The sequence below is a fragment of the Mobula hypostoma genome, chromosome 6 (genome assembly GCF_963921235.1).
Source record: "Mobula hypostoma chromosome 6, sMobHyp1.1, whole genome shotgun sequence".
In the NCBI taxonomy this organism is placed as follows: Eukaryota; Metazoa; Chordata; class Chondrichthyes; order Myliobatiformes; family Myliobatidae; genus Mobula; species Mobula hypostoma.
The window spans coordinates 107,206,504-107,350,682 of record NC_086102.1 but is presented as its reverse complement, the minus strand read 5'-3'; the positions used below and the strand labels follow the sequence as shown (position 1 = coordinate 107,350,682).

At 46.5% G+C, this 144,179-nt stretch overlaps 1 protein-coding gene across 9 annotated transcripts; it reads right to left on the bottom strand.

Annotated features, from left to right (window-relative positions):
- Positions 1–23,526: 23,526 nt before the first annotated feature.
- tmem198b (transmembrane protein 198b) lies at positions 23,527–135,578 on the bottom strand. 9 transcript variants are annotated; one of them, XM_063051394.1, is made up of 9 exons: positions 135,042–135,248; positions 98,266–98,407; positions 95,352–95,397; positions 87,764–87,867; positions 44,684–44,890; positions 41,551–41,787; positions 31,785–32,360; positions 26,472–26,629; positions 23,528–24,074 (listed from the first exon to the last, which is right to left on the bottom strand). In XM_063051394.1, the coding sequence occupies exons 6-9, from the start codon at positions 41,711–41,713 to the stop codon at positions 23,940–23,942; spliced, it is 1,032 nt and encodes a 343-aa protein (XP_062907464.1). In that variant the 5' UTR covers positions 41,714–41,787; positions 44,684–44,890; positions 87,764–87,867; positions 95,352–95,397; positions 98,266–98,407; positions 135,042–135,248; the 3' UTR covers positions 23,528–23,939. The 9 variants fall into 9 exon arrangements, with proteins under 9 accessions (XP_062907461.1, XP_062907460.1, XP_062907463.1 ...); XM_063051391.1 differs by lacking the exons at positions 44,684–44,890; positions 95,352–95,397; positions 135,042–135,248 and adding exons at positions 129,884–130,021; positions 135,304–135,578 and having other exon boundaries at positions 23,527–24,074; XM_063051390.1 differs by lacking the exon at positions 44,684–44,890 and having other exon boundaries at positions 23,527–24,074.
- Positions 135,579–144,179: the final 8,601 nt, after the last annotated feature.

The following is a 144,179-nucleotide window of genomic DNA, read 5'->3' as shown; positions in this document are numbered from 1 at the left end:
GAGCGCTGTATTTTACAGAGGGAGGACGGTAGGCTGATAATTGGAGAGCTCTGTATTGCCCAGAGGGGAGGACGGTAGGCTGATAATTGGCGAGCGCTGTATTACACGGAGGGGAGGATGGTAGGCTGATAATTGGTGAGTGTTGTATTTCACGGAAGGGAGGACGGTAGGCTGATAATTGGTGAGTGTTGTATTTCACGGAGGGGAGGATGGTAGGCTGATAATTGGAGAGCGCTGTATTACACAGAGGGAGGACAGTAGGCTGATAATTGGAGAGCTCTGTATTGCCCAGAGGGGAGGACGGTAGGCTGATAATTGGCGAGCGTTGTATTACACGGAGGGGAGGATGGTAGGCTGATAATTGGTGAGTGTTGTATTTCACGGAGGGGAGGATGGTAGGCTGATAATTGGTGAGTGTTGTATTTCATGGAGGGGAGGACAGGAGGCTGATAATTGGAGAGCGCTGTATTACACAGAGGGAGGACAGTAGGCTGATAATTAGAAAGCTCTGTATTGCCCAGAGGAGAGGACGGTAGGCTGATAATTGGCGAGCGCTGTATTACACGGAGGGGAGGATGGTAGGCTGATAATTGGTGAGTGTTATATTTCACGGAGGGGAGGATGGTAGGCTGATAATTGGTGAGTGTTGTATTTCATGGAGGGGAGGACAGGAGCCTGATAATTGGAGAGCGCTGTATTACACAGAGGGAGGACGGTAGGCTGATAATCGGTGAGTGTTGTATTTCATGGAGGGGAGGACAGGAGGCTGATAATTGGAGAGCACTGTATTACACAGAGGGAGGACGGTAGGCTGATAATTGGAGAGTGCTGTATTTCACAGAGGGAGGACGGTAGGCTGATAATTGGAGAGCGCTGTATTTCACAGAGGGAGGACGGTAGGCTGATAATTGGCGAGCGCTGTGAGGACGGTAGGCTGATTATTGGTGAGCGCTGTATTACACAGAAGGGAGGATGGTAGGCTGATAATTGGTGAGTGTTGTATTTCACAGAAGGGAGGACGGTAGGCTGATAATTGGTGAGTGTTGTATTTCACGGAGGGGAGGATGGTAGGCTGATAATTGGAGAGCGCTGTATTGCCCAGAGGGGAGGACGGTAGGCTGATAATTGGTGAGCGCTGTATTACACGGAGGGGAGGATGGTAGGCTGATAATTGGAGAGCGCTGTATTACACAGAGGGAGGACAGTAGGCTGATAATTGGAGAGCTCTGTATTGCCCAGAGGGGAGGACGGTAGGCTGATAATTGGCGAGCGTTGTATTACACGGAGGGGAGGATGGTAGGCTGATAATTGGTGAGTGTTGTATTTCATGGAGGGGAGGACAGGAGGCTGATAATTGGAGAGCGCTGTATTACACAGAGGGAGGACAGTAGGCTGATAATTAGAAAGCTCTGTATTGCCCAGAGGAGAGGACGGTAGGCTGATAATTGGCGAGCGCTGTATTACACGGAGGGGAGGATGGTAGGCTGATAATTGGTGAGTGTTATATTTCACGGAGGGGAGGATGGTAGGCTGATAATTGGAGAGTGCTGTATTACACAGAGGGAGGACGGTAGGCTGATAATCGGTGAGTGTTGTATTTCATGGAGGGGAGGACAGGAGGCTGATGATTGGAGAGCACTGTATTACACAGAGGGAGGACGGTAGGCTGATAATTGGAGAGTGCTGTATTTCACAGAGGGAGGACGGTAGGCTGATAATTGGAGAGCGCTGTATTTCACAGAGGGAGGACGGTAGGCTGATAATTGGAGAGCTCTGTATTGCCCAGAGGGGAGGACGGTAGGCTGATAATTGGCGAGCGCTGTATTTTACAGAGGGAGGACGGTAGGCTGATAATTGGTGAGCGCTGTATTACACAGAAGGGAGGATGGTAGGCTGATAATTGGTGAGTGTTGTATTTCACGGAAGGGAGGACGGTAGGCTGATAATTGGTGAGTGTTGTATTTCACGGAGGGGAGGATGGTAGGCTGATAATTGGAGAGCGCTGTATTACACAGAGGGAGGACAGTAGGCTGATAATTGGAGAGCTCTGTGTTGCCCAGAGGGGAGGACGGTAGGCTGATAATTGGCGAGCGCTGTATTTTACAGAGGGAGGATGGTAGGCTGATAATTGGAGAGTGCTGTATTTCACAGAGGGAGGATGGTAGGCTGATAATTGGAGAGTGCTGTATTTCACAGAGGGAGGATGGTAGGCTGATAATTGGAGAGTGCTGTATTTCACAGAGGGAGGACGGTAGGCTGATAATTGGTGAGTGTTGTATTTCATGGAGGGGAGGACGGTAGTCTGATAATTGGTGAGCGCTGTATTTCATGGAGGGAGGACGGTAGGCTGATAATTGGTGAGCGCTGTATTGCCCAGAAGGGAGGACGATAGGCTGATAATTGGTGAACGCTGTATTGCCCAGAGGGGAGGACGGTAGGCTGATAATTGGCGAGCGCTGTATTTTACAGAGGGAGGACGGTGGGCTGATAACTGGTGAACACTGTATTTCACGGAGGGGAGGACGGTAGGCTGATAATTGGCGAGCGCTATATTTCATGGAGGGAGGACGGTAGGCTGATAACTGGTGAACGCTGTAGTTCATGGAGGGGAGGACGGTAGACTGATGAGGAGCGTGAAGCGTGTTTTCCGAGCATTGAATTGACTCACCCAACTTGGGCTGTGAAGTCAGCCTCTCCTTCTCAAATTATCTCTCCAAACTTCCCCTTAAGTGCCGCTGACTGGCTTACGGGAGCGAACAAACTCTACCAGTGTAGTAGTAAATTAGCGGGAAATTTTCATTCTAAGGACAGTCCAGCGCGGCAGCTTTTGAAGAGGAGGTGTGAGATGGAAGAGGAGGACTCTAGGGCTAGGCAATGGGCAAATTTGATAAGGTTAATGATGAAGAATTACAATCTTCTGAGTCATTTCACTGCACTAGTGCAACAATGGACGCGAAAAAGTCCTTTTTCTTTACAAAACTATAAAAGTTTATCTACACAACAAATACACAAAGTACAAACATTAAGTATTTACAAGACTGAACACATTCAAATAAAATATGATTATTACCAGATATCCCACCTCTCCTGGAAGTTCCGGGAGTCTCCCGCATAGGAATAGTGGCTCCCTGATGCCTGCAAATTATATACAATGTCACGGAAATCAATTTTTTTGAGAGCGAGCGAGCGAGAGAAAGCAAGAGAGAGCTCGAGAGCAACCACGAGAGAGAGCGCGCGCGTGCGAGGGAGATCGTAAGAGAGAAAGCAAGCGAGAGCGCTTGAGAGCGTGCGATCGACCACGAGAGAGAGAGAGAGAGAGAGCGCGCCATGGCAGAGTGTTCCAAAAAAATACGTACATCACCCCAGACTACACTAAAGTGTACCCCTGCCTAATAGGGGTCAAAAATAATGACAGTGTTGCTCACTGCACTGTTTGCAACAGTGACTTTTCTGTTGCCCATGGTGGGTTAAGACTGTAAAAGACATATTGGGGTGAGTTTAACAGGTGTCATTCGTTCATTAGCATATCTAACGTTATTTAAACTAGCTGGCTAGCTGCTAAGGAGCTACTCTATTGCAGACATCCCACCTCTCCCGGAAGTTCTGGGAGTCTCCCGCAAATTGATGGTGCTACCTCCCTGAAATGAGTTTTTGCAGGATGGGATGTCTGATTATTACTGTCTATAAAACAGTCAATTCCGGGGGTGATGGGTTCCGCACCACACTTGGAAATCCCTCTCTGTATCCATTAGGACCGCCGGGCACGGACGTATTCTCGGAATGGAGGCAGGCAGTAGACTTTCCGCCGCCTGTACCCGCGTGTGGGCATAGCGGCCAGGCCCAGTAACCCACCCCTGCTGTACTTGGTGCTAGTTTATAAGGAGCGCGGCCCTGAAGTGCAGCCAGAAGCTGAGCCTCAGCCCCATTCAAATACTCGAGCGGGCTGCAACCTCTCACACTCCTGCAGTGACTCCTCCCGGACACAGAAAGGACAGGTGGGCGGGCGGAATGTCAGTACCTGTTGCACGGTACTGCCCTATGCAACACTTTCCACCCCAGGTCCCCAGTGTACAGGGGAAAGACCTCCGCATGAAGAGATTTCCACCGGGGACCTCCTCCGCCGCCGGACGGTAACACGGACCGTGAAGGCGAGTCCGGTCGGCAGACGAAGGCGAGGAAGTGAAAGAAGTGCAGGAGTAGCCTGGACAAGAAACGCTCTGGAGGGTCACGGAAGGCCAGGTTTGGTATCCCTGCGAGACGGCTCCCGTTATTCGGGACCCGCTCCCGTGTCGTAGCCCGAGGCCCGAGTCCGACGAGCAATTCCAGCCCATCAGGTGGCGGTGCAGCCGGAACCCCTCCGCTTCCCCGAGCCCCCTCGACACCCACCGTGATAGGATGGGGATCGGTCCCTCTCGCAGCTACAACACCGTCCCCCACCGGCTCAGGAGCACCCTGTCTGGGTGAGACTAGACCCCATGTTCTCATCAGCTCTCGGTAAAAGCGAGGCAGTCCCCTCAAGGCGGTGCGGCTGATGCTGTCTGCCGGAAGCGCTGTGCCCTTCCGCGGGCAGTGTCCCCGGCGGAGAAGGTGTGTCGCCAGCCCATGCCATCTCGGACATACCTATACAGGTATCTCTGCAGAGTCCCGAGGCGCAGAGCCGCCATGCTCACACACCAATGACTGACTGTCCTCTGCAATCGGAAGACCCGGGACCGCAGCAGAGACCCAATGCCCCCTGTTGCCCCAGAAGAAGTCCACCAGCCTCTTGTGACTCCTGGAGACAAAAGCAGTGGGTGGGACTAAAGTAATCAGCCCGTACCCTATCTTTACAATGAAAGCTTCTCATCGATGGGTGATCCAAGATATCCCATTCCATTGTGCCTACTCTGTGGCAAACAACTTACAACTGTAGCAATGGCTCCAGCAAAATTGAAAAGAAACTTAACTACAAATCACAGCCAAAAGACACGTAAAAGTGCTGATTATTTTAAACGACTATTGGAATCTTAAAACAGATTAAAGCTTTTGAAAATAAAGTCACCGTCAGTAAAGAAACACCAGGAAGCAAATTATTTAGTAGCTTTAAGACCAGTTCACTCGAGAATGTTTAAAAAAGTGTGTGAAAACCTGGAAAAAGAGCACACCGATCTCCTGCTACATACAGAAATCTGGTGGCTTAGCAGAGGAAGAGTTCTCAACGGGGTGTTTCAGCTGAAAGGTGAATTGCAGGAGTATGTTTAAGAAAATAGTAGGCCAGATTTTGCTGAGTGCTTTGAAGATGAAGAATGGCTGCAGAAATTAGCCTACTTAGCAGACATTTTTCATCATATTTTCAGTTGAACAAGTCTCTGCAAGGCCCTGGAGAAAATATTTTGACTTCAAGTGACAAGATTCTTGGATTTAAAAGGAAAATGAATCTTTGGAAAAATAATGTTGCAAAAGGAAATCTTGAAATGTTTCCACTGGGCTTGAGAGTGAGGAAGGACATCAGAAAGTCTGGAGTCTTACTAAAAACCACTTTGAAGAACTTCGGAACAAAATTGAACAATATTTTTCCTCCCTTTCAACAGAAGTGTATGACTGGGTGAGGGACTCCTTTTCTGAATCTTCTGCTCAGCCTGAGAGAAGAGGGAGACCTTTGTGAGCTGCACTTTAATCATGCACTCAAGATGAGACTTACAGAGCTGCCCCTAGACAAGATCTGAAATTCTGTGAAAGGAGAGTTTTTTTTATCTTCTTACATGTGTGAGCAAGCTTTTTTCTTGTTTAACAATCATAATGAGCAAGAATAGAAATTGTCTCATTTCAGTTGATGGTGAAATCCATGTGTGCTTATCTCAAGTTCAACCCAGAATTGATAAATTTATTATGTTTGCTTTTTTACATTTTATGAATGAGAAAAAGAGTAATTTCAAGAAAGGTTAGCTAAGCTTAACTATCTGTTTTTTTTTTCAAGAAAGATTGGCTAAAAATTCATTCTCTACTCAAAAGAATATTGACAATTAATTTTCAGATTATTATATCTACAATTTACTGATCACACTAACGTACTGTGAGCTCTAATTATAATAATTTTTATGTAGGGGTTCCCTGAGACCTGAAAGTTATTTCAAGAGTTCCTGCAGGGCAAAAAGGTTGAGAAAGGCTGCTCTGTACTATAGAGTCTATAACATTGGTTACCCCAGACATTTTCTCTTCTTCCCTCTACCTTCGGGTAGAAGATATAAAATCCTGAAAGCATGTAGTTTCGGGCTCAAGGACAGCTCCTATCCCACTGTTACAAGACTATTGAATTGTTTATAGTATGATAAAATAGACTCTCAATCTCACAATCTAGCACAGTATGATACTGTACCTCACTGTCTGCACCGCAATTTCTTGGTAGCTGTTACACGTTATGTCGCATTCTGCTATTGTTTTCCCTAGTTCTGTCTCAATGCACTGTGTACTGATCTGATTTGTATGAACAGTAAGCAAGACAAATTTTTCACTGTAAGTCGGTAAAATTGACAGTAAGAAATCCAATTTTCCCTCAATGCACTGCTGTAATATCATAAAACATAAAGCAGAATTAGAGTATTCGGCCCATCAAGTCTGCCCCGGCATTCCATCAGGGCTGATTTATTATCCTTCTCAACCCCATTTTCTTGCCTTCACTTTTTAAAACATTCTTGAGTGAACTGGTCTTAAGGCTGCTAAATAAGTTGCTTCCTGGGTTAGTAACTCATCTCCTTATACCTTAGGCCACAAACTTATCAATCACCCATCGTATGTGATAATAAATGATTGGTTGTCGGGCATACCCGACAATGATAGATTTGTGCAGTTCAGATAACATGAACTGCACCAAGAGACTCGTGGGGGAGAGTTTTTAAAGTGGAAAAGTGGTTACACTGGGGCATTTCCAGTACCTTGACCACACAAGTCTGGGTCCAGTGTTGCAAGTAGTTGTCACAACTGGGGTCTTCCTTGGTTGCCATGGGTGACCATGACTTCCTGTGCCTTGTCATGTCCTTTGTTCTCCACAAAGCTTGGTAGAACCATCTTCCCGGCCATCGGATCTCAAGATTGATCTCATCCAATCAATCTGCCAGAGCTGACTTCATATGCTAGGTCGAGCATGTCTCTGTAACACCTGGGCATGAGGTCCGCCAGTTACCATTTCCTCACCTAGCCCGCCTGTCGAAGAGGTGTACACGGGTGTGCCCACTGTCAAATGTAAACAGCAACTTGGAGCCACAAGTGAGAGCTGACTGTCCAGTGGGGACTAAAGGTGAGTGAGCTGCCCCAGAATGGACACGCTAAGCCACGTCACCAGAGGTGCTACCCCTCCCTGGACATCCCATACACGTGACAATCCAAGTTCTGTTTGCAAGGGCAGACCCATCTGGATATGCATGCAGTTCTTTGTGCCTGCACCAGATGGCAGTGCTGACCCTAAACTCAGAGTTGACCAAGCCAATGGCTTTGAACATCGGAAGCAGAAATGTGACTGACGCTCGGCAGGTCAGGCAGCATCAATGGAGAGCAATAAACAATTGACATTTCAGGCCAAGACCCTTCAACAGGACTAGAAATGAAGCAGACAGAAGCCACAGTAAGAAGGTGGGGTGGGGGAGATGTACAAGCCTCCAGGTGACAGGTGAGGGGAAAGGTGGATGGGTGACTGGGGGTGAAGAAAGAAGTTGGGAGGTGATAGGTGGAACAAGTAAAGTGGTGAAGGAGGAGGAATCTGATAGGAGAGCAGAGTGGAACTTGGGAGAGAGGGAAGCTGGAGGGGAACCAGAGGGGGGTGATGGGCAGGTAAGGAGAAGGGAAAGGGTGAGAGGGAAACCAGAATAGGGAATGGTAAAAGAGAAGGAGGGGGGTGAAAAATTACCAGAAGGTGATGATTGTTCCACTGGGTTGGAGGCTACCCAGACAAAATAAATACAAGGTGTTGCTCCTGCAATCTCAGCTGGTCAGGCCACATTGATTTGGTGCTCTGCAATGTATTTTTTAACTTCCAAGTCACAGCAGCAAGAAGATATTCAGCCCCTCATTACTGTACTGTCATTCATGAAGATCATGGCTAAGCTTTCACCTCAGCCCCCTTCCCTGAACCAACCCTATATATGCAGAAAGATGCCGGAAAAGAGCCAGTACAATCATGAAGGATCCCATACTCTCTGCTCATGGACTGTTTGTCCCAATCCCATCAGGAAGAAGGCTATGTAGCTTCCACATTGCCTGGACTACCAGACTCAGAAACACTTGCTTTCCCCTAGGGGTAAAAGTGATCAATACCTCCACCCACTAACCCACCCCAACTTTATCATTTCCTATCAGTCATCTTTTGTACAGACACTCTTGAGCCTATTGTCACTTTGTGTACATTAGCCCTCCCATGTGGTTATATTTATTCTATTCTTTTATTATTGAGTTCTTTATCTTGTATTTTCTTTCATGTTGTATCAGAATCAAAGTAACAACTGTTTCATTCTGTTTTACATTTGTGTACTGGAAATGGCATTCAACAATCTTGAAACACTTTTAGCATTTAAAGTTTATTCCTCAATGCCCTTAGGGCAGCTAGCTCGGCGTTCCAGGTTCACCTCTGAAGTTGCCAGTAAGGAGTTTGTACATCCTCCCTGTGAGCGTGGGAGTTTCCTCTGGGTGCTCCAGTCTCCTCACAAAGAGGTACTGGCCAGTGGGTTAATTGGGTCCTTGTAAATTTTCATGTAGTTAGACTAGTGTTAAACTCAGTGGGTTGTTGGGTGGCATGGCTCATAGGACCAGGAAGGCCAGTTCTAAGTAATTAGATCGATTACGTTCCCTTCAGGTCCTCCACAGGCCTCTTGGGGCTGAGAATTCCAAACTTTCCCCATCCACTGACTGAAGGAATTACTGGTAACACACACCAGAACATGAGGAAATCAGCTGGCCAGGAGGGAAATAAACAGTTAACGTTCTGGGGCTAAAATTTCTTATCTTAGTCCTGCATAGCCTCTTAATTTGGATGGTGACCACCCCCCCACCTCCCAGACACACTAGCCAGGGGGAATGTCATTCTCACCTCTAAAGACCAAACTCTGAAAATCAAAAGCCTGAAAGCACATGCCACCAGGCTCAAGGACAGCTTCCACCCCACTTTTGTCAGATAGACACTTAGCCTCACAATCTACCTCATTATGATTTTGCACAGTATCATTTACCGGCACTGCACTCTTTTTTTTGGGCAGCTTTTACACTTTATTCTGCATTATTATTGTTTTACCTTATTCTGGCTCAATGCAGTGATTTGATCTGTATAAACAGTATACTGTACAAGACAAGTTTTTCACTGTATCTTGGTACATGTGACCAGAATGACCCAAAAGCAATACAGTTAAGAGATCCTTAGATCGACACGCGAATGAAGGGAAGGTGGAGGGTTCTGGGCTGTGTGGGAAGGAAGGAAGGGTTAGATTTATCGTGGACTAAGTTAAAAGGTTGGCACAGAGGGCCTGTGCTGTAATGTTCTGTGTTCTAACGTTGGTCAGATCTCAGCTGGAGTTCTGGTAACAACACAGCATAATGTGACTACACTGGAGAAGGTGCAAAGAAATCACCAGGATGTTAGCAAGTCAGGAGGGGAATAAACAGTTGACATTTCAGACCAAGACCCTTCATCAGAACTGATGAATGAATGAATAAATGACAGAACAGTCCTGATGAAGGGTCTTGGCCCAAAACATCCAACTATTTGTTCCTCTCCATAGATGCTGCCTGACCTGCTGAATTCCTCCAGTATATTTTGTGTGTGTGTGTGTGTGTGTGTGTGTGTGTGTGTGTGTTGCTGCTCTAGATTTCCAGCATCTGCAGAAGTTACCGTTGGCACCGGAGGCGGGGCAACACATGCGGGCTGCCCCCAGCATATCCTCGGACTGTGCTGGTCGTGACCATGAATGACGCATCCCACTGTATGTTTTGATGAACATGTGACAAATGAAGCTTATCTTGTGTTTATCACCAGGATGTTGCCTGGGATGGGGTGTTTCAGTTATGAAGAGACTGGATAGACCGGGATTGTTTACCCCAGAGTTAAAAGCACTGTTCCCTCTAAGCTGTGTGGGTGTGCAGCTGTACAATAACTAAAATATTCCTGCACTCATAGCCTTTGTTGTCAGGCAGCTGGAATTTTCTTTTACATAAATGCTAATAATACGTTGAAATGATGCCAATATAATTTTGAAATCTAAGTTAATAGAATTGTGAAACATCCAGTAATTGTGTTAATGAATATAATCCATATTTTTTAAAAATAGTAAATGTACCACAACCTTTACTTTGAAACATCTTAGAGCTTCAATGTATTTACATTGTGTTTCAAGTTCCAACACTGTTACAAATTGTAACAATAAACACAGAATGGAAGTCAGTAGCTCATTGTTAGTAAACCACCGGCCCACTGAACCCCAGCGCCATCTAGTCAGAACATTTTACTTTTGCCATTGCAGTTGTTTCGACTGCCTGACATACTTGTGTTCAGAGTTGTGGTTTGTGTTTGTTTGATGTGAAAAAATTTATATTCTGACTTCGTTGTTAAATAATCTTTCAAAAAAATCATAATCTAATAAGAATTTTTAAATTAAAAATTGTTAGAACAAGGTAAAAATTCATTTGTATAAAATTGTTTGCATAATTACATTTATAAAATTTTTGACTTACCTTCTTAAATTTATCTAATGATTATTTTTAGTATTCTCAAATAATAATAATTACTATATTTAGTATCCCAAGGATGTCAAAACGAAAAGCAGAAGAGTAAAATGTTTTGAAGATCAAAGCTTGTACAAAATTTAAGGTAGAATGGCTTTTCCAACTCATGCTGAACCATCGTCTTCGCATCAAAAAGAAAAATTAAAAATTGACGGTATTTTTACATATCAAGATACTGGCGACGTTGTATACACCATTTGTGTGGAAGTGGAAGTTGGGGGTGAGTTCAGTAGTGAGGAGAGAAATGGATGTTAGATTACTTAAAATGGCATCTTAACCAGAGAATTCATATAGATGCAGTGACCAAATTAGGCAACCAGAAGAAGTGTAGATTTTGTGCATGTTAACTGAAACTCCAAAAGAATGTGAAGCAAGATGAAACAAGAAGTGTGAAAGAAGTTCAACTCTGATATAGTCAATGTGGTAATTGATAACATTATCTTAGCAATTAAAATTAATGCTTCTATGCAGGAAATTCACGTACACGTGGCCAGAGAGTTGCCACAGCAAGAACTTGAATTTGTTGATTGCATCAGGTTTGTGCTTCAGAAACAGATAATGGAAGAATTGTGGAAATCTGCTTTCCAAACACTAATTTCTATACAGAAAATGTTAGCTTTGTATTTTAAGTTCCAAGTGGAAAATGAAGCTTCCTTTCAGACTGTGTTTGTGGATATTTTGAAGCTAACTGCATATGACAGTATCAATACTGTTGAAGCAATGAAAAAGTTCTATATCAACAACAATCTTGATGTTCAAAAGACAGTGATGTTTACATCTGACAGGGGAAATGTTGTACTCGGGAAGAATAATGGTGTGGCAGCAATTCCTCAATGAGAAAGAAAGCATCTGTCTGAGCAACAATGCGTTGCACACAGAGGAGATCTGGGATTGGACGATGAATGGAAAAAAGTATCAATTATTCAAGATATAGAAACACTGCTACGGACAGTGTATACATCATTCAGCAGGTCATTGGTTAAACAAAGGAAAGCTAGAATAGTTAGCTAATGTCACAGAATATAATTTTGTGTCATTTAGACCATAAAACATAGGAGCAGAATTAGAATTTTCAGCCTGTTAAGTCTGCTCCGTCCTTTCTTCATGGCTGATCTATTTTCCTTCTCAGCCCTATTCTCCTGCTTTCTCCCTGTAACCTGTAAGAACTTTGACCACTAAATTAAGTAAAATGGCTGTCAAGACATTTTACCATTACTGCTTTACTAAGGAATTATGATGTTTTGATCCAGTATTGCAAAGATCAAGTTAGATGAATGTAACGATCCAATCAGCAATATGGCCTGAAAATTTTGACCAGTCTACAATATTGATGAGCATTAACTGTCCTTAATGATATTTTAGAAGATCTGGCATCCCCTTTGCAAGTTCCTTCAAAAAAGCTGTTATTTCTTCAGCAGTTCAATCGGGGCACGACTGCACGAGCACATGGACATCAGCTAGTGAGAACAGCAAGAAGAGTTTAAATGGAGACAGATTTATAGAGCAGGTGATAGAGTAGGAAGGCTTTGGCAATACAGGTTCAAGGCGAGGTAAGTTGCCTGTGTAAAATACAGACAGGAAGAATGTGCGAGAGGCTGGTTGTTCTGTGCTTGGTGTCAGATATGGGAAGTCCAGGAGTCTCCCAGCCTCCTGGACAGGACATCGAGCTGCAGCTCCTTAGGGACCATGTTAGGGAACTGGAGATGAAGCTCGATGACCTTCCTCTAGTCAGGGAAAGTGAGGAGGTGATAGAGATGAGCTATATGCAAGTAGTCACACCGGGGCCTCAGGAGACAGATAAGTGAGTAACAGTCAGGAGAGGGAAGGGCAAGAGACAGATACTAGAGAGTACCCAGTGGCTGTCCCCCTTAACAATAAGTACTCCTGTTTGAGTACTGTTGAGGGAGACGACCTACCTGGGGGAAGCAACAGTGGTCATGCCTCTGGCACAGAGTCTGGCCCTGAGGCTCAGAAGGGTAAGGAAAGGAAGAGGATGGCAGCAGTAATAGGGGACTCCATAGTCAGGGGATCAGACAGGCAAATCTGTGGATGCAGGAAAGAAACGCAGATGGTAGTTTGCCTCCCAGGCGCCAGGGTCCAGGATGTTTCTGATCGTGTCCACGATATCTTGAAGTGGGAAGGAGAACAGCCAGAGGTCGTGGTACATGTTGGTACCAATGACATAGGGAGGAGGTCCTGAAAACAGACTACAGGGAGTTTGGAAGGAAATTGAGAAGCAGGACATCAAAGGTAGTAATCTCAGGATGACTGGCTGTGTCACGTGACGGTGAGTATAGGAATAGAATGAGGTGGATGACAAATGTGAACTGGGGGATTGGAGCAGGGGGCAGGGATTCAGCTTTCTGGATCATTGGGACCTCTTTTGGAGCAGGTGTGACCTCTACAAAAAGAATGGGATGCACTTGAATTGCAAGGGGACCAATATCCTGGCGGGGAGGTTTGCTAAGGCTGCTGGGGAGAATTTAAACTAGAATTGTTGGGGGGTGGGAACCGAACTGAAGAGATGGAGGAAGAGGCGGTTGGCTCACAAATAGAGAAAGCTTGGAGACAGTGTGAGAGGGAGGATAGGCAGGTGATAGAGAAGGGGCGTGTTCAGACCGATGGTTTGAGATGTGTCTATTTTAATGCATGCAGTATTATGAACAAAGTGGATGAGCTTAGAGCGTGGATCAGTACTTGGAGCTATGATGTTGTGGCCATTACAGAGACTTGGATGGCTCAGGGGCAGGAATGGCTACTTCAAGTGCCAGGCTTTAGATTTTTCAGAAAGGACAGGGAGGGAGGCAAAAGAGGTGGGGGCGTGGCACTGTTGATCAGAGATAGTGTCATGGCTGCAGAAAAGGAGGAAGACATGGAGGGATTGTCTACGGAGTCTCTGTGGGTAGAAGTTAGGAACAGGAAGGGTGTTTTTACTGAGTGTTTTTTTTTATATAGACCACCCAATTGTAACAGGGACATCCAGGAGCAGATAGGGAGACAGATTCTGGAAAGATGTAATAACAGGGTTGTCGTGGTGGGAGATTTTAATTTCCCAGATATTGATTGGCGTGTCCCTAGAGCAAGGGGTTTAGATGGGGTGGAGTTAGTTAGGTGTGTTCAAGAAGGTTTCTTGACACAATATGTAGATAAGCCTACAAGAGGAGAGGTTGTACTTGATCTGGTATTGGGAAATGAACCTGATCAGGTGCCAGATCTCTTAGTGGGAGAGCATTTTGGAGTTAGTGATCACAATTCTATCTTCTTTATCATAGCATTGGAGAAGGACAGGAACAGACAAGTTAAGATAATGTTTAATTGGAGTAGGGGGAATATGAGACTATCAGGGAGGAATTTGGAAGCGTAAATTGGGAATAGGTGTTCTCAGGGAAATGTACGGAAGAAATGTGGCAAATGTTCAGGGGATATTTGCGTGGAGTTCTGCATAGGTACGTTCCAATGAGACAGGGAGAGGATGGTAGGACACAGGAACTGTGTACAAAGGCTATTGTAAATCAGGTCAAGAAGAAAAGAAGAACTTATGAAAGGTTCAAAAAACTAGGTAATGATGGAGATCTAGAAGATTATAAGGCTAGCAGGAAGGAGCTTAAGAAAGAAATTAGGAGAGCGAGAAGGGCCATGAGAAGAGCAAGAAGAAAAGACATGGGAGAATAGGACCAATCGAGTGTGACAGTGGAAAAGTGTGTATGGAACCGGAGGAAATACCAGAGGTAATTAATGAGTACTTTGCTTCAGTATTCACTACGGAAAAGGATCCTGGTGATTGTAGGGATGACTTACAGTGGACTGAAAAGCTTGAGCATGTAGACATTAAGAAAGATGATGTGCAGGAGTTTTTGGAAAGCATCAAGTTGGATAAGTCATCGGGACCAGACGAGCTATACCCCAGGCTACCGTGGGAGGTGAGGGAAGATATTGCTGAGCCTCTGGTGATGATCTTTGCATCATCAATGAGGACGGGAGAGGTTCCGGAGGACTGGAGGGTTGCGGATGTTGTTCCCTTATTCAAGAAAGGGAGTAGAGATAGCCCAGGAAATTATAGACCAGTGAGTCTTATTTCAGTGGTTGGTAAGCTGATGGAGAAGATCCTGAGAGGCAGAATTTATGAACATTTGGAGAGGCATAATATGATTAGTAATATTCAGCATGGCTGTGTCAAAGGCAGGTCATGCCTTATGAGCCTAATTGAATTTTTTGAGGATGTGACTAAACACATTGATGAAGGTAGAGCAGTAGATGTAGTGTATATGGATTTCAGCAAGGCATTTGATAAGGTACCCCATGCAAGGCATATTGAGAAAGTAAGGAGGCATAGGATTCTAGAGGACATTGCTTTGTGGATCCAGAGCTGGCTTGCCCACAAAAGGCAAAGAGTGGTTGTAGACGGGTCATATTCTGCATGGAGGTTGGTCACCAGTGGTGTGCCTCAGGGATCTGTTCTGTTACCCCTACTCTTCGTGATTTTTATAAATGACCTGGATGAAGAAGTTGAAGGATGGGTTAGTAAATTTGCTGAAGACAGAAAAGTTGGAGATGTTGTGGATAGTGTGAAGGGCAGTCAGAGGTTACAGGGAGACATTGATAGGATGCAAAACTGGGCTGAGAAGTGGCAGATGGAGTTCAATCCAGATAAGTGTGAGGTGGTAGGTCAAATATGGTGACAGAATATAGCATTAATGATAAGATTCTTGGCAGTGCGGAGGATCAGAGGGATCTTTTAAGTTTTTTAACTCTGCTTGGTTCCAAAAGTTAGCCCATTGCTTTGCTTTGCTTTTAGTTAGTTGTACGGTGGTTTTTTGGGTTTTTTTTTCCTTTTCTCTATTGATATATATATATAAAAATTAGTATACTATTATGTTACCTTAGTATGTTACGTTTAAATTACATTGTTTGTATCATTTTTTTTGTATTAATATCTCCTGTAATTTTATTATATTCTAACAGTGTATTAGTGCCTTTATGGCTTACCTTTTTGTATACTTATTCAATAAAAAGATTTAAAAAGAAAAAGAGGGACCTTGGGGCCCAGAGTCTATTGGACACTCAAAGCTGCTGCACAGGTTGACGCTGTGGTTAAGAAAGCATACAGTGCATTCGACTTCATCAATAATGGGTTTGAGTTTTGGAGCCGAGAGGTAATGTTGCAGCTATATAGGACACTGGTCAGACCGCTCTTGGAGTACTGTGCTCAGCTCTGGTAGTCTCACTATAAGAAGGATGTGGAAACCATAGAAAGGGTGCAGAGGAGATTTACAAGGATGTTGCTGGATTGGGGACCATGCCTTATGAGAGTAGGTTGAGTGAACTCGGCCTTTTTTCCTTGGAGTGACAGAGGTGACCTGATAGGGGTGTACAAGATAATGGGAGGCATTGATCGTGTGGATAGTCAGAGGCTTTTTCCCAGGGCTGGAATGGCTAGCACGAGAGGGCACAGTTTTAAGGTGCTTGGAAGTAGGTACAGAGGAGATGTCAGGGATAAGTTTTTTATGCAGAGCGTGGTGAATGTGTGGAATGGGCTGCCGGTGACGGTGGTGGAGGCGGATATGATAGGGTCTTTTAAGAGACTCCTGGACAGGTACATGGAACTCAGAAAAATAGAGGGCTATGTGTAACCCTAAGTAATTTAGAAACATAGAAAACCTACAGCACAATACAGGCCCTTCGACCCACAAAGTTGTGCCAAACATGTCTCTACCTTGGAAATTACTAGGGTAATTTCTAACGTAAGGAAATGTTCAGCACAGTTTTGTGGGCCGAAGGGCCTGTATTGTGCTGTAGGTTTTCTATGTTCCATGTTCTATGAATATAATTGAAGTACCGCAGTAAGCAAAATCAAAAATTAACCAGTTACGGTCACAGTATCTTGGCAATACCGCTTATTGGAGTGACAAAGTAAAAGATCTGCTTGCATTTCTAAGTTCTGACGTCAATACTGTGCTATTATTTGATTCAGTTCAACATGTGTGTAACCTCTTGGATAATAGATTTCTTCACATTGACCCTGTTACTATTGAAAATGTAACCAATTTTGAATTTGGAAAAGAGAACGTTGTACAACTGACAAAAAAATATTCAGCTATTACAAACTACCATGTCAGAATTGCCTCAAAAATGTCGCATCAATACTGTGATTTCAAATTTGTTATTTCTGAGAAAGTTAAGACTGGCTTAATTAAGATGTTCACTGATATGGTGAACTATCTGCTTAGAAATGAGGTATTTGAAAATCTGTCCCTTCTTGTTGACATTATTAGAACATTTCAAGCTTCATGTGCTGACTGTGAACAAACACATATTCAATTTTATGAATGCAATCAAGTGTAAATCCAGAAAAACTAGAAGTGGAACATTTGGATGGTCTAATGAGGATCAAGACAGATACCTTAGGGATGTTCAAGAGACTCTTAGATAAGTCCATGGATGATAGAAAAATGGAGGGCTATGTGGGAGGGAAGAGTTATATTGACCTTAGAGTAGCTTAAAAGGTTGGCACAACATCATGGGCTGAAGGGCCTGTACTGTGCTGTAATGGTTTTGTTCTTCCTCCAGATAATGGCTCCCTGAAAGTGACAACACAAGTGGATAGGATGGTTAAGGTGGCATGTGGCTTGCTTGCCTTCACAGCAAGGGGCGTTGAGTATAAAAGCCAGACAGTCAGGTTCCAGCTGCAGAAGACTTGGAGTATTACATTCATTTCTGGTTTCCCCATTATAGGAAGGATACAGGGGCTTTGAAAAGATGTGGCACAGTGGTAAACGTTATCCTGTTACAGCGCTAACAACCCAGTTTCAATTCTGTAAGGAGTTTGTCTGTTCTCCCCGTGATTGTGTGGGTTTCCTCCGGGTGCTTCAATTTCCTCCCACATTCTAAAGACGGGCAGGTTAGGAAGTTAATTGGTCACATGGGTGTAATTGGGTGTGGCAGGCTCATTGGTTTGGAAGGGCCTGTTATTGTGGTGCACCTCGAAATAAATCAATAATGAAGTTTACCACGATGCTACCTGGCTTAAGAGATGTCTGAGCTATAACGAGAGGCTAGACAAACTCCGGTTGTTTTCTTTGCAGAGGCTGAGGGGAGACCTGTTCAAATTTCATAAGGTTATGAGAGGCACACAGTCTTTTTCCCCAGGTAGAAATGGCAAATTGTCAGGAATGTGAATTTAAGGTGAGAGGGGGGAGTTTAAAGGAGATTTATCAGCAAAATTTTTCTTTCTTTTACACAGAGAGTGGCGAATGTCTGGGAACGCACTGCCGGGGTGGTGTTGGAGGTAGATACATTAGTGATGTGTAAGAGGCATTTGGACAACGCGTAGATGTGCAGGGGATTGAGGGATATGGATTGTGCATAGGCAGCAGAGATTTTGTTGAATTCAGTTTTGTTACATGGTGGGCTGAAAGGTTTTGTTCCTGTCCTGTGTTCTATTATATGGAAGCAGTATAGATAGGATGGCAGAGAGATGATGGGCTAAAGAGCCTTATGAGCCTCAATTCCCTGCTTATAGTCTCTCATCAACCTTGTCTGCAGGGATGGCTTATTTATTGAAACATATTCCCTCTGGGAGACTCTGGAAAATGGTGAGGAGATGGAGGAGTTAAGCCTCCACCTCAGGGGGTTAGGGTGGGGGGGCCGTCTCACCATCCGTGATGTCACCCCTCACCCTAACCCCCCCCCACCCATGGTCCCCACACCCTCCCCAAATTACCACCACGAGCTTCAGACTTGAGACAAGGAGGCAACAGAGTTCAAATAAATATTTAGTATTTTTCAAACGAACACGCAGCTAACGTTTTGCACCAGTTCCAATGTTTTGGCACATCCAAAAAGAGTAAGGATTCGAACACGGTTGACGGGAAAACGAGAGCGTGCGAAAACCAGACGGGCACGGCACGCCCTCAACATGGAACATGCTGCTCTCGCTATCGAAGTACCAGAGAGGTGGTAACTGGACAGCTGGTCTCTGCACAGGGTGGGGGGAGAGAGTGGAGAGGCAGGGGGTCTATTGTCAGTGGAAGGGGTGCACAGAACCACAGGGGCTCCCTCTCTCTCACACAGACACACACAACCTCATAATCTACCATGTCATGATCTTGCAGCTTTTTGTCTACCTGCACCGCACTTTCTCTGGAGCTGTTACACTTTATTCTGCATTGTTATTGTTCTACCTTGTTCTACCTCAGTGCACTGTGTAATGTTCTGATCTGCATGAACCGTTTTTACTGTGTCAGAACCTGAGAGAATAATAAACCAATTCCAATACACATACAGAATGAGGGAGAGACACAGGGGTGTGGACAGGGTGGCAGTGGAGGGAGGGGGTGGGAGGAAAGACAATACACATAGAGTCCAAAGGGAGACCCACACAGACGTAGACACTCACAAGTATACACATAGATGCGCACACATATACAGACACACATACGCGCGCGCTCACACACACACAGACACAGGAGACTGCAGATGCTGAATCTGGAGCAGAAAACTAATTGCTGGAGGAATTCAGTGTCTGCGGAGCCGGAGGGGTGGTGGTGGTCGACGTTTGAGGTTGCGACCTCGCTCCAGCGCTGAGCACGTGGAGGGGGGGTGAAAAGAGGTGGATGGGCGGGGTGAAGACAGGGGCTGGCAGATGATCGGTGGAACCAGGTGAGGAGGGAGATGATGGGCAGATGGAGGCAGGTAGGTGGAAAGGAAGGATGAGGGGAATAGTTCAGAGATAGGAGCCTGGTGGAAAACAGGTGGACACAGACAAGGGGAGAAAAGGTGCTTAGACCAACAGAGCCAGTTGTACACACACACTCTGGTTAAGAAATAAAAGGTTGAGCAGAGCAAGTAGGAACAAATAAAGGGCTTATGGAGAACAAGAATGCAAGAGAACACTTAAAGCAATCAGGAGGGCTAAAAGAAGGTGAAGGAGAATCCTAAGGGATTCTACAGATATTTAAAGAGCAAGAGACAATGTTGGTTTTCTGGAAATCCACGTGTAGAGCCAAAAGAGATGGGGGAGATCTGAAATAAACTTTTGCATCTCTATTTACTCGGGAAACAGACAGAATCTACAGAAGTGAGGCAAAATGGCATCAACTTCACGGACACTATACAGATTAGAGGAGGAGGTGTTTGCTACCCTGAGGCAAATCACGGTGGATAAATCCCCAGGGCCTGACAAGGTGTTCCCTCGGACCCTACTGGAGGTAATTGCAGAATTTGCCAGGGCCATAGCAGATATTTAAAACATCCTGAGGGAAGGTACCGAGGATTGGAGGATAGCCAATGTTGTTCCACTGTTGAAAAAAGGCTCTAAACAGAAACCAGGAAATTATAGGCCAGTGAGTCTGACATCAGTTGTGGGAAAGTTACTGGAAGGTATTCTAAGGGACTGGATATATAAGTATTTGAATAGACAGGGACTGATTAAGGATAGTCAGCAGGGCATCATGTGTGGTAGGTTATGTCTAACCAATTTTATAGAGTTTTCTGAGGAAGTTACGAGGAAAGTGAATGAAGGCAAGGCAGTGGATGTTGTCTACGTGGACTTTAGCAAGGCATTTGACAAGGTCCCATATGGGAGGTAGTAAATTGGATTAGACATTGGCTTTGTGGGAGAAGGCAAAGAGTGGTAGTAGATCTCTGACTGGAGGCCTGTGACTAGTGGAGTGCCACAGGGATTTGTGCTGGGTTTGTTGTTGTTTGTCATCTATATCAATGACCTGGATGATGGCATGGTTAACTGGATCTGCATATTTGCAGATAACACCCTAATTGGGAGCGTAGTGGACAGCAAGGAAGACTATCATGGCTTGCAGAGGGATCTGGATCAGCTGGAAAAGAGGGCTGGAAAATGGCAGATGGAATTTAATGCAGACAAGTGTGAGGTGTTGCGCTTTGGTAGGACCGACCAGGGTAGATCTTACACTGTGAGTGGTATTGCACTGAAGAGTGTGGTAGAACAAAGGGATCTGGGAACACAGGTCCGTAATTCGCTGTAAGTGGTGTCACAGGTAGCTAGGGTCATAAAGAAAGCTTATGGCACATTCTCTCATAAATCAATGTATTGAGTACAGGAGATGGGGTGTTATGTTGAAGTTGTACAGGACATTGGTGAGGCCTAATTTGGAATCTTGTGTGCAGTTTTGGTCACCTAAGGAAAGATGTAAGTAAGGTTGAAAGAGTGCAGAGAAAATTCACAAGGATGTTGCCAGGTCTGGAGGACCTGAGTTACAAGGAAATGATTAAATAGGTTAGGACTTTATTCCTCAGAATGTAGAAGATTGAGGGGAAATTTGATAGAAGTATACACATTTATGAGGGGTATAGATAGGGAAAATGCAAGCAGCCTTTTTCCACTGGGGTTGGATGGGACTACAACTTGAGGTCATTGTTAAGGATGAAAGGTGAGAAGTTTAAGGGGAAAGTTAGGGGAAACTTCTTCACTCAGAGGATGGTGAGAGTGTGGAACGAGCTGCCAGCACAAGTGGTGCATGTGAGCTCGATTTCAACATCTAATAGAAGTCAGGATAGGTACATGGATAGCAGGGAATGAAAGGCTATAGTCCTGGTGCAGGTCGATGGGAGTAGGCTGTTTAAATGGTTTTGGCATGGACTAGATGGGCCAAAGCACCTGTTTCTGTGCTGTAATTTTCTGTGCCTCTATGACTGTGATCTCACACATTAGCAATGTGGGTGTACAATATACAGACAATAAGCACACAGGCATGTACAGAATACATACCGTGGCACGTTTATGCATGGAACACATTCAGCACGAGTACGTGTGTAATATCCACACTACAATCATGTGCATGAGCTTACACACAGAATTAATATGCACTTACCCGAGCGCTGTCTCTCTCTCTCTCACACACACACACAGCCACGTGTTTGTTCATACAGCAGTCACACACAACAACAATAATGTACCATGTGCACACAGCAGGGATGTGTGTGCAGTATAACAGAACGGACTAATGCATCCCACACACACACAAAATGCTGGAGGAACTCAGCAGGTCAGGCAGCGTCCATGGAGGGGAACAAACAGTCAACGTTTCATCAAACTGTCAACGGAGGAGGAGGAGGAAAACAAAATAAGAAGGTGGAGGGAGGGCAGGGAAGGAATACAAGCTGGCAGGTGATAGGTGAAACTAGGTGAGGGGGAAGGTGGGTGGGTGAGGGAGGGAGGGATGATGAAATAAAAAGCTAGAAGGTGATGTGAAGGAGGTAAAAGGCAGAAGAGAAAGGAGTCCGATAGGAGAGAAGAGTGGACCATGGGAGAAAGGAACTGAGCAGAGGGACCAGGAGGAGGTGATAGGCAGATGAAGAGAAGAGAAGGGATGAGAGAGGTACCAGAATGGGGAATGGAAAGAGAGAGAATGAGGGGGCGGGGGGTGGCAATGGCGGAGAAATGATCAGAAGTTAGAGATATTGATACTCATACCATCACGTTGGAGGCTACCCAGAGTGACTATGAGGTGTTGCTCCTCAACCTGAGCTTGGCCTCATCGTGACAGAAGAGGTGCAGTGAAATTTGCCTCCCCCCTCATTATGCACTTCACAGTTGGGCTAGTCAAGTTCAAGGATATTCATCCCGTCATCTCATATCAACCCACTCAATGCCAGTGGTCACTAAGCAGTCCCCCACCCTCCTCAGCCAACGGGAAACACAACAGAGTATCTCTCTCTGGCTTGTTGCCGACCTCTCCGTCAGACAACTCTACACAGTGATCAACCTTCAACTTCTTTCCAACTATTGACTGAAGTTCTCCAGGTCGAATGAAGAGTAAACCTGCTTCCCCCCTTATGATAAATCTTCTCCAAAAGTTTCTCCAAAAGCAAGAGAGGACAGCAGTCTCCAATTCTGAACAAAAACTGAGGTCTATCCAACCCTCAACCAAGGGCATCTCTCCACTTCAGTCACAAGGTTAACATACACACTCAACCTGTGGACAGTGACTGACACATTAGGGTTAGGACTCTGGGGTTCTGATCAGTGTTCTAGTGTTAGAGTCAGCGTTATGGTTAGGGTTCTGTGGTTCTTGGTAGGATTAGGGTTCTGATTCAGATTTAGGGTTAGGATTGTAGGGTTGTGTGTAGGTTAGCATTCCCATTAGGATTATGACCTTGGGTTCTGGTAAGGGCTTGGTTTGTAGGAATAGGGTTAGGGTTATGGTTCAGCTAAAGTTCTTGGGTGTGAATTGGGGTTAGAGGTCTGGTTAGGGTCATTGTTGTAGGGTTGTGCATAGGTTTAGGATTGGAGGGTTGTGTGTAAGGTTAGGATTCCTGTTAGAAGTATGATTTTGGATTCTGGTTAGGGTTAGGAGTGTAGGATTAGGGTTAGGGTTCTGGTTCGGGTGAGGTTCTTGGGTTCTCAGGTTAAGTTCAGGAGTAGGAGTGACAGGTGAAGGTTGCGTCCTCTCCCTGTGCGAGACCAGCATCATGACTAAAGAGGAATACATTCAGCAGTTTCTATGTAACGGTACGCGCTGCTCTTTGCACGCACACACACACAGCTCAGAAACATGCACAATATCGGCCAAAGGAAGGTTCACATTTCCTTCGAGACACCACGGTGGGCAGCTGGTATCTCTGGCTCGGTGAAGCAATGGTCCTAAGAGGAAGGCGGCATTGTCCCAAGGAAAGCTCTCTCCTGGTGTAGAGCAGATGGCGACTGCAACATCTCCGGGGAGGTGTGAAGCATTTGAGAGGATTGTGTATGGAAGAAAGTGGATGTCTTAGGCGCCATTTCCCCTCCCTCATCCAGCGCTCCCTCCCCTCCCTCCCTCTATGAGTTTTTAACCCATTCTTGCTCGAGTTAGGGTTAAAGTGGCCTTTATCCGCACTGAGTCCTAGGTCAGTTCCTGTGTAGATGTAGTCGCTGAGAGTCCTGATCTCCTTCCCCAATCACAGGATACAAGAGACAGTGGAATGAAATGTCCCCTGGAAATCCATGTCTCCAATCTGGGAGCCTCGATTTGTAGGTTGGGAAAGGGCGTGGTTGCAATAGGGCCAGACCCAGTTCAGGCATAAATATATTAAATATCTTGCGTAAATACAAGTCCCACATCGACGGCAGGCCCTTCCCTGGGACACTGGGCTTAGGGAGACTCCCCTTCCCGCAGGTCTCCTCTTCCTCTGCTGCCCAGCACACTGAGAGCCTCCACTTTGCTCCAAAGGCCTCTGCGGTTGCCTCACACTCGGACGGCCGGGGTGGAGGAGGTGAGGGGCACCGTGGAGCTGCAGTCATAGTCCACGTCAATCATGGTCTGTGCGTTGGCGCCTGGCGACGTTCCAGCTTGGCGCTCCCGGAAGTTCTGGATGTAGCTCTGTGAGAGAAAGGAGAGCAGAGGAAGTTGACACAGGGGAGTTATTCCATTCCTGGACTTCTCCCACCAGTCCCTGGGATCTCCTGTAAACACCAACACACTCCCCTGAATCCCTTGTAAACACCAGCACCTTCCCCTGGATCCTCTGTAAATACTGATACATGCCTGGGGAACCCCGTAAATACAAACACTCACCGAGATCCCCTTTAAGTAAAAGCACATTCCCCGAGACCCTCTGTAAATACCAACATCCTCCCCGGGATCCTTTGTAAATATCAACCTAATACCTGGCACCTCCCCACCCCCCCCCGCCCCGTAAATACCGACACACTCCCAGGACCCCCCCGTAAATACCAACACACTCCCTGGGACCACTGTAAACACCGGCACACTCCCCGGGACCCCCCGTAAACACCGACACACTCCCCGGGACCCCCATAAACACCGACACACTCCCTGGGACCCCCTGTAAATACCGACATACTCCCCGGGACCCCCTGTAAATACCGACATACTCCCCGGGACCCCCGTAAATACCGACACACTCCCGGGACCCCCCGTAAATATCGACACACTTGTGAGACCCCCCGTAAATACCGACACACTCCCCGGGACCCCCGTAAACACGGACACACTCCCCGGGACCCCTGTAAATACTGACACACTCCCGGGACGCCCCCGTAAATATCGACATACTCGTGAGAACCCCCGTAAACTCCGACACACCCCCCGGGACCCCCGTAAATACCGACACACCCCCTGGGACCCCCGTAAACACCGACACACTCCCCGGGACCGCCGTAAACACTGACACACTCCCCGGGATCCCCGTAAACACCGACACACTTCCCGGGACCCCCGTAAATACCGACACACTCCCCGGGACCACCCGTAAATACCGACACACTCCCCGGGACCCCCTGTAAACACCGACACACTCCCCGGGACCCCTGTAAATACCGACACACTCCCCGGGACCCCTGTAAATACTGACACACTCCCTGGGACCCCTGTACATACTGACACACTATCTGGGACACCCTTTAAATATCAATACGTAGCTTGGGAACCCCACCCCCCATAAATAATGACAGTCCCTTGGACCTCTGTATTTTCTGACACACTCTATGAGACCACTGTATACACCAACACACTCCCTGGGAAGCCCTGTAAATACTGACACACTCCCCAATTTCTGCAGGAAAACACTGTAGATCTCTACAAGTCTACTCGTGTAGATACCGATAATATTATCTTGTTTCTTACATCAGGTAACTTCGCAGTTAATGTTTAGAGGGAAGTATAAGTCTGACTCCTGGAGCACGTGATGGGACAGTGTAGAGGGAGCTTCACTCTGTCTGACCCTGGGAGTGTGTGATGGGATGGTGTACAGGGAGCTTCACTCTTTGTCTGACCCCAGGAGTGTGTGATGGGACGGTGAAGAGGGAACTTCTTTCTGTGTCTGACCCCAGGAGTGTGTGATGGGACGGTGTAGAGGGAGCTTCACTCTGTGTCTGACCCTGGGAGTGTGTGATGGGACAGTGTAGAGGGAGCTTCACTCTGTGTCTGACCCTGGGAGTGTGTGATGGGACAGTGTAGAGGGAGCTTCACTCTGTGTCTGACCCCGAGTGTGTGATGGGACAGTGTAGAGGGAGCTTCACTCTGTGTCTGACTCTGGGAGTGTGTGATGGGACAGTGTAGAGGGAGCTTCACTATGTGCCTGACCCTGGGAGTGTGTGATGGGACAGTATAGAGGGAGCTTCACTCTGTGTCTGACCCCGGGAGTGTGTGATGGGATGGTGTAGAGGGAGCTTCACTCTGTGTCTGACTCTGGGAGTGTGTGATGGGACAGTGTAGAGGGAGCTTCACTCTGTGTCTGACTGTGGGAGTGTGTGATGGGACAGCGTAGAAGGAGCTTCACTCTGTGTCTGACCGTGGGAGTGTGTGATGGGACAGCGTAGAAGGAGCTTCACTCTGTGTCTGACCCCGAGTGTGTGATGGGACAGTGTAGAGGGAGATTCACTCTGTGTCTGACCCTGGGAGTGTGTGACAAGACGGTGCACAGGGAGCTTCACTCTGCGTTTAACTTGTTCTGTTCCTGCCCTGTGAGCATTGGCTTGTATGATCTAACCCTTATGAACATCATGCAGTCCCTGCAGAAGGTGGGATGGGAGAGGTGAACATTGGAAGATAAATCAGCATAGACAGGAGATTATGTATAAGTCAGAGTCATACAGGCCCTTTAGCCTAACTCGTCCTTGCTGGCTAAGATGCCCATTTAAATTGGTCCAATTAGCCAGCATTTAATCCACATCCCTCTCAACCTTTTCTGTCCATGTACCCGCCCTTTGTTCCTTCGACATGGTGAACGAGTGAAGCCTGGAGAGGCTGACTCACCGGGGAAAGCACATCTCCATCGTAGCGGCGGACAGGGTTGGGTTTCCTGCGATACGCCTGCTCCTGGTATGTCCTCCGCTGTCTCCTCTGCTTTCTCTTGGCCTCCCTCTGTCGTATTCTCATTAGCTGTACCCGCCTCTGTCTCCTGTTAATAATGACTGGTGTGTCGTGGGGTGGGATAGGAAAAGAAAGGTGTGGTGAGTTAGTGTCTGGTGCATTGCACCCATCATAGAAGTCAGTATTTAACTAGGGTCACACCCTCAGGGAGATAAATCCCACCAAAAATATGGCCACGTGTTAAAGTGGGATCCCACATATTTAGAACATAGAACATTACAGCACAGGAAATGGCCTTCTAGCCCTTAATGTTGTACTGAGCTTATGCGAGGAAAAAGGCCAAATACTTTGAACTGGCAACTGAAGCTGCCCAGAGCGACTGGAAGACCAAGATTTTCCCCGTAGAAGTGGGACGCAGGGGATTCGTTGCTACATCTACGACCAGTCTACTGAAGAAGATGGGGGTGAGGGTCACTCCCTGCAACAAGTCCTTGTCAAATGCAGCAGAAGAAAGCAGCAATTGGATTTGGATTAAAAGGAAAGACAACAACTGGGCTGCAAGATGAAGACAGGAGGGTATGGAACTGAGGGGGGTGCATCTGGGACGCCAGATAGCACCGTTCAGCCCTCTGGAGACGTTGTGGGCTTATCAACGAAATGTCAAAGAAGGAGGGTGCCCACCTGATGACCCCGATGACGTACCTACCCTCCCTCCTTGTCACCACTCCAAGCCCACTGTCAACATCAAGAGTGCCGACTTACCATAGGGATTGAAAGATCAAGTCCTGGTAGCTCTAATGATCTACTGAACTAACTAAACCAGTTATTAAGCACCTAACTAAACTGATCCTTTCTGTCTACACATCTAAATCCCTCCATAAAGATGGATCATAAACGCATGAAATTCCGCAGATGTGGGAAATCTAAAGCAAAGCATACCAAATGCTGGAGGAATCAGCAAGTCGGGCAGCACCCATAGAAGTGGACAAACAGTTCTGGACTGAGACCCTTCTTCAAGACTGGGAAGGGAGGAGGAGGAAGGAGGCAGAATAAAAAGGTGGAGGGAGGGGACGAGGATAGCAAGAAGGTGATGGGTGAAGTCAGGTGACTGGGAAAGGTAAAGGCCTAGAGAGGAGAGTGGACCAGAGGAGGAGGGGCCCCAGTGGGAAGTGATAGGCAGGTGAGAAGAGGTAAGAGGCCAGAGTGGGGAATAGAAGACAGAAAGGGTTGGGAATTTGTTTTTAAACCAGAAGGAGAAATTGATATTCATGCCATCAGGTTGGAGGCTAACAGACAGAATACAAGGTGTTGCTCCTCCACCCTGAGGGTGGCCTCATCGTGGACCGACATGACAGAATGGGAATTGGAATTGGAATTAATATGTTTGACCACTGGGAAGTTCCACTTTTGGCAGATAGAGTGGAGGTGCTCAACAAAGCAGTCCCCCAATTGAAGGCTGCATTGGGAGCACCTGATACAACAGATGACCGAAGTAAATTCACAAGTGAAGTGTTGCCTCACCTGGAAAGACTGTTTGGTTCCTAAATGGAGGTGAGGGAGGAGGTGTATGGGCAGGTGTAGCACTTTGGCCGCTGGCAGGGATAAGTGCTGGGAGGGAGATTAGTGGGGAGGGATGAATGGACAAGGGAATCACGGAAGGAGCAATTCCTGCAGAACGCAATGAGTGGGGGAGGGACGAGACGGAGAGGTAAAGTGTGTTTGGTGGTAGGATCCCTTTGAAAATGGCAGCGGCTGTGGAAAATGATATGTTGGATGTGGAGGCACATGGGGTGGTAGGTAAGGACAAGAGGAACTCTATCACTGTTAAGGCAGTGGGAAGATGGTGTGAGGGCGGATATCTTGGAAATGGAGATGCAGGTGAGGGCAACACCGATGGAGGAGGAAGGGAAACCTCATTCTTTGAAGGAGGAGAACATCACTGGCGTCCTGGACAGGAGAGTCCCATCCTGGGAACAAATGCAGCAAAGACGAAGAAACTGAGAAATGAGAATGGCATTTTTACGGAGACAGGGTGGGAAGAGGTATAGTCGAGGTATACAGGGGACAGGGTGGGAAGAGGTATAGTCGAGGTATACAGGGGACAGGGTGGGAAGAGGTATAGTCGAGGTATACAGGGGACAGGGTGGGAAGAGGTATAGTCGAGGTATACAGGGGACAGGGTGGGAAGAGGTATAGTCGAGGTATACAGGGGACAGGGTGGGAAGAGGTATAGTCGAGGTATACAGGGGACAGGGTGGGAAGAGGTATAGTCGAGGTATACAGGGGACAGGGTGGGAAGAGGTATAGTCGAGGTATACAGGGGACAGGGTGGGAAGAGGTATAGTCGAGGTATACAGGGGACAGGGTGGGAAGAGGTATAGTCGAGGTATACAGGGGACAGGGTGGGAAGAGGTATAGTCGAGGTATACAGGGGACAGGGTGGGAAGAGGTATAGTCGAGGTATACAGGGGACAGGGTGGGAAGAGGTATAGTCGAGGTATACAGGGGACAGGGTGGGAAGAGGTATAGTCGAGGTATACAGGGGACAGGGTGGGAAGAGGTATAGTCGAGGTATACAGGGGACAGGGTGGGAAGAGGTATAGTCGAGGTATACAGGGGACAGGGTGGGAAGAGGTATAGTCGAGGTATACAGGGGACAGGGTGGGAAGAGGTATAGTCGAGGTATACAGGGGACAGGGTGGGAAGAGGTATAGTCGAGGTATACAGGGGACAGGGTGGATCAGAGGAGATCATTTGCTCGAGTGGTGTTGCAGCAAAAGTCTTGCACTCAACGTGACTAAAAACCAAGAAATAGATTGTGACTTCAGGAAAGGGAAGTCAAGGGAACACGTACCAATCTTCATTGAGGGATCGGAAATGGAAAGGGAAAGGGTGAGCAGTTTCAAGTTCCTGGGTGTCAAGATCTCTGAGACCAATCCTGAGCACAATATTCTGGTGCAATTACGACGAAGGCACAACAGTAGCTATACTTCACTAGGAGCTTGAGGAGAATTGGTATGTCACCAAGGACACTTGCAAATTCCTTTAGATGTATTGTGGAGAGCATTCTAACTGATAGCATCAGTGTCTGGTATGGAGGGGCAACTGCACAGGGTTAGGAAAGGTTGCAGAAAGTTGTAAGCTGAGCCAGCTCCATCATAAGCACTACCCGCCCAAGCATCCAGGACACCTTCAAGAGCTGATGCCTTAAAAAGGTGGCGGCCATCATTAAGGAATCCCATCACCCAGAACATGCCCTCTTCTCATTGCTACCATCAAGAAGGTGGGACAGGAGCCTGAAGACACACACTTCATTATTTTAGGTACAGCTTCTTCCTCTCCACCATCAAATTTCTGATTGGACGATGAGCACTCCCTCAATATTATTTTTTGCACTACTTATTTATTTCATTTTAATATACTATATATGCTTCTTATTGTAATTTATAATTGTCATTACTGTGTATTACAATGTACTGCTGCCGCAAAACAACAAATTTCACGATGTATGCCACTGATATTAAACATAATTCTGATTATAGTGATTTTTTTAATGTCCTGTACTGTAATGCTGCCACCAAACAATGAATTTGTGGCAGCAGTACAGTGCAAGAAGTAGAGGAGCTTCAAGTTCTGGGGTGCTGCGTGGCCTTGGTTGTGGCATGGACCAGGCCTCATGCACGCCTCCGGGTTGCCTATTGTGGCCTCCAAGGACTGAGAGGCCAGAGCTGGCTGTCTGCCGCTGGACTCCGTGCTGGATTGGAGGCTGGCCCTTTCCATCGGTGCAGTCCTCCAGTGTTCACTCAGTGGGAGACAAGCTGTACTGCGTGCATGCTGCAGGCTGTCCTTGCAGAAACATGTCGCCAGGACGACATCCCATGCACCATCAAACCACAAGCCATGACACTCAGAGACTTGGGTTATATATTCTTTTTGTCACTATGTTTTTATGCTATTGTAATTACACATGCTGTATATGCTGTGTGTGACTGTTGGTTCTGTGTTCTGCACTCTAGCCCCAGTTGAACGCTGTTTCATTTGGCTGTATTCATGGGTATGGTTGAATGACAGTGAGTAAACAGAAGAGAACGTGCAAATACTGGAAATCTAGAGCAAACCACACAAAATGCTGGAGGAACTCAGCAGGTCAGGCAGCATCTATGGAAATGAATAAACAGTTGATGTTTTGGGCCAAGACCTTTCATCAGGGCTGGGAAGGAAGGGGGAAGATGCAAGAATGAAAAGGTGGGGGACAGGAAGGAGGATTAGCTAGAAGGTGCAGGTGAGGGCAGCTGGGTGGGAAAGCTGAGACCCTACGTATGGGGGACCACTTTGTCAGGCACCTCCGCTCCAATCCATCCACCAAAAGCAGAACTTCCCAGTGACCAACCATTTTCATTTCTAGCTCCATTCCTGTTCCAATTTGTTAGTCCTTGCCCTCCCCTTTTGCCTCAATGAGGTCACACTCAGCGCAGAGGAGCAACACTTCATATTCCGTCTGGGTAGCCTTCTAGGCCACTACTCTGTGAGCACACAAAACTGCAGAGATTTGTGGACATGGCTCAGCACATCACAAGAATCAGCCCCCCACCCCCCCCACTCCATGGACTCCATCTACCCTTCTCGCTGCCTCAGTAAAGCAGCCAACACAAACAAACCCACCCACCTGTCCGGGAAGGATGTGCTGGGCCTGGAGAGGGTCCACAGGAGGTTCACAAGAATAACAGTTGCCTGTAGGAAAGTCCACCTTGACAATGAAGGTTAGATCCGACTCAAAGAACCAAATGTTTTCCTGCTGTCGTTAAGTTCCCCTATACTATAGAGTGAAAGCCGTGATTACCCCAGACACTTTCTCTTCTCCCCTCTCCCATGAGGCAGAAGATACAAAAGCCTGAAAGTACATACTAACAGCCTCAAGGGCAGATTCTATCCCATTTGCGAACAACAAGGTGGACTCTTGGCTTCACAATCTACTCTGTTATGATTTTGCACTTTATCATTTCCCTGCATTGCATTTTTTAGGAAGCTTTTACACTTTATTCTGCATTCTGTTATCATTTTACTTTATCCCATCAATACACGGTGTCATGATTTTATCTACACGAAGAGTTTTTCACTTTATTTGATATATGTGCTAATAATTAACCAATACCAAAACAATTTCATGACATACTGTATGCCAGTGATAATAAATCTAATTCTGATGCCTGGCTTAGTTGGATTGTGTAGATCAGTAACTCGGGTTACAGGGCCTACCTTCTGTGTGTGAGTAGCCCTCTGCCGTGACCTTGAACTGCACCAGGACGCCAAGCGCTGTCAAGATGGGCCACGTGCCCAGGATCACCCAGCTATACCAGCACATGGGCTGCAGGGGGGCCACCTTGATCCTCTCATAGATGTACTGGACCAGGAGGAAGATCTCGATGAAGTAGTCCACAGTCACGGTAATGACGGCGGAACCAAACACAGACGTGGAGAGGACTGTGAAGAACCGCTGCCACTGGAGGGTCAGCACGGCGAAGAACATCCCGGCCCCCAGCAACAGTCCAATGGGCACCCAGACTGTGCGGGGGTGGTAGAACTGCTCCAGTACCACAAGGGTTGCCACGGCAACCAGCAGGCCCAGCAGCAGTCCCACCATGAACAGGCCGACGCTCCGTACCAGCATGGTGACCAGGCCGCATAGCACGCCGATGCCCAAGCCGATTCCAACGCTGGCCTCCATGCTAAGCTGGGTGTCCAGGACCCTCTCCTTGTAACACAGCATAAAGATGATGATAGAGCCGAACATCAATCCGGTGAGGAACATGATGGCCTTGAAACACCGATAGCCTTGGACAAAGAAGAGAGATGGCAACAGAGTTAGAGTGGTACAAAAGAGAAACAGGTCCTTTACCACAATTGCTCCTTGCCAACCAAAACGTCCAACCCATCTGGTCCCACCTGCCAACATTTAGCCCATGTTCCTCTGTGTGCAGAGAAAAATATAAGAATGTTGCCAGCACTTAAGGACCTGAGTTATAGGGAAAGGTTGAGTAGGGTAGTACATTTTCACTTGAAATGTAGGAGAATGAAGGGAGATTTGATAGCGCTAAGCAAAATTATGAGGGGTATGGACAGGGATGAAGCAAGTAGGCTTTTTCCACTGAGGTTAGGTGAGACTAGAACTAGAGGTCAGAGGTTAAGGGTGAAATATTCAGGGGAACCTGAGGGCGAACTTCTTCACTCAGAAGGGGTGAGAGTGTGGAGCGAGTTGCCAGCAGAAGTGCTGGATTCAGGTGTGATTGCAACACTTAAGATAAGTTTGGATAATTACATGCGTGGGAGAGGTATGGAGAGCCATGGTCCAGGTCCGGGTTGATGGGACATGACAGAATAACAGTTTGGCATGGACTAGATGAGCCAAAGGACCTGTTTCTGTGCTGTACTGCCCTTTAACCCCAAACCTCTCTGTCAATGCATCCTTTAAGTGTTGTCATTCTACCCACCTCAACCACTTCCTCTGGGCAAATCATTGCCCCTTGGGTCCCTCTTAAATCTCTCCCCTCTCCTCTTAAATCTTAGTTTTTGATCCCCTTTCCCTGAGAAAAGACTGCAGTTGCCCGATCTGCCTCTCATGAGTTCATACACTCTAACATCTCCCAAAAACTCAGTCTCTCCAGTCCTGGCAGCAGTCTTGTAAATCTTCTTTGTATTCTTTCCAGCTTAACGAAGTCTTTTTGATTCGAAGAAGGAGTCTGAGAGTCTGAGTGGGAGTGCCGAGAAAGACATTTTTGAAATTTTCATTATTTTCTTTTTCTCCAACGGCGTTCTGAGAGGCGGGACTGCGCAGGCGTGTGACGTCGGGCTGTGCAGCGCGGCAGATTTAAAAGGACAGACATCCTGCTTCGGGTTTGATTCGAAGAAGAAGTCTGAGAGTCTGAGTGCCGAGAAAGACATTTTTGAAATTTTCGTTATTTTTTTTTTCTCCAACGGCGTTCTGAGAGGCGGGACTGCGCAGGCGTGTGACGTCGGGCAGTGCAGTGCGGCAGATTTAAAAGGAACAAAGCCTCATAGAGCGGGCAGCGTAGTTTGCGGGCAGCGCAGTGAGCCGGGAGCAGAGTGAAGACTTAAGGGCTTCGGCTCAACGGGCTTAGGCGGAAGCGGGCGAGGCGAGGAAGGTTTGACATTCATTTTCTGTTGTTATTTGAGGAGAGGGGCATTATGAGTGTGAGGGCAGTTTGCTGTTCTCAGTGTCGGATGTGGGAGGCCCTGGAGTCTCCAAGCCTCCCGGACGTCTACATCTGCGCCAAGTGCATCGAGATGCAGCTCCTAAGGGACCGCGTTATGGAACTGGAGCTGCAGCTCGATGACCTTCGTCTGGTCAGGGAGAGCGAGGAGGTGATAGAGAGGAGTGGAAGGCAGGTGGTCACGCCGGGGCCACGGGAGGCAGACAAGTGGGTCACGGTTAGGAGGGGGAAGGGGAAAAGTCAGGTGATGGGGAGTACCCCGGTGGCTGTGCCCCTTAACAACAGGTACTCCTGTTTGAGTACTGTTGGGGGGGACAGCTTACCCGGGGGAAGCAACAGTGGCCGTGCCTCCGGCACAGAGTCTGGCCCTGTAGCTCAGAAGGGTAGGGCAAGGAAGAGGAGGGCAGTTGTGATAGGGGACTCGAGAGTAAGGGGGTCAGATAGGCGATTCTGTGGACGCAGTCCAGAGACCCGGATGGTAGTTTGCCTCCCTGGTGCCAGGGTCCGGGATATTTCTGATCGTGTCCAAGATATCCTGAAGTGGGAGGGTGAGGAGCCAGAGGTCGTGGTACATATAGGTACCAATGACATAGGTAGGAAAAGGGATGAGGTCCTGAAAGGAGAATATAGGGAGCTAGGAAGGGAGTTGAGAAAAAGGACCGCAAAGGTAGTAATCTCGGGATTACTGCCTGTGCCACGCGACAGTGAGAGTAGGAATGCGATGAGGTGGAGGATAAATGCGTGGCTGAGGGATTGGAGCAGGAGGCAGGGATTCAAGTTTTTGGATCATTGGGACCTCTTTTGGCGCAAGCGTGACCTGTACAAAAAGGACGGGTTAGACTTGAATCCTAGGGGGACCAATATCCTGGCAGGGAGATTAGCGGGGCTACTAAGGTGACTTTAAACTAGAATGGTTGGGGGGTGGGAATCAAATTAAAGAGGCTAGGCGTGAGGAGGTTAGTTCACAACAGGGGGATGGGAACCAGTGCAGAGAGACAGAGGGGTGTAAAGTGAGGGTAGAAGCAAAAAGTACTAAGGAGAAAAGTAAAAGTGGCAGGCCGACAAATCCAGGGCAAGCATTAAAAAGGGCCACTTTTCAACATAATTGTATAAGGGCTAAGAAAGTTGTAAAAGAGCACCTGAAGGCTTTGTGTGTCAATGCAAGGAGCATTCGTAATAAGGTGGATGAATTGAAAGTGCAGATTGTCATTAATGATTATGATATAGTTGGGATCACAGAGACATGGCTCCAGGGTGACCAGGGATGGGAGCTCAACGTTCAGGGATATTCAATATTCAGGAGGGATAGACATGAGGGAAGGGGAGGTGGGGTGGCGTTGCTGGTTAAAGAAGAGCTTACCGCAATAGAAAGGAAGGACATAAGCCGGGAAGATGTGGAATCGATATGGGTAGAGCTGCGTAACACTAAGGGGCAGAAGACGCTGGTGGGAGTTGTGTACAGGCCACCTAACAGTAGTAGTGAGGTCGGAGATGGTATTAAACAGGAAATTAGAAATGTGTGCAATAAAGGAACAGCAGTTATAATGGGTGACTTCAATCTACATGTAGACTGGGTGAACCAAATTGGTAAAGGTGCTGAGGAAGAGGATTTCTTGGAATGTATGCGGGATGGTTTTTTGAACCAACATGTCGAGGAACCAACTAGAGAGCAGGCTATTCTGGACTGGGTTTTGAGCAATGAGGAAGGGTTAATTAGCAATCTTGTCGTGAGAGGCCCCTTGGGTAAGAGTGACCATAATATGGTGGAATTCTTCATTAAGATGGAGAGTGACATAGTTAATTCAGAAACAAAGGTTCTGAACTTAAAGAGGGGTAACTTTGAAGGTATGAGACGTGAATTAGCTAAGATAGACTGGCAAATGACACTTAAAGGATTGACGGTGGATATGCAATGGCAAGCATTTAAAGATTGCATGGATGAACTACAACAATTGTTCATCCCAGTTTGGCAAAAGAATAAATCAAGGAAGGTAGTGCACCCGTGGCTGACAAGAGAAATTAGGGATAGTATCAATTCCAAAGAAGAAGCATACAAATTAGCCAGAGAAAGTGGCTCACCTGAGGACTGGGAGAAATTCAGAGTTCAGCAGAGGAGGACAAAGGGCTTAATTAGGAAGGGGAAAAAAGATTATGAGAGAAAACTGGCAGGGAACATAAAAACGGACTGTAAAAGCTTTTATAGATATGTAAAAAGGAAAAGACTGGTAAAGACAAATGTAGGTCCCCTGCAGACAGAAACAGGTGAATTGATTATGGGGAGCAAGGACATGGCAGACCAATTGAATAATTACTTTGGTTCTGTCTTCACTAAGGAGGACATAAATAATCTTCCAGAAATAGTAAGGGACAGAGGGTCCAGTGAGATGGAGGAACTGAGCGAAATACATGTTAGTAGGAAAGTGGTGTTAGGTAAATTGAAGGGATTGAAGGCAGATAAATCCCCAGGGCCAGAGTGCTTAAGGAAGTAGCCCTAGAAATAGTGGATGCATTAGTGATAATTTTTCAAAACTCGTTAGATTCTGGACTAGTTCCTGAGGATTGGAGGGTGGCTAATGTAACCCCACTTTTTAAAAAAGGAGGGAGAGAGAAACCGGGGAATTATAGACCGGTTTGCCTAACGTCGGTGGTGGGGAAACTGCTGGAGTCAGTTATCAAAGATGTGATAACAGCACATTTGGAAAGCGGTGAAATGATCGGACAAAGTCAGCATGGATTTGTGAAAGGAAAATCATGTCTGACGAATCTCATAGAATTTTTTGAGGATGTAACTAGTAGAGTGGATAGGGGAGAACCAGTGGATGTGGTATATTTGGATTTTCAAAAGGCTTTTGACAAGGTCCCACACAGGAGATTAGTGTGCAAACTTAAAGCACACGGTATTGGGGGTAAGGTATTGGTGTGGGTGGAGAATTGGTTAGCAGACAGGAAGCAAAGAGTGGGAATAAACGGGACCTTTTCAGAATGGCAGGCGGTGACTAGTGGGGTACCGCAAGGCTCAGTACTGGGACCCCAGTTGTTTACAATATATATTAATGACTTGGATGAGGGAATTAAATGCAGCATCTCCAAGTTTGCGGATGACACGAAGCTGGGTGGCAGTGTTAGCTGTGAGGAGGATGCTAAGAGGATGCAGGGTGACTTGGATAGGTTGGGTGAGTGGGCAAATTCATGGCAGATGCAATTTAATGTGGATAAATGTGAAGTTATCCACTTTGGTGGCAAAACTAGGAAAACAGATTATTATCTGAATGGTGGCCGATTAGGAAAAGGGGAGGTGCAACGAGACCTGGGTGTCATTATACACCAGTCATTGAAAGTGGGTATGCAGGTACAGCAGGCGGTGAAAAAGGCGAATGGTATGCTGGCATTTATAGCGAGAGGATTCGAGTACAGGAGCAGGGAGGTACTACTGCAGTTGTACAAGGCCTTGGTGAGACCACACCTGGAGTATTGTGTGCAGTTTTGGTCCCCTAATCTGAGGAAAGACATCTTTGCCATAGAGGGAGTACAAAGAAGGTTCACCAGATTGATTCCTGGGATGGCAGGACTTTCATATGAAGAAAGACTGGATGAACTGGGCTTGTACTCGTTGGAATTTAGAAGATTGAGGGGGGATCTGATTGAAACGTATAAGATCCTAAAGGGATTGGACAGGCTAGATGCGGAAAGATTGTTCCCGATGTTGGGGAGGTCCAGAACGAGGGGTCACAGTTTGAGGATAGAGGGGAAGCCTTTTAGGACCGAGATTAGGAAAAACTTCTTCACACAGAGAGTGGTGAATCTGTGGAATTCTCTGCCACAGGAAACTGTTGAGGCCAGTTCATTGGCTATATTTAAGAGGGAGTTAGATATGGCCCTTGTGGCTACGGGGGTCAGGGGGTATGGAGGGAAGGCTGGGGTGGGGTTCTGAGTTGGATGATCAGCAATGATCATAATAAATGGCGGTGCAGGTTCGAAGGGCCGAATGGCCTACTCCTGCACCTATTTTCTCTGTTTCTATGTTTACAACACGGTGACCAAAACTACCCATAATACTCCAGATGCAGCCTCACCAACATCTTGTACAACTGCAACGTAACACCTCAACTTCTATACTCTGTGCCTTGACTAATGAAGACCAACACGCCAAATATTTCTCTAACTACCCTGTCTACTTTCAGGAAACCATGGTACTTGCTCAATTCTGGTTTAGTTATGCATGTAATGTGGGAAAATGTGAAATAGTCCACTTTTGGAAGAAAAAAAAGAGAACTACATTGCCTATCTGGTGAGAGACTGCAGAGCACCAAGATACATAGAACATAGAACACAGATACAGCAGAGGACAGGCCCTTCGGCCCACAATGCTAGTGCTGACCTTCTAACCTGCTCTAAGATCAATATAACCCTTTTCTCCCACATAGGCCACAATTTCTCTTTCTTCCATGTGCCTAAGAGTCTATTAAGTGCCCACAATTTATCTTCCTCTACCATACACCCACCACTCCGTGTAAAAAAAATCTACCTTTGACATCCCCCCTATACTTTACTCCAATCACCTTAAAGTTATGCTCTCATGAATTAGTCATTTCCACCCCGGGAAAGTGTCTGCCTGTTCACTCTTTCTGTGCCTCTTAACATGTTATACACCTCTATCAAGTCACCTCTCATCCTCCTCCACTACAAGGAGAAAAGCTGTAGCTCGTTCAACCTATAAAACATGCTCTCTAATCTAGGCATCCACTCTGCACCCTCTCTAAAACTTTCACATCTATAATGAGGTGACCAGAACTGAACACAATACTCCAAGTGTGGTCTAACCAGGGCTTTAAAGAGCTGCAATATTACTTGCGGCTCTTGAATTTAATGTCCTGACAAGCGTGTATAGTCCTTGATCCCTGGTGCCACGACACAGAGGCTCAGAGTGTTAGTCTACCCTTTAAATGGACCCACGTGTTGAAGCTGACCACAATGTTTGTTCTGCTGTTTGCTCACTCTGCTTGTGTTTACACTCTCAGTTGACATTACCACAGCTCTGCGCTGGGGCAAGAGGTGCAACCTGCTCTCAGCTCGGCTACAACCGGTGTTTCCCACCGGGAATTCGGGACCGCATTTCCGGGGTGGCTCCAATTAACAGCCGCAGCACTGACATCTGGTGTCAGTGACACCTTCTCAACCATGCACCTGCCAGGAAATGATAGCAGACACACGACGACATCCTCACTGACAAATTCCCAATCCTTGACATGAAGGATTGGATATCAGAGAAAATAATCCAAGTTTACAGCATAGAAAAAAGGCTCTTCAGCCCATTTAGTCTATCCCTACCTGAGCTTCTGCCTAGTCCCATCTCCATCCATACCCATTCCATCCATGTATCTATCCAAACTTCACTTAAAACTTAGAAACTAACCTACATCTACCACTTCCACTGGCAGCTTGTTCCACACTTGCACCTCCCTCTGAGTGAAGAGGTTTGTCCAGCCTGCTCTCTGATCCACACAACATCCCAGTGAACCCTTTGTGCACCTTCTCCAAAGCAGTCATATCTTTCACGCACAAGGAAATGCAAATGCAGCTGAACCACACAGTTTTATGCAGCCACACATTACACAGACAAAGAAGCTTAACTGTCTATTCAGTTCACCCTGTAGTAATCGCTCCCCAAGTTCAACCCATTTCCCTTTCCAAACTTCAAATCATGATGTTGAACCAACCTATATAAACATAGTACACAATCAAACTAACCCTTCCCTTCTTCAGAGTCCATGACCTTCATTTTCATCATTTATCCATGTGCCTACCCAAGAGATTTTTAAATGCCGCTAATGTATCTGTCCCCACCACCACACCTAGTGGCATGTTCCACACAGCCACCACTCTCTGGCATCCGCCCTTATACTTTCCAACACTCACCTTAAAATCACCTCCTTTTATACTCTATCTATCTATGCCTCTCGTAATCTTGTATACCTCTACTAAGTTGCCTCTCTATCCTCTGCCACTCCAAAGATAAAAGCCTTTCTCTGTCACTTCGTCCAGCTTGCTTTCTCCCTCTCCCAGTTCTGAGGGAGGGTCTTTTCCTGAAACATGAACTGTTTCTCTTTTCACAGACACTGCCCGACTTGCAAAGGAAGCACAAATTTGAATAGTGTCTCTGTCCTACAACTGTATGGTGGAATATTGCAGAGCGAACTTTACAGCATCTAACTTGACCCCGGGAGTGTTAATGGGATGGCATGGAGGGAGCATCACTCTATGTCTGACCACGGGAATGTGTAGAGGGAGCTTCACTGTGCCTGACTGTGGGAGTGTGATGAGACAGTGTAGAGGGAGCTTCACTCTGTGTCTGACCCTGGGAGTGTGTGATGGGATGGTGTAGAGGGAGCTTCACTCTGTGTCTGACCCTGGGAGTGTGTGATGGGACAGTGTAGAGGGAGCTTCACTCTGTGTCTGACCCTGGGAGTGTGTGATGGGACAGTGTGGAGGGAGCTTCACTCTGTGTCTGACCCTGGGAGTGTGTGATGGGACAGTGTAGAGGGAGCTTCACTCTGTGTCTGACCCTGGGAGTGTGTGATGGGACAGTGTGGAGGGAGCTTCACTCTGTGCCTGACTGTGGGAGTGTGATGGGACAGTGTAGAGGGAGCTTCACTCTGTGTCTGACCCTGGGAGTGTGTGATGGGACAGTGTAGAGGGAGATTCACTCTGTGTCTGACCCTGGGAGTGTGTGATGGGACAGTGTAGAGGGAGCTTCACTCTGTGTCTGACCCTGGGAGTGTGTGATGGGACTGTGTAGAGGGAGCTTCACTCTGTGTCTGACCCTGGGAGTGTGTGATGGGATGGTGTAGAGGGAGCTTCACTCTGTGTCTGACCCCGGGAGTGTGTGATGGGACAGTGTAGAGGGAGCTTCACTCTGTGTCTGCAATCATCAATGGGACTGCAGTCGAGAGAGTGAGTAGTTTCAAGTTCCTCAGTATACACATCACCAATTATCTCACCTGGACTGTACACACCGGCTTTGAGACAAAAAAAAGCAAGACAGCGTCTCTTCCACCTCAGGTGAATGAAGAAGTTTGGCATGGGCCCCCAAGTCCTCCAGACCTTCTACAGGGGCACCATTGAGAGCATCCTGACTGACTGTATCACCGTCTGGTGTGGGAACTGCACCAACCTTGATCGCTGGGCATTGCAGAGAGTGGTACGAACAGCCCAGATCATCTGTGGACATGAGCTTCCCTCCATTGAGGACATTTACAGCAGCAGGTGCAGAGAGAAGGCCTGGAAGATCATCGGGGACACCAGTCACCCCGACCATAAACTGCATCAGCTGCTTCCGTCTGGCAAACGGTACTGCAACGTTAAAACCAGGACCAACAGGCTACGGGACAATTTCTTTCTTCAAGCCATTAGACTTAAAATTGACATGTCTGTACATTGTGACAGAGTCATAACACAAAGACTTTTATTTCCCCACATTGTGGGATGGATGTAAGATTTAAATAAATTCAAATTCAACCACAGGATTGTGTAATGGGGTGGTGTGGAGTGAGCTTCACTCTGTGTCTGACCCCGGGGGTGTGGTCCGACCGGGGTTGGGGTTGGGGGTGGGAGGTTTTATGTGATGGGACAGTGTAGAAGGAGTCCATAGTGATGCTTCAGGAGGAGAAAACAAGAAAATTAAAAGTTCTAAGCCTCAGGTCCTTGCAGAGTCATCGAGAAATACAACACAGAACCCGGCCCTTTGGGCCAATTCTTCCATGCTGACCCAGGTAGACCTAACTCAGCCCACTTACCAAAGAAGCAGTAGATGACTCCGAAGAGGCAACACATGGAGCAGAGTACAGAGGGCACGATATCATACTTCCGGTCGATCTCCTGGTCACACGTACGGAGTGCGCTCTGCCCTGCGTCGTGCGTCAGGAGCTGGAAGGGCAGGGTCTGCAGTGTGGACGTCATGGTTCCAAGTTGCCCGTAACAGCGTCCGTCAGAAGAGAGGTCACAGGACAGTTTCCATACAGAGCCAGGAGGAGCTGAAAAAGCACAAGCAGACTGTGATCAGAGCACAGAAACAGGCCCTTCGGCTCATCTCGCTCACTCGAATCAGTGTAGATAGTAGATTAAAGAAGTTGTCACATTGCACTGAAACTTTGAAACATACAGTCAAACGTGTCATTTCCGTTAACGACCAACACAGTTCAAGAATGTGTCGCGAGTGCAGGTAACATGTTAACACAGTGATCATTGTAAAATTAGGGACATTTAAGAAACTCTTAGATAGAAACATGAATTTTAAAAAAATGATGCAGAAGGGAAGGGTTAGATTGATGTTAGAGTCATTAAAAAAATTTGGCACATCATGGGCCGAAGGGCTCTAGTGTTCTATGTCCGAGCTAACACTTTACGGCGTTGCTGTCCGTAAGGAGTTCTTCCCGTGCCGCATGGGTTTCCTCCAGGTGCTCCAGTTTCCTCCCACATTCCAAAGTTGTACTGTTTGGGTTAGTGAGTAGTGGGCATGCTGGATTGGCACCGGAAGCATGGCAAAGCTTGCAGGCTGCCCCCAGCTCATCCTCGGACTGTATGGTTTGCACAAATGATGCATTTCACTGCATACAACAGGAATTCTGCAGATGCTGGAAATTCAAGCAACACACATCAAAGTTGCTGGTGAACGCAGCAGGCCAGGCAGCATCTATAGGAAGAGGCGCAGTCGACGTTTCAGGCCGAGACCCTTCGTCAGGACTGCATTTCACTGCATGTTTGATTTGCATGTGACAGATAAAACTAACATCTTTAATTTCTCATCTTCACTGGTCCCAGTGGCTTGGTCACAGAGGGAGACCATAAAACCATAAGACAAAAAGACAAAGGAACAGAATTAGTCCAATTGGCCCATCGGGTTTGCTCTGCTATTCAATCAGGGCTGATTTATTATCCCTCTCAACCTTTATTTTCCTGCTTTCTCTCTCCTCCTCGATAAGCCTAAAGGAGCATAGACTCACACAGTACAGAAACAGATCTTTCGGTCCATTGGGTCCATACTGACTCACGGGTCCGGCAAGAACAATGGATTCCAGATTTTGGATCCTTTGGTGGAGGGGTGGGGGTGGTTTAAGGTATGGCCATTAATGGTGTAGAATGAAGATCAAAGGTTCAGTTCCTGCCACTGCCTGTGAGGGGATCGTACATTCTCCCTGTGACCATGTGTGTTTCTTGTGGGTGCTCCAGCTTCCTCCCACACGCCAAAGACACGAGAGTTAGTAGGTGAATTGGTCACTTGGGTGTAAATGGGTGGCGTGGGCTTGTTGGGCTGCAAGGGCCTGTATCTCCAAGTAAAATAAGATGTGTTGGGGACATTCAGGTACTGGGCTTTCTGGCCTATGTCTTTATGCTCTCCTCTGATGCCGACCAGCTTTCCCTCCATTTCTCTTCCAGACAAGGAGCACTACAGCACAGAAACAGGCCCTTTGGCCCATCTAGTCCATGCCGAACTATTATTCTGCCTTGCCCCATCAACCTGAACTTGGACCATAGCCCTCCACACCCCTCCCATCCGTGTTCTGATCCAAACTTCTCTTAAATGCTGTAATCAAACCTGAATCCAGCACTTCCACTGGCATCTCATTCACCCTCTGAGTGAAGAGGTTGTCCCTCAGGTTCCCCTGAAATATTTCACCTTTCACACTTAACCTGTGACCTCTACTTCTAGTCTCAACCAACCTCAGTGGAAAAAGTTTGGTTGCATCTATCTATATCCCTCATGATTTTGTATACATTCGGCCCGCCTTATCCGCGAGGGATTGGTTCTGGGACCTCTCGCGGATACCAAAAAACGCGGATGCTCAAGTCCCTTATTCGACCTGTCTAAATGCGGTGGATCTTAGGACCCAGCGGAACCCCGGACCTTATTTAACCTGTCTCAGTGCGGTGGGCATTAGGACCCAGCGGCGGAGCTCTGAATCCGCTGTGTTTCTGTTCACGAAAATAATCACGATCATGATTGAAAATAAAGTGGAAATAATAAAGCGATCAGAAAGAGGTGAAACGCCATCGGTCATTGGAAAAATGTTAGGCTACAGTCGGTCAACGATTGGAACAATTTTAAAGGATAAAGTGAGAAAGGCCCTGCCCCAATGAAAGCTACAATTATTACTAAGCAACGCAGTGGTTTAATTATTGGGTTTTGGGGTTTTGATCCTCCACATCAACCCAACATGGATGGAGAGTGCGCTCAGGAGCGGTCTGTCACTGGATCGAATTCGGGAATTTCCGTTCCCAAGCCCGGCGCTGAAACATATGTTTCTTAAGTGTTTTATTTGCATAGTAAGGTAAAATATATACTACATACTAAGACAAACATTTGACTAACTGACGCTAAATAATACCAGATGTACCTGTTCCGACTTACTTAGTAAGAGAACTTCCGTTTTTTTTGATCCCGATCCACGATAACCTACGCACATCCTCCCGTATACTTTAAATCATCTCTCGATTACTTATAATACCTAATACAATGTAAATGCTATGTAAAATAGTTGTTATACTGCATTGTTTAGGGAATAATGGCAAGAAAAAAAAGTCTGTACATGTTCGAACAACAAGTGCTGGAAGAGCACTTCCGGGTTTCCTCGATTCGCGGTTGGTTGAATTCGCGCATGCGGAACTCGCAGATAAGGAGGGCTGACTGTATCTCTGAAGTCTCTCCTTATTCTATGACCTTAACCTTCGACCTCTAGTTCCGAGGGTCTGAATATCTAGAACAGTAAACTCTCCGAGAGGAGAAGTGGGTCAAAGAGTTGGCAGTGCGGAGATGGAATGAACAGCCTGCCACTGCTACATCTCGAGAACGAGTCTGACAGGAAACATCAGCCAGGACAAGTGAGCGGCCAAGACAGAAAAGGGTTACCAGCAGTGTCCACGTGCACGCACTTGTTCCGTGCCTCCACCGGTCTGCAGCTGGTCCTGTCCTAGCCAGATGGCACTGCCCACTCTCACTAGACCACTGGCACAGGTCAATAGGCCAGATCCATGTCTGCCCCCTCCGTGGGCTGGGATGTCACATCAAGTGACTGGGGGGGGGGGTCAAAGGTCCTACCAGCTGACAGACGTAATGGAAGATCTCAGCTCAGTCCGTCCCTGGAAAACAGATTCAACAATTAGCCAGTCAATCTAACATAAGATATAACAGCACAGGCTCTTCGGCCCATGACTTGCCAACCTTTAAAACTACCCCAAGATCAATCTAGCCCTTCCCTCCTACACAGCCCTCCATTTTTCTGTTATCCATGTGCTCTTAAATGTCCCCAATGTACCCGCCTCTACCACCACCCCTGGCAGCGCGCACCCTCCAATCTGTGTAAAAAACCCACATTTGACAGCCCTCTATACTTCACTCCAATCACTTGAAAATTATGCACCCTTGTATTAGCCACTTGCGCCATGGGAAAAAGTCCCTGGGTATTCACTCAATCTATGCCTCATATCATCTTGTAGAGCTCTATCAAGTTACCTCTCATCCTCCTTCACTCCAAAGAGAAAAGCCCTAGGTCACTCAAACTGTCCTCAAGAGACATGCTCTCTAGTCCAGGCAGCACTCTGGTAAATCCCCTGGACAGCCTCTCTAAAGCTTCCTCATCCTTCCTCCTGTGGCAACCAGAACTGAACACAACTTTCCAAGTGTGGTCTTGTCGGGTATTGTAATTGGGACAAATGTACATAATTCACAACTATGGACATTGAGTTGTGGTTTCACTTTAAGAGGCTGGTCTGAAATGATGATATAATTATGTACCGCGCTTTGTCTTCAGTTTTTTTGGAGCTCAATAAATCAGTTGTTATGGTTTTTCTTAAACATAAAATGCCCCACATCTTGTTATCTGCGAAAACCTACATTGGTGACACCGATGCTCTAGGATGATTCCAGGGTTATTGAACATGTCGGCCAACGCAGTCGCTTTGAAACTGCTGGAGTTTTTGGGGCAAAATGCTGTTACTTGGACCGTACAGGCCAAGGCCCAATTTGCGCTGCGAGAAATCTCCGCTGATGACACCAAGTTTTACTACATGGTAGCATCGCTCAGCACTCCACGGTTACAGGAATCCTGTAAAAGCCAGTCATCCTAACTCCAAGGTCACCTTTGACCTGCAAAAGCTGTGATTTGAGCTTCCTTGTAGGTTTGTGGATGTGGAGCAGCAAATGTTGGCCAGACAGGACGCACGGTGGAAACCTGCATCAAGGAGAACAAGAAGTGTATCCGCTTGGGTTACCTGGAGAAATCGTCAGTAGCAGAACATTGTATTCACAATGGCCTTAAGATTGACTTCGATGGCACAAAACTACTGTGCCTCACCAATAGCTTTTGAGGCGGCCTGGTGAAGGAAGCCATTGAAATAAAACTAGAGGAAAGAATTTTAACAAAGATGAAGGTTTCGCTGTAAGAAAGAACTTGAATTCAATTGTAAATAAGTGGGACAGCGGAAACCCGACTGGACGAGGACTAACCAATCAGGAGAGATGGACGGTGGGGGTATAAATAGTACCAGACTAGACGTGCCCGGGTATCATCCCTGATTAAGATGGCAGAGTTTGTCATCGTAACATCGGTTAAAATCGGTAACCGTACCCGGCTGGAAGCCCTAAACGAGTTTATTCATCTGTTGGAATTCTTAGAGGAGAAACAGCAGGATAGCCAAAGGAGGATCAATAGACGTTCTTTCCTTGTACCTTCAAGGCCTTTGACAAGGTGCTACACATGGGGCTGCTAAACAAGGTAAGAGCCCATGGGATTACAGGAAAGACATTAGCATAGACAGAAGCTTGGCTGACTGACAGGAGACAAAAAGAATCTAAGGACAATCCTTTAGAAGAGAGATGAGGAGGAATTTCTTTAGCCAGAGGGTGATGAATCTGTGGAATTCATTGCCATGGATGGCTGTAGGGACCAAATCATTGGGTATATTTAAAGAGCGGGTTGAAGATCAAAGATTACAGGGAGAAGACAAGAGAATGGGGTTGAGATAAATCAGCCATGGTTGAATGGAGCAGACCCATTGGGCTGAATGCCTTAATTCTGCTCCTGTGCTTCATGGTCTAACAAAGTTGAAAAACTGCTCAATGCATTGAGCAGGGTTTTTACAACGGTGTTAAATGGATCAGCAGCTAATCTTAGAAGGATGTACTGCTACTCAATGCCTGAATATCCAATTATCATGGACAGCACAGGAGAGAGGGAGATTTACTCACTATTTTCTTTCCAAAATGAGAGGTTTATTTATAAACACAAATTGCAGGAGGAACTCAGCAGGTCAGAGAGCATCTGTGCAGGGGAACAAACAGTCAACATCTTGGGTTGACATATTTGCAATCTGTACATTCCCTCAGATCTAAACTTAATATCCAGCCACCTTGTCGCGGATACACTCTACCCTTCAGTCTCTCTCCAGGGATATCCTTCTTATAAACACTGCATAATTTATGTTCTTCTTGTGAATGCTGTCTGTATAATACAGTGTCTGTGACACTGCTGCAAGGAAGGTTTTCATTTGCACTTGTGCATGTCACAATAAATAACACAGACTTTGAGACGTTGATCCAGGTATAAAGATTTCTTCGGAAAAAGCAGCTGTCACCTTAGGTAGAGCCCTCGACGGCCCATTTTCTAGCTCTGTCAATGGTTGTCCCAATTCTTCCTCCCCAAAAATAAGTTTATTACATGATAAAATGATCACGTTTTTATAGCACTGTACTGTCCTAAATCCAGAGTCTGCAATCAATCTATCTAGAAATTAAAACAAAGCCATTCTCATCCAGGATTCATTCAGGACCCTCTGCAGAGGCTGGACGGAATCAATTGTGATAAGGAGTTTGCTCATTCTCTCTGTTCTGTGTTACTGTGTGGGTTTCCTCCCATACTCAGGTCAGAGTGATTGAACTGTGGGCATGCTATGTTAGTGCCAGAATCATGGCAATACTTGCGGGCTGCCCCCTGCACATTCTCAGCCTGTGCTGGTCATTGATGCAAATGATGCATTTCACTGTAAGCTTCAATGTCGTGATGTCCACGTGACAAATAAAGCTAATGTCATCTAATCTAATCTGGCATCTACAGTCTCAGAAGGTGCCAAAGGGATACCTGGATACAGAAGTATCTCAGGAAGAGGAGGCAGGGAGTCAGTTTGAGCGGATCCCTCAATGGACTGCTGTCTCCACATGTGAATGACCATTCCTTGCTCTGGAAGTGTGTGATGGGACAGTGTAGAGTGAAGGTAACTCTCTATCTAACTGGTCCTGTTCCTGTCCTGGGAGTACAGTACAGTGTGTGTATGTGTATATGTATATATAATCTCTATATCGCTCTCTCTCAAACCAGTCCTCACTGCACCTTGAGGAGTACCCAACTACCTCAACGGCCACATCTTGGGTGGCATTCTTCAGGTGCTCCCATTTCTTTCCCGCGTCGGAGTCTGCACTTGGGGTGCCTTTACTGTCCAGTTTCTTCCTTAGCTTGATCTGGACGTTGAAATCTGGAACCTGCTCCGGAAGAAACGACCTCCCATCAGTTGGTGCTGTCTAGACCCGATGACCATGCGGCCAAGGCCGAATGCAGAGCTGCACGCAGCAGCCTCCAAGCCAAACTGAAACAGACACAAAACTACTGGTGGACTGCCCTAGCAGAATGAACGCAGGACTACGCAGACACCGGGGCAACGCTCGAGCCTTCTACAACTTGCTGCACACAGTGTAGGGTCCCACTTGTCAGATTCAAGCCCTTCTATCCCCATCCCTTCTCCATGGATTGTCACCTTGTCGCGGTGGAGAAGCTTGTGTGGTCCTGTGATCCCGAGAGCAATGCTGTCTGAAGCTATGCTCCTGGTAGGATCACCCATGGCGGTAAGGTCGAGGGTGAGGTCCCTGACAAAGAACAATCCAACCAAGACCTCGACGGTGGAACAGGCGGACGAAGTTACTTCGAACTCAGCGGCTGTGAAGGCGGATGAAGGCTGCAACAAATCCATCAGCTCCAATCGTCGTGGTTTCCATGCCATTGGAATCAGTTGGTTGATTTGTGAAGTATCGTGTGCTTCTTGGAATGCAACATCAAGTACACGTTAAACAAATACACGCACAGGCGTCTTCGCTCTGTGGGCCACTTCTTCAGAACGAAGACCATCATCCTCGACCTCGAGGGATAGGCACGATGATGTTCATCCAATGGCTCCAGCCTGCTGACAGACAAGGAAGCCATCATGAGGTGATGGACAGAGCACCACGAGGGCTATTTCAAGGATAATCGTCAAGTAGGAAGCTGCCATTGAAATGATCCCTCAGCACGAGGTCAGGATTACGCTTGACGACCCGCCAACTCTGGACGTGGTCAAAGCCGCTGCTTCCAAGTTTAAATGCCAGAAAGCTCCAGGCGTTAATGGGATCCCAGCAGAGATGTACAAAATGGGATTAGAGATATTTTCCTGAGCAGACTCACAAACCTGTTCACACTCTGTTGGGAGAAAAGTTCAGTCCCAAATGACCTTCGCAGCACTGTAATTTTCTCCCTGTACAAGACCAAAGGGGAGAAATCTGATTGCTCAAACTACAGAGGCATTACCCTGCTGTCCACCGCTGGGAAGATCCTCTTCAGAATTCTCTTGGACAGAATCATTGCCGATGGCAACCTCACAGAGAGTCAGCATGGATTCAAAGCGAACAGAGGCACACCTGATGTGATCTTCGTCCTGCGCCAGATACAGGAGTGTTGAGAACAGAACATGTATGTGGCGTTCACTGACCTGACCAAGGCCTTTGATACAGTCAGCTGCCATGGTCTCTGGAAGATTCTGTCAAAGCTTGGCTGTGTCCCCCGAAATTCCTCACAATCCTGCAGCAGCTCCATGAAGGCCAAAGTAGTCAGGTTAAACACAACGGCGACCTATCTGACCCTTTCCCCATCAGTACCAGCATGAAGCAAGGCTGTGTTTTGGCACCAGTGCTCTTTGCCATTTTTTCAGCATGATGCTACGGGAAGCGAAAGAGACCACCTCAGAGAGCATCTGCTTTTGGTTCTGCACTGACGGAAATTTCTTCAACCTCCGCCGCCTTCTCACCCAAACATAAACCATTCTCGAGCCACTATTTGTGGCTGACTGTGCTATTCTCACGCACACAGAGGGTGCACTACAGGCTACAGTCACTCAGTTCACCAAGGCTGCAAGGGCTTTCAGGTTCATGGTCAGTCTGAAGAAAGCAATGATCCTCCATCAGGAGCCCCCTCGTGGCATTTACAACCCACCTCGGATCACCATTGACAGGCACCCTCTCACCAGCGTTAAGTAGTCAACCTACCTGGGCAGCATCATCTCCAATGTCACTACGGGAGTAAGGGACGTTGACAATCGACTCGCCAGAGCCAGCAGTGCCTTCGGGCACCTCCAGAAACACGTGTGGAAGAACCACAGCTGTGTCTGTCCACAAAAATCCAAGTGTACGGGGCTGCCGATGTCACAACACCGCTCTACGGCTCCGAAGCCTGGGTCTTGTACCGCCAGCGAATCCAGTTGCTCGAGCGTTTCCATCCGCACTGCCTCCGTTCCATCATGGGTATCAGATGGCAGGATCATGTCCCCAACAATGGGGTCAACTTCCAAGCGTTGAAACCACTTTGCTGCTCAGGCAGCTCCGCTGGCCAGGCCACGTGCCTGACATGGACAACTCCGGGTGACCGAAAGCAGTTCTCCACGGAGAACATTCTCAGGGCAAGAGAGCTCGTGGTGCCCCGCGCAAGAGGTACAAAGGCCAATTTAAATGGCAGCTCCCTCAGGCAAATAGAGGTCAATGAGTGGCAGCAGCCGGCTTGTGACAGAGACCGCTGGAGAACACTGATCCATAGAGCAGCCGAGAATTCTGGGGAATCCAGAAGAGCGACTGCTGAAGAGAAGAACAGATGCAGGAAGGATCCGACCACCCAAGTGTCCGCATCCCAGCTGTTCCTGTGTCCCTACTCCCAGAGTCTGCAGATCCACAGTTGGCCTCTACAGTCACCAACCATCGTGCCGTCGCTGAGAGCAAAGGATGTTGGGAATGTCGAGGGTAGAGAGCCGCGAGAAGGGTGTGGCACAGGTGGAGGGAGTGCCAGGGTGGAGAGCTGGCGCATATGCAGACACACCCAGCCTGAGGCACCAGGTAAGGTCAATTGATTCCAAACAATTAGTTTATTGATCATTACAGAATGTCTCTCCAGTGTTTCCTGCTCTCTCTCCCCCCTCTCCCTCCCCCTTTTCTCAACCTCTCCCTGCCTCCTTCCCACTCTCAGTCTACAATAGAGACTGATATCAGAATCAGGGTTATCACCACATCATAAAATTTGTTTCTTTTGTGGCACGGTATAGTGGAAGACATAAAATTATTACTGTACTGTGCAAAAGTCTCAGGGACCCGACCTATATATATATGTGCCTAAGACTTTTGCTTAGCACTGTATGTGATGGAATGTTGTAGAGGGGAGCTTCACTCTGTATCTGACCCCAGGAGTGTGTGATGGGACAGTGTGGAGGGAGCTTCACTCTGAGTCTGACCCTGGGAGTGTGTGATGGGACGGTGTAGAGGGAGCTTCACTCTGTGTCTGACCCAGGAGTGTGAGATGGGACAGTGTAGAGGGAGCTTCACTCTGTGTCTGACCCAGGAGTGTGTGATGAGACAGTGTAGAGGGAGCTTCACTCTGTGTCTGACCCTGGGAGTGTGTGATGGGACAGTGTAGAGGGAGCTTCACTCTGTGTCTGACCCCGGGAGTGTGTGTATGGGACAGTGTAGAGGGAGCTTCACTCTGTGTCTGACCCAGGAGTGTGTGATGGGACAGTGTAGAGGAAGCTTCACTCTGTGTCTGACACTTTTTTTTAAAACAAATTCTTTATTACAAATGTCGGTGCTATACAATATGTACAAAACCAGTGACTAACACATTTACTACACTACAAACAGACCCAATACATGTTAAACCAATATATTACCATCCTCATCAATGATGGCATTTACACCCTGCGGAGCCCAACGGTCCCGGAACACCTCTACGGTCACCGTGGACTGTGCGTATTCCTTTTCAATGTTCACCCGGGCACGAACATACCCCCTAAACATAGCCAGGCAGTCCGCCCGGGGAGAACCCCCGCCACCCTTTTCCAGGAGCCACGGATGGCAATTTTCGCCAGCCCCAGGAGCAAGTTGACAAGGACATCCTCATCCCTCTGTGCCCCCCTCCTTACTGGATGACCATATATGAATACGGTGGGACTGAAATGCAACCAGAAGGCGAGAAGCAGCCCACGCAAATACGCGAGAAGGGGCAGCAGTCTCGCGCACTCCATGTACATATGGTACACGGTCTCCTCCAGCCCGCAGAAGTGACACGCGGCTGGGAGATCCATGTACAGACTAAAGAACTTATTGCAGGGCACCGCTTTATGCAGCACCCTCCAGCCGAGATCCCCAAGGTGCATGGGAAGGACTCCCTTGTAAAGGGACTTCCACTGGGGACCCCCCTCACCTCCAGGTGGAAAGACCGACCGCCATGGCGTGTCGGGACGGTGGGCAAGGGCTAGGGGGGTGGAGGGTGTGGAGCAGCAGCCCATAAAGGTACCTCCTACCTGCATCCCTGAATAGGATTGTGGGTGTCGATGAGAGACAGCTCAAGTTGTGTGGATTCGTCTCTCGGGTAAGGCTGCGGGGCCTGGGCCCGACGAGCAGCTCAGCTTGAGTCGATCCACACAGCTGAGCCGCACCGACATCCGCTGAGGCAGGGCAAGGGTCGGCCAGGACCCCGCCCTCTGCCAGAGGAGGGGATTCCCGGCCTGAGGCAACCATGTTCCAGACTCTCAGTAGGTCCTGATAGAAGCCTGGCAGCCTCTGCAAAGCAGCACGGCTGACACCCGCCGGCGGTAGCTGAATATCTTCGGCAAGACAGCAGCCCCTCCGGAGGAAGAAAGTCGCCAACACATGCCACCTGGGAGGGTGCTCGGCGTACAGGAATCTCTGCAGAGTCCTGAGGCGGAGAGCCACCAGCCGTGTGCGCACACACACCAGCGACTGTCCACCCTCTCCTACTGGGAGACTCAGAACCGCTGCAGAGACCCAGTGTTTCCTGTTTCCCCAGAAGAAGTCCACTAGCTTCCTCTGCATTCTCACGACAAAAGGGGCGGGGGGGGCCAAGGTGACCATCCGGTACCACAACATGGAGGCCACTAGCTGGTTTATGACCACCACCCTGCCTCGATAAGAAAGCACCCTGAGAAGGCCTGACCAGCGCCCCAGCCGGGCCATGACCTTTGTCTCCAGGTCCTGCCAGTTCGCCAGCCAGGTCTCCCCAGAAGGACTCAGGTAGACTCCCAGATAGAGAAGGCGTCTGGTGCTCCACTCAAAAGCTCTCATCTCCTCCGGCAGGGACTCCACCTGCCACTGGCCTACTAAGAGTCCGGAACATTTCGCCCAGTTGATCCTCGCGGAGGATGCCGCCGAGAAAACATCTTGGCACTCGCGCATCCTCCGCAGGTCACAGGGCTCTGTCATCATGAGGAGTACGTCATCGGCGTAGGCCGAGAGGACGACCCCCATGTCCGGTTCGCGCAGAACCAGACCTGTCAGCCTTCGCCGAAGAAGGCTGAGGAATGGCTCGACACAGATCGCATACAGTTGACCAGACATGGGGCACCCTTGACGCACTCCTCTTCAGAAGGGAATAGGTCCTGTCAATGATCCGTTAATCTTAAGTAGGCACTCTGCGGCAGAGTACAGGAGCCGAACTCGGGCCACAAAGTGTGTTTCGAGCCCAAAAGCCTGCAGGGTGCCCACCAGGAAACTGTGGTCCACCCGGTCAAACGCCTTCTCCTGGTCAAGAGAAAGAAACGCTGCCGGGGTCCCAGTCTCCTGGAGTAGGTGGATCAGGTCCCGTACTAAGTGGACATTGTCCTGGATGGAGTGCCCCGGGACTGTGTAAGATTGGTCAGGATGGACCACCTGTCCAATTACCGAACCCAGACGGTTGGCCATTGCCCGGGCGAAGATCTTGTAGTCCGCGCACAAGAGGGAGACCGGCCGCCAGTTCTTTAGCAGGCGGAGGTCCCCCTTCTTGGGCAGTAGGACCACAACAGCTCTTCGCCATGAGAGGGGCATTTCTCCGGTGGCTAGGCTCTCCCCTAGGACAAGGCTGTAATCATCCCCCAGGACATCCCAAAAAGCCTGATAAAACTCAACACTCAGTCCATCCAAACCAGGGGACTTGCCCCTCTGGAGTTGCTGAAGGGCAGTGGACAGCTCCTCCCGAGTCAGGGGGGGCGTCCAGACGCACTGCGTCCTCTGGGCTGACCTTAGGCAAATCCTTCCAGACCTCACTACACACCTCCGCATTTGACAGATCAGGCGAGAATAAGGACTGATAGAATGAACAGACTTTGTTGTTAATTCCATCAGAGTCCGTGATGGAGGAGCCATCGGCAGCCAGCAGCTCCACTAGCTGCTTTTAAACTCCCCGCCACCTCTCCAACGAGTAGAAGAAGGGTGAGCCACGGTCCAAATCCTGCAGCATTTGGATCCGTGACCTCACGTACGCACCTCGGGACTGCTGAAGCTGCAGGTTCCTTAGTGCGTCCTTCTTCTCCTGGTATTCCTGCCACAGCTGCTGGCCTCCAGCGGTCAGACCGAGGCGGGACTCCAGGTCAAGCAATGCTCTCTCAAGTCGCTCAACCTCAGAGCCCCGCCTCTTTGTTGACCCCCTAGTGTACTCCCGACATAAAAACCGGATGTGGGCTTTGCCCACATCCCACCATAGCCATAGGGAGCAGAACTCTCTCCGCCTCTCCTTCCAGGAGACCCAGAACGCTCGGAACGAATCCCAGAATCGGCTGTCCTCCAGCAGCCGGTTGTTAAGATGCCAATACCCGGATCCCACCCGAGGGTGTAGTGGAATAAACTCCATCCACACAAGGTGATGATCCGAGCACGACACTGGCCGCATGGAGGACGCCGACACGCGGGAGACGTAGGCCCGAGAGATATACAGGCGGTCTATCCTGGAACCTCCTTCTCTAGACCTTCTCGAGAAGGCGCTAGAGTTGGGGTGAAGATTCCGCCAGCTGTCCACCAAGTCAAAGGAGCCGACTAGCTCCTTTAACTTTTTTGCTGATACTGGGTCGTGTTGGAGGCCCGAGCGGTCCTCCGCCTCGAGGGTACAATTGAAATCTCCCCCGAGGATGACGCAGTCCCCAGGATCGATGGAGCTCAGCAGGGTGGACAGCTGGCAGAATAGGCCGTCTGCATCACACCGCGCCTGGGAGCATACACATTGATAAAATGCAATGGTACGCCAACCAGGCGCACAACCAGGTGGAGCAGACGGCCGGGCACAACGTCCTGGACTCTTTCAATTACTGGCTGGAAGGTCGGGGCCAACAGGATCGCCACCCTGCTAGAAATGGAGCTGAGGTGGCTCATGTAGACCCCGCCCTGCCACTCCAGGAGCCAAACAGACGCGTCCCCAGGGATGGTATGGGTTTCCTGCAGGAAACTCACCGTGTACCACCCATCCCTGAGGACTGAGAAATTGTTATGCCTGCGAAGAGGACCCCTGCTGCCGTTTACATTGAGACTAGCTATGGTAAGCTTCATGTCGGGAGTACACTAGGCCTCAGCAGCTGTGCCCATTCCGGTGAGAGCGGAGGTGCCCTCCACCACACTGTCCAGAAAGAAGGCAAGGATACTTTTTGCCTTCCGGGCTCGAGCGGTACCAGCGACACCCTGTGACCCGCCATCCCCCGTTGGAGCGAGGCTGCTTCTCCCTCTGATGTCCCTTACTAGGTCATCTAGGAAAGATTTTAGTTGCCGTCTGTCGTTCCCCGACACTGCATTCCTCTTCCCCTTTCCCTTTCGTCCGAGGATGACTCGCAGGGACCTCACCAGCCTCGGCATGCTGGGCCAGCGAAGCGAGGCTAGTTGAGGCTGGTGCTTGGCACCCTCAGAGGTGAGAATGAAATGCTTAATTTCCTCTACAGGTATCAATGGGGATTTCTCAGGAGGGGTGAGGATGTCCATTGTTTCACTATCGAAGGAGTCCCCCTCCAACCCGTCACTGCAGACAGAATCCCCATCGGCCTCCCCGCATGTTCCAATAGATGGCTGCGCCTGTGACCCACACCGCGCAGCGGGCACCTCGCTCTTACCTGCCCGCTCCACCGTCGCATCAGTCTCATCCACATTTGCGACAGTGGAGGGACAATCCCCAGGGACTCCCTGCAAGTCATTTATTGCTGGGGTCGACGTGCATAGAATATCGTCCTCCCCAGGGGACAGGTAGAGGGGAACCCGGCACCTTTGGTCCAAGTGATTCACAAGCAGCCTGGTGCTGAGAATGAGAGAGCTTTGTCTCGTCTCCTCTTACACTATTCGATACACTGGCCTCCAGAGAGGCACTGACTAGTAAGTCCTGGGTGGAGGCCTCCAGGGCTGCCTCATTTGTGCAAACAGGGCTATCACAAGCTTTTTACACAACCACACCATCTACCCCAGGACTGGTGGCTACATCTGGGGACTCAGGTTTCGAACTAACATCCGCCCGGACTCCCCCGCATCTACATCCCCTGCCCTCTTGCGGGAACGTTCCCTTCTCCTCTTCACGCCGGAGGAGCACACAGGTGCAGGCTTCACCGATGGGGCGGTGCTTTCTGTTTCCGTCACCCCGTCTGCTTGCGCACCTCCCCGAGCCCCACGCTCCACTTCAGGGCAAATGGGCGTGAGCTCTGCGGCCTCAGAGGCCGACTTCTTAGGGTGTTTGGATTTCTTCTTTGCCTTCTTACTCCGCACAGACTCCACCCCGTCCCCCACCTGAACCACAGGGAGAGGAGCAGGGGCCGACCCAACCGTAGGAGTAGGGACAGGGGTAGGGGCAGGGTGAGGGGCCGGGGCAGGATCAGGGGCGAGGGCAGGGTCAGATGCAGGCGCAGGTGCACGCGCAGGAGTAGGATCAGGGGCAGAGGTAGCTGGGGCACTGGTGCCCGAAGTGGGCTCCCTCGGGTTCCGTGTGGTAGGACAGTCCCTCCGAAAGTGCCCCACCTCCCTGCACGCATGGCACCATGGGCACTCGGAGCTCCAGTACACCTGATAATCCACTCCCTCGTGCCGGACAGTAAACCGGCCCTCAACATCGTCCTCCCTTTCCAGCTGCATGAATACCTGATGCCGGAAAGAGATTACGGTGCGGAGGGTGCGTCTCTTAAATTTGTGTCGGATGGCAGTGATCTCCGACCTTACTTGCCCTAAACGGGCCAGTGGGGGAAGCAGGTCCTCATTCGGAATGAAAGGCTTGACATGACCAAGCACGATACGTTGCGTGGGGGCCGTCACCAGCTCCATCGGTAAAAAGATGTTTTCTACCGTGACTCCCCTGCTTAGGGCCCGGTGCACTAGCTCTTCATTCGCCAGATAGAACACCGCCTTTCCGAACTCCTTTTCAGTGGCCAAAATGCCGCCTTTCCCCACAAGGTCCTCCGTGGCCTCCGCACACTTTTCTAGTGTCATTCCCGGGCGCAAAATACATTGCACCCCGCATTCCACCTTCACCGACCGAAACAGGGCGTTGTCCGAGGCTGGGGAGGCAGCCACCCTTGCGTAACTCCCCGCAGGCCCGCGACTCCCTGGAGACCGGTCCAGCATGCTGGCGCTGTTTCCAGTCCGAGAATCCTACAGCGGTGTCGATTAGAAGTCCTGGAGCGAAACGAGTAACTGGCCGGGAAAATTTGCAGTCGACAGTTCCTCGCTGGCTCGGCACCAGGAAAGGCTCCGTTGGACTTGCAGAAACCCAGGCCTGGAGAGGTCGAAACGTCCTTCCAGATGCTCCGGCTCCGACACCGGTCGAAAATCAGGAAGATAAAGGAGGAGGAACGTTGACCCGATGTCAATCGGGGGGAACGACGGCGTTTGCCTCTGGTCTTTGAGCGAACCGGCTTCCTGGCGAGTTGCCAGCGGCCGCAGCTAGGAGCTACGCAGTTAGCAGCCGCCGACAAACCCAGTCCAAACCGGCAGTAAAACTCCACACCGAGCTTCCACACCAGCGCCGTCACTCACTCAGTTGTCCAAGAGACTTTTAGAGCCACCTCCAAAGTATTCCACGAACTTTATCCAGTAGTTTTGCCTCGATTTCTCCCAGCTCAGTCAGCACAGCTCCTCTCTGTGTCTGACCCCGGGAGTGTGTGATGGGACAGTGTGGAGGGAGCTTCACTCTGTGTCTGACCCTGGGAGTGTGTGATGGGACGGTGTAGAGAGAGATTCACTCTGTGTCTGACCCTGGGAGTGTGTGATGGGACGGTGTAGAGGGAGCTTCACTCTGTGTCTGACCCTGGGAGTGTGTGATGGGACGGTGTAGAGAGAGATTCACTCTGTGTCTGACCCTGGGAGTGTGTGATGGGACAGTGTGGAGGGAGCTTCACTCTGTGTCTGACCCTGTGAGTGTGTGATGGGACAGTGTGGAGGGAGCTTCACTCTGTGTCTGACCCCGGGAGTGTGTGATGGGACAGTGTGGAGGGAGCTTCACTCTGTCTGACCCCGGAGAGTGTGTGATGGGACAGTGTGGAGGGAGCTTCACTCTGTTTGACCCCGGAGAGTGAGCTTCACTCGGTGGTTGAACCTAGGAGAAAGTGATGGGAGTGTAGAGGGAGCTTCACTCTGTGTCTGACTCTACCTTTTTTCCCTGCTCCCCGACCTGGCCCCATCTGCCCTTCATCCCCCCTCCACACCTGGCTCCATTTATCACCTGCCAGCCCTGGCCTCACCCTCTCTTCCACCACCTGTTATCCCTCTACGCTCTCAACCAGAAACGTCGATCATCCCTCTGCCTCCATAGAGACTGCCTGGCCTTGAGTTTCTTCAGCAGTTTGTGGATTACATAGAGGATTTTTCATACAACTTTGGGTGTGCCTCCACATTAAAGCTTCTATATAAATGCAAGTTGTGGCTATAGTGGTCAATACATTCCCGTATCTAGACCAGCTGGGCTCAGGACCATTATAAGGAAATTCAGCCAAGGTTGGAGATCACCGGTGTGGGAGTGCTGACCACAGAAATTCTCAGTTTCTCACTAATGATAAACCTGAGCTCCCCACCACCAGAGACATCTTCAGAAGGTGATGCCTCAAGGCAGCATCCATCGTAAGAACCCTCACATTCCGGGACATGCCCTCTTCTCATTACCCCTATCACGGAGGAAGTACAGGAGCCTGAAGACCCATATTCAATGTTTTAGGAATAGATTCTTCCCCTCTGCTGTCAAATTTTGGAATGGTCTGTATGCCCCATGGATACAACCTCACTGCTCTTCTTTCACACTACTTATTTAATTTTTTTTTATTGTGACTAGTAGTAGTTTGTTATACTTGTATTGTACTCCTGCCACAAAACAACAAGTTTCATGACTGATGTCACTGATTCTGCCTCTCCACCATTATCTCCATAAAATTGGGCACATTGTCGCACCTTATGGATTAGATTTCCCCCTCACCTTGCCATAGGGTCATAAAGCTTGCAAATAGGCCCTTTGACCCAACTCACCCATGCCAACCAACCAATAAACTTACCTGAGCTGCTCCAAATTGTCCATGTCTGGCCCATATCCTTCTAAACTAGGAGTTCCAACCTTTTGTATGCCATGGACCTATATCATTAAGCAAGGGGTCCACAGACACCCATTTGGGAGCCTCTACTCTAAACCTACCTATCCATGTACCTATCCAAATACCCTTTCAATGTAACTACCTCAACCACTTTCTCTGGCAGCTCATTCAATATACTGACCATTCATTGGATGAAGTTTTTTTTAAAAAAGAGAACTTGGCTTTTTTTGTCACAGGTACATTGAAAATGGAAGTATGCAGTGAAATCAGTTGTTTGTGTCAATGACCAACGCAGTCCAAGTGGCAGCCCTTGTAGGCATTGCCATAGCATGCCCACATGGTTGTCACTCAGGTTCCTGTTAAACCTTTCCCCTGTCACCTTAAATCTATGTCCTCTACTTCTTGATTCCCCAACTCTGAGAAAAAAACGACTGTGTGCAGTGCAAGGAATTCAGGTCACAGTGTGCACAATGCAGCCTCTGGGAAGATAAGTAATTCATAAAGATTTGCATAAATCTGCACAGGTTAATTAGGTACCATAATTATCCAGTCAGAGTGTCTCCTGTGAAACTGCAATAGAGATTAGCTTCTATCCACTTAATCCGCACTCTTTTCCAAGAATGATCTTCTTGAACTCTATTTTCCTAATTCCTTGTCAGTACTTTGCTTCAGTGATCGGGGTTCAGTTCCTGCTGCTGTCTGTGGGGGATCTTGTAGGTTCTCCCTGTGACCCAATGGGTTTCTCCCATTCTCCAAAAATGTACGGGTTAGTATATTCATTGGTCACAAGGGTGCAATTGGGCAGCGTGGGCTCGTTGGGCTGGAATCATGCTGTGTCTCTGAATGTAAAACAAAATAATTTCTGAAGAAGATTGGGGTTGCACCTCCGGTCAAAACTCATGCAAATTAGGAGCACGACTAGGCCATTCGGCCCCTCGAGCCTGTTCCACCATACAATACAATCATGGTAAAACCTCAGCATTACATTCCCGTCCACACCCTGTAAACTTTCAAAAGTTCCATCTAACTTTGCCTTGGAGATCTGCCTCCCTCCCACCCTTTGTGAAAAGCCAGCACTGAGGGAAAACCTTCATATCTGTCTTTAAAGGTCTTTATCTTTATAAACAGTGGCCCTTAGTCCCAGATTTTTTCACAAAAGTTCAAAATTCAAAGAAAATTTCTTATTAAAATACACTTATGTTACCATATACTACCTGGAGATTTATTTCTTATAGGTATTCACTATAGAACAGAGAAATGAAACACTACACACAAAGACTGAAGCAACCACTGTGCACAAAATTAAATAAACAGATAAACAAATAATTCTGAGAACATGAGTTGTAGAGTCCTTGAAAGTGAGTCTATAGGTCTTGGAGGCAGTTCAGAGTTAAGATGAGTGAAGTTATCCACGCTGGCTCATAAGCCTGATAGTTGAAGGGTAATAACTGTTCCCGAGCCTGGTGGTGTGGGACCCAAGGCTCCTGTACCTCCTTCCTGATGGCTGCAGTGAGAAGAGAGCATGGCCTGGATGGTGGAGGTCCTTGATGATGGATGTTGCATTTTTGTGGCAATGTTTCTTGTTGATGTGCTCAATGGTGGAAGAGAAAACATCCCCTTCACATCTGCCCCTTCCATATCCCTTAGGACCTTATGTTTCAAGTCTCAAATAAGAATGAGTCAGGGTACGAGGAGGAGATAGAGGGCCCACCAACATGGTGTCAAGAAAACAACCTGTCCCTCATTGCTAACAAAAGAGCAGATCATTGACTTCAGAAAGGGGGGAGTTCTACAACAACGGTGTTGAGGTTAGAGCTTCAAGTCCCTAGAAATGCATGTACATCACCAAGTCTGTTCTGGTCCAACCATATTGATGTAGCCTCCAAGCAAGCTCACCAACACCTCTACTTCCTCAGGAAGCTGAAGGAATTTGGCATGTCCCCATTTACTCTTACCAATTTTTATCAAGAAACCACAGGAAGCAATCCATTTGGACACACGAAGGTTTGTATGGCAACTGTTCTGCTTGTGAGTGACGTGGCCACAAAAAGCTGCAGAGCTGAGAACACAGCTCAGCAAATCTCGAAAATTCCAAAATCAGTGGTGCAAAAGGGCTTGAAAATCCTCATGCCAGCTTCCCTGAAGGTTAATTCGCAGGGCAAGTCGGCAGTAAGGAAGGCAAATGTAATGTTAGCATTCATTTCAAGAGGACTAGAATATAAAAGCAAGGATGCAATGCTGAAGCTTTATAAGCCATTGGTCAGATCGCACTTGGAGTATTGTGAGCAGTTTGGGGCCCCTTATCTAAGAAAAAATGCTCTGGCATTGGAGAGGGTCCAGAGGAGGTTCACAAAAATGATTCTGGGAATGAAAGGGTTAATGTATGAGGACCATTTGATAGTTCTGGGCCTGTACACTCTGGAGTTTAGAAGAAAGAGAGAATTGAATTGAAACCTATTGAATACTAAAAGGCCTAGATAGAGTGGACTTGGAGAGGATGTTTCCTATAGTGGGAGACTCTAGGCCCAGAGGCACATCCTCAGAATAGAGGGACGTTCATTTGGAACAGAGATGAGGAGAAATTGCTTTTGCCAGAGGGTGGTGAATCTGTGGATTTCATTGGCACAGACAGCTGTGGAGGCAAATTCATTTGGTATATGTAAAGCAGAGGCCAATAGTTTCTTGAACAGTAAGGGTATCAAATGCTACTGAGAGAAGACTGAAGAACCTGGTTGAGAGGCATAATAAATCAGCCATGATGGAATGGCCGAGCAGACTCGATGGACCGAATGACTTAAATTTGCTCCTAACTGTATGTTTCATTGAAACTAGCCTTCCCTCCATGGACTCTGTCTACACTTTTCACTGCCTCAGTAAAAGAGCCAGCATAATCGAAGACCCACCCCGGACATTCTCTCTTCTCCCATCGGGCAGAAGATTCAACAGCCTGAAAGCACGTACTGTACCTCCAGGCTCAAGAACAGCTTCTGTCCTGCTGTTATGCGACTCTTGAATGGGCCTCGTATGATAAGATTGACTCTTGGCCTCACATATTGGCCTAAACTTGGCCTACTTCATTATGATGTTGCACTTTATCATTCACCTGCATTGCACTTTCTCTGCAGCTGTTACACTTTATTCTGCAATGTTATTGCTCTACCTTGTTCTAGCTCAAAGCACTCTGTAATGATCTGATCTGTATGAATACTACGCAGGACATATTTTTCCACTGCATCTCAGTACATGTGACAATAATAAACCGATTCCAACACTCAGTTTACAGATCACATTGTGCGATTGGCTCCTTGTCCAGTCTAGGTAAGGCTGGCCAAAAAGCTATTTTCATTGGCACAGACAGGAATGTCTTTCATTGACTACGTCTACACCATCCTCTATACCAGGATGCTGCCTGGATTAGAGAACATGTCTTATGAGGATAGGGCTTTTCTTTTTGGAGCACAGGGGGATGAGAGGTGGCTTGACGAAAGTGTACGATGATGAGGCATAGATTGAGTTGATAGTTGGAGGTGTTTTCCCAGGGCAGACTTCGTTGGTATGGGGCGGGGGGCACAATTTTAAGGTGATTGATGGAAAGTAATGAGGAGAACGTCAGAGGTAAGTTTTATTTTTACACAGAGAGTGGTGAGTGCGTGCAACATGCTGTCAGGGATGGTATTTCAGGCAGATATATTAGGAACACATAAGATACTCTTAGATAAACACATGAATGACAGAAAAATAGAGGGTTACGTAGGAGGGAATAGTTAGATTGATCTTAGAGTGGGCTAAAAGATCGGCACTACATCGTGGGCTGAAGGGGTTGTAATGTGCTATAGTATTCTAAGTTTTATGGTCTATGTAATGTTTTGATCTGCATGAATAGTACACAAGACAAGATTTTCACTGTATCAAAGCAATGACAAACCAGTTCTAATACAGTACTCAGTTTACAGAGCATGGTGTGAGATTGGCTTTTTGTCTAGACCAGACAAGACAGGCCTAATAGCCTTTCTCTTGGTGATAATATCTCAACTGACTGTGGCACCTGCCCGAAGTTGATTTTAGTGTGCCACTGACCTTGGACAGGCAGGCCCAACAAGCTCGGGCAGCTCCCCATTGCCAGATCGAACCCGGGAGCCCCAGGCATTGTTAAATTATTGGAATACTGCAATTTGCTAAAGGCCATTTAGACTTTGTTTTATTCCCATCAATTCAAACAAGCCACTTTGTAAATTGCTGCTGTGGAACATTAATCAGACTCTTCCGGTCTGACACATGATAGATCAATAAGATATATTCCTTTTTAAACAAGATGTACTTTGAAAGGTCTTGTCTTCTATGCCTCATTTATCTCCACCTCCTGTGTTCACGAACGTACATTTGAACAATGTCTCGATTTTTAAACTTTGTTTTCTTGGATTTACCTCCTCCTACCCCGACGACATCCTCCATGCCCACAACTCAACAGAAAGAGGAAGCTGCAAAGTCTTTACTTTCTTCAGAGGTTACGTAGGTCTGGCTCATCACCAAATACTTAAAGAAACTTTTGCAGATGTACTGTTGAAAGTATCCTGGCTGTGGTTGTATCACAATTGGTATGGCAATTTGAATGCACAGAAGTATACAGCACGAAGCTGCAGAGAGCAGTGGACTCAGCCCAATACATTATGGGCATATCCCACCCCATGAGTGGTCATATCTACGGGAGGAGCTGCTTCAAGAATGCAAAATCCATTATCAAATAACTCCATCCTCTCACAGCTACCATCAGTGAATACAGTACAGAAATTTAAAGTCCCACACCACCAGTTTCAAAAACAACTACTTCCCTTCAACCATTCAGTTTTTGAACTAACCAGCACAACCCTAATCACTACCTCAGTTTAGCAACACTTTGATCACTTTCTAATAAAATGAATCAGAATTAGGTTTTATAAAATTTGTTGTTTTGAAGCAGCAGTACAGGCCTGTGACAATGCTACACGTTTTTCAGTACACCTGTGCACACACGTACTTGTGCATTTGACAATAAACTTGAATTTGACACTTCATGTCTCCACCAACCTTCATGTCAGCTGCCAGCTTACTAACTCACCCTTCCACTTCCTCGTCTAAGTTATTTATAAAAATTACAGAGAGCAGAGGTTGCAGAACAGATCCCTGCGGTCACTAACCTCCAGCAGAAAATGCTCCATCAACAACGACTCTCTGCCTTCTGTGGGCAAGCTAATTCTGGATCCACACAGCAAGGTTTCCCTGGACCGGTGCCTCCTTTGTGAATGAGCCTACCATTGGGAACCGTATCAAACTCCTTTCTAAAATCCAGATATACCACGTCCATTACTCTACCTTTGTCACTCCTTCAAAGATTCAATCAGGCCTGTGAGACATGACGGGTCCCTCACAAAGCCATGCTGACTATCCCTAATCAGACTGTGCTTCTCCAAATGCTCCTGAGTCCTGTCTTTAAGAATCTTCTCCAATAATTTGCCCACCACTGAAGACTCACTGGTCTATAATTCCCAGGGTTATCCCTATTTTCTTTGTTGTTGCTGTTGTTACTTGTATTGTTCTGCTGAGCACCATGGTCACGTTATGTTGGCGCTGGAATGTGTGGCGACACGTGGCTGCTCCCAGCACATCCTTGGTTGTTAATGTAAATGATGCATTTCACTGTATGGCCAGAAGATGATTCAGGAGCAGAATTAGGACATTCGGCCCATCGAGTCTGCTCTACCATATCATGGCTGATCTAATTTTCCTTTCAGCTCCAATCTCCTGCCTTCTCCCTGTATCCCTTCATGCCCTGACTAATCAAAAATCTATCAACCGCTGGCTTAAAGATACATAAAGACTTGGCCTCCACAGCTGCCTGTGGCAAAGAATTCCACAGATTCACCACTCTCTGACTGAAGATATTTCTCCACATCTCTGTTCTAAAAGAACGTCGGTAGTGGGTAAGTTACTGGAGGGAGTACTAAGAGACAGAATCTACAAGCATTTGGATAGGGACTTACTAGGGAGAGTCAACATGGCTTTGTGCGTGGTAGGTCATGTTTGACCAATCTATTGGAGTTTTTCGAGGAGGTTACCAGGAAAGTGGATGAAGGGAAGGCAGTGGATGTTGTCTACATGGACTTCAGTAAGGCCTTTGACAAGGTCCTGCATGGAAGGTTAGTTAGGAAAATTCAGTCGCTAGGTATACATGGAGAGGTGAAAATTGGATTAGATATTGGCTCAATGGAAGAAGCCAAAGAGTGGTAGCAGAGGATTGCTTCTCAGAGTTGAGGCCTGTGACTAGTGGTGTGCCACAGGGATCAGTGCTGGGTCCATTGTTATTTGTCATCTATATCAATGATCTGGATGATAATGTGGTAAATTGGATCAGCAAATTTGCTGATGATACAAAGATTGGAGGTGTAGTAGACAGTGAGGAAGGATTTCAAAGCTTGCAGAGGGATTTGGACCAGCTGGGAAAATGGGCTGAAAAATGGCAGATGGAGTTTAATACAGACAAGTGTGAGGTATTGCATGTTGGAAGGACAAACCAACGTACAACATACAGGGTAAATGATAAGGCACTGAGGAGTGCAGTAGAACAGAGGGATCTGGGAATACAAATACAAAATTCCCTAAAAGTGGCGTCACAGGTAGATAGGGTCATAAAGAGAGCTTTTGGTACATTGGCCTTTATTAATCAAAGTATTGAGTATAAGAGCTGGAATGTTATGATGAGGTTGTATAAGGCATTTGTGAGGCTGAATCTGGAGTATTGTGTTCAGTTTTGGTCACCAAATTACAGGAAGGATATTAATAAGGTTGAAAGAGTGCAGAGAAGGTTTACAAGGATGTTGCCAGGACTTGAGAAACTCAGTTACAGAGAAAGGTTGAAGAGGTTAGGACTTTATTCTCTGGAGCGTAGAAAAATGAGGGGAGATTTGATAGAGGTATATAAAATTATGATGGGTATAGATAGAGTGAATGCAAACAGGCTTTTTCCACTGAGGCAAGGGGAGAAAAAAAACCAGAGGACATGGGTTAAGGGTGAGGAGGGAAAAGTTTAAAGGGAACACTGCGGGGGGGGGCTTCTTCACACAGAGAGTGGTGGGAGTGTGGAATGAGCTGCCAGACGAGGTGGTAAATGCGGGTTCTTTTTTAACATTTAAGAATAAATTGGACAGATACATGGATGGGAGGTGTATGGAGGGATATGGTCCGTGTGCAGGTCAGTGGGACTAGGCAGAAAATGGTTCGGCACAGCCAAGAAGGGCCAAAAGGCCTGTTTCTGTGCTGTAGTTTCTATGGTTCTATGGTTTTCCTGTGGTTACCCGTCTATTCTGAAGCTGTGTCCCCGGTCTTAGACTATCCCACCATAGGAAACATTCTCTCCACGTCCACTCTGTCAAGGCCTTTCACCATTCGATAGGGTTCAATGAAGTCACCACTCATTTTTCTGAATTCTGGTGAATACAGGCCCAGAGCCATCAAACACTCTTCATATGACAAGCCATTCAATCCTGGAATCATTTTCGTATGTTTCAAGTTCATATGATAAATAATCTGAATAAGAAACATTGACTGCCCATTTCCCACAGACATTACCTGACCGACGATTCCTCGGTTCAAAGTAAGTTCATTACCGAACTACATATGTCACCATATGTGAGATTTATTTTCTTGCAGGCATTCACAGTAGAACAAAGAAATACAATAGAATGAAAAACTACACACAAAGTCTGACAAAAAAACAATGTGCAAAAGACAAACTACAAATACAAAATAATAATAATAAATAAATAAATGATTAAGTAATATTCAGACCTTGAGTTGTAGGGTCCTTGAAAGTGAGTCCATAGGTTGTGGACTAAGTTCAGAGTTGTGCTGAGTGAAATTATCTCAGCCAGTTCAGGAGCCTGATGGTTGAAGAGTAACAACTGTTCCCACGCCTGTTGGTGTGGGACCCAAGGCTCCTGCAACTCCTTTCCAAAGGAAGCACTGGATCATGGGCACTGCTTTCTTGTAGATGGCAATCCAGTCCCTCCAAGTTCCCCATTCCACTAACCCACCTCTGCACTCTCCCCACTATATAATCTTCATTTCTTTTTATCAAGTCTCCAATAAAAAAAAATTGGCAAATGATGCAGAAAAGGCTTGGAAAATGTCAGAGTCTGATGGTTGTCATAGAAACTGGCATCTTTTGCCTTTCCTGAATAACTATATTTTTCCACAGAATTAGTCACGACCAATCCAGTGACTCATGTACCCTTTCTCTGACCTATACTCTCTCACAGACAACTCAAACCCAAATTGTTGGCCCCAAGATTGGGAAGTTCATAAATCCCTGTTCTTCTCCTCTCTTTCTTTTTCAATATTTTTATTGATTTCTTACATAAAAGAATACGGAGTACAGTAGGATATATAACATATATTGATTACAATATATCAGAATCACAAATATAGTCTCATTACCCCATGCCCATATACATTAAATTTAAACATAATATTGAAGAGAGATAATTTTATCATACAAAAAAAATCTAAACCCGCTACCAGAAAAAAACAGCTGCTTGGTTGAAAAAAAAGGAAAAAATCATTATCATATAATAAAACATATTGTTAGCCAACATCTGTGCTCTTCTCCTCTCAAAATGAATATTCATACTGTTTAAAATCCAGTAACTTCTGCAGGACAGCAAAGCTCTCTCAACATGCAATGATGGAGCACCACACTGTGGGATGGGCTGTACTGAGACAGCATCACACTGTGGGAGGGGGTACTGTGTGGTGCTGACCTTTTAACCTACTCAAAGATCAATCTAACCCTTCCTCCCACGTAGCGCTCCATGCTTCTTTCATCCGTGTCGCCTAAATGTCCCTAACTTATCCTCCTCTACTAGCGCGTAGTGAGTTGGGGGCATGCTATGTTGGCATGGAAACATGCTGATTCTTGTGGGCTGGCCACAGCACAGTCAGACTGTGTTGCTATTGATGCAAAGTGACGCGTTTTCTTGTATGTTTCAATGCACATGTGACAAACAAAGCTAATAAGACCATAAGACTGATATATCAACCCCCTCAACCCCATTCTCCTGCTTTCTCCCCATAAGCTTTGACACCCTTATTAATCAAGATCCTATCAACATCCACCTTAAATATACCCAAAGACTTGGCCTTTGCACTGTCCATGGCAGTGAATCCGCAGATTCACCACCCTCTGGCTTAAGAAATTCCTCCTCATCTCTGTTCTATTCCGAGGCTGTGCCCTTGAGTTCTAAACTTTAATCTTCATCTTTAAACAGCGAAAAGCTCGTCTTGCTTAGAGTTCATACAGATCAGTTCAATGAGGTAGAATAAAGGGAAAACAATACCAGAATCTAGAATCACATGGATCACATGTCAGCCAGACCAGGTAAGAATGGTGATATCGCAAACATAAGGAAATCTGCAGTTGCTGGAAATTCAAGCAACACACACAAAATGCTGGTGAACGCAGTGGGCTAGGCAGCATCTATAGGAAGAGGTACAGTCGATGTTTCGGGCCGAGACCCTTCAGCAGTCCTGACGAAGGGTCTCGGCCCGAAACGTCGCCTGTACTTCTTCCCAAGAATGGTGACATACTCCCTGAAGGGTGTTGGTGAACTGGACGGATGTTTACAACACACAGGTAGTCATCATTCCTAATGACTAGTTTATTTTTTTTTAAGTATCCAAATTCCTGATCTTGTAAGCCCTGGTTTAAGATGGCACTACTGAAGGTAAGCAACAGCTTGAAAGGTTTGAAAGGCAAAAAATTATTAATAACACCTTTTCCGAAGTAAATTGTGGTAAACCATCACAGCAAACAATGAAGAGGCAAGCAAATGCAAAGCTGATTGGAGGGAAGAGCCGTGCTGGTACACTGCAAAACCTAAGCGTAACGTGTTCGATACGGGGTTGCAGGTAGCAGCTGGAGTGAGTGACTGGGAGAGGACGAGTCAAAGCTGAGGTACACGGTTGTATTGCTCTCAGTGCTGAGCTGATTTGGAGGGGTCGAGGGTGGCTTCCGGCTGGGCAGCAAGGCCTGGGCCCAGAGCATATTCCTGGTCAGCGAGGCCTAGGACCAGAGCATGTCACTGTGTCCTAACGTGAGGCATGATCCACCCTTTGGACAATTTAAATGCCCGCCCATGTGGACTGTTAAGCCAGAGTGTCGGGACTGGAGGTGAGGGTCAGGCCGAGGCTGAGAGACTGCTTCGTGGCGATTTGCCCCAGTAATACGATGAACTGAGACCGAGGCTTTGGGCCTACTTTAGGGATTTGGATCCAATCTGGTTCAGAATGCTGTTGCTTGCTTCTATTATTTGCGTGATTTGTGCTTTTTTCCCTCTTTCTCTATGCATTGGGTGCCGGTCTTTATTTATTTTTAATTGGGTTCTTTCGGGTTTCTTGCTTTGCGGCTGCCCATAAACAGACAAATCTCAAGGTTGTATAGTTTATACATTCTTTGACAATAAACGTACTTTGAATCTTTGATTGCTCACGGAATTATTAATTGAATTTAAATTCTGTATCTGCCATGGGAGAATTATTTTATTTTTTATTTAGGGATACACACAGCAACAGGCCCTTCCGGCCCAATGAGCCCTCACCACCCAATTACACCCATGTGACCAATTACCAACCCATACACCTTTGGAATGTGGGAGGAAACCGGAACACCCGGAGACAGTGAGGTCGCATCCACGTGTTCATCGTCCGTTCAGAAATCTGATGGCGGAGGGGAAGGCACTGTTCCTGAAACGCTGACTGTGCATTTTCAGGCTTCTGTACCTGCTCATTAATGATGGTATCTAGAGTGACTGGTGATTGATTTTGCAAATAAGGAATCTGAACGTTCATAAGGTTAATAACTGGTTAGTATCTGTATCCAACTAGTCAACATCTGTATAAATATTACATTTCTTTTTCCCAGCTTCAGATCAGTATGGTAACAGGCCAGGCTTGTGCACAAAGTAAAGTGTGATTGAGGAATGAATGTGTGTGTGTGTTTTCTCAGAGTCCAAGTAATACTTGACAACAATCAATGAGAAGACTTTGTTTGCATGCCATCCAGAGATCATCCCATATGCACTCCCATGGAGGCAATACAATAGAGTACAGAATACAGTGAGCCACAAGAGACTGCAGATGGTGGAGTCTGGAGCATCAAACAATCTCCTCGAGGAACTCAGCAGGTCGAGCAGCATCTGTGGGAGATTGTACTGATGCAGGGTTTTGACCTGAAACACCTATAATCCCAGGGTGCCATGGTACCGGAGTGGTTAGCACGACCCTGTTACAGCTCGGGGTGGGAGATTCGGGAGTTCGATCCTGGCACCCTCCGTAAGAAAGCTTGCATGTTCTCCCTGTGACCTTGTGGGTTTCTTCTGGGTGCTCTAGTGTCCTCACACAGTCCAAAGATGTACCAGTTAGTAAGTAAACTGTCCTATGATTAGGCTGGTGTAAATTGGTGGATTGCTGGGTGGCAAGGCTCAGTGGGCCTGTTCTGCAGTATACCTCTATATAGATAGATGCTGCTCGATCTGTGGAGTCCCTCCAACAGACTATCTGTTGTTGCAGAATAAAGTGTCACAGTTACAGAGATGCAGTCCAGTGCAATGCTACATTTAAAGCAGAGGTCAATACCTACCAAATATTGAAAGACCCAGATAGTGTGGACATGGAGAGGATGTTTCCTATAGTGGGAGAGTCGAAGACCAGAGGGCACAGCCTCAGAATACAAGGACAGGCTTTGAGAACAGGGATGAGGGGGAGTTTCTTTAGCCAGAGAGCAGTGGATCTGTGGAATTTATTGCTGCAGACAGATGTGGAGGCCAAGACATTGGGGATGTTTACATAGAACATAGAACATAGAATAGTACAGCACAGTACAGGCCCTTCGGCCCACAATGTTGTGCTGACCCTCAAACCCTGCCTCCCATATAAGCCCCCACCTTAAATTCCTCTATATACCTGTCTAGTAGTCTCTTAAACTTCACTAGTGTATCTGCCCCCACCACTGACTCAGGCAGTGCATTCCACGCACCAACCACTCTCTGAGTAAAAATCTTCCTCTAATATCCCCCTTGAACTTCCCACCCCTTACCTTAAAGCCATGTCCTCTTGTATTGAGCAGCGGTGCCCTGGGGAAGAGGCGCTGGCTATCCGCTCTATCTATTCCTCTTATTATCTTGTACACCTGTATCAAGTCTCCTCTCATCCTCCTTCTCTCCAAAGAGTAAAGCCCTAGCTCCCTTAATCTCTGATCATAATGCATACTTTCTAAACCAGGCAGCATCCTGGTAAATCTCTTCTGTACCCTTTCCAATGCTTCCACATCCTTCCTATAGTGAGGTGACCAGAACTGGACACAGTACTCCAAGTGTGGCCTAACCAGAGTTTTATAGAGCTGCATCATTACATCGCGACTCTTAAACTCTATCCCTCGACTTATGAAAGCTAACACCCCATAAGCTTTCTTAACTACCCTATCCACCTGTGAGGCAACTTTCAGGGATCTGTGGACATGTACCCCGAGATCCCTCTGCTCCTCCACACTACCAAGTATCCTGCCATTTACTTTGTACTCTGCCTTGGAGTTTGTCCTTCCAAAGTGTACCACCTCACACTTCTCTGGGTTGAACTCCATCTGCCACTTCTCAGCCCACTTCTGCATCCTATCAATGTCTCTCTGCAATCTTTGACAATCCTCTACACTATCTACAACACCACCAACCTTTGTGTCGTCTGCAAACTTGCCAACCCACCCTTCTACCCCCACATCCAGGTCGTTAATAAAAATCACGAAAAGTAGAGGTCCCAGAACAGATCCTTGTGGGACACCACTAGTCACAATCCTCCAATCTGAATGTATTCCCTCCACCACCACCCTCTGCTTTCTGCAGGCAAGCCAATTCTGAATCCACCTGGCCAAACTTCCCTGGATCCCATGCCTTCTAACTTTCTGAATAAGCCTATCGTGTGGAACCTTGTCAAATGCCTCACTAAAATCCATATAGATCACATCCACTGCACTACCCTCATCTATATGCCTGGTCACCTCCTCAAAGAACTCTATCAGGCTTGTTAGACATGATCTGCCCTTCACAAAGCCATGCTGACTGTCCCTGATCAGACCATGATTCTCTAAATGCCTATAGATCCTATCTCTAAGAATCTTTTCCAACAGCTTTCCCACCACAGACGTAAGACTCACTGGTCTATAATTACCTAGACTATCCCTACTACCTTTTTTGAACAAGGGAACAACATTCGCCTCCCTCCAATCCTCCGGTACCATTCCCGTGGACAACAAGGACATAAAGATCCTAGCCAGAGGCTCAGCAATCTCTTCTCTCGCCTCGTGGAGCAGCCTGGGGAATATTCCGTCAGGCCCCGGGGACTTACCTGTCCTAATGTATTTTAACAACTCCAACACCTCCTCTCCCTTAATATCAACATGCTCCAGAACATCAACCTCACTCATATTGTCCTCACCATCATCAAGTTCCCTCTCATTGGTGAATACCGAAGAGAAGTATTCATTGAGGACCTCGCTCACTTCCACAGCCTCCAGGCACATCTTCCCACCTTTATCTCTAATCGGTCCTACCTTCACTCCTGTCATCCTTTTTTTCTTCACATAATTGAAGAATGCCTTGGGGTTTTCCTTTACCCTACTTGCCAAGGCCTTCTCATGCCCCCTTCTTGCTCTTTTCGGCCCCTCTTAAGCTCCTTTCTTGCTTCCCTATATTCCTCAATAGACCCATCTGATCCTTGCTTCCTAAACCCCATGTATGCTGCCTTCTTCCACCTGACTAGATTTTCCACCTCACTTGTCACCCATGGTTCCTTCACCCTACCATTCTTTATCTTCCTCACCGGGACAAATTTATCCCTAACATCCTGCAAGAGATCTCTAAACATCGACCACATGTCCATAGTACATTTCCCTGCAAAAACATCATCCCAATTCACACCCGCAAGTTCTAGCCTTATAGCCTCATAATTTGCCTTTCCCCAATTAAAAATTTTCCTGTGCTCTCTGATTCTATCCTTTTCCATGATAATGCTAAAGGCCAGGGAGCGGTGGTCACTGTCCCCCAGATGCTCACCCACTGAGAGATCTGTGACCTGACCCAGTTCATTACCTAGTACTAGATCTAGTATGGCATTCCCCCTGCTCGGCCTGTCCACATATTCTGACAGGAATCCGTCCTGGACACAGTTAACAAACTCTGCCCCATCTAAACCCTTGGAACTAATCAGGTGCCGATCAATATTAGGGAAGTTAAAGTCACCCATGATAACAACCCTGTTATTTTTGCACCTTTCCAAAATCTGCCTCCCTATCTGCTCCTCTGTATCTCTGCTGCTACCAGGGGGCCTATAGAATACCCCCAAAAGAGTAACTGCTCCCTTCCTGTTCCTGACTTCCACCCATATTGACTCAAAAGAGGATCCTGCTACATTACCCACCCTTTCTGTAGCTGTAATAGTATCCCTGACCAGTAATGCCACCCCTCCTCTCCTTTTTCCACCCTCCCTATCCCTTTTAAAGCACTGAAATCCAGGAATATTGAGAATCCATTCCTGCCCTGGTGCCAGCCAAGTCTCTGTAATGGCCACTACATCATAATTCCATGTATGTATCCAAGCTCTCAGTTCATCACCTTTGTTCCTGATGCTTCTTGCATTGAGGTACACACATTTCAGCCCTTCTACCTTACTGTCTTTACACCGTTTATTCTGCTTCTCTTTCCTCAAAGCCTCTCTATATGTTAGATCTGGCTTTACTCCATGCACTTCTTTCACTGCTCTATCGCTCTGGGTCCCATCCCCCTTGCAAATTAGTTTAAACCTAAAGTGGATGTTGACAGGTTCTTGATTAAGTATTAAAGTTTAGCTTTATTTATCACATGTATGTCCAAACATAGAAACATAGAAAGTCTACAGCACAATACAGACCCTTTGGCCCACAATGCTGTGCTGAACATGTACTTACTTTAGAAATTACCTAGAGTTACCCATAGTCCTCTATTTTTCTAAGCTCCATGTATCTTTCCAGGAGTCTCTTAAAAGACCCTATCGTATCTGCCTCCACCACTGTTGCTGGCAGCCCACTCCACACACTCACCACTCTGAGTAAAAAAAAAACTTACCCCTGACATTTCCTCTGTATGTTCTTCCAAGCACCTTAAAACTGTGCCCTCTCATGTTAGCCATTTCAGCCCTGGGAAAAAGCCTATGACTATCCACACGATCAATGCCTCTCATTATCTTTTACACCTCTATCAGGTCACCTCTCATTCTCCGTCACTCCAAGGAGAAAAGGCCGAGTTCACTCAACCCATTCTCATGAAGCATGCTCCCCTATCCAGGCAACATCCTTGTAAATCTCCTCTGCACCCTTTCTATAGTTTCCACATTGAAAGATACAGTGAAATGTATCTTTTGTGTCAAATCAAATCAGTAAGGATTGTGCAAGTGTTGGTGCATTTCTGGCTCTAACAGAGCATGCCCACAACTCACCTACCCTAACCCATTAACCCATTCATCTTTGGAACGCAGAGGGAACCACAGCATCCAGAGCCATGGGGAGAACATCAGCAAATGGCATCAAAGATGGCACAGAATGGGGGTTGAGAGGGAAAATAAATCAGCCATGATGGGTCACATGGCCTAATTCTGTTCCTAGAGTAGGTCTCATGGCTATGATGAGGTACACAGAGATCAGAAGTTCAGTTTTAGCATGTCCGAGTCCATTCAAGAGTCTTGTAACAGTGGCACAGGAGCTGTCCTTGAGTGAGGTAGTGCGTGCCTCACTGTTCACCTCAGAACCAGAGAGGAACCATTTCATACTCAATGGACCATTGAAGTAACAGAAGAATTGCCCTTTACTCAGACTGGCTCGCGTAGTACATGTACGTGTACATACACACACACACTTACACTTCCCCCTGTTGCAATCTAGATACTTTCCTCTCTAATTTGAAATGAGCCAGCTCCCAATTAGCACATCAATGCTTTCTGTGTGATTAATTCTTTTTATAGAGATTGCAGGAGCTTCTTGACACTCACATAAACATCGAGAAATCATGTCCTGATTAATTGTTCAACAGCTCCACAGGACACCGAGTGCAACACTGGAGCACAGCAAAGTCTTAACCAAACACTGCACAATGGTAAAGAGGGTGGCACGGTGCCATAGCAGTCAATGTAACACTATTACATCAGGGTTCGATTTCTACTTCTCTCTCTGTAAAGAGTTCATACGTTTTTCCCCATGACCTTGTGGGTTTCCTCCGGGTACTCTGGTTTCTGCCTACATTGCAAAGATGTACAGGTTAGGGTTGGTAAGTTGTGGGCATGCCATGCTGGCACCAGAAGCGTGGCAACACTTATCAGCTGCCAAGCACAACCCTTGATAACTTGGTTTGATGTAAATGACACATTTCACTGTCTTTACCTGCCCTTTCATTAGCTACATAGAACATGCCTGCCTTTTTGTTAGCTACGTAGAACAGTCCATGTTCGAAGCCTTTCCTAGTAATGCTCTCCAACTTTCCCTCCGCTACGTTCACAACTCCATTGGTGCTGCTTCCTGCACCCACGCCAGGCTTGTTAATTTCATCAACTTTGCCTCCAACTTCTGCCCTGCCCTTTAATTCACTTGGTCCATTTCTCAGACCTCTCTCCCATTCCTCGTTCCCTCTGTCTCCATCGCTGGAGACAAACTATTGACCGAGATCTTTTATGAACCTACCAATCCCCACAGCTAACTTGACTATACCTCTTCCCACCGTCTCCTGTAAAAATGCTATTCCCTTTTCACAGCTCCTTTGTCTCGGCCACATCTGTTCCATTATGCAGTTTTCCATTCAAGAACATCTGAGATGTCCTCCTTCAAAGAATGGGGCTTCCCTTCCTCCACCGGTGATGCTGCCCTCATCCACATCTCCTCCATTCCCGAACATCCGCACCCACCTCACCTTTCCGCCACCTGAACTGTGACAGAGTTCCTCAACATTACCTACCACCCCACGAGCTTCCACATCCAATACATCATTCTCCACAACCTCCACCACCTCCCAGAAGGATCCTACCACCAAACATATTATTAGCTCCCCCACCCCGCCCGCTTTCCACAGGAGTCACTTCCTCCATGATTCCCTTCTACAGTCGTTCCTCCTGGCACTTACCCCTGCATGCGGCCAAAGTGCTACACCCGCCCATTTACCTCCTCCCTCACCTCTATTCTGAGCCCCAAACAGTCCTTCCAGGTGAGGCAACACTTCACCTGTAAATCAGCTGGGGCCATCTATTGTGTCCAGTGCTCCCGATGTGGCCTCCTCTACACTGGTGAGACCTGTTGTAAATCGAGGGACCGCTTTGTCAAGCACCTCTGCTCCATCTGCCAAAAATGGAACTTCCTGGTGGCCAAATATTTTAATTCCAGTTCCCATTCTGACATGTCGATCCATGGCCTCCTGTTGTGCCATGACGAGGTCACCCTCATGTGGAAGAGAAACACCTTGTATTCTGTCCGGGTAGCCGACATGCTGATGGCATGAATATCGATTTCTCTTTCCCCCACCTCCTCTCCCTACCTCCTTCTATTCCCCATTCTGTCCTATTACCTTTTCTCACCTGCCCATCACCTCCCCCTGGGTCCCCTTCTCCTGTGGCCCATTCTCCTCTACTATCAGAGTTTTCCCTTTCCAGCCCTTTATTTTTCCTGTCCACCTGGCTTTACCCATCACCTTCCAGATATCCTCCTTCCTCCTCCCCCCACCATTTTATTCCGCCATCTTGCCCCTTTCCAGAAGGTTTCAGACCAAATCCTCAACTCTTTGTTCCTCTCCATAGATGCTACCTGACCTGTTGAGTTCCTCCAGAACTTTGTGTCCGTTACTTCATATTTCATTGCATGTTTTGATGTACATGTCACAGATAACACTAAATTTTATAAGGCATTTGTCAGTCCACATTTGGAGTATTGTACTTTCTCTAGAAACAGTAACCCAAACACTGTATTAGGCACAGGAATGCAGCAGTCAGTAAGTGTGCACATGCAGTGTTGGTGACATTTGCATGCTTTACCCAGCACAATCCTTGCTGATTTGTTTTGACATAAATGACACATTTCACTGCACGTGACAAATAAAGCTAATCTCTGAAACAAAACTCCAAAGATAGACCACTAAACTTACTTTGACAAGTATGGCCTTAAAAAGGTGACTTCCATCATTAAGGATGCCATCACGCAGGACATACTCTCCTCATTCTCAAGGAGGTGGTACAGGAGCCGGAAGACACACACTCAGCTTCTTCCCCACCATAATCAGAAGTCTGAATGGACAATGAGCCCATGTACTCTACCTCAGTCTTTTTGCACTACTTACTGAATTTAATTCAACTCTTATTGTAATTTATAGTTTTTATTATCCATTGCACTGTGCTAATTGCCACAAAACAACTAATTTCATGACATAGGTCAATGATACCAAACATGATTCTGTTTCAGCTCCAGGAATAGAGATACAGTCACCAAAAACTGCCCCAGTTCACGCCCAAACCTCCACTGCTTTTTGTTCCCATTGTAGGGAATCCTAATGAAGCAGCTACTTTGCAGTCAATCACTCTTTTCCTGCTTAATAACCATATCCCAAATATCTCATAAATAACTGAGTTATCTCATAACCCTCAAATCACCCATAAACGACATCTGAAAGTGTTCATAATTCTCATCCCAAATCACCCATAGAAAATATCACACAGTAATCTGCACCTCGGAATAGATATGCAGCTGCTTATTAGACCATAAGAGACAGGAGCAGAATTGGGCTATTCGGCCCATCGTGGCTGATTTATTATCCCTCTCAACCCCAATCTTATGCCTTCTCCCCGTAACCTTTGCCATCTTTAGTAATCAAGAACCTATCACCCTCCACCTTAAAAATACCCCATGACCTGGCCTCCACAGACATCTGTGGCAATAAATTACACAGACTCACCACCCTCTGGCAAAAGAAATTCCTCCTCATCCCTGTTCCAAAGGGACATCCTTGTAATTTGAGTCTTGTGCCCTCTGGTCCTAGACTCCCCCACTATTAGAAACATCCTTTACATAGCCACTCTATCTAGCTCTTTCATATTTGGCAGGCATCAACCTCTGCTTTAAATATACCCTTGCACCTGGAGTCTGTAACTGTAACACTTTATTCTGCAGCAACAGTCTATTGGAGGAACTCAGCAGCCTTGATATGTTTCAATGAGATCCCTCTTCTTTCATTCCAAATTTAGTGAGTACACACCTAGAGCCATCAAACACTCTTTATGTGTTAACCCTTTCTTTCCCAGGATCATCCTCAGGAACTGCCTCTGAACCCTCTCCACTACTAGCACATCATTTCGTAGATAAGAGACCCAAAACCAGTCACAATGCTCCAAGTGTGGTGTAACTAATGCCTTTTTAAGCCTCAGCTTACATACTTGCTTTTACATTCCAGTTTATAAATGGTATCTGTTGTTCTCCCTACCAGCCAGTGTATCAGAGACAGTATTATACAGTGTGAATCGATTTGCTGGGGGCTGAATGCTTTCAGATGTGACCTCAAGCCATTGTTAAATATCTGATTAAATGACTCTCGGAATCCTTCAACCCAAGGGAGTTTCTTGTTATCAGAATCTCTTTTAAATGTCGTTCCAGGACATTTAAGCCGCAGAGGAATCTAAACTCAGCCAGTTCCATCAAGGGCACAATCCTCCCCAGCATCGAGGACATCTTCAAAAGGTGACAACCGAAAGAAGGCAGCTTTCATCATTAAAGATTCCCACCAGAAGAACATGGCCTCTTCTCATTACTACAGTCAGGGAGGTGGTACAGGAGCCTGAAGGCTCACACTCAATTTAGGAACAGCTTCTTGCTTGGCACCATCAGATTACTGAATGGACATGCTGTCTCCCTTTCTGCACCATGTATTTATTGCTGCAATTTGTAGCCATTCAATGTCTTTACGGTGTACTGCTGCCACAAAAGCCTCACATTTTCCACGTCACTGATAATAAACCTGTTTCTCAGGCAGTAAAACAACTTGAGGTGTTTTATGTTCAAGAAAAAAAATAACAACTCATTTATTGAGCTCTGCGGGAACAGAACTTCACTTAATTATGTCGTCATGTCAGACCCGGCCTCTTAAAGTGAACCCCAACTCAACGTCAGTGATTGGGAGTTATGTATGCTTCCACCAATTACATTGCCTTACACAGGCCCCCCCCCCCCCACTAAAACCAGCATTGTGAGCCTGTCCGTAGCTCGGGTGAGCCCTGCGTTCCTGTATAGGATCAGGTCATATGTCCCATAGGTGGAGGAACAGGAAGTGCCTCTGACTCGTCCAGAGATGTGTGGACACGCCCAGGTCATGTCGTGGTAGCAGAATACTCCAAGTCTTGGTGGGCTGGTTTAAGGCAACCTACGGAAACACATTCAGGTTTACCCCACTTGTATATGATAAACGTCTTTTCTCTCTGTTCCAAAATGCGTAAGGGGACCTAAAGCGATGTTGGCATACATCATGGCGGCCAAACCAAGCAACCTAGGTGCTGATGAATGCCCAAGCCGTGTCTGCGGCCGTCGTCGATGCTAAAGGAACCAACTCTGGCCACCTGGTGGTATGGTCCACCATGGTAAGGAGGTGCATGAAACCACGGGAGGGGGGAGAAGGACCAACAGGTCAAACTGTCACTTAGGGACCTGAAAAGGTGCCAATGGGGCCGGACATGATGGTTAGTTTTTCTTCGCTGGCACTCCCCACAGGCTGCACTCCAATCACATGCGTCCTTTTCTGAGACCGCGCCACATAAACTTTAGCACAACCGGTTTCTGTAAGGCCTTCTGGCCCGGATGCGAGAGGCCGTGTATGGAGTCAGAAACAGTTCATTTCCAGTTTGTGGGCACTTTGGGGGGGCGGGCAACTGTTTGAGACGTCGCACAGGAGAGAAACCCCAGCTTTCCCAAACTTAATGTCAGCCAACCACAGGCCCGTGACTGCTGTTCAGTCAGCCTGGACCTCTGGGTCAGTAGTTTGGTCGGCTGCCATGCCAGCAGACTCAACCTCTTTGTGTACGGCCTTAACGGCTGGCTGTGAGAGGCAATCAGCCATAGCATTATTATCCCTTTGATGTGTTGTATATCAGTTGTGAACTCTGATAGCTGGGGTGGCTGCCGTGCAGTCAACGGGTCTGATATTTCGGCCTTCGCATGCTTGAGGGGTTTGTGGTCAATGAATGCTGTGAAATGGCAACCCTCTAGAAGAAAACAAAAATGGCGGACACCCAGATAGCGACCAAGAAGCTCACGGTCAAACATGCTGTACTTCCATTCAAGGACACAGAACAGCTGAAGAAAACAAGCGGCTGCCACACACCTCCGAACAACTGTTTGTGCCCAGCACCCACAGCATAGTCTGAGGCATCAGTAGTAATGGCTGTGGGTGCCTTGGGGAGCAGGTGTGCCAGTAGAGTCATTTGATATCATCGACCGCTCTGGTCATGTCCGCTGACCAGCCAAGCACGTGATTAGGGGTTTTGCCTTTAAGCGCACTATACAGGGGGAGTAGAACTTCAGCAGCTCGCAGAATGAAGCGGTGAGACAAATTCACCATGCCTGAAAACTCCTGAAGTTTTTTTGTGTAGTGGGGGGGCCGTGGGAAATCCATAATAGCGGCTACATTTGATGGGAGGGGTTTCGCACCTTCTGTGGAGATGTGATTGCTGAGAAGGTTGTGGGGAACTGACTGGGGGAGCTGGGTAATGATCCAAAGTCCTTGACATCCACAAGCCGGCAGTTTTGAAGATTGACTAACAGTCCTTGGGCTCACAGGAAACCTGCACCAAGCAGAGGTCTAGCCACTTTAGCCAGGACGAAGTCCCATGTGTAACGTTGCCAACTGAAGCAGAGTGTCACCCATCGTGTCCTCCAGTGAGGTTTCATCACTCTCTGCCTTCTCATCAACAGGTGAATCTGGCAGCACACTCACTTCAGCACCCGCGTCACACAGGAAATGTTGCCCTGCAAGGGTGTCCATAATGAACAGTAGACAACCTGGGCAGCTAAAACTCATGGTGTTTACAGACCTCTGATGTCCCGATGCACTGGCACTGTCAAAGCTGCAAGGCGGTCGGCAAAGCGAGCACGGTAAAAACACAGGTCCGGCATAGACTGTTTTGCAGCATCAGTTAGCAAGTTCCCTACAGTCCTTCAAGGGTACGTTAGCAAGGGCTATGCGAACTTGATCAGGCATTTGCTGCATGAAGAGGTCTTTTAAAAACAAAACAAGGATGGTGATTTCCCAAAAGATACAGCATGTAGTCCATTAGTCTGACGGCTTAGCATTGCCGAGACCGGGCAAGGTGAGCAACTGTTTGGCATGCCCAGACTCCAATAGTCCAAAGGTCTATACAAGGTGAGTTTTCAGCATCAGTATTTATCGTGTCCGGGCGGGTGTTCTAATAGACTCACCACTCTCACAGCCGTGGAGTTGCTGAGCGACAGTACCACATTAAAAAATTTGGTGTCCTTGGCAGAGACTTCTCACAGAGTTAACTCTGGAATCACCCTGGAGTATTGAGATTACCAATGTAGGCCAATGTTCAAGGAAAACCATAACAACTCATTTAATGAACTCCAAATACTGAACACGAAGCATAGGAACAGAACTTCATGTAATTATGTCATCACATCAGACCAGCCTCTTGCGGTGAACCACAACTCATTGTCGGTGGTTGTGAATTCTGCACATTTCCACCAGTTACGTTACCCTACAGACCTGGGTGGATCCCTCGATGGTCAGACTCAGACCTGGGAACAGCTCTCCTTGGCCAGGTGTGAGAGCAGACAGACAAGGAGGATTCCCTGACACGCTCATAGCACAGTACACGCCTATGGCCCGCGATGTTGTGCCAAACTTTTAACCTACTCTTAATCAATCAAACCCTTGCTTCTCACATTGCCCTCCATTTTCCAATCATCCATGATTGACATCTAAGAGTCTCTTACATGGCCCTAAAGTATCTGCATCAGCCACCACCCCTGGCAGCTCATTCCATGCACCCACCTCTCTCTGTGTACAGTGGGGACTTGTTCCACGCTGCACAGACCGGAGCTCACGACAGCAGGATGTCTGCAACCAGAAGATGGGGTGTACTTAGAGAGAAGAGACCTGATGCAAAATGTCACTACTTAAGCTGGAAGTGGCCGTAGGGAAACGGATTCTGGTCTGATACAGGAGACACCCCTCAACCACCACATCCTTGGACCGTTTCATCATGAACCTCTGCTCCATCTGCTGTGTCAGCCCGGATCTCCCAGTGGCCAGCAGGAAGCATCATCGCTGAAATGAGTGGGGGAGGCTCCATGCGTGGGAAGTGGGGGGAGAGCGGGCTTGGGGTTCTAACATGTTTTGTCATTCATTCTTTGGGGTTCTCCGTCTGAGAAAAGTAAGAATTTCAGGTTGTATACTGTATACATTCTCTGATATTAAACGGAACCACTGAACTGCCCGTGGATGGCCTTTACTACAGCCAGGCCGAGGCCAAGTGGAAAGTAGAGCAACAACACCTCGTATTCCACATGAGCAGTCTCCACACTGATGACATGATCACTGCATTCCCCACTCCCCCTTTGTCCCTTTATCCAACTGGTCCCCATCACATCCATCTCTTTTTCCACACCCACATTCTCTTCCCTGTAGCCCCCCCACTTCCCTCCTCCCATTCCATGCTCTACTGTCCTACCATATTCCATCGTTCATAGCCCTTTGTCGCTTGCCAGCTCTTGCTCTAATCCTTCACCACCCACTCCAGCCACTTTATACTGGCTGTCTCCCCTTTTTCTGCCAGTCCTGATGAAGGGTCTTGCCTTGAAACATCGACTGATCATTTGTCTCTACAGATGCAATGAGGCTCTAAGACATCAAAGCAGAATTAGGCCATTCAGCCCATCAAGTCTGCTCAGTCATTCGATCACAGCTGATTTATTATCCCTTTCAACCTCATGCTTCTCCCTTCTCCCTATAACCTTTGATGCCCTTACTTTGTATCTGCTCCTATGTCTTATGGTCTTATCTTGTCCCTGTGCCCTCTAGTTTTGGACTCCCCAGTATTGGGGATATATGAAGGTATTCTAGAATCAGATATAGGGAGAGGTTACCCAGACCAGGACTTCATTCCTTACAGCACAGGAGACTGATGTGATCTTTTAAAGGTGTATAAAATCATGACGGGCACATATTTTCCCAGGGTTGGGGAATCCAGAAGTAGGGGGCATAGGTATAAGGTGAGGGGAAAGTTTTCAAAGGAGCTTGAGAGGCATCTTCTTTTTTTAAACATAGGGGGTGGTATGCATGTGGACCGAGCTGCCAGAGGAAGTGGTTGAGGCAGGTACAAAAACTTTTAAGACAGTTGAACAGTCGATGTTGTCGTTTAAAGTTAAATTGGATAGCTATATGGACAGGAAAGGAATGGAGGGTTATGGGCTGAGTGCAGGTCGGTGGGACTAGGTGAGAGTAAGCATTCGGCACAGACTAGAAGGGCCGAGATGGCCTGTTTCCGTGCTGTAATTGTTATATGGTTATATAGGGATAGAAAGGCTATGGGTCAAATGCTGGCGAATGGGACTAGCTTGGATGGAGCATCTTGACTGGCATGGACCAGTTGGGTCGAAGGGCCTGTTTCTGTGTGGTCTGATTCTATGACACGAACATGAGAATGATAAATGAAAGCTGGCCCCAAGACCAATAAAACATAGACCATTACAGCAAAGAAATGGGCCTTTCAGCCCACAGTGTGAACTAGTCCCCCACAGGGAGGAGGTACATGAGCCTGAAGGTACACACTCAACACTTTAGGTACCACTTCTTCCCCTCTGCCATCAGATCTTTAAAAAAAAAAAAAAAAAAAAAAAATATATATATATATATATATATATATATATATATTTATTTATTTATTTATTTATTTTTGTACAATTTATTTTTGTGTATTGCATTGTACTGCTGCCGCAAAACAACAAATTTTACTAGCGATGTCAGTGATGTTAAACCTGATTCTGATTCAACGTTGCGTCAAGCTAATTAAACTAATCACTTCTGCCTTTTTGTGGTTCATATCTCTCCATTCTCTGCACATTCATGTGCCCTGCCACCCGAGAGTCTCTGAAACACCTCTGTTATCTGCCTTTACCACCACTCTGGCAGCCTGTTCCAAACACCCACCCCTCTCTCCGTAAAGGTAGCTTGCCTCACTCATCTTCTTTCAACTTTGTCATGCGAGGCCCCTTGGGTAAGAGTGACCACAATATGGTGGAATTCTTCATTAAGATGGAGAGTGACATAGTTAATTCAGTAACAAAGGTTCTGAACTTAAAGAAGGGTAACTTTGAAGGTATGAGACGTGAATTAGCTAAGATAGACTGGCAGAGGATACTTAAAGGGTTGACGGTGGATATGCAATGGCAAGCATTTAAAGATCGCACGGATGAACTACAACAATTGTTCATCCCATTTTGGCAAAAGAATAAACCAGGGAAGATAGTGCACGCGTGGCTGACAGGGGAAATTAGGGATAGTATCAATTCCAAAGAAGAAACATACAAATTAGCCAGAAAAAGTGGCACACCTGAGGACTGGGAGAAATTCAGAGTCCAGCAGAGGAGGACAAAGGGCTTAATTAGGAAAGGGAAAAAAGATTATGAGAGAAAACTGGCAGGGAACATAAAAACTGACTGCAAAAGCTTTTATAGATATGTGAAAAGAAAAAGATTGGTTAAGACAAATGTAGGTTCCTTACAGTCAGAAACAGGTGAATTGATCATGGGGAACAAGGACATGGCAGACCAACTGAATAACTACTTTGGTTCTGTCTTCACTAAGGAGGACATAAATAATCTTCTGGAAATAGTCGGGGACCGAGGGTCTAGTGAGATGGAGGAACTGAGGGAAATACATGTTAGTAGGGAAGTGGTGTTAGGTAAATTGAAGGAATTAAAGGCAGATAAATCCCCAGGGCCAGATGGTCTGCATCCCAGAGTGCTTAAGGAAGTAGCCCAAGAAATAGTGGATGCATTAGCGATAATTTTTCAAAACTCTTTAGATTCTGGATTAGTTCCTGAGGATTGGAGGGTGGCTAATGTAACCCTGCTTTTCAAAAAAGGAGTGAGAGAGAAACCGGGGAATTATAGACCAGTTAGCCTGACATCGGTGATGGGGAAAATGCTAGAGTCAGTTATCAAAGATGTGATAACAGCACACTGGGAAAGTGGTGAAATCATCAGACAAAGTCAGCATGGATTTGTGAAAGGAAAATCATGTCTGACGAATCTCATAGAATTTTTTGAGGATTTAACTAGTAGAGTGGATAGGGGAGAACCAGTGGATGTGGTATATTTGGATTTTCAAAAGGCTTTTGACAAGGTCCCACACAGGAGATTAGTGTGCAAACTTAAAGCACACGGTATTGGGGGTAAGGTATTGGTGTGGGTGGAGAATTGGTTAGCAGACAGGAAGCAAAGAGTGGGAATAAACGGGACCTTTTCAGAATGGCAGGCGGTGACTAGTGGGGTACCGCAAGGCTCAGTGCTGGGACCCCAGTTGTTTACAATATATATTAATGACTTAGATGAGGGAATTAAATGCAGCATCTCCAAGTTTGCGGATGACACAAAGCTGGGTGGCAGTGTTAGCAGTGAGGAGGATGCTAAGAGGATGCAGGGTGACTTGGACAGGTTAGGTGAGTGGGCAAATTCATGGCAGATGCAATTTAATGTGGATAAATGTGAGGTTATCCACTTTGGTGGCAAGAACAGGAAAACAGATTATTATCTGAATGGTGGTAGATTAGGAAAAGGGGAGGTGCAACGAGACCTGGGTGTCATTGTACACCAGTCATTGAAAGTGGGCATGCAGGTACAGCAGACGGTGAAAAAGGCGAATGGTATGCTGGCATTCATAGCAAGAGGATTCGAGTACAGGAGCAGGGAGGTTCTACTGCAGTTGTACAAGGCCTTGGTGAGACCACACCTGGAGTATTGTGTGCAGTTTTGGTCCCCTAATCTGAGAAAAGACATTCTTGCAATAGAGGGAGTACAAAGAAGGTTCACCAGATTGATTCCTGGGATGGCAGGACTTTCATATGATGAAAGACTGGATCGACTTGGCTTATACTCTCTGGAATTTAGAAGATTGAGGAGGGATCTTATTGAAACGTATAAAATTTTAAAGGGATTGGACAGGCTAGATGCAGGAAGATTGTTCCCAGTGTTGGGGAAGTCCAGAACAAGGGGTCTCAGTTTAAGGATAAAGGGGAAGCCTTTTAGGAACGAGTTGAGGAAAAACTTCTTCACACAGAGAGTGGTGAATCTGTGGAATTCTCTACCACAGGAAACAGTTGAGGCCAGTTCATTGGCTATATTTAAGAGGGAGTTAGATATGGCCCTTGTGGCTAAAGGGATCGGGGGTATGGAGAGAAGGCAGGTACAGGGTTCTGAGTTGGATGATGGTGCAGGCTCGAAGGGCCGAATGGCCTACTCCTGCACTTATTTTCTATGTTTTCTACGTTTCTATCTTTCCTCCCCTCACTTTAAATGCACGCCCTCTGGTATTAGAAATTTTGATCCTGGGGAAGAGACAGTGGCTGTCTACTCTATCTGGCTGGGAGAATGGGTGACTACAGTGCTCCCTTTGATACAGGAAGGTTGCAAATTCAGCCAGCTCCATCATGGGCCCAACCCAACCCACCCCACCCCATCATCGAGGACATCTTCAAAAGGCAATGCCACAGGAAGGTGGCATCCATCATGGAGGACCTTCTCCATCCACAACATGCTCATTCCTACTATCAGGGGCCTGAAGACACAAACGACACATTTCACCGTGTGCTTCGATGTACCATGCATGTGACAAACAAATCTGAATGAGTACAACAATCAATATATGTTGAGAGAAAGGACAGATTTTGCTTACAACTAGTTAGCTAAAATTAACTAGCTAGTTTTAAGGAGCCACGCAACCCAGAACATGCCCTCTTCTCATTTCCATCAGGAAGGAGGTACATGAGCCTGAAGACACACACTCAACACTTTCGGAACCATTTCTTTCCCGCTGCCATCAGATTTCTGAATGGATAATGAACCCATGAACACTAACTCATTAATTTTGGCTCTCTTTTTGCACTACTTATTTAAATTTTGTTCACATATTTCTTATTATAATTTGTAGAGTATTTTATGTATTGCACCATACTGCTGATGCTAAACAACAAGTTTGGTGACATAATAAACCTGATTCTGATACTCACCTCCCATCAAAGGGTTAACACCGCCGATTCAGCTCAGAACTTCCCATGACCCTGTGTCGGACAGCATCCAAGCCAATTTCCTTTGAATTACAATGGACGGAGGCCTGTTGAGAAAAAAAGAACTAAGCCCAATTGTTTCTGGGGTTGGAACCAACTTCAAACCACCCACTCTCCTATTTCTGCACCATACCTTGGTCATCTCCTACCCCCGATGTTTGTAGATACTCCCCAACAACATCAGCCTTTCCCCTCAGCAGTTCACAGCTCATGTCAATGATAAATATTCACTGTGACCCCCACCTCCCACTGTCACACTCAGCTCCAGCGACCACTCTTTCAACTCAGCCCCAACTGACAAACCACAAAGAGCTTATTGACAAACTTCTCGTGATCAAGCTTGGGTCATGAGAGAGGCTCTGGGACAGACAAAACCATCCTCTATCTGGGCCTACGCTCTGAAAAAAAAATCCCCCACAGTGTCAACTTTTGCTTAACTGTGTCATTCAGATTCTTCCGGATCAGTTTATCTACATCGGGATGTCTCTCTCATTTTTTTTTTGTTTTCTTCTCTCTCTCTCCCTCCCTCCTCCATTTCATTCTTTGTCCACCACCCCACACAGTATATTTTCAGCCAAGTACAACAGATCAGGAATTACACAAAGAGACTGCCAGTCAAATTATCAACAACATTCAGAAGTCACTTGGACAAGTATATGGATGGAACATAGAACAGTAGAGCCCTTCGGCTCACGATGTTGTGCCAACCTTTTAACCTACAAGATTAATCTAACTCTTCCCTCCCACATAGTCCTCCATTTCTGTTTCATCCACTTGCCTCTCTGATAATCTTGTAAATGTCCCTAATGTATCTGCCTCTACCACCACCTCTGGCAGCAAATACCATGCGCCCTCACTCTCTGTTAAATAAAACCTACCTCTGATATTCCCCTATACTTTCCTCCAACCATCTTAAAATTATATCCTCTTGTATTAGTCATTCCCCCCCACCCCACCAGGAAAAAAAATCTCTAGCTGCCCAGAGGTCTGTGCCTTCTATCATCTTGTACACCTCTATTAAGTAGCCTCTCATCTTCTTTCGCTCCAGAGAGAAAACCCCTAGCTCATTCAACCTATCCTCATTAAACATGCTGTCAAACCCAGGCAAATCTCCTCTGCACCCTCTCTAAAGCTTCCACGTCCTTCCTATAATAAGCTAACCAGAACTGAGCACAATACTCCACATGTGGTCTAACCAGGGTTTTACAGAGCAGCAACATTACATCTTTAACTCAATCCTCTAATAAAGGCCAACACACCATACTCTTTCTTAACTAGACTAAATTTTACATGAAAGAATATTCCTTTATTTGCTTCAGTGCAGTCAAATATGAATACAATCTTCCTGCTAGCCACAGCTGTTCTGGTGGTTGTGTTGGCTGGGGGCGGGGAGGGGTGGGGGAGGAGGTCAGGGTGAGTTTACGGTACAGGTAACATCTCTGATTTACCCAACAGCAGTTGAGTACTTACAAACAGTTCACAGGTTCATTGGAACACAAGGCAGTGGACAACCTATTTAGGTGTACTACATGGTACAGGGACAGATCCTTCGGTCACGATGGCTCAGCAGGGTAGCATCCTGCAGTATCTTGTGCAAGCTTCTCACTGCCAGCTCTAAGATCAGGGTTCGATGCCCACCGCTGCCTGTAATTTGCTTGTATGTTCTCCCAGTGACTGCAAGGGCTTCCTCAGGGTGCTCCAGTTTCCTCCAGCATTCCACAACACCAAGATTTTTACTCCCCCACGTTGTGGGATGGATGCAAGATTTCAACAAATTCTAATTCAGAGATGCACAGGTTAGGGTGAGTGAGTTGTGGGCATGCTACGTTGGGGCCGGAAGCGTAGTGATACTTGCGGGCTGCATAGCATAATCCTTGTTAATTTAATTTGACACATTTTGATGTACGGTACATGTGATAAATAAAAACTAATCTTTACGTTGTGCTGAACAAATTAAGCTGATGACACCCAACCCCTCTGCTTCCACAATGTCCAGGTCCCTCCATTCTCTGCATATTCATGTGTCTTTCAAAGAACCTCTCTTAACTGCCCCCATCATACCTGCCTGCACCACCACCCCCGGCACTGCACTCCAGGCACCCACATACTCATATTAGAAAGTTCACCCACTTTCGAACCTCCCCCTCCCCTCCAATATTGGACACTTTGATCCTGAGCAAAAGATATTGGCCATCTACTCTAATTAGGCCTCATGTAAACTTGCATCAGATCTCCTGTCCCCCTCCGCTGCTCCAAAGAAAACAACCCTAGTTTGTCCAACTTCCCCTTTTCACACATGGCCTCTAATCTAAACAGCATGTATTGCAAGAAAAAACTATTTATGCAACACAGTGCAGCCACTAGTCTACCTAAATTAGTATAATGTCTAACAGACTATGGAGTTTAGTTAAATAATGCACTATACTCAACCATATACAGAGTATTTATGCTGTGCATGTTATCTAAAAGACTACAGAATTTTAGTTAAACAGTGCACTGTAGCCAACAATCTACCGAGTGTATGTAAATGAGCATAATATCTAACAGGCTAGAGTTTGGTTAAATGGGGCACTATAGCAAACAGTCTACAGAGTCTATTTGGTCAAAGAATCACACAGCATGTAACAGACCCCTTTGCCCTACAAATCCACATCACCTATCAAAAATTGATTTGCACCTATTGCACACTAATCTCATTTTAGCCTCTCCACGTGCCCTTCAACTCCTTCCAGCCTGTCATGGTACACAGTCAGTAGTTGTCGCGCCATCAGGTAAGATGGTTTCCTAAGGGATTGTCTATTGGCGGGTCCTTAGGTGGCTGTAGAGGCCAATCCGGATCCAGCAGGAGGAGTCTGTGGGTGATGAGCAAAATGGAGCAGGAAAGAAACGGAGTCACAAACACAAGAGATTGTGTGGATGCAGTATATCCTGAGCAAAACAGACACACACAAGATTCTGGAGGAACTCAGCAAGTCAGTCAGCATAAACAGAGAGGAGTACATAGTCAATGTTTCCAGCTCAGACCCTTCAGATAAAGGAAGAACTCGGAAAACCAGGAGACAAAGGGGCAGAGGGAGTAGGTTCCTTGAAGTTGAAGAATTCAACATTCATGCCATCGGGTTGCAGACTATCCAAGCTGAATACAAAGTGTTGTCCCTCTAGTTTGCATTTGGCCTCACCCTGGCAGTGGGGATGGTTGAGGACAGACAGGTTGGTGTGGGAATGTGGTGGGGAATTAAAATGGCTATATCGAACGGTCTACAGAGTCTAGTTAAAAAGTAGATTATGGAAATGGTGTCTACTTAAGTAACATGCCCAGTCTATCTAAAACACTGCAAACAGAACCAAAGAACATAAGAAAAGCAGGGTGAGCAGCTTCAATGGCTATCAACCGGTAGTACTCACACATACCACAATGAAGTGCTTCGAGGGGTTGGTCATGGCTAGAACTAACTCCTGCCTGAGTAAGGACCTGGTCTACAGCAGATGCACTATCTCACTGGATCTATCCTGGGCCCAACACACCAAGGGAATCATGAAGGTATACTTTGCAATACTTTGTGAAGGGTTTGAGGAGATTTGGTATGTCACCAAAGACAGTTGCAAATTTCTATACAGAAACTTTAGAGAGGGTGCAGAGGAGATTTACCAGGATGTTGTTTGGATTAAAGAGCATGTCTTATGAGGGTAATTTGATTGCACTCGGGCTTTACACTTTGGAACAAAAGTGACTTGATAGAAGTGTACAAGACAGGAGAAATGATAGAATAGACAGACTTTTTTCTGAGGGAGAAAATTACTAATATGAGAGGGCATAATTTTAAGGTGATTAAGAGGAAATTATAGGGAGAATGTCAGAGGCAAGTTTCTTATTTTTCCTTCACAGAGAGTGGTGGGTAGGTAGAGCATGCTGCCAAGGGTGATGGTAGGACAGATACATTGGAGACATTGCAAAGACTCTTAGATTAGTCAGTCGTCCCTGTCCTGCCTGCAACTGGTCCAGAACACCACAGCCAGGCTCCTGACAGGTGCCCGGAAGAAGGACCATATTACTTCTATCCTGGCCTCTCTCCACTGGCTACCAGTACGGTTTAGAATTGATTTTAAGGTTCTCCTTTTTGTTTATAAAGCCCCAAATGGGCTGGCCCCCCTCCTATATCGCAGACATTCTAACCCCTTATTCTACTTCCAGGTCCCTCAGGTCAGATGACTTGGGGCTCCTGGCTGTCCCGCGATCTAAATTTAAGTTCAGGGGTGACCGCGCCTTTGCTGTTGTAGCCCCTAGACTGTGGAACAGCATTCCCCTCCCTATCAGATCTGCCCCCTCCGTTGACTCTTTTAAGTCCAGGCTCAAAACTTACCTTTATTCACTAGCATTTGAATTTTCCTGATGTGGCTGATTTTTGGCGTGTACCTCGACTCAAGTGTTGTTTATTTTGTGTCTATAAGCTGTGTGCCTTGTTGTTTATATCTGTGTTTCTTGTATTTGTGATTTTAGCTATCTGTTATGGTTTGTACAGCACTTTGGTCAACATGGGTTGTTTTTAAAATGTGCTTTATAAATAAATTTGACTTGACATGGAAAGATAAATTGAGGGCTATGTGGGAGGGAAGAGTTAGGTTGATCTTAAAGTAGATTAAAAGGCTGGCACATCATTGTGGTCTGAAGGCCCACGTTCTGTGTACAGTGGAGAGCATTGTGACTGGTTGCATCAGCACCTGCTGTGGTGGTTCCAGTGCACAGGATCACAAGAGTCTGCGGAGTCGTACACCCAGCCAGCCATGACCCTTCCTGCCATCGAGGCATCTTCAAGAGGCAGTGCCTCAAGGTGGTAGCATCTGACTTCTGGCCCCTCACCGTTCAGGATGTGCCCTTTGTCATTACTATCATCGAGTGGAGGTACAGGATCCTGAAGACCCACACTCAACATTCAGAAACAGCTTCTACCCCTCCACCATCGTACTTCTGAACATCCATGAACACTACCTTGTTACTCCTTTTTATTTAATTTAATTTAATTTAATTTAATAAATCAAATTCTGATTGTGAAGAAAACGCCTGTAAATTCTTCCAATAAAAGTTGCATCATTTCTTCTGTGATATAAAGTGAGCAGAAGATAGATAATGAAACATTTTTCTGGTCAATCCCATTTACTGAAGGGTTTCAAGTAAAATGGCCTCAGTGTCAGAGTTATGGCTGCACATCACTGTCTGGTGCAGAGGGGCCACTGCACAGATTTGGAAAAAGCTGCTGAAGGTTGCAGACTAAGCCGGGTCCATCATGGGCACTAGGTTCCCCAGCAGTGAGGACATCTTCAAAAGGCAATGCCTCAAAAAGGCTGCATCCAATACTAAGGACCCCAATCACCCAGGGCCTGCCCTCTTCTCATTGCTACCATCAAGGTGGTGTGCTGGAGCCCAAAGTCACACACTCAATGTTTTAGAAGCAGCTTCTTCCCTCCACCTCTGAATGGACAATGAAACGTACACTACCTCACTAGTTTTGCACTACTTATTTAATTTTTAAAATATATTTCTTATTGTAATTTATAGTTCTTCTATCATGCACTGTACTGCGCTGTACTGCAGTCACAAAACAACAACTTTCACGGCATATGGCAGTGATAATAAACTTGATTTTTGATCCAGAAATCAAAGACTGGCTCTGTGCGGACAGCTTGCAAAGGGAAACAGAAATTCTCTATTTCTTTTCCCTTCCTAGAGATCGGATCAGTTTTAAACATAATTATGCTGCCAAATGTGGGCAAGGTGCTGAGGAGGAATCCACTCGTGAGATTCAAGTGTCAGTAGAATCTGATTTACTGGACAGATGGAGGGAAGGGTTGGGGGGCCGGGGGGAGGGGGCGCTGACAGTCTATACACACATGCTGACAACATAAGGCTTGCAAATTTTCATGGGCCAGAGGATAAAACGTCATGAAGAAAGGGCTTGTTTTCAACACACTTTTGGATTGTGTCCGAGCTGTTTCCACTAGGAGAGAGTAGGGGTGAGAGGGGGTTGGGGGAGGGGGGAGGGAAAGGAAGGAAGGAGCCGGGTGTGACGAGAGGGACGGGGAGTGGAGGGGGCGAGAGGGAGAGGCTGGGGGGAAAGGGGAGATAGAGGGCATGGAGAGAGGGGAGAGAAAGGGGAAGGAGAGCAAGAGAGAGTGAGAGAAATAGAGAGAGAAAGAGAGCATGAGAAATAGAAAAAAAGAGAGGGGGAGCGAGAAAGAAAGAGGTAAAAGAGGGAGGGAGAGAGGGAGAGAGAGAGGGAGAGAGGGAGAAAGGGAGAGAGGGACAGAGAGAGAGGGAGGGGGGAAGAGAGAGAGAGAGAGAGAGAGAGAGAGAGAGAGATATGAAAAATTATTTCTTTCTATCAGAATCAGATGATCTCAGACGTGAAATTTGCTGTCGTGTTGCAGGTAAATCCAGAAGGTGAATCTAGCAGACAGGGAGGTTGCACCATGTGGGAGCATTAGTCACTGTTTAGAAAGTCTTCTTCACTCTGTGGGTGTTATAATTCTGGAACTCTCCATAGAAAAAAACAGAAAATTCTCAGAAATTAAAAGTTGTCAGAATTTGGCTCTGACTCTGTTCCATTATTCACCAGTTCAATACTTATATTTTGATGTAAACGTCTCCATCCAGGCCAGCATTTAGAGTCCATCTCTACCCCTGGGGAGGGAGTGACGACCAGATTTCCATCTGACAGAAGAAAACCATTCAGCCTACTGAATCTGTGTCAGCTCAAAGAGCAATCCCTTCCCCTGGCAATTTTCCCTCTAACCCATCCACTCCAACTGCCCAGCAATCCTTCCCAGATTCTATCCCTCAGCTACACAACAGGGGGACAATTTACTGTGGCCAGAATAATGGCTAAAACATGAAACAGAGAAACATAGAAAATAGGTGCAGAAGTAGGCCATTCGGCCCTTCGAGCCTGCACCGCCATTCAGTATGATCATGGCTGATCATCCAACTCAGAACCCTGTACCTGCCTTCTCTCCATACCTCCTGATCCCTTTAGCCACAAGGGCCATATGAAGGACTGCAATGAGAAGAAATGTTTTCACACACAGAACATTGGAATTCCCTGCCCTGGAGACTTGTGCATTGAATTTATTCAAAACAGGGGTGGATAGACATCTGCACATTAAGGAATTCAAGGGTTAGTGTGGTCTAACCAGGGTTATAAAACTCTGGTTGGACCACACTTGCAAAATTGTGTTCAATTATGTTTGACTCATGACAGGAAGAATGTGGAAGATTTGGACAGGGTGCAGAGGAGATTCAGCAGGATGATGCCTGGACTGGAATGTGGGAAGAAACCTCAGCACCAGAGGAAAACCTATGTGGTCACATGGAGAACATGCAAACTCCACACAGACAGTGCCTGAGGTCTCTGGCACTGAACTGTGCCACTATGCTGTTCTATTGCTTACTTTACCTCATTCTCCTCTCATTTCTTACTCTCCTTTTCATAAACAAACCCTCCAAAATTCAAAGTATAGTTATTATCAAAGTACTTACTTGTCACCATATACTATCCTGAGATTAATTTTCTTGCGGGCATTCACTTTAAATACAAAGAAGCACAATAGAGTGAATGAAACAAAACTACAAAGATGGACAAACACCCAATGAGCAAAAGATAACAAATTGTGTAAATACAAAAAAGAGAACAAAATAACAATAATGGATAAATAATACTGAGAACAAGAGTTGTAGGGTACGTGGAAGTGAGTCCATAGATTGTGGAATCTGCTCCATAATTTTGAATGCCCCAATTAAGAGTTGGTCACTTGGTCTCTCAAGCCTGTCCCATTGCTCAATGTGATCATGGTTGACCTACCCCAAGTCACAGCTCCTTCTCTCTGCCAGATCCCCAAATCCCTCAATTCCCTGATCTTTCAATTATTTATCTAACTCCACTTTAAATATTCCAATGACTGAACCTCTACATCTCTGGGACTTCACTGGAAATTCAGCCTTCTCTTGTTTAGGGGTGGCCCTCACTACTAGTTTCAGGAATTGCTACCTTCCGACAACCATCAGGTTCTTAAACCAGCCTGCATAACCTCAACAACAGGAACATAAAGATGAGCTTAATTTGTCACACGTACATTAAAACGTACAATAAAATGTATCAAATCAAATCAGCAAGGATTGTGTTGGGTTGCCTGCAAGAGCTGCCAACATAGCACGATCACAACTCTTTACCCTAACCAACAGGAATTCTGCAGATGCTGGAAATTCAAGCAACACACATCAAAGTTGCTGGTGAACGCAGCAGGCCAAGCAGCATCTATAGGAAGAGGCGCAGTCGACGTTTCAGGCCGAGACCCTTCGTCAGGACTAACTGAAGGAAGAGTGAGTAAGGGATTTGAAAGCTGGAGGGGGAGGGGGAGATGCAAAATGATAGGAGAAGACAGGAGGGGGAGGGATAGAGCCGAGAGCTGGACAGGTGATAGGCAAAAGGGGATACGAGAGGATCATGGGACAGGAGGTCCGGGAAGAAAGACGGGGGGAGGGGGGTGACCCAGAGGATGGGCAAGAGGTATATTCAGAGGGACAGAGGGAGAGAAAGGAGAGTGAGAGAAAGAATGTGTGCATAAAAATGAGTAACAGATGGGGTACGAGGGGGAGGTGGGGCCTAGCGGAAGTTAGAGAAGTCAATGTTCATGCCATCAGGTTGGAGGCTACCCAGACGGAATATAAGGTGTTGTTCCTCCAACCTGAGTGTGGTTTCATCTTTACAGTAGAGGAGGCCATGGATAGGACAAGGGAGATGTCTTCATTTTTTAAAGAAAGGGGCTTCCCTTCCTCCACTATCAACTCTGCTCTTAAACGCATCTCCCCCATTTCACGTACATCTGCTCTCACTCCATCCTCCTACCACCCCACTAGGAATAGGGTTCCCCTGGTTCTCACCTACCACCCCACCAGCCTCCGGGTCCAACATATTATTCTCCGTAACTTCCGCCACCTCCAACGGGATCCCACCACTAAGCACATCTTTCCCTCCCCCCCCCCTGCATTCCTCAGGGATCGCTCCCTACACAACTCCTTGTCCATTCGTCCCCCCCATCCCTCCCCACTGATCTCCCTCCTGGCACTTATCCTTGTAAGTGGAACAAGTGCTACACATGCCCTTACACTTCCTCGCTTACCACCATTCAGGGTCCCAAACAGTCCTTCCAGGTGAGGCATCACTTCACCTGTGAGTCGACTGGGGTGATATACTGCGTCCGGTGCTCCCGATGTGGCCTTTTATATATTGGTGAGACCCGACGCAGACTGGGAGACCGCTTTGCTGAACATCTACGCTCTGTCTGCCAGAGAAAGCAGGATCTCCCAGTGGCCACACATTTTAATTCCACATCCCATTCCCATTCTGACATGTCTATCCACGGCCTCCTCTACTGTAAAGATGAAGCCACACTCAGGTTGGAGGAACAACACCTTATATTCCGTCTGGGTAGCCTCCAACCTGATGGCATGAACATTGACTTCTCTAACTTCCGCTAGGCCCCACCTCCCCCTCGTACCCCATCTGTTACTCATTTTTATGCACACATTCTTTCTCTCACTCTCCTTTTTCTCCCTCTGTCCCTCTGAATGTACCTCTTGCCCATCCTCTGGGTCACCCCCCCCCCGTCTTTCTTCCCGGACCTCCTGTCCCATGATCCTCTCGTATCCCCTTTTGCCTACCACCTGTCCAGCTCTCGGCTCTATCCCTCCCCCTCCTGTCTTCTCCTATCATTTTGCATCTCCCCCTCCCCCTCCAGCTTTCAAATCCCTTACTCACTCTTCCTTCAGTTAGTCCTGACGAAGGGTCTCGGCCTGAAACGTCGACTGCGCTTCTTCCTATGGATGCTGCTTGGCCTGCTGCGTTCACCAGCAACTTTGATGTGTGTTGCTCTTTACCCTAACCCATGCGTCTTTAAAATACGGGAAAAAAACTGGGGCACCCAAAGGAAACCCACGTGGTCATGGGGAGAACATAAAAACTCCGTAACAGAAGTGGCAGGAATTGAACCATCTTCGGTGATCGTTGGCAATAATTAAGTGATTGTACCAACCGCCGCTGCGCTGTGCCCACCCAATAGAACACTATGGAGCACCTCTTGCACTACCCTGCACTTTGATTGTGTCTTTGATGTTTTTTAAACACTAAGATCTTGCTTTTGCAGTCTATCTTTGCACTCCAAGGTATAATTTTTATGCACAGTTTATGCTCTGTGTGACATGTGAACCTATGTGCCTGTGATACTGCTATAGGCCAGTTTTTCATTATACCTGTACAAACGACAACTAACTCAATGGACTGCACTTGACACTACCTGCCCCAGCCTCAAGTCCTATATTCATGCTCCCAGACTTGTGAACAAATCTCCCCAAAATCAGTATATTTCCTTTGAATATTCAAACATTTAATTCTTACCAAGTGCCTCCATTAACCAATGTCAGTGATCTTCTTGGTCTCCTCCTTTAGACAGATAATGTCACACGGCTCGTCAGTGGCTTGGGCCAATCATATTTCTGTATACAATGCATGATGGGCAATAATTTTATTCATTTAAAATCTGCAAAACAAAAAATAATAAATTGATTACTACATTTATAAAAATGTGCATTCTTAGAACATAGAGCAGCCCAGCACACCTACAGGTCCTTCAGCTCACAATGTGGTACTAACTAAATAAATTAGTAGTCAAACAGCCAACTAAAATAATCCTTTCTGCCTATATGTCCATGGCCATGGACACATTTCCTCTTACAAAAGCCTGAAAGCACATACCAGACATAAGGACACTTCCTATCGCACTGGTATCAGACTTCTGAACAGAGCTCTCGTATGATTAACTGGATTCTCAACCTCACAATCTACCTGGTTATGATTTTGCACTTTATCATTTGCCTGCACTGCACTTTTTCATTAGTTTTTACACTTTATTCTGCATCCTGGTATTATTTTAATTTATTTTAGATCTCCTTCCTGGCACTTATTCCCGCAAGCAGAAGAGATGCCACACCTGCCCATTCACCTCTTTGTCGATGAAGGGTCTCGGCCTGAAATGTCAACTGTTTATTTATTTTTATAGATGCTGCCTGACCTGCTGAGTTCCTCGCTAACTGGTATGTCTTTGGAATATGGGAGGAAACCCATGCGGACACAGGGAGAATGTGCAAACGCCTTACAGACAGCAACGGGAATTGAATCCTGATCGGTGATCAGTGGCCCTGTAATGCAATGCACTAACCACAATGCTACCATGCCTCCCCAGCTGTGTACCATAATGAGTTTCAGTGCATGTGACAATAAAAAAACAAATACTCATACCATTTCTTAACCTTCACATCAACCCGTTTCACCCTGACCTTCAGCTCTAACTTCTCCCATTGCCCCCACCCCTCTGTGACCTCCCCCAGTTCCACAGTACTGTGTTCCTCTAATTCTGACACTATTCCCCCATCATACCCTCCCCTCCCGCCCCATCTCTGTAACCTCCTCCCGTTCCACAGTACTGTGTTCCTCTAATTCTGACACTGATTCCCCATCGTCGTCACCCCTCCCCATCTCTGTAACCTCCTCCAGTTCCATAACCCTGTTTGTGAGCCTCAGTGGTCCCTGATTTTACTCCAGAGTTCGGTTGGGGTTTGAGGAGCAGTTGGGGAAACGTGAGGATGGTGGGGAGAGCAACTTAGCTCAGGCATTCAGCAGAATACTCTTCCGGACAGATCAAATCATTAATCAGTGCATTGAGGCAGGGCACATGAAAACAATAAAGTGTTCCAGCTAGAGAGAAAGTGCTGTGCAGGCAACAATAAGATGCAAGATCATAACAAGGTAGGTTATGAGGTCAAGAATCTAATTTATCATACTAGGGAACTGTGGTCTTACACAGTTTAGTGGGGTCGAAGCTGTCCCCAAGTCTGGTGGTGCGTGTTTTCAGGCTTTTGGATCTTCTGCCTGCTTGGGGGCAGGGGAGAGAAGAGAGAATATTTGTGGTGGGTGTGATGTTTGATTATGCTGGCTGCTTTAGTGAGGCAGCGAGAAGTACAGACAGAGTCCACGGAGGGGAGGCTTGTTTCCATGATGTTCTGGGCTGTGCCCACAACTCGGCAGTTTCTTGTAGTCAACTGCAGAGCAATTGCCATTCCAAGCCATTATGCATCTGGATAGAATGCTTTCTATACTGCATTGATAAGGGTCGACGGGGACAGGGCAGATTTTTTTTAGCTTTTGAATTAAAGGCATTCTTGGCCATGACATCTACAGTATGTGATTGGAGCAGGACACACTATTGGTGATGTTCACTCCCAGGAACTTCAAGCTCTCAACCTCAACTCTGTCACCGTTGATGTAATAGGAGCCTATGTACCGAAACTCCCCCCCACCCCCCCTTTCCACACGCACAAGATGGTTTACGGGCTGCCTGGAACCTATTATTTAAACCTCCCTGCCGCTTGCTCTGTGGGATTAATCTGCTTGCAGGCAGAGATTAGCAGGTCACATCTGTGTTAATTTTGTGTTGGGGGAGCAGAGACCAGAAACTGGTTCACACACACATCAAATGGTTTGACCATTACATTTTGTCATTTGTACGAGGGCCAAACCAGGAGGAGGCAATTTTAAAAAATATATATTTTAGAGACACAGCACAGAACAGGCCCTTCTGGCTCACTGAGCCACACCACCCAGCACCCGCCTAATCACAGGACAATTTACCACCACCGATCAACCTGCTAACCAGTCTGTCTTTGGACTGCGGGAGGAGACAGGAACATATGCAAAATATCCAACATAGCCACGGGGAGATGGTACAAGCTGAAAAGGGATCCCGTGCTTTCCCGGCATACGTGAGGAATAAACTCTTCTCAGGGTTCCAGCCAGGACAAGGATGTCACCGTACAAACTCCTGCAGATAGCACCAGAATTGAACTCTGAACTGCAGAACGTCTCGAGCTATAATAATGATGCACAAACCGCAGGCTACTGTTGCGCCCCAAAATCAAATCAGTGAGGATTATGCTCAACAGCCCGCAAGTGTCACCATACATAGCATGCCCATTACTCACCTACCCTAATCCCATCGTTTATGAAATATGGGAGGAAACAGAACACCCAGAGGAAACCTTTATGGTCACGGGGAGAGCCCGCAAACTCCTCACAGACAGCAAAAGGGATTGTTCCAGTAAACTGATTACACGAACTGCTACACTACTGTGCCACCCGGGTGAATTGTAGAGTCCATTATCTTCTGTACGCAGTTGTAAATTGCAAGCTCATAGTTTTCATAGGTAGGACTTTACAGCGAACTGTTGTGCCCCAGGGGGTGTTGTGTAAAAGAGGGACTTTGGAGTTCAGGTAATAACAGTTCCGTGAAAGTGGTTTCATAGGTAGACAGGCTGAAGGAGGAATTAGTCATACTGGTCTTCATCAGTCAGGGCACTGAGCATAAAAATAGTGCAGTTGGACAAGGGTCTCGGCCTGAAATGTCGACCATACCTCTTCCTAGAGATGCTGCCTGGCCTGCTGCGTTCACCAGCAACTTTGATGTGTGTTGCAGTTGGACAAGGCAGACTTGGAGTATTGTGGTCAACTTTGGTTGCCCCGCTATTGAACAGAATAGAATGGCACAGTACGGACCTTCGTCCCACAAAGACCCTTTAACTGCACCCAAAACTCCAAAACAGGCCTCAACAACGTCTTATTCAACTTCAGTGTAACATGCCAAATTCTGTACTCAATTCTTTGATTTATGAAGCCCAATGTGCTTTCTTTACAACTATCTGCCTGTGACGCTACTTTCATGGAATTATGGATCTGTATTCCCAGATCCCTCTGTTTGTTGCCTATATTTCTGGAATATGCAGTCTACTGTGTCGCACTCCAGTTTTTGAATCCCTTTCCCAGAGGAAAAACACAGTGTATTCACCCTATCCATGCCTCTCATGATTTTAAACACTTCTATAAGATCACCCCTTAGTCCCCTTGCAGCACACACACTCGAGGCCCGGTAACATTCTCGTAAATCTTCTTTGCACTTTTAAAAGTCTCAGGTTAGAACATTGGGGAGTCATGTCTAAGGTCAGATCGGCATCAGTTCTGGTTAAAGATTAGTTTTATTTGTCACATGTACATCAAAACATAGTGAAATGCATTGTTTGCATCAATCAACACAGTCCAAGGATGTATCGCCATGCCTCCAGCGTCACCATAGCAAGCCTATTATTCACCGACCCTAACCGGTACAGCTTTGGAATGTGGGAGGAAACCCACATGGTTACAAGTAGAACGTACAAACTCCTTACAGACAGCGGTGAAATTGAATTCTGTAAAGTGGCTTGTAACCAGTATGCTAGCATGCTGCCCAGCCTGAAGGCCATTGACCTGAAACTCCAGTTGTTACTTCTAGGGCATCAGAGACTGAGTGGAGACCAAATAGGGGTTTTTAAACTATGAGATGGATAAAATTATAGAGATGGTAAACAGTCAGAATCTTTTCCGCAGGGTAGAAATGTCAAATACCAGAGGATATATATTTTTAAGGATAGAGGAGGGAAGCTTAAAGGCGATGGGGGTACTGGTTGAAGCAAATAGTTTAGAGGAGTTCAAGAGGCTTTCAGACAGACACATGGAAATGGAGGGATATGGGTGATAGGACTGAGGAGGACAATAAAACTGGGCATCAAGATTGGCGTCAGTTCTGGTCATCTCATTACAGGGAGGATGTGGAAGTTTTGGAGGTGGTGCAGAGGCCACCAGAGAGCATGTCTTGTGAGGATAGACTGAATGAGATAGAGTTTTCCTCTTTGGAATGGAGGATGTGAGGGATACAAGATAAAGGCTGATTTATATTTCTGCGTCAATTTGACACCGTAGGTACGGTGTAGCCGCGAACCCTATGCAGAGCCGACGCGGATCCCTACGCCATAGCCTGACGCACACCTCTCCCAAAATGTAACTATACGGCGTGGCAACACAGACCGAACAACTGTGATTGGTCTGCTTGGTAGCATCGCATTTCCTCCAATGCTACAATAGCTTCCCATTGGGCAGCTGAAGGGCAGGGAAGGAACTCTGGCTGCAATGCCTTCCATAAAGCTTCACAGACCTCCGAAATTATGGAGGACACATTTCACTTTTACGAAAAAAAGATGCTCGCTTTAAACTGGTTTACCCCGAGAAAGACTACAATGACCATGATGCCTTGCGCGGGCAGGTGAGTGTGCATGCGCGACGTGCCCCAATTGCAGAGCGACATAGACACACCAATGCACAAGTATAAATGTTCACAACGCATGTCGGTCACTTGCGTAGGTTACAGCATCGAGTTGACGCAGAAGTATAAATCAGCCTTAAGATCATAGACAGCCAGAGACTTTATCCCAGGGCAGAAATGGCAACTTAAGAGGGGGCATAATTTTAAGGTGATTGGAGAAAAGTATAGGAGAAATATCAAAAGTGTTTTTTTTTTAAAAACAAAGAGTGGTGGGTGTGTGGAAAGCAGTATCAGGGCTGGTGGTTACATTAGGGACATTTAAGAGACTCTGATAGGTACATGGATGAAAGAAAAAAAAATGGAAAGTTATGTAGGAGGGAAGCACTAGATTGATCTGAGAGTAGATTAAAGGATCAGCACAGCACCATGAGCTGAAGGGTCTGCAATGTACTGTACTGTTCTACATGAACGCACAAACCAGGAGCAGGAGTAGATCACTTGGTCCCACTATCCCTGATTCACCGTTCAACAAGAGGGAAGTGTTAAATTGATCTTAGAGTACTGGTGGAGTTTAAGAGGCTGTTAGGTAGACACATGGCTATGAAGGGAATGGAAGGACATGGATAATAGACAGACAGAGGACATTTAGCAGAAATAGGGATACATTTGGGCCAAATGGTCTGTATTGTTCTGCTAATTCCTGTTACTCTCGTCGCAGACGCTGCCTGACGTGCTGAGTAATTCCAGCATTAACTAATTCTTTTCCATTACCAGATGTCATTGCCAATCTTCCTTGGAGATCCTGTGGGATGTTCTACAGCAATAAAGTGCCCCCTATAAATGCAAGCTGTTAGTTTTCTAATGTACCATTAGGGAAAAGAAAACAACGTGCATTTAATCCATGACACTGTTGACCTCTCGCTGCTCCAGAGCACTTTGCAGCTGATGAAATAAAGCCTGAAGTGCAGTTATACTGAAGTAAAGAGCTACCAATTTAGCCAGCAGGCACCAATACGCAGTACTGAGATAATGACTAGATTTCTCCATTCCTCTTCAGCGAAGAACAGTTACGTTGGTCGTTATCTCACTAGTGTCTATCTGCACTTGCTGAGAACAAATTGGCTGCTGTGTTTCATAATCCAACAAGATTCAAGATCCAGATTCAAGCTTATTTATATATATAAGCTATCTAATGTATTTATAGACAACCCCTTAGGAGAACATCATACTCAACTCGAGTGAAAGGAGACACAGGCAGAAAGGTTCTGGAAAAATGCCAGCAACATCATGAAGGATCCCACCCTGCTCACGGACTGTTTGTCCCACTCCCATCAGAGAAGAGGCTATGTGGTATCCACATCAGGACCTCCAGAGGTAAAAACCGATACTTTCCCCAAGCAGTAAGACTAATCAACACCTCTACCCATTAACCCACCCTCCACAACCCCAACCACCACCACTTTATCATTTCCTGTCAATCACCTTAAGTACAGACACTCCCATGCCTAGAGTCACCTTATGAACGTACAATTAATGTATGCAGACGATCTCATGTATTCATATTTATTGTGTTTTTTTAGATTATTGTGTTCTTTATCTTACTGTGGATTTTTTGTGCGGCATTGGATCCAGAGTAACAATTATTTTGTTCTCCTTTACAGCTATGTTCTAGATATAACATTGAACAATCTTGAATTTCAACCTGATTCGTCACGTCTACACCAAACCATACAGTGAAATGTGCCGTCTGCGTTAACGACCAGCACAACCCAAGGATGTGCTGGGGGCATCCTGCATGTGTCACACACAGTCCGGCACCAGCATAGCATGCCCAGTGCCATGCTCGGCAGAGCAACTCAGAACACAACAAGCAACAAAACAATCCCCGTTCCTCCCTCCCATGCATATACACAGTCCTCTGACCCCAGGCCAATCCGTAGTCTTTGGTCTCCAGCGAACCTGGATTCGGATTTGGACACGTAGACATTAGGTCTTCGACTAGCAACACAGAAACAGGCCCTTCACCCGGTATGCCCGTGCTGTCTATAAATTAGAGCACAACAACACGCAGAAAATGTAGCAGGAACTCGGGTCAGGAGGTATCTATGAAGGGGAAGAAACCATCAACATTTTGAGCCAAAACTCTTCACCAGTTCCCACTGCTACCCTGGTAATCCATTCCAGGCACTTGCTCCCCTCCCCATGTCACCTATAGTCCATCCTTCTGTCACCTCAAAATATATCCTTTGGTTTTTGACGCTCAAGGGAGAACAACCCAAGTGTCAGTTTGATAGCCTTCCTTCCATCAGAACTGATATTCTACATCTACAGTATAGATGCTACCAGACCTGCTGGGTTCCTCCAGCATTTTGTGTGTGTTCCAGCATCTGCAGAACCTCGTGTTTACCTAGTGCCAACCAGTAGCTGCAGCTCATTAGGAGCTTGAGGAGATTCAGTATGTGACCAAAGGACATGCAAATTTGTATAGAAGTTTGGTGGAGAGCATTCTGAATGGTTGCATCACAACCTGGTCTGGAGGCTCCAAAGCACAGGATTGCAAAAGGCTGCAGAAGATTATAGACTCGGGCAGATCCATCACAGACACAACCCACCCCACCACAGAGGACATCTTCAAGGGGTGGTGCTTCAAGGAGGCAGCATCCATCGCTAAAGACTCTCACCATTCAGAACTTTCCCTCTACTCATTACTACCATCAGGGAAGAAGTACAGGAGTCTGAAGACCCAGACTCAATAATTCAGGAACAACTTCTTCCCCTCCACCATCAGATTTGTGAATGGTTCATGAACCCATGAACACCATTTTTTGTATCATTTATTTATTTTGTAATTTATAGTAATTTTAGGTCTTTTCACCGTACTGCTGACACAAAACAATAAATTTTACAATATACAACTCTGTGACTTATAAATTGTGTATCCTGACAAACCTGAGTCTCGTTCTGAATTATCCATCTGTACTAATCCCAGTAACCATAAACCCATAAGACAAAGGAACTGAATGAGGCCAATCAGCCCATTGAGTCTGCTCTGCTATTCTATCATGGTTGATTTATTACTCCCTCAACCTCATTCTGTTATCAGCACTTTATCCCTAGCTTTCTATTCCCTGGTGATTCAAGGGTTCATCCAGGTGCTATCTAGGTTGGACAGGTCACTCGTCTGAGTGTTACTGGTACCATTTAACCCAGTACTACCTGTCGCATGGTCGGGTGGTCGGCGACTAAACCAGTTTGCCTGGTGAGGAGGGTGGCTAGACACCCTGCAGGACAAAAAACAAGACCCGTCAAAGGGCGGATAAACCCTCTCGTAGGGTCAATAGTCATCTAGCAAACACACATGCCATGAAGCGCGGAAAGTGCATTCCTTGCATCGAAGCTTGGTCTGGCCATTCACTGCAACAGAACTTCCCCCAGACGTCTTGGACCCCACCATGCTGCTGGATCCGGGAGGGGATGTCGAGAGGGTGGGTCTAGACCTGTGCAACCCCCTACTCACCTAAAATCCACTCACGTACACGCTGTTCCTTTCTGAGGAGTGGGGTCAACCCCACTAACTGACTGAAAGGAACCATCATCATCCTATGGGATGGATAGCCAGAGAGAGAGAGAGAGGTTGGACAGATGTGGGTTGTTTACTCTGGAGTGTCGAGACTGAGGGGAGACCTGACAGGCATTTCTACAGATATGGTAGATGGTCAGAATCACTTTCCCAGAGTGGAAATGTCATATACTAGGGAAAATGGATTGAAGGTGAGAGGGGGTAGGTTTAACGGAGAGGAGTGGGTCAAGTTTATGTTTCCACAGAAAGTGGTGGGTGCCTGGAATGCACTGTCAGGAGTGGTGGTGGAAGCAGAGGTATTTAAGAGACTATTAGATAGGCATATGGATGAAAGCAAAATGGAGGGCTATGAGGGTGGGAAGAGTTAGCGCGATTGTGGGGAGAGGGTTAAAATGTTGGTAGAACATCATGGGCCGAAGGGACTGCACTGATTGATGTCCTTTCAGTGGTGGCTGATTGGGAAACATTGATTGGAATTAGTACTGGTTTATTATCGTCACATACAGAGATGCAGTCAAAAATTTCTCTTCCATACTGTTCCTATAGATCAAAGTTCATTACACAGTGCATTAAGGCAGTAAAAGGTAAAACAATAACAGGATGCAGAATAGACTAAGACATAAGAACAGAACTGGACCTTCAGCCCATTGAGTCTGCTCTGACACTCCACCACTGCTGATTTATTATACCCCTCAACCTTATTCTCCTGCCTTCTCTCCATAATCTTTGAAACCCTTACTAATCAAGAACCTATCAAACCCCGCTTTAAATATACCTGATGACTTGACCTCCACAGCTGTCTGTGGTAATGAATGCACAGATTAACCACCCCGCAAGGGTTGATCAAAACTGTCCAACACATCACTGGCACCAGCCTATCCACATCAAGGACATACTGTATATACAGAAAGATGCCAGAAAAGGCCAGTAATATCATGAAGGATTCCACCCACCCTGTTCATAGATTGTTTGTCCCACTCCCATCAGGGAGGCAGCTTCAGAGCATCCACACCAGAACCACCCGACTCAAAAACAGCCATCTTCCCCAAGCAGTAAGGCTGATCAACACCTCCACCCACTGACCCACCCCTCCACTACTCCCACCACCGTTTCCTGTCAGAGTCACCCTATTGACCCACCCCTCCACAACTCCCACCACCATTTCCTGTCAGAGTCACCCTATTGACCCACCCCTCCACAACTCCCACCACCACTCTATTGTTTCCTGTAGGAGGCACCCGATGTACAGACACTCCTGTGCCTAGTGTCAATTTATGGACATACAATCAATGTATACAGGCTATTTTATGTATTTATATTTATTGTGTTCTATCTTATTTTGCGTTTTTTTTTAACATTGAATCCGGAGCTACAATAATTTTGTTCCTTGTTACACTCATGTACTGGAAATGCTATTAAACAATCTTGATACTTAAATCTCTGGATGAAGAACTTCCTCCTCCTCCTGTGTTCCAAAGGGACATCCTTGCATTCTGAGGCTATGCTAAAGAGACAGTTGAGGAGCAAGGCCAAAATGAGGTAGATCTGAGGCCAAGAGTCCATCTTCTGATACTAGGGAGCTATTTAATAGCAATAGCAGTCCTGGAGCCTGGTAATCCATACTTTCAGGATTAGATCTTCTGCCCAACGCGGAAAGCGGAAAAGAAGAGAGAATGTCCTGAGGGTGGGGGGGCTGGTTGGAGAATGGGGAGATGTGGATAAGGTAGACAGCCAGAATCCTTTTACCCATGGTAAAAGTGTCAAATAATAGAGTACATAATTTTAAGGTGGGGGGAGCTTAAAGGAGATGCGCAGGACATTTCTTTTGAATTAATTTTTTTTTAAGCTCACAAAGTGTTAGGTGCCAAGAGTTGGAATTGGAAACAGGCTGCCAGGGGTGGTGATGGAAACAGATACAATAGTGCCGTTTAGATAGACACACGGACATGCAGGGAATGAAGGGCATGTTTCACGTGCAGGCAGAGGGGATTGACTTTAATTGGATATTATGCTCGGCATAGGCCTTGTGGACTGAAGTGCCTGTTCCTGTGTTGTACTGCTCTGTTTTCAATGTTCTAAATACATCCAAGATTCATAGAACACTGCACTACAAAAACAGGCTCTTCAGCCCATCTGGTCCATGCTCAACTATTATTCCGCCTAGTCCCATCAACCTGCACCAATACCCCTCTCATTCGTATACCTATCCTATTTTTTTTAGCGTTGAAATGTTGATAGGTCATTGAAACCTATTGAATATTGAAAGACCTAGATTGAGTGAGTGTGGAGAAGATGTTTCCTATAGTGGGGAGTCTAGTACCAAAGGGCACAGCCTCAGAATACAAGCATGACCCTTTAGAACAGAGATGGGGAGGAATTTCTTTAGCCGGAGGGTGGTGAATCTGTGGAATTCATTGCCACAGATGGCTGTGGAGGCCAAATCACTGAGTGTATTTAAAACAGAGATTGATAAGTTCGTGATTAGTAAGGACATCAAAGACTACGGGGAGAAGGCAGGAGAATGGGATTAAAAGGGATCATAAATCAGGCATTCAAAGGATGGAGCAGACTCAATGGGCCAAATGGCCCAATTCTGCACCTTTGACATGGTTTTATAGGAAGTATCCTTCGCTAGTTGCATCACAGTCTGGTATGGTAATTCAAATGTGTGAGAACTGCAGAGAGCAGTGGAATCAGCCCAGGACATCCCTCCCACCAATGGAGTACCTGTAGGGGGCACTGCCTCAAGAAGGTAACATGCATCAAAGATCTTCACCCACCATCTGGGCTATGCCATCGTCTCAGGGCCATCATTGGGCAGGAGGTACAGAAGCCTTGCGCCTCACACCACCAGGTTCAGTAACAGCTACTTCCCTTCAGCCATTCAGTTCTTGAGTCAACTGGCTCAACAGTCAGCAGGAGCACAGCATGATAACACTGACCCCCTTGTTGTCCTGATGGAGGGTCTCAGCCTGAAACACCGATTGTTTATTCCTCTCCACAGATACTGCTGTCTCCTGCCGAATTCCTCCAGCACTTTGTGTGTTTCTCTATGACCACTGTGCTCAACTTGCACTGAAATAAACATTTCTTTTGTTTTAATTGGGTTCTTTCTTGTAAAAAGTGTGTATAATTTATGCTTAATTTGTTTTCCTTGTGAATGCTGATTGTCTGATGCTACGTGCCTGTGATGCAGTTGCTGTAAGTGTGCTTTTCCATTAACGCAAGAGACTGTGCAGATGGTGGGAATTCAGAACTACACAAATGCTGGTGGGGCCCAGCAGGTCAGGCAGCATCAATGGAGAGGAATAAACAGTTGTTGTTTCGGGCTGAGGCCCTTCAGCAGGACAATCAGGATTTATCATTGCACCTGTGCCTACATGTACTCGTGCGAATGACAACAAACTTGACTTTGACCGTCAAAAGGAACACGAAGGGCTGGAGGGCCTGCACCTACACTCCATGATTCTGTGAATCTGGGGACAGTTGTTAAGCCAAGCACAGTGCCAGGGCAAGCTTTTGATGGCTATCAAATGGGAATGGAGAGAGACGTTATGCATTGGTTAGCGTGAAGCAAGCACCCCTACCCCCTCATTAGGGGTAAACTCCAGTCTGCTGCAACACAGTCTCTCATGGAAGCCTCCAGGGCTTGAAGAGGAAGTGTTTGTGGATTTCAGGGAGGGGCAGTCAGGGGTACACACGGCAGTCCTCATCGAGAGATCAGCAGTGGAAAGGGTGAGCAGCTTTAAATTCCTGATGCCAACATCTCTGGTGATCTATCCTGGGCCCAACGTAAAGAAGGTATGTCAGGTGCTATATTTCATGAGGAGGTTGTGGAGATGTGGTATGTCACCAGAGATGCTTGCAAATTTCTACAGATGTACCATGGAGAGCATTCTGACTAGTAGCATCAGTGTCTGGTATGGGGAAGCCACTGCACAGGATCAAAAGGAGCTGCAGATGGTAGAAAACTCAGCCAGCTCTATCATGGTGACCGGCCTCCCCAGCACAAAGGACATCTTCAAAGGCAATGCCTCAAAAAGGCAGCAACCAATCATTAAGGAACCCCTTCATCCAGCACATGCCCTCTTCTCATTCCTACCATCACAGTGGAAATAAAGGAGTCTGAAGACACAAACTTTATCATTTCAGGAACAGTTTCTTCCCCTCCACTATCAGATTTCTGAATGGGCAATGAACCCATGAACTCTACCCCACTACTTTATTTGCTCTTTTTACACCACTAATTTACGAGACAACTCTTAAAGAACAAAAACAAAATGGTTAAAGTAGCTGGGATTCCCTTTGTTTATTCGGGGTACTATGCTGCTTAATTGGGGCAGGAGACTGTTGCTGAACAGTTTGGAGCTAGCATCAGTCACATGCACTTGCGTGGTCATCAGGCTCTACACTGTGCTTGGAGCGATCAGTTTTTAAGTAGCTTCAGTTGCATCTGTTTGTGTTCAAAATGCAGTGATTTTTGTCGCTGATAGTTGGCAAGAAATAAGCAGTAAGATGATTTGGAGCTGTTTTGCTCATCGCAGTTTCAAGCATTCAGGCTTGGAAATGCCAGAGACAGAAATGATTTCACTACTTCAACAAGTTAGGAACTATGAAGAATTTGAAGCTATTGGCAATAATCTAGAATGTTGCAATGAAAATGAAGATTTGGAGGATGCAATTGTGTCAAGCATTCTATGAAGGCAGCCCATTATCTGCAGTTAAGTGACAGTGCTGATTTTGTTCATTTACAGTCAATCAAAATAACACAGACAAATTCAATAACTATTAGGACCTAATACAGTTTTATAGTACCGTAGCGGTATTGGTAGTCTTCTTATTGTTCTGCATTTCACTTAAATATATTAATTGTTACTCAGTTAAACAGTAGTTTGTCTTTTTTTATATACTTTTTAACTTTTCCCATGAAACTTTGGCTAAATTCAAGCAGCCGCCTAAATGTACTAATCCCAATGTGTCCGCAGTAACTGGAATCCACTGTATTGTTTATTGTAATTTATAGATTTTGTTTTTATATTGCACTGCACTGCTGCTGCAAAACAACAAACGTCAGTGATAGTAAACTGATTTTGATTCTGGTTAGCACAAAGCAAGCTCCTGTTGTCAGAGGTAAACTCCAGTCCAATACAGCTGGAACAGACTGAAGAGCATCCTGATGAAAGGTCTCGGTCCAAGGCTCAAAGAGGATTGAATGAATGGATCCATTTGAGTGATGTGAAATGCAGGGAGAATATTGCCCCAGGCAGCAATGACAGAAAGCAGAGAAAGCGCACACTCAACGGACTACACATCACAAGAGCGAGGATCAATAATAAACAGAGAGTTAGCTCAGCAAATACATCTCCAATTACTTTACGCAACACACACAAAATGCAGGAGGAACTCAGCAGGCCTGGCAGCATCTATGGAAAAAGAGTAAACAGTCAACGTTTTGGGCTGAGACCCTTCATCAGGACTAGAAGAAAAGAAAGAGGTCAGGGAGCTGGGGAGGAAGTACAAGGTGGTAGGTGAAATCAGGAGAGGGGGAGGAGAGTGAAGTAAGGAGCTGGGAAGTTGATTGGTGAAAGAGATGAAGGACTGAAGAAGGGGGAATCTCATAGGAGAGGGTAGAAGACCAGGGAAGTTGGGGGAGCACCAGAGGGAGGTGATGGGCAGGTAAGGAGATAAGGTGAGAGAGGGAAACAGCAATGAGGAATAGGGAGAGAGGACAATTACCGGAAATTTGAGAAATTGATGTTCATGCCATCAGATTGGAGGCTACCCAGACAAAATATTGCTAGAGAAGGCTGTGGACCGACATGTCAGAATGGGAATGGGAAATAGAATTGGATTGGATGGCCACTGGGAGATCCCGCTTTTTCTGGTAGGTACTCGGCAAGGTAGTTTCCCAGTCTATGTTGGTCTCACCAGTATATAGAAGGTCACTTTGGGAGCACCAGATATGGCAGGTGACCCCAACAGACTCAGAGGTGAAGTGACACCTCACCTGGAAGGACTGTATGAGGTTATGAATGGTAGTGAGGGAGGTGGTGTAGGGGCAGGTATGGCACTTGTTCTGCTTGCAATACCAGGTGAGTGGGGAGAGACAAATGGACAAGGGAGTCATGTAGGGAGCGACCCCTGCAGAAAGTGTAAAGCGGGGGGGGGTGGAGAGAGGGAAATGTGCTTGGTGGAGGGATGCCATTGGAGATGGCAGAAGTTACAGGAAATTATGTGCTGGACACGGAACCTCATAGGGTGGTAGGTGAGGACTAGGAGCCCTATCCCTGGTGGTGTGGTGTGGGGGTGGAGCAAGGGCAGATGTGCATGAAATTGAAGAGATGCAGGTGAGGGCAGAGTTAACAGTGGAGGAAGGGAAGTCCTTTTTGTGAAGGAGGACAACACTTTTAGTTCTGGAATGAAAAACCTCATTCTGAGAGCAGATGGGGCAGGATGGAAGACGAACTCAGCATGGGTGCAGGAAGCAGCACCAATGCAGTCATCGATGTAGCATAGAAAAAGTTGGGGAGTGATACTGGTGTAGGCTTGGAAAATCAAAACGGAAGACGTAACTGGGACCCATGTGAGTGCTCATTAGAAAGTCTTGTTCAGACTGTTTGAATTACTTCATGTGCAGCTATCACATCAAGGGACCACTAATGTTCTATAGCCAACACTTCCCACCCAGAAACACAAAAGATTCTACCGATGCTGGAAATCCAGAGCAACTAACACAATGCTGGAAGATCTCAGCCCCTCAGGCAGCACCTATGGAGAGAAATAATCAGTTGGTGCTTTGGCTGAGACCTTTCATTATGACCCTCTTCTAATGCTGGCCTTCTAGATAAGACCATAACCTATAAGACATAGGAACAGAATTGGATAATTCTTGTTCATCAGGACTTGAAATGTCGACTGTTTATTCCTCTCCATAGATGCTGCCTGACCTGCCTAGTTCCTCCAGCATTATGTGTGCATTACTTCCTACCCTTACCAGAATCTATGTATGAAAAGAACTGAAATTGGTTTATTATCACATGTACAAGATAGTGAAAATCTTGTCTTACATACCATTCATGTAGATCAATTCTTTAGAGATCAACTTTAATTGTCTCACGTCCATCAAAACATGTGTCACTTGTGCCGACGATCAATATAGTTCGAGGATGTGCTGGGGGCAGCTTGCAAGTGTCACCATGCTTTCTGTGCCAACATAACATGCCCACAACTTACTAACCCCAACCCGTTCTTTGAAATGTGGGAGGAAACTGGAGCACCCTTACCTATAGCAGCAGGAATTGAACCCCGATCAATTGATGGGAGTGTGGGAAGATTAGGTTACAGGGAAAATTACAGGGGGGAGAAAAGTGATTGCTTTATGAGCTATCATGAATTCACTGAGCTGAATGGCTTTCTTCTGTGTCAAATGGAAATATTTTAACATTCTGAGGGTTAATTAGGAATGTGCACTAAATGCAGGGTTGGATGTAGGGAATTACATCACAAGACTGGATAATGAAACTAAATCATTGAACTTTTGAATAATAGAATAGATTCGAGGGCCAAATGACGACAGCATTTATTTCTGAGAATTTATTTTATTTAACACCCTTTTCCATGGTGAGTTCCAGAATTATAACACTCAGTGTGAAGACGACTTTCTGAACAGTGAGTAATGCTCCCATATTGTGCACACTTCCTGCCTGCTAGCTTTACCTTTCAAAAAAGGAACATTTCTGTCACTCCCCCCTTCACTCTCTCTCCTCTTCTCTCTGTCGTCCTCTTTCCTTTCTCCCTTACTACCTCTATTTCTCTCCCTCTTTCTCCATCCCTTCTCTCGTTATTTCTTACCCACTCTTCCTCTTTTCTTTCTAATTCTTACACCCACACCGTCTCTCCCTCTCCTCTCTCACCATCTTTACATCATCTTTAGCCACTTCCAGGGAACTACGTACACACTACAAGACTTCGCTGCTCTACAACGATGTTCAGTACCCTGACACATACTGTGCCAGTCTGCCCTGGTTCCACTTAGCAAAGTGCATCAATTCACACCTGTTTGAAATAAATTCCAACTGCCTTCCCTTAGCCCATGTTCCCAATTGAACGGTGCTGTTGCAACCTTAGCCAATCTTCACTGATTTTAGTGCCATATGCAAACTCAATACTCTCATGCAGATCAGTATTACCAATTTTTATGGACGTCTTTCAACTGGATGCACAGTGGTTTGCTATGGAAATTGCTCTGTCTGTGAGCACAGGAAACAGCAGAGAGTTGAGGACACAGCTCAGCACATCAGAGGAACCAGCCTCCCCTCTATGGACTCTGTCTATGTTTCTCACTGCCTCAGTAAAGCAGCCGGCATAATTAACTCACCCCAAATATTGTTTCTTCTCCCCTCTCCCATTGGGCAGGTGATTACAAAAAGCTTCTGTACATACACATCATCAGACAACAGGACAACTTCTATCCTCTGTTATAAGACAGCTGAACAATAAGGTGGACTCCTGACCTCACAATCTATCTTGTTATGATCATGAACATTATTGTTTACTTGCATTGTACTATCTCTGTAGCTGCGCCATTCTATTCTACATTCCGTTGTCACTTGCCATATTGTATATCAACGCACTGTTGTAATGAATTGATCCAAATGACAGTACGAACGATGAGGTTTTCACTGTAACCCACACAAAATGCTGGTGGAACTCAGCAGGTCAGGCCATTCGACCCAGCCCAACATGCCGACTGTTTCTTCCCCTCCATAGATGCTGCCTGACCTGCTGAGTTGGTCCAGCATTCTGTGTGTGTTGCTCTGGATTTCCAGCACCTGCAGAGTCTCAAGTTCAAACTTTTCACTGTATTTTGGTAAATGTGACTATAATAAACATACCACTAACCACATGGGACCAAGCCCCATTCCCTGCAGCACACCATTCGTCAGGAACCGCCAGACTGATAAACAACACTCCACCACACCTCCCAACTCATTCCATTAGCTCACACTGGATCCTGTTTGATCTAACCTTATCGCCCAGTCTATGGGCCTTACTTAGTCTATGTAGACAGCATCTATTGCCCTGCCTCAATGCTCTTGGTCACCTCCTCCAAAAAATCTATTAAATGTGAAAGACAGGATTATCCACACAGTTATGCTGATTATCCCTGAACAGTCCAATGAAGACCTGTTTGGTTTGATTTGTTACTGTCACAGAGACGTGGAGCACCTCAGCACAGAAACAGGCATTTCGACCCATCTGGTCCTTGCCAAACTATTATTCTGCCATGTCCCATCGACCTGCACCTGGACCACCGACCTCCAGATCCCTCCCATGCACGTACTCATTCAAACTTCTCTCAAGTGTTGAAATCCAACCTGTATTCTCCACTTCCACTGGCTTCTTGTTCCAAACTCGCACCACTTTGAGTGAAGCAGTTCCCCCCGATGTTTCCCTGAAGTATTTCACCTTTCACATTCAAAACCATGAGCTTTAGTTCTAGTCTCACCCAACCTCAGTGGAAAACATCTGTTTGCAGTTACCCAAATTATACCCCTCATAATTTTCTGGTTTTTTTTGTGTGTGCGCCACACTCTGCCAGAGCCTCAGCGACCACTTTACAAGTGGTTGCCTTGGAGGAAAGACTCTGTGAGTGGTCCCCCACGTCCTTCTCACAGCGCAGTTTTTTTTTACAGGGCCGAGTTGAGAGCTCGACACTCAACCTGGCACGGATGGAAAGCGGCCCGACTGGATTCGAACTCAGGAACCTTCGCTCCGGAGTCCGGCGCTGATGTCACTGCGCCACCGGCCAGCCATAATTTTGTGTACTTCTGTCAAATCTCCCCTCATTCTCCTATAGCCCAGAAAAATGAAGTTCTAACCTATTCAACCTTTTTCTATAACTCAGGTCCTTAAGTCGTGACAATATCCTTGTAAATTTTCTCTCTACTCTTACAATCTTATTGATATCTTTCCCATACGTAGGTGACCAAAACTGCACACAATCCTCCAACATAGGCCTCACAAACATTTTAAACAAGTTCAACATAACATCCTGTATTTAGTACTCTGATTTATGTGCCAAAAGTTCTCTGTCTGACCCCATCTACCTGTGACGACACTTTCAAGGAATTATGAATCTGTATTCCAGACCCTTCTGTTCTACTGCACTTTTCAGTGCCCTACCGCTAACTGTGCAGAAACAACTCTGGTTTATCTCCCAAAGGGTAATACAGACATCCCACCTCTCCCGGAAGTCTCCCGCAAATTGATGGTGCTACCTCCCTGAAATGAGTTTTTGCAGGGTGGGATGTCTGGTAATACCTCACACTTGTCAGCATTAAATTCCATCTAACGTTTTTCAGACCTTTTTTCTAGCTGGTCCAGATCCCACTGCAAGCTTTGATAGTCTTCCTTGCTGTCCACTGCATTCGCCAAGACTGTGAAAATGCTCGTCTTGCATACAGATCAAATCGTTATGTACTATACATCTCTAATTTTCTAATTACACAGTGCACAGAGCTAGAGTAATAGGGAAAAAAACAGTAACAATGCAGAATAAAGTATCAGTGATGAAATTTTTCCTCATCTCAGTGCGAAACATCATATTCTCACTAGGGGAAAACAACAGCTGTATTTAGCACCTTCACTCCATCCGCAAAAAGCAGGATTTCCTGGTGGCCAACTATTTCAATTCCTATACGTGTTTAATATTTGTATAATTTATGCTTCTCTTATGAGTTTGTGTATCTATTGCTATGTGCTAGTGAAATTGCTACAAGTTTTATACGTGTGCACAGATGGACTTGAGCATATGACAATAAACTCAACTTTGACAGTCAAATTTTTATTACAGTGAAGCACTATTGAATGATGATTTCTTCCAGATTTATTTAATTAACGGAATACAAACTCCCAGCTGGCGTGGAAGGAATTGAACTTGCATCTCCAAACCCATAAAAGGAGCCCTTGACATACTTGGCCTGTGACACAACCCCCTCTCCCCCATCCCAGAGTCTCACTCCCTAATGCAGCTGTGGTATTCCTAATTAGGAAATCATTCCTCTTTCCCTTATGGGATTCTGGGGAATACTGAGTACTTTCTGGAAATTCTTGTGCAACCTACACACAAAAAAAAATGCTGGAGGAACTCAGCAAATCAGGCAGCATCTGTGGAGAGGAATAAACAGCCAAGACCTTTACCATTCTGATGCAAGGTCTCAGCCTGAAACATTGACTGTTTATTTCCCTCCACAGGCTTATTGACTGATTTATTGAGTACCCTCAGTATTTTGTGTGTGTTGCTCTGGCTCAGAGGGAAATTTGATGAGATCAGAAGGTCCCAATGCATGTCACCCAGTGATGGAGCACTGCAAAAAAAATGTGCTTTATGTAGCCAATTTCAGATTCATTTATTGATCTGATATACATCGAAACCACCAATGAAGTGCATCATTTGTGTTCACCCAAGGGTGCAAGATACAGGTTTATTTATCACATGTACATCGAAGCATGCAGTGAAATGCATCATTTGTGTTATCAATCAGCACATCCACAGGGTGCTGGGGGCAGCCCACAAGTGTTGCATTCTGGCAGAATCAGGTTTAATATCATCGGCATACATCGTGAAACTTTGTTGTTTTGCAGCAGCAGTATATTGTAATATACAGTAATAAAAACTACACACACACACACACACACACACGCACAGTCTGATGGCGGGGGGGAAGAAGCTGTTCCTGAAATGATCAGTGTGTGGTGTTTCTTCAGGATCTTGTATCTCCTCCCCGAGGGCACTAATAAGAAGGCAGTGTGGGGGGAGGGGGTCCTCAATGATGGAAGCCTCCTTTCCTGAGGCATCGCCTTTTGAAGATGGGGAGACCATGATGGAGCTGGCTGAGTTTACAACTTTCCATAACTTTTTTCCCAATCCTGTGTAGTGGCCTCTCCATACTGGAAGGTGATGCAACCAGTTGGAGTGGTCTCCACAGTACCTACCAATTCAACTCAGACTCCTAATGAAATATTGCCACTGTCATGCCTTCTTTGTAACTGTACCAGTATGTTGGGCCCAGGATAGATCTTCAGAGACGTTGACACCCAGGAGCTTGAAACTGCTCACCCTTTCTACTTGATTCCTTGTTGAGAAATAGTGTTCCCTCAACTTCCCCTTCCTGAAGTCCACAGTCAATTCCTTTGACTTACTGACATTGTTGTTGTGATACCACTCAACCAGCTGATCAATCTCGCTCCTGTACGCCTCCTCATCACCACCTGAAATCCTGCCAACAACAGTTGTGTCATTGGCAAATTTGTAGATGGCCTTTGAGCTGTGCCCATCCACACAGTCGTGAGTGTGGAGAGAGTAGAGCAGTGGGCCAAGCACACATCCCTGAGGTGCACCAGTGTTGATTGTCAGCAAGGAAGAGGTGTTATTTCCAACCTGCAGACCATGGGTCTCCAGGTGAGGGAGTCAAGGATCCAGTTGCAAAAAGATGAACACAGGCTCAGGTTTTGGCGCTTTTTGATTAGAATTGAAGCTATGATTGTGTTGGCCACTGAGCTATACTCAATAAAACAACAGCCTGATACAAGTATTCGGTGATTCAAGGCCAGTGAGACTGCACGTGTGTAAACCTATTGTGGCAACAACATAGCATGCCCACAATGCTTGGCAGAACATAAAACACAAACAGCAAAGCAAGCCTCTTTCCACACACACACACTCACTGTCCTCCAATCCCAGGACAGGCTGCCTCCTAGCCTCCAGCAGACTCTGACTTCTCTAGTGGACTCTCAGACTTGTAGACCCAGCACTTTGGCAATCAGGCTTCGACTTGCGCACTGCAAGATCCCATCCAGGGGAGGGAATTGCGTAGTGGTATGGCCCTGAAGCTGGTAGACCTGCCTCAGCAGTGTGTGTTCAATCCTGATCCATGATGTTGTCTGGGTGGAATTTACATCTCTTCACCCCCGCCACTCCCCTCCATCCCACCAGTGCTCCAGTCTCTGCCCTCATACCAAAGCCATGCAGCTCAGTGGGGTAATAGTGCACTGGAAATTGCCCCTGGAGTCTGGGTAAGGGGTAGAACCTGGGGGCAGTTGATGGGAATGGGGGGAATGAAATGGGACTGTTGTATATGGGAGACTAGAGGACAGCACGTGGGTTATGTATATTGGTAATCTGCTTCATTATTGTTCAAGTTTAGTGTATACACGTGTATACAGTAAAGCAAACCAGGGTCATACAGTCAGACACAGCACAATCCAGCACATTACAGGCACAAAATAATATTAACACAAGTCCCTGAAGATTAACAGGTTTATTTATTTAAGACAGTATAATGTTACTGGCACTATTATCATAAAACAAGCAGTGATATGAATATGTAAATCAGCAGCAATAAAAGATGGAAAGTGACTAATGCAGAATGAGTGTCTGAGTTGGTGAGTGAGGAGGAGGGTGGCAGGGCATTTAGACAGGGTGTACGTGTGTGCTGCGTGGGAGCAGGGTGTTACAAAAGTCAGGGAGAAAAGAAGCATTACTCAACCTTATAGTAACACACAGACACAGTCACAATGCTGGAAAAACTCAGCAGTCCACGCAGTGTCTATGGAAAAGAGTGCTGTCGACATGTCGGTGAGACCCTTCAGCAGGACTGGAGACACAAGAATGAGGAGACATCGACAGTTCTGGCTCTTATGCTGCAGTACCGTCTGTCTGTTGGCAGGAGGTTAAAGAGTTTGTGGGAAGGATAGAAGGGGTAACATGTACTTAAGGTACAGCCTGCCATATAGATCAGATCATTTACACAGTGAACTGAGGTAGAACAAGGGAAAACAATGACAATGTACCGTAGATTAAAGTGCAACAGTTACAGAGAGAGTGCAGCGCAGGCCACAATGAGAATTCATCTTTATCTTATAAGAGGTCCATTCAAGAGTCTCATAAGATCATTTCATTACACAGAGCAGAGAGGTAGTACAAGGGAAAACAATTAACAGAATGCAGAATAAAGTTCAAAAGCTAAAGAGAAAGTGCGGTGCAGGCAGACAAAAAGGTGCAAGGCCATAATGAGGTAGATTGTGAGGGCAAGAGTCCATCTCTTTGTACCAGGGAACCATTCAACAGTCTTTTAGCAGAGGGGCAGAAGCTGTCCTCGAGACTGGGCATGCTCAAAGAGAGGGGGGAGAGAGAGAAAGTCAGGAATGGGTGTGGTTTTTGAGTACACTGGCTGCTTGACTGGGACATCAAGTAGTATATACACAGAGAATACGGCAGACAATAAGATGCAAGACTGTGGATTGAGAGGTCAAGACTCCGCCTCATCATACTAGGAGACCGTTTAATAGTCGTATAACAGTAGGACAGAACCCAGACATCCCACCCTGCAAAAACTCATTTCAGGGAGGTAGCACCATCAATTTGCGGGAGACTTCCGGGAGAGGTGGGAAGTCTGCAATAGAGTAGCTCCTTAACAGCTGGCCAGCTAGTTTAATAACGTTATCTATGCTAATGAAGGAACGACATCTGTTAAACTCACCTTAACACGTCTTTTACAGTCTTAACCCACCATGGGCAACAGAAAAGTCACTGTTGCAAACAGCGCAGTGAGCAACACTGTCATTATTTTGACCCCTATTAGGCAGGGGTACACTTTAGTGTAGTCTGGGGTGACGTACGTTTTATATTTTCTTTTTTTGGAACACTCTGCCATGGCGCGCTCTCGCTCTCTCGCTTGCTTTCTCTCTCCCTCTCTCTCTCTAACTCACTCTCTCTCTCGCTCGTGCTCTCGCTTGCTTTCTCGCTCATGCGCTTGCTTGCCTTCACTCTCGCTCTCTCACTTGCTTTCTCTCTCGCTCGCTCTCTCTCCCTCTTTCGTGCTCTCGCTCACTCTCTCTCTCGCTTGCTTTCTCTCGTGCTCTCGCTCCCTCTTTCCCTCTCTCGTGCCCTCGCTCACTCTCTCTCTCTCTCTCTCTCGCTCTCGTGGTTGCTCTTGCACTCTCTCTTGCTTTTCTCTCGCTCGCTCTCAAAAAAATTGATTTCCGTGATATTGTATATAATTTGCGGGCATCAGGGAGCCACTATTAATATGCGGGAGACTCCTGGAGGTTCCGGGAGAGGTGGGATGTCTGAGAACCTATCCTTAAGCCTTGTGGTACATGCTTTCAGGTCCTTGGTCTCGATAGTGTGGATGCACATAGTCTTTTCCCCAGAGCTGGGGAATCAAGAACTACAGGGCACAAGTTTAAGGTGAGAGGGGAAGAGATTTAATAGGAACTTGAGGGGTAACACAAGAGTGGTCAGTACATGAAGGTGGTTATGTCAGGTACATTAATAACATTTAAAAAACACTTGAAAAGGTACAAGTGAATATGAACAGTGAGAGAGACTTGCTCAAGTTTTGCTCATACGGGATGAGCTTAGATGGGAATCTTTGTCTTTGTGACCTTTGCACTTTACTTGCCTGTACTACACTTTCTCTGTAACTAATACTATATTCTTTTCACCCAACTGCCCTTAAAGTATACACTCAGTGAACACTTTATTAGGTACACCTGCTTGTAAATGCAAATATCTAATCAGCCAATCATGTGGCAGGAACTCAATGTAGAAAAGCATGCAGACATGGTCAAGAGGTTCAGTTGTTGTTCAGACCAAACATCAGAATGGGGAAGAAATGTGATCTGAGTGCCTTTGACTGTGGAATGATTGTTGGTGCCACAATGGCTTGAGTATCTCCAGAACTGCGGATCTCCTGGGATTTTCACGCACAACAGTCTCTGGAGTTTATAGGGAATGGTGTGAAAAGCAAAAAAAAAAAGAACACATTTAGTCCTGTGGGTGAAAAGACCTTGTTAGTGAGGGAGGTCAGAGCAGCAAGGTGACAGGAAGAGAACAGTAACACCCATGACGACAGCCTTGTGCAGAAGGGCTTCTCCGAATGCACATGTTGAACCTTGACGTGGCTGGTCTGTAGCAGAAGGCCATGAACATCCACTCAGTGGCCACTGGGTATATATTCTGCACCCTGTTTTCCTTGAAAGACACTTGGAGTGATTCAGGTACATTGCAAAGATGAAGTATTCCAAAGGGAGGATGAGATAACTATGGCTAATAAGGGAAGCGTCGTAGAGGTAGGGATTCTGCAGGAGGACTGAGACAGATTGGAAGAATGAGCAAAGACATGGCAGATAGAATATAGTGTAGGGAAGTGTACGGTCATGCACTTTAGTAGAAGGAATAAAGGCATAGACTATTTTCTAAATGGGGAGAAAATTCAAAAATCAGAGGTGCAAAGGGACTTGGCAGTCTTTGTGTAGGATTCCTTAAAGGTTAACTTGCAAGCTGAGTCTCTGGTGCAGAAAGTAAATTCATTGTTAACATTCATTTTGAGAGGACTAGAATACAAGAGCTAGAATGTTTTGCTGAGGCTTTACAAGGCATTAGTTCGACTACACGTGGGGTAATGTGAGCAATTTTGCACCCCTTATCTAAGAAAAGATGTGCTGCCATTGGAGAGGATCTAGAGGAGGTTCAGAAGAATGATTCCAGGAATGAAAGGGTTAATGTGTGATGAGGACTTGATAGCACTAGGCTGGTACTCACTGGAGTTTAGAGGAATGAGGGGAATGGGATCTCATTGAAATCCATCGACTATTAAAAGGTCTAGAGAGGGTGGATAAAGAGGATGTTTCCTATAGTGGGTGAGGCTAGGACCACGGCGCACAGCATCAGAATAGAGGCTCTCCATTTAGAAGAGAAATGAGGAGGAATTTCTTTAGCCAAAGGGTGGTAAATCTATGGAATTCATTGCCACAGATGGCAATGGAGGCCAAGTCACTGAGTATATTTAAAGTGGAGGTCGATATGTTCTTGAGTAGTCAGGATGTCAAAGGTTATGGGAAGAAGGCAGGAGAATGGGGTTGAGAGGGATAATAAGTCAGCCATGATGGAATGGTGGGGCAGATTTGAATAGCTGAATGGCCTAATTCTGCTCCTACGTCTTATGGTCTTACAGGAATGGGAAAGATTGAGGGGGATATGAGCAAAATGAGGGCAAATGGGACTAGCTTCAACAGGAATCTTGGTTAACATGGACCAGTTGGGCCAAGGGGCCTAGTTTTATTTTGTATTACTCTATATCCTGGTTGGTTTTCAGCCAATGATATTTGCTGAGTGATGGCCAGTGTAAAGTGGAGAAGTCCCCGGCTTTACTGGGAACTTCCTTTACCGTGGATTGTGCTCCAGTTTCACATCTCACCAGACAGACACCTTCTGCAGCTCATGATAGTTAGAGAGCACAGAAAGAGGCCCTTCAGCCCAATCCATCCATGCCAGCCCTTTTATCCATCCGTAGTAACCCAATTTGCCTACATTATGACCTCTTTCTTTATTTGCGTATTTAATGTCTGCCTAAACGTCTTTTAAACATGGTAATTATTTCTTATTTTTACCCTCCATTGACTCCGTCTACACTTCCTGCTGCCTTGGGAAAGCAGCCAACATACTCAAGGACCCCTCCCACCCTGTTCATTGTCTCTTCATCCCCCCTCCCATCAGGCACAAGATAACAAAAGCCTGAAAGCATGTACCACCAGGCTTAAGGACAGCTTCTACCCTGCTGTTATAAAACTACTGAATGGTCCCCTGGTACGATAGGACCTCACAATCTACTTAGCTATGACCCTGCACCTTACTGTCTGCCTACACTGCCTCCTTATTCCACATTCTGCTTTCCTCTTGTACTGCCTTGATGTACTTGTGCAAGGAATAATCTGTAGTCAGGCACAAAAACAAAAGCTTTTCACAGTACTTCAGCACATGTGATGGTAATGAACCAATCCTACCACCTCCTCTGACAGTACCTTCCAGATTTCAAACACTCTGTAAAAATCAAACCCCTGAAATTCCCTTTACACTTCCGTCCGCTCGGTTTAAACCTCTGCCCTTCTATGTTTGACAGCCATACTTTGGGAAAGAAATTCCAACTATTTCCCCTCTCTCAATCTTAACTACTTCAGTTAAATATCCACCCAACCTTCACAAAAAGTGCCTGTGGAAGAAAGAGTCATTTAGCATAAGCACACATAAGACCACAAGACAGAGGAGCAGGACTAGGTTCTTCCTTGGATCTGCTATGTCTTTCAATCATGGCTGATTTCCTTCCCCCCTCATCCTATTCTCCTGCCTTCTCCCCATAGCTTTTGACACTTACTCATCAGGAATCTATCAGCCTTCACTTCAAATATATCCAACCACTTGGCCTCTATTGTCTGTGGCAATGAACTGCACAGATTCACCACCTTCTGGCTGAAGAAATTCCTCATCTCTGTTCTAAAGGGACGTCCTTGTATTCTGAGGCCACGTCTTCTAGTCTTCAACTCTCCCAATATAGGAAACATCCTTTCCAAGTCCAACAATACTTCTACTCCCAGTGAGTAGTCAGGGACTAAAGACTGCAGCACCAGTAGAGAGTACCAAGGTGGTATTGTTCCTGGGTATCAACATCTCTGAGGATCTATCCTGGGCCCAACATATTGAGAAGAAAGCATGACAGTGCCGATATTAAGTGGAATTTGGAGGGAATTGTTACGTCACCAAGACACCAGCAAATTTCCACAGATGTACACCCAAGAGCATTCTAATTGGTTGCATCACTGTCTGCTATGGAGGGGCCACTGCACAGTACTGGAAAAAGTTGCAGAACGTTGTAGCTCCATCATGGGTCTAGCCTCCCCAGCATCAAGGACACCTTCAAAAGGAAATGCCTCAAAAAAAAAAGGCGGCGTCCATAGGGACCCCATTCATCCACGACATAGAAAACCTACAGCACAATACAGGCCCTTCGGCCCACAAAGCTGTGCCGAACATGTCCTTACCTTAGAAATTACCTAGGCTTACACATAGCCCTCTATTTTTCTAAGTTCCATTTACCTGTCCAGGAGTCTCTTAAAAGACCCTATCATATCCGCCTCCACCACCGTTGCCGGCAGCCCATTCCACACACTCACCACTCTCTGTGTAAAAAACTTACCCCTGACATCTCCTCTGTAGCTACTTCCAAGCACCTTAAAACTATACCCTCTTGTGTTAGCCATTTCAGCCCGGGGAAAAAGCCTCTGACTATCCACACGACCAATGCCTCTCATCATCTTATACACCTCTATCAGGTCACCTCTCATCCTCCGTCGCTCCAAGGAGAAAAGGCCGAGTTCACTCAACCTATTCTCATAAGACATGCTCCCCAATCCAGGCAACATCCTTGTAAATTTCCTCTGCACCCTTTCTATGATTTCCACATCCTTCCTGTAGTGAGGCGACCAGAACTGAGCACAGTACTCCAAGTGGGGTCTGACTTGGGTCCTATATAGCTGCAACATTACCTCTCAGCTATTAAACTCAATCCCACGATTGATGAAGGCCAATGCACCGTATGCTTTCTTAACCACAGAGTCAACCTGCGCAGCAGCTTTGAGTATCCTATGGACTTGGACCCCAAGGTCCCCCTGATCCTCCACACTGCCAAGAGTCTTACCATTAATACTATTTTCTGTCATCATAATTGACCTACCAAAATGAACCACCTCACACTTATCTGGGTTGAACTCCATCTGCCACTTCTCAGCCCAGTTTTTCATTCTATCAATGTCCCTCTGTAATCTCTGACAGCCCTCCACACTATCCACAACACCCCCAACCTTTGTGTCATCAGCAAATTTACTAACCCATCCCTCCTCTTCCTCATCCAGGTCATTTATAAAAATCACGAAGAGTAGGGGTCCCAGAACAGTCACTGACTTCCATGCAGAACATGACCCATCTGCAGCCACTCTTTGCCTTCTGTGGGCAAGCCAGTTCTGGATCCACAAAGCAATGTCCCTTTGGATCCCATGCCTCCTTACTTTCTCAATACGCCTTGCATGGGGTACCTTATCAAATGCCTTGCTGAAATCCATATATACTACATCTACCTTCATACTCTATACTCTACCTTCATCAATGTGTTTAGTCACATCCTCAAAAAATTCAATCAGGCTCATAAGGCACAACCTACCCTTGACAAAGCCATGCTGACTATTCCTAATCATATTATGCCTCTCCACATGTTCATAAATCCTGCCTCTCAGGATCTTCTCCATCAACTTACCAACCACTGAAGTAAGACTCACTGGTCTATAATTTCCTGAGCTATCTGTACTCCCTTTCTTGAATAATGGAACAACATCCGCAACCCTCCAATCGTCCAGAACCTCTCCTGTTCTCATTGATGATGCAAAGATCATTACCAGAGGCTCAGCAATCTCCTCTCTGGCTTCCCACGGCAGCCTGGGGTACATCCCATCCAGTCCCAGTGACTTATCCAACTTAATGCTTTACCAAAGCTCCAGCACATCCTCTTTCTTAATGTCTATATGCTCAAGCTTTGCAGTCTGCTGTAGGTCATCCCTATAATTGTCAAGATCCTTTTCCGCAGTGAATACTGAAGCAAAGTATTCATGAATTACCTCTGCTATGTCCTCCGGTTCCATACACATTCTTCTACTGTCACACTTGATTGGTCCTATTCTCTCACGTCTTATCCTCTTGCTCTTCACATACTTAGATTATGAGGACACGCAGTCCTCTTTTATTGTCATTTAGTAATGCATTCATTAAGGAATGATACAATATTCCTCCAGTGTGATATCACAAAAACACAGGACAGACCAAGAATGAAAAACTAACAAAACCACATAATTATAACATATAGTTACAACAGTGCAACAATACCATAACTTGATGAAGAACAGTCCATGGCACAGTAAGAAGTTCAGAGTCTCTCAAATGCCTTGAGGTTTTCCTTAATCCTGTCCGCCAAGGCCTTCTCATGGCCCCTTCTGGCTCTCCTAATCTCATTCTTCAGCTCCTTCCTGCTAGCCTTATGACCTTCTAGATCTCTATTATTACCTAGCTTCTTGAACCTTTCGTAAGCTCTTCTTTTCTTCTTCACTAGATTTACAACAGCCTCTGTACACCACGGATCTTGTACCCTACCATCCTTTCCCTGTCTCACTGGAACCTACGCAGAACCCCACACAAATATCCCCTGAACATTTGCCACATTTCTTCCGTACGTTTCCCTGAGAACATCTGTTTCCAATTTATGCTTCCAAGTTCCTGCCTGATAACTTCATATTTCCCCTTACTCCAATTAAACATTTACCAAACTTGTCTGTTCCTATCCCTCTCCAATGCTATGGTAAAGGAGATAGAATTGTGATCACTACCTCCAGAAAGCTCTCCCACTGAGAAATCTGACACCTGACCAGTTTCATTTCGTAATACCAGATTAAGTACAGCCTCTCCTCTTGTAGGCTTATCTGCATATTGTGTAAAGAAACCTTCCCAAACACAGCTAACAAACTCCACCCCATCTAAACCCCTCACTCTAGGGAGATGCCAATCAATATTTGGGAAACTAAATCTCCCACAACAACAACCCTGTTATTATTACACCTTTTCAGAATCTGTCTCCCTATCTGCTCCTCGATGTCCCTGTTACTATTGGGTGGTCTATAAAAAACACCCAGTAGAGTTGTTGACCCCTTCCTGTTCCTAACTTCCACCCACAGAGACTCCGTGACAATCCCTCCATGACTTCCTCCTTTTCTGCAGCCGTGACACTATCTCTGATCAACAGTGCAACACCTCACCTCTTTTGCCTCCCTCCCTGTCCTTTCTGAAACATCTGAAGACTGGCACTCAAAGTAGCTATTCCTGCCCTTGCACCATCCAAGTCTCTGTAATGTCTGCAACATCACAGCTCCAAGGGCTGATCAATGCTCTAAGTTCATCCACTTTGTTTGTAATACTCCTTGCATTAAAATAGACACATTTCAAACCATCGGTCTGAGCGCATCCCTTCTCTATCACCTGCCTATCCTCCCTCTCGCACTATCTCCAAGCTTTCTCTATTTGTGAGCCAACCACCTCTTCCTCCATCACTTCAGTTCAGTTCCTATGCCCCAGCCATTCTAGTTTAAACTCTCCCCAATAGCCTTTGCAAACCTCCCTGCCAAGTGTAACCCATCCTTTTTGTACAGGTCCCACCTGCCCCAAAAGAGGTCCCAATGATCCAGAAATCTGAATCCCTGCTCCCTGCTCCAATCTCTGAGCCATGTATTTATCCTCCACCTCACTCTATTCCTATACTCACTGTCACGTGGTACAACCGGCAGTAATCCTTAGATTACTACCTTTGAGGTCCTGCTTCTCAGTTCCTTCCTAACTCCCTGTAGTCTGTTTTCAGGACCTCCTCCCTTTTCCTACCCATGTCATTGGTACCAATATGTACCACGACCTCTGGCTGTTCTCTTTTCCACTTCAGGATATCGTGGATGCAATCAGAAACATCCCGGAACCTGGCACCTGGGAGGCAAACTACCTTCTGCGTTTCTGTGGACGCAGGAAAGAATCACCTGTCTGACCCCCGGACTATAGAGTCCCCTATCACTGCAGCGTGCTCTTCCTTTCCCTGCCTTCTGAGCCACAGGGCCAGACTCTGTGCCAGAGGCACGACCACTGTTTCTTCCCCCAGGTAGGCTGTCTTCCCCCCAACAGTACTCAAACAGGAGTACTTACTGTTAAGGGGAACAGCCACTGGGTACTCTCTGGCATCTGCTTCTTGCTCCTCCCTCTCCTGACTGTTACCCACTTACCTGTCTCCTGAGGCCCCGGAGTGACTGCCTGCCTATAGCTCCTCTCTATCACCTACTCAGTCTCCCTGACCAGACGAAGATCTTCTCATTGTTCCCATCAAGGTGGTGGTACTGGAACCTGAAGACACACATTCAACGTTTCAGGAACTGCTTCTTCCATCCATCATCAGATTTCTGAATGGACAATGAAACCATGACTAATACCTCAATAATTTTCCCCTGTCTGTGATTATATAATAGTCTTATGTATTACAATGTACTGCTGCCACAAAATAACTAATTTCATGACGTATGCTGATGATACTAAACCTGATTCTGACGTCCACTCTATCTATGTCTTTCAATATTTGTTATGTTTTAACAAAATCCTCCTCATTACTTTAAACGCCAGTAGGTACAGGCCCAGAACTGGCAAACATCAACTCTTTCATTCCCGGAATCATTCTTGTGAACCTCCTCTGGACCCTCTCCAATGTCAGCATATTGAGCCCAGAATTGCTCACAATATTACAAGTGTGGTCTGGACCAATGCCTCAGTTTTACATCTTTACCTGTACCAGCTGGTCCTCTAGAAATGAATGCAAACATTACATTTGCCTTCCTTCCTACTGATATCCATGGCTGGTCAAGAGCTTTGTACTGAGCTGTGCATCATCAAGAAGACGACAGAAATATCGAACTGGAAACTCCTGCAGTAGTAGAAACAGTTATATTCACGAGGGAATAGCAGACTGAGAAACAAAAAGCCAAAATAAATATGAAACAGTTGCCAGAAATCTAAAACCAAAGCAGAAAATGTTGGAAACACTCAGCAGGTCTGACAAATGTGGTTTTGCAAAATTTGACCCAAGACCTTAATTGTTTCCCTCTCTCCCTACAGACACTGCCCGACCTGTTCAGCGTTTCCAGTGATTATTGTGCAAACTTTGCCACAGTGACATAATCTGAAAGCAGTATGGTTCACATCAAGCCCAGTAGTTCAAGCTACATGTTAATGTGACCACAGCACAAGGCTTGCTATCGAAGTCAAAGTGGAGTTTATTGTCAGATGCACAAGTCCATGTATCGATGGGTGCAATGAACAAAGATAATTTGCAGCAGCATCACAGGCTCATAGGATCAGATCAGCAGCATTCACATATATTAAACATAAATTTTACACAATCTTTACAAGAAAAAACAGAATTAGAAAAAGAGAGTAAAGCCTGTGTTAGTGCAATGTTGCTGAACTGTAGTGACCAGGATGGTGCTGGTTGGTTCAGGAACTGAACGGTTGAAGAGAAACAGCTCAACCCTTCAGCCAGCTTCAGGAAAATAACCAACAAAATTAAAGATCCCTCCCACCCCGGACATTCTCTTTCCTCCTCAATCAAGCAGGAGTTACAAAAGCCTGGGAGCAGGTGATAATAAGGCCAAGGACGCCTTCTACCTCACTGTTAACAGACTCGAATGTGCCTCTTATTGAATAAAGATGAACTCTTGATCTGCCAATCTACCCATTTCTGGGCCTTGCATTTTATTTGTCTATCTGCACCACATTTTCTCTGCAAGAATAATATTATATTCTGTATTTGTTCTCATTCTTACTACCTCGAATTTCTCATGTATGGAATGATCTATCTGGATGGCACAAAAGCTTTTCGCCATATCTTGGCAAAGGCAGCACGACAACACTGCAGCACCAGTTCTAAGATCGGGGTTTAACTCGAGACATTGTCTGTGAGGAGTTTGTACGTTCTTCCCGTGACCGCGTGGGTTTCCTCCAACATTCCAAAGACGTACAGGCCATGGTTAGTAAATTGTGGGAATGCAAGGAGCATGCTGACACTCGCGGGCCTCCCCCAGCACAATCCTCGCTGATCTGATTTGACACAAGCAACACATTTCCTTGTAGGTTTCGATTTAGTGTGAAATAGTATCAGGGCAGAGAGGTTGACATCGAGAGCAGAGATCAGGGTTTGGTCAGCTGAAGGTGAAGGCATGGTGGTGTAGCAGTTAGCCTAACCCTTCACAGCACCAACTGCAAGATTGGGTTCAATTCCCGCCACTGTCTGTAAGGAGTTTGTAGATTCTCCCCTTTCCTCCGGGTGATCCAGTTTCCTCCCACATTCCAAAGATGTCCAGGTTAGGGTTAATAAGTTGTAGATATACTACACTGGTATCAAAAGTGTAGCGACACTAGCGGGCTGCCCCCAGCACATCCTTGCACAATGTTAGTGATTAACACAAACAATGCATTTCACTATGTTTCAATGTACTTGTGACAAATAAAGCTAACCTTTAAAAATCCCTTTAAAATCGAGTGGGTAGAGACAGAAAAGAGCACGCCAAACTCCATTCGACACTTAGCCCTCCAAAAATCAGACCTGAACAAGTAACCTTCTGACTCACAGCCCAGAGTGCAACCCCCACAGCCACGGCTAACAGAAACAACCAGCACCTTTGGGTGTTGGTTCTGTGGCCTTTTCTCTCCATACTCTATGCTGTACCTCACAACAACACAGAAGCCCACACGCTGCCACACTTCGAACAAAAAAAAAAGTTCAATCATACTGACAAAGGCAGCATGCTGGCAGCTCTGCTCTAGTAGGTGTTTGAGAAGATTTGCTACGTCACCAAAGACCAGTTACAAATTTCCACAGAAGTACAATAAAGAGCATTCTAACTGATTATATGCACCTGGTATGGAGTCTCCAATGCACAGGATTGCAGGAGGATTTCAAGGTGGCAGCATTCATCATTAAGAATCCTCACCATCCAGGACATGCCCTCTTCTCATTGCTACTATTAGGGAGGAGGTACAGATCTCACCTTGCCAAGCAGCCTCAAGTGTGGCACCTGGTCAAAGGTCTTCTGAAAATCCAAGTAAATCAGCATCCACTGACTCTCCTTTGTTATTTCCTCAAAGAAATCCAATACATTTATCAGGCAAGATTTTCCTACAAGGAAACCATGCCGACTTCATGCTATTTTATAACGTACCGCCAAGTACCCCAAAACTTCATCCTTAATGATGGATTCTTGCCAACCACTGAAGTCAGGCTTACTGTCTTCACTTTCTTTCTTTTGCCTCCTTCCCTTCTTAAAGAGTGAGTGCATACCTGCACTGCATTTTCCGTGCTCTGTTCCTGATTGTTCTTGTACTACCTCAATGTACTCTGTAATGAATTGATCTAGAGCCATTTTATTAGTACACCTGTTAGATAATGTGAAAATCTAATCAGCCAATCATGTGCAACAACTCAATACGTAAAACCATGCAGACATGAAGTTCAGTTGTTGTTCAGACCAAACAGCAGAATGGGGAAGAAATGTGATCCAAGTGACTTTGACCGTGAAATGATTGTTGGTGCCAGTTGAGGTGATTTGAGTATCCCAGAAACTGTTGATTTCCTGGGATTTTCACACACAACAATCTCTACAGAGAATGGTGAGAAAAACAAAAAAAAACATCTAGTGAGTGGCAGTTCTGTGGGTGAACACGCCTTCTTCACGAGGGATATCAGAGGAGAATGGCCAGACTGGTTCAAGCTGGCAGGAGTGCGACAATAACTCAAATAGCTACGTGTTAGAACAGTGGTGTGCAGAAGAGCATCTCTGGATGCACAACACATTGAACCTTGAAGAGGATTGGGCTACAGCAGAAGACCAGGAACATACACTCAGTGCCCACTTGATTAGGTACAGGAGGTATTTATGTGTATTTATTTTTTGACATACAGCATGGGTAGGCCTTCTGACCCTTTGAGCCACACTGCTTAACAATCCCCCAATTCAATCTGAGCCTAATCATGGGACAAATTACAATGAGCAACTAACCGACCAACCAGTAGATCTTTGGAGTGTGGGAGGAAACCGGAGCACCCAGAGGAAACCCACGCAGTCACGGGGAGAATGTACAAACTCCTGCCAGGCAGCAGTGGAACAGTATGCATGACAAGTTTCTCTATGTGCCTTTTGACGTGACAATAATAAGCCAAGGACAACAGGCTGAACTAGTTACTCTGGCTTTCCATTCAGAATGTCCTAGTCTCTCAGTCCAACACCATCTCCCAACCTTCCTGGAGTCAAGGAACCAGACCAAAACCAGGAAAATCAGTTTTTCCTCAGCCCCTTATCTTTCCCACCTATTACCTCCGAGATTCTTTCGTCATTCCCCCACCCACCCACCTGACTTCACCCATCACCTTTCAGCTTGTACTCCTTCTGCTCTCTCCACCTTCTTATTCTGGATTCTTCCCCCTGCCTTTCCAGTCCTGACGAAGAGTTTCAACCTGGAACATCAGCTGTTTTTACCCCATTTCCATAGATGCCGCTGAGCTCCTCCAGCATTTTGTGTGTTTTGCTGTGGGAACATCAGCGATGCCCTCCCAACAGTCCAGTGACAGGAAGTCTCTCACAGAGGGAGAAAGAACCAGCAGACAGATACCGCTGGGTGAGTGGGAGCACGCGGTTCACAGGAGGTCGTGGGATGGAGCTTGTTCGAACCCAGCCTCAGCCACGTAACTCAGGGAATAACACATCCAAGTAACAGACAGCTCAGCACCAAGGAATGACAGGGTATTCCACAACAGGGTATTCCCCCCTCTCTCTCTCCTCCCAATCCCCATTTCAGATACCCCTGTTGTCGTAAACCCTTTTCTCACACACACATTCTTTCCAGTACCTTTCCTGTTGTTTTAATCTCTTTCCCACACTTTCAGCTTCTTGATTATTTTAATCTCCCTTCATTCTCTTCCCCTCTCCTCAATATTGCTCTGCCTCTCTCCCCTCTCCCCAGCTTCATCCATTCCTCTTATACCCCTCCCTTTTCTTTCCTCCCTTATTCTCTCTTTTCCTCTTTCCCTTCTTCCACAATACACCATCTCTTCTTCACTTCCTTTCCTTTCTCGCCATCCAACTCCCTCTTCTCACCCTCTCCAACATCCCCCTCTCATTCCTGTCTCTCATCCAACTTCCTCCTTCCCCTCCTCCTCTCTTCCCTCCCTCTTTCAATCCTTTACTTTCTCATTCTCTCTTCCTTACCCTCCTCTCCTGTACCTCTCCCTCCCTGAATCCCCCAACCGTCTCTCTCTCTCTCCTTCTCCTATACCCTTTTCTCCCTCTCCTACACCGCTTGCTCCTCACTATCCCCACCTCGCAGTTCTGTCCTCCTATACCTCCTCTCCCCCACCAACCCTTATCTTACACCTCTCCCCCGCTTCCTCTCCTACACACTTTCTCTGAGCAGGGTGGCGTTACTCAATACACATCCCAGCAGAGCTGACAGCCGTGGTGTGCTCGGCCCCTGGGGTTAGGGGGGAATCTGCCTCTCACCCCATAGCCCTCTTTGTCTGTATTTCCCGTCTCCTCCCTAATCCCCACCTTCCACCCCCCCCCCACCCCGCTGCAGACTTCACTGGAGAACTCCCCCATCCCCGGCCACCCTCCCCTCCTCCCCCCCACCCCTCCTTTCACAACACCGGCCGTAGACAAAGGACACCGAACCGCCACCGGGACCGTCCCGAATCGCAACCGGACCCGCATTCCACCCCTCGTCAGCACCTCGGGACCCAGGCAAGCGTGGGAGGGAGTCACAGTTCGACCAGCAGCACCCACCCAGCCCCAGAACAGAAATAGACAGTCGAGCCCCGAGCCTTCCATTCAGAGAAAGACATCGCACCCCCGCCCCCCGTGCATTGCTTTGAAGACAGAAGGAAGGGTACCCACCTCGGGTTGAGAGAGCGGCCCGTTCCCGTCGCCTCTGAGTCTTTAACCGTCTCTATTGTTTTGCTTGCATCCAGGGGGCAAGTTGTTCCGAGCCTCCCGACGCGGCGAGAGTTCCTGTATCCCTAGCCCACCAGACCCTGGTCTCTCTCCCTCTCTCACACACACACAGAGACTGGAGCAGTCCCCCACCCCCCAGCGGCAGCTGGGTACAAGCCCTCCCGACTGTTCCTCCCACCCTACCTCCCCTCCCTTCAGGGCTCACCTCCACCTCAGCTCAGAACCTCCATGGCAGCAACCACAATAAACACCCCGCCTCCCGGCTCCCGGCTCCACTAAGTGTTGGGACATTACCTCACTGACAGAGCCTACCAACTAGCCGGCAGGCGGAGAGGTGGAGAGGGACAGCCCCGTCCTAATCTTAACCCCTCACATACCCTCTGCTTCTCCCCCCCACCCCCCACACGCTCTGGGAAAGGGGCTTCCAGGGAGGAAGGTGGGGTGGAAAGGACCGGGAACCAGGGAACCCTTCACTTGTAGAGAAAACACGACCTATTATTTCACAGTTTACCGCCCTGTGCATTATGCAATCCTCTGAACCTTGCTTTCTTTCTCTCTCTCTCTCTCTCTCTGTTTAAATGGATCACTCCACAACAGACACGCTGGGAGACACAAGTCATTAACCATTTCCGTGCCGCTCTGTTTACACGCCAGATCCCCATCTACAGAACCAATCAACATGCACCGATGTATAGAAACTATATTATGTATTTATATTTATTGTGTTTTTTTTAAATTTCTCGTGTTCTTTATCTCAGTGTTTTTTTTCAATCCTGCACCGGATTCGGATTAACAATTCAGATACAAGGAAATCTGCAGATGCTGGAAATTCAAGCAACACACGTAAAAAATGCTGGTGAACACAGCAGGCCAGGCAGCATCTCTAGGAAGAGGTACAGTTGACGTTTCGGGCCGAGACCCTTCGTCAGGACTAACTGAAAGAAGAGATAGATCCCTCCCACTTTCAAATCTCTTACTATCTCTTCTTTCAGTTGGTCCTGATGAAGGGTCTGGGCCTGAAATGTCGACTGTACTGCTTCCTATCGATGCTGCCTGGCCTGCTGCGTTCACCAGCAGTTTTTGTGTGTGTTGCTGGGATCAACAATTGTTTCGTCTTCCTTTACACTGCGCACTGGAAATGACATTAAACAATTTAGAATTTTCAATCTTTGGCCCACAGAGCCCAAACTGTCCTGCAGTCATGCAGAACTGAAACAGATTCACTTCCAGGTTCACTTAAGGACCCCCACCACCCAGGACATGCCCTCTTCCCGTTGCTACCATCAGGAAGGAAGTACAGGAGCCTGAAGACAGACACTCAGTGATTCAGGAACAGCTTCTTCCGCTCTGCCATCTGATTTCTGAACAGTCCGTCAACACGACCGCACTGTTATTTACTCTCCTTTTGCACTACCTATTTAATTTATATATATTTTATAGTACGTGTAGCAGTGTACTGCCGCCGCAAAACAACAAATTTCACGATGCGTGTCGGTGATATGAAACCTGCTTCTGATTCTGCTTTATTTATTGATCACGTCTACTTTGAAGCATGCAGTGAAATCGCCCCAACAACCAACACAACCTTAAGATGCGAGGGAGGCAGCCCGCAAATGTCGCCACACTTTCCAGCGCCAACATAGCACATCCGCCACGTTCAGCAGAACAACGACACGACAAACCTTTACAATGCCATGATCAGGGCTCAATCCCCAATGCTGTCTGCTGTCTGTAAGGAGTTTGTATGTCCTCCCCGTTGACTGCATAGGTTTCCTCCGGGAGCTCAGGTCTGCTCCTACATTCCAAAGAAGAGTAGGTTAGGGTTAGTAAGTCATGGGCATATTATGTTGATGCCTGAAACATGACAACACTTGCAGCCCCCCACCCCGGTACATCCTCCGAATGCGTTGGCCGTTGACACAAACAACGCATTTCACCGTACGTTTCAATGTACATGTGACAAGTTCAAAGTAAATGCATTGTCAATGTGCGTTGCTGTCACCAGATACTCCTTTGAGATTCATTTTCTTACGGGCATTCTCAATAGAACAGAAAATACAACAGAATCCATGAAAAACTACACACGGCACAGACCGACAAGCAAACGAAGTGCAAATTAAAAAAAGTAATTAAATAATTCTGAGAACATAAGTTGTAGAGTCCTTGAAAGTGAGTCTGTAGGTTGTGGAATCAGTTCAGTGTTGTGGTGAGTGAAGTTATCCACACTGGTTCTGAAGCCTGCTGGCTGAAGGACTGAACTATTCCTGAACCTGGTAGTGTAGGACCTGAGGCTCCTGTACCTCCTTCTTGGTGGCAGCAGTGACAGAGAGCATGGCCTGAAAGGCAGGGTCTTTGATGGATGCTGCTTTGTAGATGTGCTCAATGGTGGGGAGGGCTTTGCCTGTGATGGCGTTCCCCACCATTGGGTATATCTACAAGGAGCTCTGACACAAGACTGTAGCATCCAACATCAAGAACTCCCATCACCCAAGCCATATTCTCTTCTCGCTACAGCCACCAGAAAGGAGGTACAGGAGTCTTTGGTCCCACAGATAAATCTACTCCTTATCTTTTATTTGTAGTGCAATCTGAAATAAAGTGCTAGAAAACACTGAAGTGACAATTACAGAAGAGGCAGGATTAAGGATTGGAGAAGGTGGCACAATCATCGTGAAGAGGATGTGAACGAGGTGACTGGTTCAGAAGTTTGATAGCAATGGGGGAGAATCTGTTCTTGAGTCTGGTCATCCAGGCAATCGACCACTCTCATTTCTTGGATGAGTGTAGGTGACTCCTCCAATGAAGCCCTAGACTGATTCACTGAAGCTCCTCTCCACTTGAGAAGGTAAGGAACAGAAGCCAGAGCAGGCCACTCATCCCATTGTGCCTGCTGCCCCAATTCATTAAGTTCATTCAAGATTCACAATACAAGGTTGCTCATCATCATTCTTCCATACCCAAGTGTAAAGGGGATCAAAATGATTGTTACTCTGAATATGATGCAGCATAAAAAAGACAATAACCACAAAGAACACAATGAAAGCAAAAAAAACCCACTATAAACATAAAATCCTTTAAAATACAATGTACAAGTAACTATTCTAGACAAAGACTGATTGTACCTACATAAAGTGGTGTTAGGTGATGTGTCGGTAGTGGTGGTGGGGGGCGGTGAGATGGGTTAATGGTTAACGGATGGAGATGTTGATCAGCCTGATGGCTTGGGGGAAGACCATGGGTGGTCTTTTACCTCGACGCCCCTGGACTGAAACCACACTGGTTACCAGTCTGGGAGATGTGGGTTCAAAAATACCAGCAGGCAGATGGGGAATTTAAAACCAAGCCATGGATTAATTGTGGAATAAATTTATATTCTAGTCATGAAAATATTGATTGTTGTAAAATAAATTTGATTTATTAATCTCTCCCTTGGGATAGAGGGAGGAGGAAGGGACAATTTAGTTCCTTCGGAGTGTGGCGGATGGAGGATTAAGAGATCTCATGTCCAACAGGGGCACCAGCCCTCTCCACCACATGGACAGAACCTGCTGACTCAAGAAGGCAGCATCTATCATCCAGGATCCCTGCCTTCCTGCAGCTCCCATCGGGCAGGAGGGACACAAGCCTGAAGCCCCACACCCCCAGGTTCAAGTAGTGCTATTTCCCTTCAACCATTCAGTTCTCCAACTGACACCTCAAGAAGGCGGTAACCATTGTTAAAGACCCTCACCATCTGTGACTTACTCTCCTTTCATTCCTACCCTTGGGGAGGATTCACACGTAAGGATTTAGGAATAGCTTCTTCCCTTCTACCGTCAGATTTTTGAACAGTCCGTGTTCAATGACACGACCTCATTATTTGTTTTTTTCGCACTACACATTCATTTTGTAATTGATAGTAATTTTACGTTTGTATTACACTGTACTGCTGCTGTAAAATAACAAATTACATGCCATATACATCGGTGATAATACATCCAATTCCAAACTCTGAAGTAGCTGAGCGGTTTTGACACACAATGTTGACTGTCCATTTCCCTCCGCAGATGCTGCCTGGACTGCTGAGTTCCTCCAGCACTTTCTTTGTTTTTTTCTCTGGATTCCAGCATCTGCAGTCTCTTGTGGCTCCACTCAACCTTGTCTGCTCTGAGGCATCCAGTTACTTTGTCCATAGCGTTTATTGTCATGGCCTCCTCCTCAGCTGCAATTGCTCTGTGAATGCATGTATGTGGACAGGAAAAGTTTAGGGGGAAATGGGACACTAGCTCAGGAAGGCAATTTGGTTGGCATGGATGAGTTGGTCTGAAGGCCATGTTTCTGGTCTATTGAGTGTTTAGGTCTCTGAACCTTATCAACCCTCTGAATTGGCCCATTTAGGGCTGGCATAGTCAGTAACCCACATCCTGTGGATAAATAAACACACATGTAGACAGTAGAGTGGGACTGGAGACAGTTGATCAACAGACACAGTGGAATGAAATATGATCACAAAATACTGCAGAGAGTTGTGGACACGGCTCAGCACAGCACGGAAACCAGCCTCCCCTCCATGGACTCCATCTACGCTTCTCACTGGCTGATCAGCATCATCGAACATCCACCCACCCCAGACATTCTGTCTTCTTCCCTTTCTGATTGGGCAGGAGATAAAAAAGCCTGAAAGCATGTACCATCAGGCTGAAGGACAGCTTCTACCCCGTGGTTATCAGACTCGTGAATGGACCTCCTGCACGATAAGATGGACTGTTGACCTCACGATCTACTTTGTTATGATCTTGCACCTTATTGTTCACCTCCACTGCACTTTCTCTGTAGCTGTTACACTTTTTTCTGAAATGTTACTGTTTTACCTTGTTCTGCCTCAATACACTGTGTAATGATTGGATCTGTATGAACAATATGCAAGACAGGCTTTTCACTGTATCTCACTACATGTGACAATAATAAGGCAATTCCAATTCCTTAAAAAGGCGCATAAACAAGCCAGGATTTTATGTAGCCGAAAGCCATGTCATCTTAGGGTTAGTGAGCCATGGGGAGTTTCATAGCTGGACACAAGGCTGGTTTAGGATGTGTAAAACACATTGCCGACATCATTGACATTGCTAATATAGCTTTTAGTGAAATCCCTTGGATTTTAAACTAAATAAGGACCAAAGTCTGCACACTGACCATCTCTGGGGAGTATCACAAATATTGAATTTGTTTGTTTCTAGGCATATGCATGCACGGACCAGGATCAGCGTTAGATATCTCAGTCCCTTGAGCCCTGACTCACTACTCCACAAGCCCATGGCTGTAACTGTCTACGCCCAGTAACCAGTTCACCCCCAGACATATCTAGAACCTATCTCCATCTGTCTTAACACAAACAAGAGAAAATGTGCAGATGCTAGCAATCCAAGCAACACTCTCAGAATGCTGGAGGAACTCAGCAGGCCAGGCAGCATCAATGGAAAAGAGTACAGTGAATGTTTCGGGCTGAGACCCTTCAGCAGGACTGGAGAGAAAAAGATGAGGAGTAGGAGTTAGAAGGTGGGAGGAGGGGAGGGAGAAACACAAGGTGATAGGTGAAACTGGGAAGGGGAGGGGTGAAGTAAGGAGTTTGGAAGTTGATTGATGAAAGAGGCTGGGGAAGGGGGGATCTAATGGGAGAGGACAGAAGACCATGGAAGAAAGAAAAGGGGGAGAAGCACCAGAGGGAAGTGATGGGCAGGCAAGGAGACAAGGTGAGGGAGGGAAAAGGGGGTGGGGAAAGGTGAAGGAGAGGGATCTATTATCAAAAGTTCAAGAAATCGGTATTCCTGCCATCAGGTAGGAGGCTACCCAGCTGGAACATAATGTGTTGTTCCTCCAGCCTAAGTGTGGCCTCATCACAATAGTAGAGGAGGCCATGGGGTTGACTTATTGGAATGGGAGTGGGAAGTGGAATTAAATTGGGTGGCCACTGGGAGATCCGCTTTTACTGGCAGACAGAGCATAGGTGCTCGATGAAGCACCTAATAATCTACGTCAGGTCTCACCGATATACAGGAGGCCACACCGGGAGCACTGGACACAGTCGATGACCCTAACAGACTCACAGGTGAAGTGTCACTTCACCTGGAAGGACTGTCTGGGGCCCTGAATGGTAGACAGGGAGGAGGTATAGGGGCAGGTGTTGCACTTGTTCTGCTTGCAAGGATAAGTGCCAGGAGGGAGATCAGTGGGGAAGGACGAACGGACAAGAGCAATCCGTGTGGAAAGCAGAAAGTGGGTGGGGGGGGGGAGGGAAAGATGTGCTTGGTGGTGGGATCCCATTGAAGATGGCAGAAGTTCTGGAGAATTATGTACTGGACGTGGAGGCTGGCGGGGTGGTAGGTGAGGACCCGAGGAACCCTATCCCTGGTAGGGTGGCAGGAGGATGGGTTAAGAGCAGACATGCATGAGATGGAAGAGATGCAGTTGAGGGCAGGGTTGATGGTGGAGGAAGGGAAGCCCCTTTCTTAGAAGAAGGAGGACATCTCTTCTGTTCTGAAATGAAAAGCCTCATCCTGAGAGCAGACTCGGTGGGGATGGAGGAATTAAGAGAAGGGGATGGTGTTTTTGCAGGTAACAGGATGGGAAGAGGTATAGTCCAGATAGCTGTGAGAGTCCATGGGTTTATAATACACATCTGTAGATAAGCTGTCTCCAGAGAAAGAGACCGAGAGATCGAGAAAAGGAAGGGAGGTGTCGGAAATGGACCAGGTAAACTTGAGGGCAGGGTGGAAGTCGGAGGCAAAGTGGTGAAGTCATTAAGTTCAACATAGGTGCAGGAAGCAGCACCAGTGCAGTCATCGATGTAGCATCAGAAAATTGGGGGGGGGGGGTCAGCCACCAGTCATCAATGTAGCATCAGAAAATTGGGGGGGGGGGGGTCAGCCACCAGTCATCAATGTAGCATAGGAAAATTGGGGGGGGGGGTCAGCCACCAGTCATCGATGTAGCATCAGAAAATTGGGGGGGGGGTCAGCCACCAGTCATCAATGTAGCATAGGAAAATTGGGGGGGGTGGGGTTAGCCACCAGTCATCAATGTAGCATAGGAAAATTGGGGGGGTGGGGTTAGCCACCAGTCATCAATGTAGCATAGGAAAATTGGCGGGGGGGTCAGCCACCAGTCATCAATGTAGCATAGGAAAATTGGGGGGGGGATCAGCCACCAGTGTACCATTTTTCTGAAGAATATTTAAAGGCACTTCTTCCATCACTCTCAAAGGAAAAGAGTTCCAAAGATAGACTTCAGAAGGTTGAACTTGAGGGCACAATATAGGGTTAAAGACTAGCAGTGTGGAGCTCCATGTCTATGGGTCGCTCAAAGTTGCCATACTGCTTGCTGGTGAAGTTAAGAAGGCATATTGTTTGTGGGTCTTCATTAGTCAGGGGATTGAGTTCAAGAGCCACGTGGTAATGTTGCAGCTCTATAAAGTCCTGGTTAGACCACACTTACTGTGTTCAGTTCTGGTTGCCTCATTATAGGAAGGATGTGGAAGCTTTAGAATGGGTGCAAAGGAGATTTACCAGGATGCTGCCTTGATTGGAAAGCGAGTCTAATGGGGTAGATTGAATGAGTTAGGGGTTTTCTCTCTGGTGTGAAAGAGGATGAGAGGTGACTTGATAGAGGTGTACAATATGATAAGAGGCATAGATTGTGGATAGCCAGAGACGTTTTCCCAGGACAGAAATGGCTTATAGGGGAGGACACAATTTTAAGGTGATTGGAGAAAAGTAAAGGGAGGAGGTCAGAGGTAGGTTTTATACGGAGAATGATGAGTGTGTGGAATGATTTGCCAGTGGTGGTGATAGAAGCCGATAGTGTACCTGCGGGGCATTTAAGAAACTCTTAGATAGGCACATAGCTGAAAGAGAAACGTGGGGCATGTGGGAGAGAAGGTTTAGATTGATCTTAGAGTAGATTAAAACATTGGCACAATACTGTAGGTCGAAGGGCCCGTACTGTGCTGTAATGTTTTACGTATTATATGCACACACATACTGTACGTCTGATCCCTCAAGCCCTGATTCCCCATTCCACCAGGCTCATGCACAGTTATAAGACTATTGAATTGTCCCCTAGTGCAATAAGATGGACTCTTGGCCTCACCATCTACCTCGTAAAAGCCTTGCACCTTATTGCCTGCCTGCCCTGCACGTTCTCTGCGTGCTTCACTTTATTCTACATTCTGTTATTGTTTTCCCTTCTACTCCCTCAGTGCAACGATGTGAAGAGCCTTGGCTCAAGACACTGGCTGTTTATTCTTCTTCACACACGCTGCCTGACCTGCTGAGTTCCTCCATTATTTTGTGTGTGCTACTCTGGATTTCCAGTATCTGCAGAACCTCTTGTGTTTATGATATAGTAAAATAGTCCGTATGAACAGTAATGCAAGGTAAGTTTACTCTGTCCCTCGGTGCATAACACAGTAAAAAAACAATTTACCAATTTTATCTGTCATTCTTTTGGGCAGAAGAACCCAGATCATAGCACTTCACTGTACAGAACCAGATCTCCTCCAATACTCCCACCTCTGGTTCTTTCACCAATTACTTTCTATTATCATAAATTTTATTTTATTTCCAGATATAGTGCAGTAACTGGTCCTCCCAACCCAACAAGTCCAGGCTATGCAGTTACACACATAACCTACTGGTCTGTATGTGTTTGGAATGTGGGAGGAAATCTATGCGTTCATGGGAGACCATACAAACTCCTTACAGGACGTGACGGGAATTGAACCTGGGTTACTGGTGCTGTAACAGTGTTACACTATCTGCTATGCTACCGTGCCCCTCCCACTTTTTTAAAGAGCAAGAACACATTTGGTGCTTTGAAGTTGAAAAATTGGGGAAATGGCTCACCGTTGTGATAAAACTCACCTCTCCCTCCAACTAAAGAAATTGTAGTTTATAATACAATTTGTGATATATTTGTGTTTATAATACAGTTTGTGATATATAAGCCATATGGCATGCATCCGCTCATTGGTCAGGAGGTCACAAGGCAGCTGTCTACCCAGACATGACAGAAAGGATGTGGAGGCTTCAGCGAGGGTGTAGAAGA

Bases quoted from the DNA above. Each gene is read 5' to 3' on its own strand.
- tmem198b (XM_063051391.1), bottom strand. The intron at 32,361-41,550 runs GTAAGTGGGCTG...TCTTTGTCCAAG, and splicing joins AGTCATCTACTGCTTCTTTG to GCTATCGGTGTTTCAAGGCC. The intron at 26,630-31,784 runs GTAGGCCCTGTA...ACGACACACCAG, and splicing joins GGGCTACTCACACACAGAAG to TCATTATTAACAGGAGACAG.